Here is a 115,640-nt window from a genome sequence, read left to right on the forward strand (position 1 = left end):
ACATCTTGAATAGCCTTATTGGTTATAAAACTATAATTGGACATTTTTAATATCAGCTTATGATTTTCTCTTTTAAAAGATATTAATTTATATAAATAAGACATTTACAGATAATTGCTACAGAGCAACATACTCCTGGATATCTTAAAATATAAGCATAATTGCACTTATACAACACTTAGCATTATCGTGGGGAAATGGAAAATATTTTTGGATGTAAATTCCTTTTCCCAACTAAGTGTAACTGAGAGGTTTCATTAAAAGTCAGTTTAAAATAAAAAATTATAGAAAAAGAATAGGGTATATTCTTTTATATATATATAAATATATATATATATAAAAGAAATACTGTATATGGCTATCTGTCTTTTAGTAATATTAATTTTGTTGTTCTTGCTAGTTTCAATCCATTGACACAAAGACAGCAGCACTGTAGTAAGTCAGACTACAACCTATAAATCTGACAGCCCCCAGAGCACTATTACACCATTCATTTTCAGTAAAAAGTCGGAGTAGTGATAAACGCTGTGTCTTGGAACCTTAATCATACAACACAATTTATTTATAATGCAAATAGTAATGGAGAACATGTGCTGCATAGCTGAGCTCTACCTATTTTTTGGAAGCTTGGAAAGTTCAACGATGTCTATTAACTTTCACTTCAGATCTAGTAGCATAAAAGCTGGGTTTTCTAAGTAGGACTTCCACAAATTAGAGAAGCGTGACATGGTAGCACCATCAATAATTCTGTGATCAGCTGACCAGCTCACATTCATTATCTGTGCCTTGTATACTTCTCCATTCTGGTTAAATCGGGGAAGGGCCTACAATAGGGCAGAGAATAAAGAGTCAACCTTCACACGCTCCAAGTGCAAGCTCAGCAACAGCAGTGGCAAAAGATGAGACAAATGCCCCTCTTCATAATAGAGGGCAAATGGGTGTCCCAAATGACTTTTGAAAATGCCAATTCCTATTTTTCCCATCGTTGTGAGTAGGTGCCTCAAGCTCTCAAGTTTCTCCAAGGTATTTCTGTCCCCTGTATATTTTCCATATGTACAGTAAATTTTATCTCAGATTTCAATTACTTAAAAAATATTTACTGAGCATCTATTATTATGTACCAGGTACTCTTCTAGGCTCTGGGGATAACGCGGTGAAGACAATAAAAATCCTCGACCTGTTGGAGCTAACAATGGGGATAGATAAATAATCAGGGTAAATAAGTAAAATGTATAGTATGTTAGTGAAATGTGGAAAGGAAACATAAGGCAGTTTGGAAAGGGGAAGGAGTGTTTGGCAGGGGGTGGAAGTTGGGGACAGGTGGCTTTATTTTTTTGACAGGGTGGGCAAGGAGGGGCTCACCAAGAAGGTACCCTCACTGAAGGCGGTGAGGAAACAAGCCACGGTACCCAAGGAAGAGACAGAGAGGAAGCCTGGCTGGCCTGTTGGGGTTTGTCCATGCAGAGTTTCAGCTGGAGGATGCCAGAATTTTGTTAAGATTCAAACGTTGAATTCTTGTTGGGAGGAAAGCGGGCAACAGAGAAACCACTATTCAGAGAAACTCCTGATTTGGAAAGAACAGTGTCATGTATGTGCTTTTGGTTTGTCTCTGTATCTCCTCTGTGTGCCAGAAGGGGAAGTAGAGGCTGGGAAGGAATAATTAGCAGTTGCAGGACTATTGCTAGAAAGCAACTCAAAGGCTGAATGACAGTATCTGTGAAGGTTTTGGATGCCAAAACGAAAGTAATAAACTCATGAAAAACATGTCCCAGATGATGTTCGGTGTGGAAGCATTGTAAATATAATGAAGAAAGAGACTTCTGAAAGCATGAGGGCCAAAATCAAGGTTAATTTAGTGACAATGCCATTTAATACTGGTGGTATTGAAATGGTATCCAGTTTATTTCTTAAATTCTGGTGGTTCTCAATCCTGAGTTAAATGGGATGCCCAAGCCCCATCCACCCAAATTCCAATTCACTGGGCATGGGGTGAACTTAGGCATTTTTTTCAAGCTCCCCAAATGATTCACAGGGCTAAACATCATTGCAGTCTTTATTTTTAAGTCATTATCTCCTAAAACATGGTCACAGATTACTCATGTTGGAAGCACTAGGGTGCTTGTTTAAAATCTAAGTTCGCAGGTTCTGTCCTCGAGGCCAAGAAATCTGCATTTTTAACTAGTACTCCAAATGATTCTTCAATTGAGTGAAGTCTAAAAAAATTCCCTAAGTGATATCTTACTTTATTATAAGTAATAGTTTGGATTGGCTTACTGTCATTCTTTAGTATTCTGAAATAAAAATATTTTGATAGAGGCAGATTGGCTACATTTGTGTTTATCCATAGACTCACATCTCTGCCTGGCATAAGCCACAAAGGTTGATCCATACGGAAATAATCCAGACCACCACCACTTTATAATACACAGAGGCAGCCACTGGAATTATAGGCCTTGCTCTTAGGAAGAAACAACTGGCTTACCGAGGCAAACATCGCACTCAAGCCATGACAAAAGGGAAAACCACAGAATGGTTACTCTTTTTTGTGTTTATTTTACCAATCTGCTTATATTTTTTGCTAATTTTTAAATAAATATACCTTAATTGCTCCAAGAGCCCCAATTGCTACTTCAGGTGGCAGTATCACTGGTTTCGCATAGGTACCACCAATCTTGAAACAAAAAAAGAGTAGAAAAATTAAACTTTTGAGGATCAACTGGCAAATGAAATTTTGTAATTTTAATTAAACACATGATCAGAAATCTTAAGTTACAGTTTATGAATTTAAACATGAATATTACTTACTGATCCAATGTTGGAAAGAGTAAATGTTCCTCCTGTAAGATCAATGGTACTGAGCTGACCTGTAGAGCCCAATTTTTGGAGGCGGTTCAACTCAGTGGCGACCTCAAATATGGAGCAGAGCTGGACATTTTTCACGTTAGGGACAATCAATCCCTGCTCAGTGTCCATTGCTATCCCAATGTTATGACAAGCCTAAAAAAAATTATGCAGTAGGCCTTTTCATAAGATAACAGGAAAGAAAGGATCAACCTCCACTGTCCTATGAAAACACTACCAAAAACTATTTTTACCATTTTGGTGATGATCTAACAGAAATCATTGTTAAAGTATTTCAAAAATATTTTTTTGGTTATTTTTATACATTTAGTGGATTTGTAAGCTGGTATAGATTTTCTGTGGAGTATTTAACAATATGTACCAATATTTATCAAAATTTGTGTTCAGGAGATAAATACAGAAGTATATAGAGATACAGAGGGAGGTTGAGTTCATACTGTAAGTTGGAGAAACTTCAAACAATCAAGAGTTTATCAACAGGTCATTGGCCTAATAAATGATACCAATGTTATATTTATTTGGTTAGAGATGATGTTCGTAATAGATTAAATGAAAAAAAAGAAAGTGAAAACACAAAAAATTTTAAGTTAAATTTGTAAAAATAAAATCTCCACATAAACAGTCAGTTATGTCAGGGTCATGGGACTGAAAGTAAACATTACTTTTTAAAAAAAATTTTTTGCAACAAGTATATACTTAACCCAGAAATTGTATTAATCATATGGGAAGATTTTTAGAATATCTAAGCTCACTTCTTGGTTGTATATTTCTAATGAGAAATATAAATAAGTATATAAGTATAAGCATCCCAAAAAGCGTCTTGGTCTCAATAAACTTACACTCCAAACAGAAGAGTTCATTCAAATAAATTTGAATTTTCACTACATTTCCTATTTCTGTTTAAATTATTCTTGTTTTAAAAATGTTAGGAATTCCATTTTGAGAGAGATTATTCTTTTTGAGGGGAGGATATATAGGATGGTTACATAGTCCATTACCTCATAGCTGTATATTTCCATTATTTTAAGCAAAAAAACAAAAGGGCTCAAAAATGGTAATCTGCATGTCTGAACAGTATTATTATTAACCAATAAATATTACTAACAACAATAGCAAGAAATTCTATTTCAGTTGAATGTTTTATCCCATACCTTTAAATCCAGGCTAAAAAAGACCATTAAAAGCTTATCTAACCTACAAGCACATTTGCCCCACCTTCTATTTACAATAAGAACTTTTCCACCACACATGGCCAACCTTATAGGTTATAGTCTGGCAGTTTTCATCCATAGAAGCGTTAAGGATAGGAAACTGGAGTAATCCCAAGGAAGCAGCCTGTTTAACAGAAAGAGAATACAACATCAGCACTTTCAACTCAGTAAGGATAGGGAATCTGAGGCAATAAGAAGAGGTGTGAAGCAGGAAGGGAAAGAACTCTTATTTAGGCTGAGTTTAATTTCAAGTCTTTATGTATCTAAGCATATGACTCCCAATGTTACCTTCAAGTAGTATAGAAATGGGTCACCCTAATCATTTAAGAATAAAAGATAAAGTAGTCAAGCAGTTTGTAAATATCAAGATTTTCAAAATGACTACACAGACTGACCAAAGTTCCAAAATAAATGTCTAAATTCTGTGATTTTCCTCATTTACATGCAGAGTCTTAAGGCTTCTGTGAGAAGTAAACCTGTAGTTCAAATAAGACCACTTTGAATTAAAATATGAGAAGACAGCCATCTACTTCCCTGTGTAGAAAGAGCAAGCGAGAGGGTTTCCGGGTGCACTGTCACAGCTGTGTCCGCCCTGATGTACTTGGCCAAGCCAAGGGCCCAGCTTTACTTTACAGCCCACCTCCCTGAACAATTGCCTGTCTTCCCACTCTGCAGTCTTCCTTGATCTCTCTCCTTTCCCCCCCTTTTTCTTCTCATACGACCATTCTTCTTCTGTCCATATTCCGATTTCCCTAACCATCCCAAAATATTCTTTATAGATGTTTCTCTGTCCACCCAGGATCTAATCAAAGTTCACACACTGCATTTGGTTGTCATGCCTTGCATTCAATTTAAAAAATAGGGGGAAAAAAGCTCAAGATTGTCCTTAAAAAGATTCTCCTCCCCCCAACTTGTCATACCTAGTACAATTAAGAGTTCTTTATATGCATTGTGTTAAATATTATTGTCTGGGTCAGTGGTCTTGACAGGAAAAGAAAATCATATCCTTAGAATTAAGGGAAGTTTTATTAAGCATTTGATTTGATAACTGTAATTTAATCTTCTTTATATAAAAATCCATAACTAAGGTTAATTAAAGTGTTACACAAAAATAGTATTGTGGGTATAATCCAATTTTTGCAAAAGGGTGTGTGCCCATTGACAAGAAGGCATTTTTTACCCTGTACAATACTTTGTAATATTTTCCAAATGTTTTGAAGCTCATAGAGGTAGAAAAAATTTTTTAAACAAATAAAGCATACTAAACTTTATTTTCAAAAATAAAGATCAGATCTTTCACTTAAACTGCTGGAACAATGAAGAAAAACAATAATAAATTCAATATATTAAAGTACTCATCTATCTTCCCTTTGAAACAGATTTGTCAGCAGTTTCACTTGTCAGTCATGTATTCCTAACTTTACATTTTTGAAGCTCTTTCCCTCAGCCTACAAATCTGCTCAGTTTTTCCTTTAAGGTGTGCAGGAGGGGAGGGAACAGATGGAAACTTTCTTCCATCTACCCAACCACCATAACTACTCTCTGTATTTAGTCCAGTCTGCCTTTTACTAGATTTTTTAAGTGTCTCCTCATCCTTAATCTCTATTCATTCACCAAAAAACTGCTATCAGACTTCTACCTCAAAAAAATTTATTCAACTAGTTCTGGGTGAGGCCACCAATGACCTCCTAATTACTAATTCAATAGCCTGTTGCCATCCCTTATCCTATTTAGCCTTGGTGGTGCATGTAACTGTCATCTACTCCCCTCTTAAGACTCTTTCTTTTGGCATGAGAGGCTGAATCAATGGCCCCAATCTTTCACACCTCTGCATACATGCCCTTCGGTGGTGCCCTCAGCAAACCGATGATGAATTTAGTCATGTGACTGGCTGGTCATTGCGATAAGAGCAAATTTGATGTAGCAGAGCTGGAAAAAGTGCTTGAGCTTTTCTGCTTCCTCTCTTATCCCTGACTGTACTATGAGAATATGTACAGGCTGGCATGCCAGGGAGAGGGAAGAGACATAGGAAGAGAAATGAGTCATCTCTGCTGAGGCCATCCCACACCAGCCCACCCCTAGCCACCCTACTTAACTGTCTGCAGACACAGGAGTGAGCTCTGGCCGAGATCAGCAGCCTAGTCCTGCTCACGAGAAATAATGACTTGCTTCAAACTATTAAATTTGGAGGTGGTTTGCTACATAGCAATATATATACTTGACTTCTAAATGACCCTTTCCTGTTTTCTTATTGTCATACTACTGACCCTACTCATCTTCTTCCAAGGTCCTTTGCCAGTTTAACTTCTACCTACCCCTTAAACACTGATGTAAAACACTTAGGTTTATTTTCTTCTCATTCACACATAATTTGGGTGACCCCATCTACCTGTTTCAATTGCCATACCTCTACAGATGACTCTCTATAGCTAATGTAGTCCAGATCTCTCATTTATAGAAATCTATTACATCTCATGTTTACAGAGTATCCACTTATTTGTCAGGTAGTTGCTAAAAAGTTGGAGTTAAAGGAGAACAGTACTGACCCCATGAAGCTCAGGGTCCAGTGAAGAGACAACTGAGTAAACACTTGCTATAATGAGATAAACTGCAATGGGAAACAAAAGATTATTGAACCCAAACCATGACAGTCACAGAAGGCTTCTGGAGAAGGCTATACTTGAACAAAGTGTGCTGTCTAGGATATATAGGTATTTGGGCAGGGCAGGAGGGGGCATTTTGAGTGGGGTCATGTGTCCATATATTCCAGAACTATGTGTGGCTTACTCTGACTAGAAAAGAGGGTGAGGCTGTGAGAGAGAGGAAATTAGACATGTAGCATCAGAGACTCATATTTGTGAGGAGTTTAGAAACTACTCTGACAGCAATGAAGGGAAAACACTGAAAAGAATCAGGGGATAACATAATAATTTGATCAGCAGTGTGGTGAAAGGGCTGGAGGAAAGCTGCATCAGCATTAGAGACACCAGCAGGCAATTTTAAGTAAAATAGACCAGAATCTGCAACTTAGCTTCTCCACTTGTTTGCTATATATTTTTGACAAATTTCTTAACTTCTCTGAACTCCAATTTCCTTAAATGGAAAGCAATATTTACATGTCAGGGTTTTTGAGAGTTGACAGAGGTAATGTATACAGCATGCTTAGTATGAGATCTGAACATGGTAGCTGCCTTATAAACAGTTGTTAATGTGAGCTATACTGTGAGCTGCTTAAGGTCAGTCGCTGGTCTTACTCTTTATACTGGTTGCAGGGCTAATACTAGAAATGATTCCCACAAGCCTCAATATAAGTTTGTTAAATAAATAAAAAATGTATGCATGTATTGATAAGCAATATCACTACCAAGTCTCATTTTTGCTCAAAACAGGAGTGATCCTTTCAGAATTAAAGGCTTTACTTAACTGGCAGGACAATCCTTATTTAGCCCAAAAAGAGTTGGTAAAAATATGACACAGATATTGCAATTTTATAAATTCCTATGAAATAAATAATGTACTTGTACATTTTTCTAACTATGTGATATGATGAGAAGCAACATTTTTATCCAAATCCATAGTTAACACATTTCACATTTGCAAAACAAAATTTTAATGTCCTATTCCAGCCTTGTTTGAAGGGCATAACATGATTAAATGAATGAAATCTCACCTTTAAGAAAAAAGGCATAAATGAGAGGTTAATTCCACGAGCAAAAGCAATGGGTTTTAATTCTTCCCGTAGCTTAACCAGTTCAGTAAGATCAACCTCATCACAATACCCAAAGTGAGGTATCTGCAGGGCTGCAGACATGGTCTTGACCATTGCTTTGTGAAAGCCTAGAAAACATTAAAAATATGTACATATTTAAATTCTTAAATCCTTTAATATTTTTTTGCTGAAACAGAAGGTTCTTTAACATCATTTGCTCTCTCAACTAAACTTGTCCTCCTGGAGCTACCATCCTCATTACATAACATGACAGCCACTAACGTCAATGCTGAAGTACTGACTGTAGCACAACACTCAAGGTCAAGTATAATAGTGTAAGACATGACTGCTTTCCGTGCTGCAGGGTTTAAAAATTTCAAAAGAATGCAAGCCATGTATTTACCTGATGGCTTTCTTGTAAAGCCACTCTTCTGGAAGGTAACCATCCTAAGAGTTTATAAATAACAAATCAGAACTAGTGATTTAGAAAGTTAATTAGAAATAATGAATGTTTAATATATATATCCTGGGCAAGACTTCAAACAGAACAATTATCGGAGACAAGTTTATATTCCAAGAAACCTGATAACCTATTACTCTTTAGAAATTGACAGCGTAAATTGAAGCTTTCAAATTAAAAAGAAATTTTTAATTTCTTTTTAGAAGAAATTAAGATGCTGAATTTGAACCTTCCCCTCAGTAAAAACTGAAAACACCACAATATGTAATGATCTATTGCAGTAGATCCCCCCAACTAAATCATCATAGGGCCTTACCTTCCGCTTATCATCATTACCTTTGATGGGTTCTGTTCTGTCTTTGCCTGTGAAGACCGGAGGCTTTGATATTGCTGCAGGAATGGTTCTCTCTTTTGGTTTCGGTGGAGGCAGCACAATTTCAGCTTTTGGTGAAGGAGGTAATATAGCTCCTGTCTGCTTTTCCAAATAGTTGAGAATATCTTCTTTAAGTATTCTGCCATCTTTTCCTGAGCCAACAACTTCACTCAACTTAATCTAAAAAATGATACATTTTAGTACTAAAAATAAAGCTACCTAAAAAGAAAGAAATCCATCATTAAAGTCTCTAAATGGAATTTCATCAGTTGAATTAACTGTATGTTCTGTTCATTTTCCTATGTTAACAATGCAGTACCTACATTGTATATAATCTGTAGCTATGATTTTTGAACACATACATGCCTTCTAATTTTTGTCTATTTAAAACACTTGGAAGAATGTAATCTAGATTGTTTCCTTAGGATATTTCCCCAATGGTAGGATAACTGGCTAAAGGATACAAACATTTTAATGACTCATTACTTATTTCCAAATATAACCTTTTGTCATCCCCTTCACCCCCGCTGTAACCAACCTACTTCTCTCAAAAACAGATAAACAAAAAAACTGCATTGTGGAACAAAGTGGGAAGAACTCAGGCTTTGGAACTGGACAAATGTGTTCAATCCGCCAATTCAGCCACTTACTTGATTTTAGGCAACTTCATCACTTCTCTGCCCTTTCCCATTTGCAAAATGGGGATAATCCAGACCACCTGCAGGGTTGCTGTGAGGATTAGAGATACTACGTGTACAGTGTCCAGCTACTACGTGCTCAAGTAATGGAGGCAGCAGTTGCTGAGGTAGTGACATAATGATTAAGAGCACTGGTTTTACAGCCACAGAGACTCACTTCAGAATCCTGGCTCTGCCACTGTATTAGCTGTGTGACTTGAACTGGTAATTTGACCTTAATCTTAGAATAGCCCCATTAACTTAGAGTTCAAGTAAAAATTAAATGGGATAATATGTAAATATGTATCACTGGGCCTGGGAGCCACATTGCCCTAGAGGTTAGGCCCCTGACAGTCTAGTAGGGGCGAACACAAAAGGCTGGCCTTGTTACTTCAATTCAGTACAATTCTATGATTGTCCCATCAGCCTTGGATCAGATCCTTGAGACCACACCCTTACCCAACCCACGTCCCTTCCCTTCCCTTCCCTTCCCTTCCCTGTGCTGCATCCCTCCATCCCAGTAAAGGTGTTCACTCCCTCCATCAGTCAAGCACATGCACCCAAATGCCTGTCTCAATAAACAGTAGCCCTGACTACGACTGGGCTCTGGTAAAGAATGATAAAATCCCACTGCTCAATTAATATAGGAATAAATTCAGTTTCTTCTCATTTCTCACTGAGTACTTCTGTGCAACGATCACAATTCAGTAAAATATTTTCTTGTTTTCTTCAATCCCAACTTGAGCCAACTCAGCATGGGATAGCTAGCTAATTTTTCATAGGTACAAATGTGTACTTTCCATGTAATCTCATACTTAAATATTAAGAAAGCGTACATTGTTTTCCATTGCAAGGCGGCGAACTGCAGGAGTTGCCAGCGTTTTTTGGCCCTTTATCTCTTGGTGCGTGTGTTCATCGTGGGACACGGCAGGAGTTTCAACCACATCTTCTTCAGAATCTGGTAACAAGGTAAAATTTTACTCTTTAGTTAAATGTGTTTTTCAAAAACAGGCTTAGTAGTTTATAATATAAAAGTAAATTCAACTTAAAGTTAATAATCAAATAGCCTAATAGTTGGGCTACTTCCAAATGGGAAAACAAACAGGTTGAGGGAGGTGGTGTTTCTTGGTACCTGGTACGATTTCATGATTATTTTACCACCTGGTGTTTACTTCATTTCTGTTAAAGTCAAGTAGCTTCCACAAGTTAAAAAAAGGAAAGCTTCTTTATATTTATAACACTCCCCTAGTAAATTTTTTCATTTATATTTATAAATAGCATGAAATATGAATCAAATGTGAATTACCAGAATCACATAAAATCTGTGATAATCTTAAATGGTGTCCTAACATGATTTAGCATTTAAAGTCTTTTCTCTGCTCTGAATATAGTTTAAGGAATGCTGTGGAAGATTTTACCTGCATGGATAATGCCACTTTGGTTGTTCTAGTCTTTAACTCTGGAGTACTGATAAAAGAAAAACTATCTTGGGCTATTGGCATGTATTTTTGCAACCAAAAACAATGAAGAGCTTTAGAGCACTTATTGTCAAAGTCTGATGCTGGAAAATCAATGCTGTATAGCAGAATCTGTGGAACTTAGTGAATTAGAGACTAAACCTCTGGAAATCAGCAGGCAACTGAGTCTGCTTGGACATTCAATTCTAAGCAAATAAACATTTGCCAAAGCTGCAACTGTGTGAAGCAAGTCTATTTATTCCTCCTCATTAGTCTATGAACTGGCCCCATGGAGCTCTCCAAGTCCCATAAGAGTGAGGAAAGGAAGGAAAAAAAAAATGCCTTGTATTGAGAAGGAAGGGTAGCAGACTATGCCACCCCAAAATGATGACAGGAGTTTGGGGCATGCCAACACCAAACATGCCACTTTACTGATTATTTTGACCTGAAAGCACATGAAGTACAGCAAATGCAGGGGACTTTCTCTGAACTTCCCTTACCTTCCTAAAGACAGACCTTTCAAGAGGATCTCAATTGTCATATAGTCCTTCCCGGGAGCTTCATCCACAAGACTGACTCTCATCACAGGAGAGGAGATGGAAGTGCTTATCACACTCAGACAAAAATTGTCACAGACTATCATACCTCCTGCTTATTCTTTCTAGAAAGGGCCCATTTATCTTTCCTAAAAATCATTTGTTCTCCCCTAAGAAGCCTACATTTCCCTTTCCCTGTTAAGATATTTAAGCCTGAATTCTAAAGCCACTTCTGAGTAACTCATTTTCACCTGGTATTTCCCATGTGTACCTGAAGTATATATTAATAAACTTCCATTTTTCTCTTGTTAATCTGTATTTTATTACAGGCATCTCAGCTAAGAATTCAGAGAGTAAAGGAATAATTATTTTTCCTTCCCACAAGCACCTAATATTTCATAAATACTGTACTACATATACAATACCTTAACTCAATCTTCACCCCAACTATGGAAGATAGGTTATCTTCCCCCCGCCATATTATAGATTTAAAAAAAAAGTGAGACTGAGAGATGAAGGGACTGGCCCAAGGACACACACCTAACTGATGGTGAAGAGGAGCTGGCATTTAATCTGAGGACTGACTCAGTCTGTGGTGTTTCCATTAGTTCACGGCCATAGTATGTTTTCTTTCTGGTCAAATAAATTGGAATACAACTACTGTAGCTCAAGGCATTAGTTCTGTTAAACTTTGAGAAACCCTGTGTCTTGTCCACATCTGTTAGTTATTGGAGAAACTACTAGGAAAGATCAGCATTATGAACAAAGATCCAAAGGGAAACTGAGGGGATTCAATTGTAGGAATCACAAATACTACCTTGAATAAAGCATATTTGCTGAAATATGAGAAATGTGTAAGTGCCTAAATATGTCATATACAAAGGCTATTATATATTTCCAAAACCTCATGTATTGACTACTACTCACCTTTCTGGAAAACACTTTGATATATCACCAGGTAATACTGCCTTTTAAATAACTTGAGTTTAAATATAATAAACTTATTTGTGAGAAGTTACTCATGTATTATTTGTAATAGTCATGTAGGTTGGAAGAAAGCTCTTTCAATCAAGTACTAAAATACCATTCTTACTCAATACCAGTTTAAATCATTTTCTAACAAAATCATTATTGTTTTGTTTTGTTACATATTTTCTCCTTTGATGATAACAATGTTACAAGAATGCAGGGCACATTTCTTGATTTTACCAATGAAGAAACATACTCTAAGGGAGACGGAGTTAGGTCTAAACTAAAATTTTATGACTCTCCCTAACTGGTGTGATGTTCATGGTTCTAGTGCAATCTAAAAATGTGAGCTTTTATTCCTTCAGCAGTAGATTTAGAATATACAGTTTTGATGCCCTAATGAAATTTTAACAAAGAGCAAAAGAACTCTGGTAAATAAGCACTTTTTGTCATAAAGATTGTCAATTTAGTGTTGCTGGAATTCTTCATGAGAAGCAAATTTGAAATAAAACCATGTTATTTCAGATTAAATAAAGAAAAATAATTTGAATTAGTAAAAACATTAAAACTGGAAATTGCAACATTCTTACGTATTTCAAAAATGATTTCTAAGAACTACATTAAGTAGTTCAATCAATTCACTTAAGTGGGGAAATCCTTTTAGAGAAAATGTTTTGAAATATTAAAGCACTCAGGGTGTTTGAAACAGTTTATTTTCATAAAAAACTTTAAACACTTCCCCCCTACAAAGCTGCTTAGGGAGACCTTTCTTCATTGACCGCACAAAATTGAGTTATAGCTACATTCCCTTACTATGCACAGGCATTATACCATGCAATGTATGTTACTGAGTGATTTAAATGCATGCTATGTTCTTGGAATGCTATTACGTCAAAGGACTTTTCTTTAACTCCAAAACATTATTAATACTGGTTAACACTTAATATTATAAACTTTATGGGCCACCTAACTTGTGTTAGAGCAGAATTTTGTAAATATGCATATGTGTAGTGTTAGGAATTCAGTCCCAGTGTTCTAGATACAGAACGAAGCTTATGCCCATAGTCTCTGAATAGAATTCTCAGTATAACAAAGTGATTAGGAACATGGGCTTAAGAATTGGGAAGAGTTGGGGTCAAATAGCTCTACTAATTATTAGGTATGTGACCACAGGCAAGTTATTAACATCTGTGGGTCTCAATGTTGCATGTGTTAAATACAGGTAATAACCTATGTGATTTAATGAGATTATATACATAAAGCATTATAACAGAAAATCATCCATAATGATAGATGTTGATGGTAAAGGATAAATGCAATATAATGGCAGAAAATATTCTTTTAAAAAAGCATTCTGCTACAGCTTATGTTCCTCTGTCTCTTCCCTTAATACTTCCCCCTACTGGCAAGACTCCTCAGTTAGATAACTAGGCAATAAGACTAATTGGCTATAGTAACTCTCCACTTAGCTGGTGGTCAAACATTCTGGCAACTTAATCTTGCACATAACTTCAGACCCAGAATACCTAAAATAGCTGCCACACAGTCTCAGCATTAAAACCACTTGCTCCAAAGGAAAGGCATTTAGATTTTCTCTTTGTAGTACATTCTGCTTAAAAAACTTGGTTATCTGTGTTCCCAGAAATTGAGTAAGGAGAGTGATGGCCTAGCATAATGACAATTCTAGAAGTAGGATGGGAAACCAAAAATCAGAGGCAGAATTGGGTTGCTCCAAAACAATGAATGTTCACTAACATGTCTTTGCATAATGAAAACAGGTTTTAGGTTACACTCAATATCTTCCCATTAAGTCGATAACATAAAGTTTTTAAAAATAAAAATACAACTAATGATTCCCCTCAAATAAATAGTTTTGAAAAATTTTGGTATCAAAAACTTCAGTTACTCAGAAAAATGAGGAGTCATGTTACTTGTTAAATAAAAAGACTAGAGAAAGCCAGGTTAGCAGTAAAGAGAACCAATGGCCATACACTTAAAACTGAGTTACAGTAGAGCATTAGATTGGCTTGAAGATGGCAGTGTGAGAGATGAAACAGAAAACTCCTCCCAAAACCACATATAATATGAAAATATAGCAAATACAACTAATCCTGAGAGAGCAACAGGAAAGAAGGCTGCGACAGACTGCCTACATCTGGGGAAAAGAGTAGACCTCATGGAAAACAGTAAAGTAGCAAAGCCACGATCTGGAGGTACCCAAGCCCTTCTCCTACACCAGCTCACTGATGAGAGGAAGAAAGATGGAGGGGGGAGGGGGTAGAGGCCTAGGACTGCTCAACACTGAGCCCCAGAGATCTGCTCTGGGAGCACAAACCTACATTACATGGTGCTCTGGAGATTAGTGGAGTTGAAAAGCTAAGACAAGTGGAATACTTGGAGAGACTGAGATTCCAGCTGCTTGTAGAAAACAGGTAACTACAATTGGCCACTCTGGGACAAAAGAAAGGCAGGCACTCTGAGACTTCCTAACAGTGAGAGGAAGCAGCAAGGATTGCACAGAGCTTGCTGCTCAGGAGAAAGGAGAGGTAGACAAAGCCATCCTGGCACACACAACCCAGCAGGTTGGGAACCTTCAGGAGCTTCAAGCACTCCATCCCCCTGGATGGCAACACAGCTTCAAGGCTCCACACTGTGATATGCAACCTGCCGCTCCTACCTCCCTGCCAGCACCAGCTTGCAAACCTGATTCCTTTGCCCCTCCATCAGGCCAGGCAGAGGGGAGCCCCACCACCAGCAGCTACAAGGGCACAGCACAGAGACTTGTCCCTGCATGCTTGGCCCACTGCCCTGGCAGTGGAGGCAGGCACTGCAGCTAGGAAGCAAGAAAGAGCTCTTTCCTCCCGACAGGCACCAGTGCTGCTTGCCTGCAACCCGTGCTACTGCTCCAGGTACTGGGCAGCTCCAGAGAGTAGAGCTTCTGGGAACAAGAGGGTGCAGCCTTCACCAAGTTATTACAAATATGAAATGCCAAAAGAAACTGGCACAAATCAAAATTCCACAAACACCAGAAAGAGGGCTAAGTGAAACTGAGTTAATTTTACTGAAAAAGATTTGAAAATAAAAATCACAAATACGTTCACAGAGCTACAGAAAAATATTCAAGACTTCAGGGAGGAATTCAAGAAAGAGATAGAAACTTTGAAAAATACAGTATCTGAAATGAAACATACAATGGAGGGATTTAAAAGCAGATCAGATGCCCTAAAGACTCCACTCCAAAACTACTAGAACTAATATCGGAATTCAGCAAAGTTGCAGGATACAAAATTAACACACAGAAATCTGTGGCTTTCCTATACACTAACAATGAAATAGCGGAAAGAGAAATCAGGAAAACAATTCCATTCACAATTGTATCAAAAAGAATAAAATACCTTGGAATAAACCTAACCAAGGAAGTGAAAGACCTATATCCTGAAAACTATAAGACACTCTTACGAGAAATTAAAGAGAACACTAACAAATGGAAACTTATCCCATGCTCCTGGCTAGGAAGGATTAATATCATCAAAATGACCATCCTGCCCAAAGCAATATACAGATTCGATGCAATCCCTATCAAATTACCAAGAGCATTCTTCAATGAACTGGAACAAATAGTTCAAAAATTCATATGGAACTACCAAAGACCCCGAATAGCCAAAGCAATCCTGAGAATGAAGAATAAAGTGAAGGGGACATCACTCTCCAACCTTAAGCTCTACTACAAAGCCACAGTAATCAAGACAATTTGGTACTGGCACAAGAACAGAGCCACAGACCAGTGGAACAGAATAGAGACTCCAAACATTAACCCAAACATATGTGGCCAATTAATATACGATAAAGGAGCCATGGACATGCAATGGGGAAATGACAGTCTCTTCAACAGATGGTGCTGGCAAAACTGGACAGCTACATGTAAGAGAATGAAACTGGATCACTGTCTAACCCCATACACAGAAGTAAACTCCAAATGGATCAAAGACCTGAATGTAAGTCATGAAACCATAAAACTCTTAGAAAAATACATAGGCAAAAATCTCATGGACATAAACATGAGTGACTTCTTCATAAACATATCTCCCCGGGCAAGGGAAACAAAAGCAAAAATGAACAAGTGGGACTACATCAAGCTAAAAAGCTTCTGTACAGCAAAGGACACCATCAATAGAACAAAAAGGTATCCTACAGTATCGGAGAATATATTCATAAATGACAGATCCGATAAAGGGTTGACATCCAAAATATATAAAGAGCTCACACACCTCAACAAACAATAAGCAAATAATCCAATTAAAAAATGGGCAGAGGAGCTGAATAGACAGTTCTCTAAAGAAGAAATTCAGATGGCCAACAGACACATGAAAAGATGCTCCACATCGCTTGTCATCAGAGAAATGCAAATTAAAACCACAATGAGATACCACCTCACACCAGTAAGGATGGCTAGCATTGAAAAGACTAAGAACAACAAATGCTGGTGAGGATGCAGAGAAAGGGGAACCCTCCTACACTGCTGGTGGGAATGTAAATTAGTTCAACCATTATGGAAAGCAGTATGGAGGTCCCTCAAAATGCTCAAAATAGAAATACCATTTGACTCAGGAATTCCACTTCTAGGAATTTACCCTAAGAATGTAGCACTCCAGGTTGAAAAAGACAAATGCACCCCTATGTTTATTGCAGCACTATTTACAATAGCCAAGATATGGAAGCAACCTAAATGTCCATCAGTAGATGAATGGATAAAGAAGATGTGGTACATATACACAATGGAATATTACTCAGCCATAAGAAAAAAACAGATCTTACCATTTGCAACAACAAGGATAGAGCTAGAGGGCATTATGCTCAGTGAAATAAGCCAGGCGGAGAAAGACAAGTACCAAATGATTTCACTCATATGTGGAGTATAAGAACAAAGGAAAACTGAAGGAACAGAACAGGAGCAGAATCACAGAACCCAAGAATGTACTAACAGTTACCAAAGGGAAAGGGACTGGGCAGGATGGGTGGGAAGGGAGGGATAAGGGTGGGGAAAAAGAAAGGGAGCATTACGATTAGCATGTATAGTGTGGGGGGGCTGTGCAACACAGAGAAGAAAAGTAGTGATTTTACAGCATCTTACTACACTGATGGACAGTGACTGTGAAGGTGTATGTTGGGGGGACTTGGTGAAGGGGGAGCCTAGAAAACATAATGTTCTTCATGTAATTGTAGATTAATGATACCAAAAAAATTTTAAAAAGCAGATCAGATGAAGTAGAGGAGACAGTAAATGAAACAAAAATTTGAGAATAGGAATACATAGAAGCTGAGGCACAGAGAAAAAAGGATCTCTAGGAATGAAAGAATATTGCGAGAACTGTGTGACTAATCCAAGCAGAACAATATTCACATTATAGGGGTACCAGAAGAAAAAGAGAGAAAAAGGGTTAGAAAGTGTCTTCGAGGAGGTAATTGCCGAAAACTTCCCCAGTCTGGGGAAGGACGTAGTCTCGTAGGCAATGGAGGGACACAGATCTCCCAACACAAGGACTCAAGGAGGACAACACCAAGACATATAATAATTAAAATGGCAAAGATCAAGGATAAGGACAGAATATTAAAAGCAGCTAGAGAGAGAAAAAAGATCACATACAAAGGAAGACCCATCAGGCTATCATCAGAGTTCTTGATATGAAACTTAGAGAGTGGCATGATATATTTTAATGCAATGAAACAGAAGTGTCTCGAACCAAGAATACTATAACCGGCAAGATTATCATTTAAGTTTGAAGGAGGGATTAAACTATTTCCAGATAAGCAAGAGCTGAGAGAATTTACCTCCCACAAACCATCTCTACAGTGAATTTTGGAGGGACTGCTATAGATGGAAGTGTTCCTAAGGTTTAGTAGCTGTCACCAGAGGTAATAAAACCACAGTAAAGAAAGTAGAACAGTTAATTACTAAGCAAATGCAAAATCCAAAGTCAATCAAGGGATAGGCAAAGAGAACAGTATATGATACCTAATATATAAAGAATGGAGGAGGAAGAAAAAGGAGGGGAAAAAAATAGACCCATTAGATTGTGTTTGTAATAGCACATTAAGAGAGTTAAGTTAGACTCTTAGATAGTAATGAACCTTGAACCTTTGGTAAACATGAATCTAAAGTCTGCAATGGCAATAAGTACATACCTATCAATAATCACCCTAAATGTAAATGGTCTGAATGCACCAATCAAAAGACACAGAGTCACTGAATGGATAAAAAAACAAGACTTATCTGTATGCTGCCTAGAAGAGACTCACTTTAAACCCAAAGACATAAACAGACTGAAAGCGAATGGATGGAAAAAGATATGTCATGCAACTAATAGGGAGGAAAAAGCAGGAGTTGCAGTACTTGTATCAGACAAAATAGACTTCAAAACAAAGAAAGTCACAAGAGACAAAGAAGGAAATTACATAATGATAAAGGGGTCAATCCAGCAAGAAGATATAACCATTATAAATATCTATGCACCCAACATAGGAGCACCTACATATGTGAAACAAATACTAATACAATTAAAAGGGGAAATAGAATGCAATGCATTCATTCTAGGAGACTTCAACACTCCACTCACTCCAAAGGACAGATCAAACAGACAGGATATAAGTAGGGAGACAGAGACACTGAACAACACATTAGAACAGATGGACCTAACAGACATCTACAGAACACTCTGCCCCAAAGCAGCAAGATACACATTCTTCTCAAGTGCACATGGAACATTTTCAAGAATAGATCATACTAGGCCACAAAAAGAGCCTCAGTAAATTCAGAAGGACTGAAATTGCACCAACCAGCTTTTCAGACCACAAATGTGTGAAACTAGAAATAAATTATGCAAAGAAAACTAAAAAACCCACAAACACATGGAGGCTTAACAACATGCTCCTAAATAATCAAGGATCAATGACCAAATAAAAACAGAGATCAAGCAATATATGGAGACAAATGACAACAAACAATAACTCAACACTGCAAAAATCTCTGGGATGCAGTGAAGGCTGTGCTAAAAGGGAAGTATACTGCAATACAGGCTTGCTTCTGGAAAGAAGAACAATCCCATATGAACGGTCTAATCTCCAAATTAATGAAACTAGAAAAAGAAGAACAAATGAGGCCCCAAATCAGTAGAAGGAGGGACATAATAAATAAATAAAATCAAGAGGAATAAAAGAATAGAAAGCATCAATCAAAGCAGGAGCTGGTTCTTTGAGAAAATTAACAAAACAGATAAACCCCTAGCCAGACTTATCAAGAAAAAAAGAATCAGCACACATAAACACAATCAGAAATGAGAAAGGAAAAATAACTGCAGATACCACAGAAATACAAAGAATAATTAGAGAATATGAAAAATTATACACTAACAAATTGGATAAACTAGAAGAAACAGACATCTTTCTAGAAAAATACAATCTTCTAAGACTGACCCACGAAGAAACAGAAAATCTGAACAGACCAATTACCAGCAATGAAACTGAAATGGTAATAAAAAAATGACCTAAGAACAGAACCTCTGTACCAGATGGCTTCACAGCTGAATTTTATCAAACATTTAGTAAAGATTTAAGACCCATTCTCCTTAAAGTTTTCCAAAAAGTAGGAGAGGGAATACTCCCAAATGCATTCCATGATGCCAGCATCACACTAATACCAAAACCAGACAAAGACTCCACAAGAAAATAAAATTGCAGACCAGTATCCTTGATGAACACAGATGCAAAAATACTCAACAAAATATTATCAAACCAAATTCAAAAATACATCAAAAAGATCATCCATCATGATCAGGTGGGATTCATTCCATGGAGGCAAGGATGGTACAATATTCAAAAACCCATCAACAACATCTACCACATCAACAAATACAAGGACAAAAACCACATAATCATCACCACAGATGCTGAAAAACGATTTGAGAAAATTCAACATCCATTCATGATAAAAACATCATACTTAACAGTGAAAAGTTGAAAGCTTTTCCTTTAATATTGGGAACAAGACAAGGTTGCCCACTCTCCCCACTTTTATTCAACATAGTTCTGGATGTCCTCACCATGGCAATCAGACAACACAAAGAAATAAAAGGCATCCAAACTGGCAAGGAAGAAGTTAAACTGTCCCTGTTTGCAGATGACATGATATTGTACACAAAAAGCCCTAAAGAATCCACTCCAAAACTACTATAACTAAAATTGAATTGAGCAGAGTTGCAGGACACAAAATCAATACACAGAAATCTGTTGCATTCCTCTACACTAACAATGAACTAGCAGAAAGAGAAATCAGGAAAACAATTCCATTCACAATTGCATCAAAAAGAATAAAATACCTAGGAATAAACCTAACCAAGGAAGTGAAAGACCTATACCCTGAAAACTACAAGACACTTATGAGAGAAATTACAGAAGACACCAATAAATGGAAATACATTCGGTGTTCATGGATAGGAAGAATATTGTCAAAATGGCCACCCTGCCTAAAGCAATCTACAGATTCAATGCAATCCCTATCAAAATAACAATGACATTCATTCTTCAACAAACTAGAACAAATAGTTGAAAAATTCATATGGGACCACAGACGACCTTGAATAGCCAAAGCAATCCTGAGAAGGAAGAATAAAGCTTGGAGGATTATGCTCCCTGACTTCATTCTCTACTATAAAGCCACAGTCATCAAGAAAATTTGGTACTGGCACAAGAACAGATCCATAGATCAATGGAACAGACTGGAGAGCCCAGATATAAACTGAAGCATATATGGTCAATTACTACACAATAAAGGAGCCACAGATATACAATGGGGAAATGACAGCCTCTTCAACAACTGGTGTTGGCAAAACTGGACAGCTACATGTAAGGGAATGAAAGTGAATTACTGTCCAACTCCATACATAAAAGTAAACTCGTAATGGACCAAAGACCTGAATGTAAGTCATGAAACCTTAAAATGCGTAGAAGAAAACTAGGCAAAAATCTCTTGAATATACACATGAGCAACTTTTTCCTGAATGCATCTCCTCAGGCAAGGAAAACAAAAGCAAAAATGAACAAATGAGACAACATCAAATTAAAAAGCTTCTGTACAGCAAAGGACACCAGCAGTAGAACAAAAAGGCATCCTACAGTATGGGAAAATATATTCATAAATGACATATCTGACAAGGGGTTAAACATCCAAAATATATAAAGAATTCACATGCCTCAACACACAAAAAGCAAATAACCTTATTAAAAAAAGGGCAGAGTATATGAACAGACACTTCTCCAAAGAAGAAATTCAGATGGCCAACAGGCACATGAAAAGATCCTCCACATCACTAATTTTCAGGGAAATGCAAATTAAAACCACAATGAGATATCACCTCACACCAGTTAGGATGGCCAGCATTGAAAAGACTAGGAGCAACAAATGCTGGCGAGGATGTAGAGAAAGGGAACTCTTCTACACTGCTGATGGGAATGTAAATTAGGTCAACGATTGTGACAGTAATATGAAGGTTCGTCAAAAAACTAAGAACAGAAATACCATTTGATCCAGTAATTCCACTCCTAGGAATTTACCCAAAGAAAACAAGACCCCAGATTAAAACGGACATATGCACCCCTGTTTATGGCAGCACTATTTACAATAGCCAAGATGTGGAAGCAACCTAAGTGTCTGTCAGTAGATGAATGGATAAAGATGTGGTACATATACACAATGGAATATTATACAGTCATAAGAAGAAAACAAATCCTACCATTTGCAATATCATGGATGGAACTAGAGGACAATATGCTCAGTTTAATAAGTCAGGTGGAGAAAGACAAGTACCAAATGATTTCCCTCATTTGTGGAGTATAACAACTATGCAAAAGTGAAGGAACAAAATAGCAGGAGACTCACAGACTCCAAGAAAGGACTAGCATTTACCAAAGGGGAGGTGTGGGACAGGAGAGAGAAGGGGATTAAGGTGCATTATGATTGGCATATATGGTGTGGGGTGGGGGTCACGAGGAGACAGTGTAGCACAGAGAAGACAAGCATTGACTCTGTAGAATTTTACTATGCTGATGGAAAGTGACTGCAATGGGGTGTGGAGGGGGCTTAATAATATGGGTGAATGTAGTAACCACAATGTTTTTCACTTGAAACCTTCATAAGAGTGTATATCAATGATACCTTAATAAAAACAAAACTGAGTTACAGTAGATAATGCACTGAGACATGGTATAGCTTTGATACAGTCTTGAATATATTAAATAACTAGGTTTCAACTTGTATATTTTCACCAGTATATACCTTCTAAATGTCACATGTACAAGTTGGCATGTGTGAGTCCAGTAAGTTCTTTTCAAGTATAGGTCGATTAACAGTCAAAGAACTCTATTTACAGTCATAGAACTTGGAAGTCACAAATAAATTTCCCTCATCAAAATTATCACCACACTCCAGCCTTGAAAAGCAGATTGCAGCACCATTTTACAAAAGGCAGTACCATGGAATATCATTTAAACTAGCATTAGAAGACATAATTTAACTTCCAATATGACTACTAAGATGTTTAGTCTTTTTTTAAAATTATGGTATTATTGATATACATTTTTATGAAGGTTTCACATGAAAAACAATATGGTTACTACATTCAGCCATATTATAGAGTCCCCCCCGATACCCCAATGCAGTCACTGCCCATCAGTGTACTAAGATGCCACAGAGTCACTATTTGCCTTCTCTGTGCTACACTGTCTTAAAGATGCCTAGTCTTAATATCTTATACCCCTGATGGTTCTATGTTATAATAATTTTCTACCTGTAAATAGAAATAATGTATCTTATACTTTGAAAACATTTTTTATTAGGCAAATTTCTATTCATAGTATAGTTTGACTAGCATGAAAACAAGGAACAATATAAACAAATTCAGTGTTACTACAAATTCTTGTTTAAGACAGGGTACACAAAATGTTTAAAAACTTTCCCCATTTCCAAAATTGAAGAGAATAATAATAAATATCTCAGTAAACAATCTCCTGTTGTATATAGATCTGCTTATTTGATATATAGTTTTATGCCTTGCAGTTAATTCTTAGAGTAAAAAAAATTAGAAAAATTACAAGAAAACATAAATGTAAAAGCAAAAAAGCACATATGCAAGATAATGTTGAGAATACACTCTGAATGGCACGTGAAATAGAACAGCTAAGCAAATGATCAGTTCTCTATGAGGAACAGAATCAGGTATATTTTACTCTGACCATAACCTATCTAATTCCGTTAATTTTCATACAGACATACAATAAACTGCACATATGTAAAATATAAAATTTGATAAGCTTTGAGATATGTATGTACCCATAAACCATTAGCAGAATCAAGGTAATGAATGTATCCATCACTCCCAAAACATCCCTTTGGTCATCTCCCCACCCCTTCACACCCCATCACTAGACAAACACTAATTGGTTTTCTGTCATTGTAGATTGGTTTCCATTTTCTAAAATGTTATGTACATAGAATCATATAGCATGTTCTTTTTTGTCTGGTGTTTTCTTCTTTTGCTCAGCGTAATTTTTTGAGACTGATTCAAACTGTACAAGAGATTAACTTATGTGAAAGAATTCTCTAGAAAAGACACAACACAGCCCTCTCCTGAAAAAGCTCTGAGATTTTATAATTTGCTATATCAAGACTTATTAAGTTGGATTTCATTTGACATGCCAAAATAAACTCTAAAAATAAAACCAAACAATAAGAAACCTCACACAGCCCAAGTGTTTACTTGTTTAAATAATTTGCTTTTCAGATGGCCTAGATGGGTGCCTAATCTGGTCTACAGCACCTGACTGGGTATTCTGACTTCTGCCATCTCTAACAGTGTTTAGCATTTTTGCCTGTCTCAGTTTGTGCCAAGAGTGTAACCCTCTTTCTTTTCTAGGTCTTAACTGAATAAAAAAAAAAGTCATTGGTTTATTAAAATAATTCTTTTTCATGTAACTTTAAAAGGCGAATTCTTTTTTTGCTTCTAATATTCATAAATGATGCCCTCTATAGAAATTTGGAATCAAGATAATAAGAAGCACTCCTAGTACCCAAATTATGGTCTCATCCATTCTACATTAAAAGGAACTAAAGCCCCTAAAGAACTGAATGATTTCAGGTTAAGAGGAAAAGTACAAAGTGAATTCCAGATCAACTTCTGTGTCAAAAGCAAGGAGACTTTTGAAAATTAATGGGGCTCTGTTAATAGAACACATAGGAGCCACTTTGAAAGAGTTATCACTAAGTTTCAATTTGACCATTAAAAAGAATGATCATAATAGATTAAGCACATTGAGCCAACTGAAATATACACAAAGAGAAAATTGGGAAATTAGTATCATCATTTGAAGCAGCAACTAAAGCAACTCCTTACTTTTTGAATGGATAAGGGGAAAGAATCAAACATTTATTCTGTTTTTCCAATAGGAATTGTATTTCAGAGTACCTAATAGCCTCAACTGATGATGGGAAAGCTTCACTTTCCAGTTAAGGTTAAAGGAATGACAAAATCCAAAAATCACCATTCCACAACCACTAAAGCAATTGTTGATTCAGGCAAGGACCCTCAATTGATATTCTATATACTTACATAGTGCCAAAATAACAGCACAAAGATACTTTCAGGGAAAAACACAACTGTACTGTGGAGAGTACGGGTATCATTATCCTAATTCAGTGTTTAAACTTAGTATCCCTAGAGCAGGTCATCCAGATGTTGCATGTCCTGATGTGAAGCAAAAGAAAAGAAGTACATAATATCATCCATGATGTATTTCAGCCAAAACATTTAACTTGAACCTAGCCTTTAAAACTCAGTCAGGTTACAGGAAACACAAGTATGAGAGGAACAAGCCAAACACCACCATGAAGAGTAAGACAAATCCAAAAGATGAAACATTCTGCAGCACAATTGGTATCGCATCTTTAACGAGTGTCACATTAAAATGCAAGGGAGTATGAACTAGATTAAAAGAGACCATGTACAATGTACAGTCCTGTATTGATTGGATCCTAGTTTGAGCAAACCGACTGAAATGCAAGGAAATTTTGGGGGCAACTGGGGAATTTTAAATACGGTCTGATTGTCAGATAAAATGAAAATGTATTGTTATGAAACACGTGGATTAGTAACTAGGCAAACAGATTAGTTCTTCCGACTTTGGAGGAAACAGGTCATAGTAGAAAATACTCTGGACAAGGACTAAGGACATCCAAGTTCTATATTTGGCTCTGTCACTGACCAACTTTCCAGGTTGTGTTTAATTTCTTCATCTGTTCAACTGGAATACCTCACAAATAAGGATAAATAAAATAAGTCTGAAACATTTCGTATACTGTAAAGTATGATTGTGATATTGTTATTATTACTGCACAGACTACAGAACTAAGAGTCAGCCAGTCACTGCAATTCAGACTTCTTCTAGACTTCTGAATTATACTACTGAAATGTCTTTCTCTTAGCACTTCCCAGATAGATTGCGAGTGTAGGGCTGCATCACAGAACTTATGCTCCCCCCATCCCAGGTACCAAACCTCTTTCCTAGAAAACATAACCTTTGTGTATCACAACAATGCCATAAGGAACTTCTGAGGCTGAGAGCCAGCTGTATGTCCCTACTGAGATGGCCCACTGTTGTAGTTTTCCTCTGTAACATTCTCATAATGGATTTCCTTTTGTCAGGACATCTGTTCCTTGTAAATTCCATAGACGCTGCTGCTTCTGAATACTAGTTCTCTTTGCTCTTCATTCTGATTTTCCCTCTTTTCTATTTTTCTTCAAGAAGTTTGGGTTTCATAACCATTACCAATGAGAATGCTTTTTTGTTTTTGCATCAGGAACAAACACAGCAATCCCATGATGTTAGATTTAATCTCTGCATATTCCAATTTTTGTTATTAATGACCTGTGTTCAAGGACTGGATCTTTAATTCCTAAGAGAGCTTGTTGACTCTTTGAACACTAAGGTTTCCAGAAGGCAGGCCTCCTGATAAATGAAGTGCTACTCTACATGTTTTTAACATGGTAACTGGTCAAAAGATAATCATGCATCAAAGGACCTTTTCTATTTTCCTGATTTCAGCTCCTAAACCCTCAAATTAAATCCTGTAAGTTATTAAAAATAAACATTACATTTAATTAGTATCCAATGACAAAAGGTCACAGTAATCAATTTGGCAAACTTGATGGAACACATTTACAGTACCTTTTAAAGCTTCTGTTTCTATGTCTACTAATGGCTTCCCCACATAGGCAATATCGTCTAGATTATAATACAGTTTTTTAATGACTCCATCATAACGACTAGTGATAGTAACAGAAGCTTTATCACTTTGAACTTCACAGATGCTATCAAACTGAGACACTGTATCTCCTTCTTTTACATACCTAAAAGAAAAAGATAAGACATTTTTACATGAACAATTATAAATACAGATCATCCTAACAATTTAAATATCCCAGTGATTTAAATCAGTATTCAACTAACACAGCATTTAGTCCCAGATAGTGCACCAAAGGTTGTTTCAGAAAAGGCTATAATGGCTTCTGGAGTCTTTTCAATGTTATCTCCATGAAATACTAAAAATTTTAAAACCATTCACAGATCTATAATCCAAAAATGTACTTAAACTTTCAGGCTTTCTGTCTCACCCAAAGTATATTTAAAGTATTATTTCCTTTTATTATCTTATATTAGCCTTTATCAAACATTAAGGATGCCTATTATTTCTACTAGTAAGTCTCAAGATTGACATCTCTAAAACATATCTTTTGTAGTTTCATGAAATTTAGGTTGAGTTTTCTCATTCTTTCTTTCTGGAATTATCTTAGCCTGTCTTTGTATATGAGTCCATTAATCCCCTCAATTATTTAAGTATGCTTTATAAGACTTCTAGAAATTCAAACAGAACAGGAGGAATGGAACCAAACCTGAAATACTACATGTAATTTTGATTCTAACACCATTCTTGATATATCTAGCACATTTCTAACTTATTGCCATCAATTCTTCATCAAGGTAATTGTTTAATCATTCTTTTTCCTTGTCTTTCTGTCTTAACCAGTTCTCAGTCCATAATAAAACATCATCTATGACATAGGAAGCAGGTTTAAAGGCACATGTAGAGGACTCTCACTTCCAGAACGGCAGACTAAGGACCTGTGGAATTCTGCTCTCCATAAAAGCAACAACTATACTGGAAAAATCAACTTTTTCAGAATTCTGTAAATTGCAAAAAGGCTTACAACAACTGGTAAGTATATTTTTCAGGAAAAATGGCTGAACCTAATTAAAAACAAAGAGTTTTATTATTTTAACTTACTCTGTTCCCACTTTTGCTTCCCCAGCTCAACACCACCTCAACAATTAGAGGCCTAACAGCAAGGGGCAGAGCAAGCTAGGAGTTCTACAAAAAAAAATACATGCCCCAGAGAACTGTCACTATTTAACTTGTACATCACCTTTCTGGAAAACTTCCTTTCACAAAGATTGTCTTTATTTGACCTGACTAAAAGCATTCTCAGGGTGTTTGCTGAAAACAATCCACGCAATTGTTTCAAATCATAGCTAGTCAAGGCAGTGATAACAGCTGGGTCAACTAAGAGGTCCTATAAAAGGAAGATCTGGGGAATGAGATGTCTGTACGTCTCAATACAGAGTGGTCACATTATTTTACATAAAATGTTCAGTTTTTGATGAAAAAGTAGACATATGAAGGAACAGGAAAGTAGAGCCCACGCACAGGGTAAAAAGCAGTCAACTGAAGCCACTCCTGAGGATGTTGGCCTTATGAGACAAAGACTTTTAATCAACATTTAAATGTTAAATTAAAACAATAATTAATTTTTCAAAGAACAAAAGAAAACCATGTCTAAAGAATTAGAGGGAAACAGGAGAAAATGATGCCTCACCAAATAGAGAATTTCAATAAAGAGAATCATTGAACAAATAATGACCAAAACCCACCCAAACTTTAAGAAAAACATTAATGTACAAATGCAAGCAGCTCAACAAACTTCAAATAGGGTAAATTTAAAAGAGCCACACCCAGCAACATCATAATCATGCTGCTGAAAGACAGAGAGAATCTTGAAATCAACAAGAAAAAAATATTCATCAAGCACAGAAATCCATATAGGATTACAAGCTGGTTTCTAGTCAGAAACTATGGAAGACAGAAGGCAGTTGAACAACATTAAATGTGCTGAAAGAAAAAGACTATCAATCAAGAATCCTATATGTAACAAAACTATCCTTCAAAATTGAAGGAGAAATTAATACATTCCCAAATAAATTAAAGCAGAACATTTGTCACTAGCACACCCTGCACTGTAAGAAATACTAAAAGAAATCCTTCAAGCTTAAATGAAAAGACAATAGACAGTAACTCAAATCCACATTAAGAAATAAAGAGAGACTGGAGCCAAGATGGCAGCGTGAGTAGAGCAGCGGAAATCTCCTCCCAAAACCACATGTATCTATGAAAATATAACAAAGACAACTCTTCCTAGAATAAAGACCAGAGGACACAGGACAATATCCAGACCACATCCACAACTGCGAGAACCCAGGGCCTCTTAAAGGAGGTAAGATACAAGCCCCGGCCCCGCGGGATGCGAGCGCCCCTCCCCCCAGCTCCTGGTGGGAGAAGAGTAGGCAGAGCGGGAGGGAGAAGGAGCCCAGAACGGCTGAACACCCAGCCCCAGCCATCCGGGCCAGAACACAGACACAGTGTGTGCGCGGGGGACCCTGGATACTAGGGAAACAGGGCAGCAAGAACAGTGAGCGGGTACCAGAGGCCTGGCACCAGAGGACATAAGAAAAGCAAGCGGCCATTTTTTTTTTTTTCTGTTTTGCTTTGGTGAGTGCTTTTTGGAAGTCCTAAAGGGATAGGGACCCCAATACTAGGGAAACAGGGCAGCAAGACCGGTCAGCAGATGCCTGAGGCTGGCGCCGGAGAATAAAGAAAAACGAGCGGACATTTTTTATTTTTATTTTTATTTATTTAATTTTTTAATTAAAAAAAATTTTTTTTTTTTTGTGCTCGTTTTGTTTTGGCGGGTGCTTTTTGGAAGTCTTAAAGGGGCAGGGCGGGCACTTAATCCAGAGGTAGAGAATCCGGGGATCTCTGGGCACCCTAACCCCCTGGGCTGCAGGGAGCACGGAGGCCCGTTAAGGAGATAAATAGCCTCCAGGCCGCTCCCCCTTCAACGCGACTCCACCATTTTGGAGGAGAAACCCGAGCCAGGCCACGCCCACAGCAAAAGCGGAGATAAACTTCATAGCACCTGGGCAGGAAGCAGAAGCCCTGTCTGTGCGCAGCTACCCAGCACAAGCCACTAAGGTCACTGTTCTCCCAGGAGAGGAGGGCCACAAACCAACAAGAAAGGAAGTCCTTCCAGCCGTCACTCGTCCCAGCTCTGCAAACTATTCCTATCACCATGAAAAGGCAAAGCTACAGGCAGACAAAGATCACAGAGACAACACCAGAGAAGGAGACAGACCTAACCAGTCTTCCTGACAAAGAATTCAATATAAGAATCATAAACATGCTGACAGAGATGCAGAGAAGTACACAAGAGATATGGGATGAAGTCTGGAGGGAGATCACAGATGCCAGAAAGCAGATTACAGAAATGAAACAAACTCTGGAAGGGTTTATAAGCAGAATGGATAGGATGCAAGAGGCCATTGATGGAATTGAAACCAGAGAACAGGAACGCATACAAGCTGACATAGAGAGAGATAAAAGGATCTACAGGAATGAAACAATATTAAGAGAACTGTGTGACCAATCCAAAAAGAACAATATCCGTATTATAGGGGTACCAGAAGAAGAAGAGAGAGGAAAAGGGATGGAAAGTATCTTGGAAGAAATAATTGCTGAAAACTTCCCCAAACTGGGGGAGGAAATAATCAAACAGACCACGGAAATACACCGAACCCCCAACAGAAAGGATCCAAGAAGGACAACACCAAGACACATAATAATTAAAATGGCAAAGATCAAGGACAAGGAAAGAGTTTTAAAGGCAGATAGAGAAAAAAAGGTCACCTATAAAAGAAAACCCCTCAGGCTAACATCAGACTTCTCGACAGAAACCCTACAGGCCAAAAGAGAATGGCATGATACATTAAATACAATGAAACAGAAGGGCCTTGAACCAAGGATACTGTATCCAGCACGACTATCATTCAAATATGATGGTGGGATTAAACAATTCCCAGACAAACAAAAGCTGAGGGAATTTGCTTCCCACAAACCACCTCTACAGAACATCTTACAGGGACTGCTCTAGATGGGAGCACTCCTAGAAAGAGCACAGCACAAAACACCCAACATATGAAGAATCGAGGAGGAGGAACAAGAAGGGAGAGAAGAAAAGAATCTCCAGACAGTGTATATAACAGCTCAATAAGCGAGCTAAGTTAGGCAGTAAGATACTAAAGAGGCTAACCTTGAACCTTTGGTAACCACGAATTTAAAGCCTGCAATGGCAATAAGTACATATCTTTCAATAGTCACCCTAAATGTTAATGGGTTGAATGTACCAATCAAAAGACACAGAGTAACAGAATGGATAAAAAAGCAAGACCCATCTATATGCTGCTTACAAGAAACTGACCTCAAACCCAAAGACATGTACAGACTAAAAGTCAAGGGATGGAAAAACATATTTCAGGCAAACAACAGTGAGAAGAGAGCAGGGGCTGCAGTACTAATATCAGACAAAATAGACTTCAAAACAAAGAAAGTAACAAGAGATAAAGAAGGACACTAAATAATGATAAAGGGCTCAGTCCAACAAGAGGATATAACCATTCTAAATATATATGCACCCAACACAGGAGCACCAGCATATGTGAAACAAATACTAACAGAACTAAAGGGGGAAATAGACTGCAATGCATTCATTCTAGGCGACTTCACACACAACTCACATCAAAGGATAGATCCACCGGGCAGAAAATAAGTAAGGACACGGAAGCACTGAACAACACAGTAGAGCAGATGGACCTAATAGACATCTATAGAACTCTACATCCAAAAGCAAAAGGATATACATTCTTCTCAAGTGCACATGGAACATTCTCCAGAATAGAAAACATTCTAGGCCACAAAAAGAGCCTCAGAAAATTCCAAAAGACTGAAATCCTACCAACCAGCTTTTCAGACCAGAAAGGCATAAAACTAGAAATAAACTGTACAAAGAAAGCAAAAAGGCTCACAAACACATGGAGACTTAACAACAGGCTCCTAAACAATCAATGGATCAATGACCAAATCAAAATGGAGATCCAGCAATATATGGAAACAAATGACAACAACACTAAGCCCCAACTTCTGTGGGACACAGCAAAAGCAGTCTTAAGAGGAAAGTATATAGCAATCCAAGCATATTTTAAAAAGGAAGAGCAATCCCAAATGAATGATCTAATGCCACAATTATCGAAATTGGAAAAAGAAGAACAGATGAGGCCTAAGGTCAGCAGAAGGAGGGACATAATAAAGATCAGAGAAGAAATAAATAAAATTGAGAAGAATAAGACAATAGCAAAAATCAATGAAACCAAGAGCTGGTTCTTCGAGAAAATAAACAAAATAGATAAGCCTCTAGCCAGACTTATTAAGAGGAAAAGAGAGTCAACACAAAACAACAGTATCAGAAATGAGAAAGGAAAAATCACGATGGACCCCACAAATATACAAAGAATTATTAGAGAATACTATGAAAACCTATATGCTAACATGCTGGGAAACATAGGAGAAATGGACAACTTCCTAGAAAAATACAACCTTCCAAGTCTGACCCAGAAAGAAACAGAAAGTCTAAACAGACCAATTACCAGCAACGAAATTGAAGCGGTAATCAAAAAACTACCAAAGAACAAAACCCACGGGCCAGATGGATTTACCTCGGAATTTTATCAGACATACAGGGAAGACATAATACCCATTCTCCTTAAAGTTTTCCAAAAAATAGAGGAGGAGGGGATACTCCCAAACTCATTCTATGACGCTAACATCACCCTAATACCAAAACCAGGCAAAGACCCAACCAAAAAAGAAAACTACAGACCAATATCCCTGATGAACGTAGATGCAAAAATAGTCAACAAAATATTAGCAAACCGAATTCTAAAATACATCAAAAGGATCATACACCATGACCAAGTGGGATTCATCCCAGGGATGCAAGGATGGTACAACATTCGAAAGTCCATCAACATCATCCACCACATCAACAAAAAGAAAGACAAAAACCACAAGATCATCTCCATAGATGCTGAAAAAGCATTTGACAAAGTTCAACATCCATTCATGATAAAAACTCTCAGCAAAATGGGAATAGAGGGCAAGTACCTCAACATAATAAAGGCCGTCTATGATAAACCCACAGACAACATTATATTGAACAGCAAGAAGCTGAAAGCATTTCCGCTGAGATCGGGAACTAGACAGGGATGCCCACTCTCCCCACTGTTATTTAACATAGTACTGGAGGTCCTAGCCATGGCAATCAGACAAAACAAAAAAATACAAGGAATCCAGATTGGCAAAGAAGAAGTCAAACTGTCACTATTTGCAGATGACATGATACTGTACATAAAAAACCCTAAAGACTCCACCCCAAAACTACTAGAACTGTTATCGGAATACAGCAAAGTTGCAGGATACAAAATCAACACACAGAAATCTGTGGCTTTCCTATACACTGACAATGAACCAACAGAAAGAGAAATCAGGAAAACAACTCCATTCACAAATGCATCAAAAAAAAAAAAAAACCTAGGAATAAACCTAACCAAAGAAGTGAAAGACTTATACTCTGAAAACTAAAAGTCACTCTTAAGAGAAATTAAAGGGGACACTAACAGATGGAAAGTCATCCCATGCTCGTGGCTAAGAAGAATTAATATCTTCAAAATGGCCATCCTGCCCAAAGCAATATACAGATTTGATGCAATCCCTATGAAACTACCAGCAACATTCTTCAATGAACTGGAACAAATCAAAAATTCATATGGAAAAACCAAAAACCCCGAATAGCTAAAGCAATCCTAAGAAAGAAGAATAAAGTAGGGGGGATCTCACTCCCCAACTTCAAGCTCTATTATAAAGCCATAGTAATCAAGACAATTTGGTACTGGCACAAGAACAGAGCCACAGACCAATGGAACAGACTAGACAATCCAGACATTAACCCAAACATATATGGTCAATTAATATTTGATAAAGGAGCCATGGACATACAATGGCGAACTGAGAGTCTCTTCAACAGATGGTGCTGGCAAAACTGGACAGTTACATGTAGGAGAATGAAACTGGACCATTGTCTAACCCCATATACAAAAGTAAACTCAAAATGAATCAAAGACCTGAATGTAAGTCATGAAACCATTAATCTCTTGGAAGAAAACATAGGCAAAAACCTCTTAGACATAAACATGAGTGACCTCTTCTTGAACATATCTCCCCGGGCAAGGAAAACAACAGCAAAAATGATCAAGTGGGACTATATTAAGCTGAAAAGCTTCTGTAGAGCAAAAGACACCATCAATAGAACAAAAAGGATCCCTACAGTATGGGAGAATATATTTGAAAATGACACATCCGATAAAGGCTTGACGTCCAGAATATATAAAGAGCTCACATGCCTCAACAAACAAAAAACAAATAACCCAATTAAAAAATGGGCAGAGGAACTGAACAGACAGTTTTCCAAAACAGAAATACAGATTGGCAACAGACACATGAAAAGATGCTCCACATTGCTAATTATCAGAGAAATGCAAATTAAAACTACAATAAGGTATCACCTCACACCAGTAAGGATGGCTGCCATCCAAAAGACAAAAACAACAAATGGGAGAGGCGGAGCCAACATGGCGGCGTGAGTAGGACAGTGGGAATCTCCTCCCAAAAACATATATACTTTTGAAAATACAACAAACACAACTAGCCCTAAAAGAGAGACCAGAAGACGCAGGACAGTGGCCAGACTGCAGCTACACCAGCGAGAACCCAGCGACTGGTGAAAGGGGTAAGATACAAGCCCCGGCCTGCGGGACCCGAGCGCCCCTCCCCCCAGCTCCCGGCGGGAGAACAATAGGCAGAGCGGGAGGGAGACGGAGCCCAGGACTGCCGAACACCCAGCCCCAGCCATCCGGGCCAGAGCGCAGACACAGTATATGCCCAGGGGGCCCTGGATACTGGGGGAACAGGGAGTAAGACCTCTGAGCGGGTGCTGAAGCTGATGCCCCTGTGACAAAGAAAAGCGAGGGCTTTTTGAAAGTCTTAAAGGGACAGGGACTTAACAGCTTGATGGAAACAACCCAGGTCACAGTACAGCAGCTGGAAATCACAGGGAAAACCGGGTGCACTAACCCCCTGGGCAACAGCTCTGAGACCCCTCACGGAGGCAAACAGTCAAGCAGCCCCCCCATCCATCACCCCACCGGGCGCTGCGAAAGCAGAGAAGCAGCCTGAGACAAATTCCGCCCACAGAAAGGGAAATTTCTCCCTTCCGGCCAGGCAAGACACAAAGACCCACTCTACACGCAATTACCCAACACAAGCCACTAGGGGTCGCAGTTGCCCCAGTAAAGAAAGGCCAGTAGTAAGTGAAAATTTTGGCCCTCCCAGCTGACAGTCAATAGCACCTGTCAACATGTAAAGGCAAAAAAATATGATCCAGACAAGACTAACCCAGACAGCTTCAGCATCTTCTACATCTTCCCCTGAGAAGGAATCTGGGGAGATAGATTTAGCCAGTCTACCTGAAAAAGAATTCAAAACAAAAGTCATAACCATGCTGATGGACTTGCAGAGAAATATGCAAGAACTAAGGAAGGAGAATTCAGAAATAAAACAAGCTCTGGAAGGACTTCAAAACAGAATGGACGAGATGCAAGAGACCATTAATGGACTAGAAAACAGAGAACAGGAACGCAGAGAAGCTGATGCAGAGAGAGATAAAAGGATCTCCAGGAATGAAAGAATTTTAAGAGAGCTGAGTGATCAATATAAAAGAAATAATATAAGAATCATAGGCATTCCAGAAGAAGTAGAGAGAGAAAAGGGGATAGAAAATGTCTTTGAAGAAATAATTGCTGAAAATTTCCCCAAACTAGGGGAAGAAATGGCCTCTCAGACCACAGAGGTACACAGAACTCCCATGACAAGGGATCCAAGGAGGGCAACACCAAGACACATAATAATTAAAATGGCAAAGATCAAAGACAAGGACAAAGTATTACAAGCAGCCAGAGAGAAAAAAAAACAACAAATGTTGGCGAGGTTGTGGAGAAAGGGGAACCCTCCTACACTGCTGGTGGGAATGTAAGTTAGTTCAACCATTGTGGAAAGCAGTATGGAGGTACATCAAAATGCTCAAAACAGACTTACCATTTGACCCAGGAATTGCACTCCTAGGAATTTACCCTAAGAATGCAGCAATCAAGTATGAGAAAGATCAGTGCACCCCTATGTTTATCGCAGCACTATTTACAATAGCCAAGAATTGGAAGCAACCTAAATGTCCATCGATAGATGAATGGATAAAGAAGATGTGGTACATATACACAATGGAATACTACTCAGCCATAAGAAAAGGGCAAATCCTACCATGTGCAGCAACATGGATGGAGCTGGAGGGTATTATGCTCAGTGAAACAAGCCAAGCGGAGAAAGAGAAATACCAAATGATTTCACTCATCTGTGGAATATAAGAACAAAGGGAAAACTGAAGGAACAAAACAGCAGCAGAATCAGAGAACTCAAGAATGGACTAACAGGTACCAAAGGGAAAGGGACTGGGGAGGATGGGTGGGTAGGGAGGGGTAATGGGGGTAGAAGTAGGGGGGTATTAAGATCAGCATGCATGGGGGTTTGGGAGAAAGGGTAGGGCTGTACAACACAGAGAAGGCAAGTAGTGATTCTACAACATTTGCTATGCTGATGGACAGTGACTGTAAAGGGGTTTATAGGGGGGACCTGGTATAGGGGAGAGCCTAGTAAACATAATATTCTTCATGTAAGTGTAGATTAATGATAACAAAAAAATTAAAATAAAAATAAAAAGCAGTTCCTGTGTGGAGACCTCCAATGAGTCCTACACAAGGGTATAAAGGGCACATAAAAGTGTAGGCAAAGGGTCTGTTTGTGTTTATACAGAGGATCAAAGCCTAATTTGGCTACCCCAAAAATGAACTAAGATACGATATGAAAAAGAACTTCCAACATCAACACTCTCTGGAAGACTCATGCCAGAAGATGATCATCAAAAAACCCCAACAAAAAGGGGCTTGTACGCCCAGTGCGGGAGATACGGGGCACGGAGCCTGTTTGAAGTAGTGGGTACCCAAACATGTCCCGTGGTTCCAGCACTGGATTTGACCGGCACATCACCATATTTTCACCCGAGGGCTGTCTCTACCAAGTAGAATATGCTTTTAAGGCTATTAACCAGGGTGGCCTTACATCAGTAGCTGTCAGAGGGAAAGACTGTGCAGTAATTGTCACACAGAAGAAAGTACCTGACAAATTATTAGATTCTAGCACAGTGACTCACTTATTCAAGATAACTGAAAACATTGGCTGTGTGATGACAGGAATGACAGCTGACAGCAGATCCCAGGTACAGAGGGCACGCTATGAGGCAGCTAATTGGAAATACAAGTATGGCTATGAGATTCCTGTGGATATGCTATGTAAAAGAATTGCTGATATTTCTCAGGTCTACACACAGAATGCTGAAATGAGGCCTCTTGGTTGTTGTATGATTTTAATTGGTATAGATGAAGAACAAGGCCCTCAGGTATACAAGTGTGATCCTGCAGGTTACTACTGTGGGTTTAAAGCCACTGCAGCAGGAGTTAAACAAACCGAGTCAACCAGCTTCCTTGAAAAAAAAGTGAAGAAGAAATTTGACTGGACGTTTGAACAGACAGTGGAAACTGTGATTACATGCCTATCTACTGTTCTATCAATTGATTTCAAACCTTCAGAAATAGAAGTTGGAGTAGTTACAGTTGAAAATCCTAAACTCAGGATTCTTACAGAAGCAGAGATCGATCCTCACCTTGTTGTTCTAGCAGAGAGAGACTAAACATTGTAGTTAGTTTACGAAATCTATGACGCCACTTGCCTGTGTGTTTGTTAACAACAGACCAACATTTTGGAGGCCCCTGGATTGAAAAAGGAACCTATCCCACTTCTCCTGCCACTGAAGTGGTTAGGACTCTATAAATAAAAACAGTGCTTTTGGAAAAAAAACAAAAAACAAAAAAAAAAAACAAAAAAAACCCAACAAAGATCCACGCACTGCTCCAGCTGTAGATGCACTCATCCCACCAGTTACTGGACTTGCCATGGGAATGAAGAAGGAGATATCTAAGCTGATCTGTGCATACAGTAGAACAACAAATTTGACTGGATCTATACTGTTGGAACTCAAACAAGAATTAGGAGAAGTGCAAATTGTAGCACTCCAAAAATCTTACAACTACAGACTATTTACTGTTAAAAGAACATATGGGATGTGAACAGTCCCCAGGAATGGGTTGTTTTAATTTGTCTGATCTCTCTCAGACTGTTCAAGCTCAGTTGGACAATATCCACCATATCATAGATAAGTTTTCACAAATGCCTAAGGTGCCTAACTGGTTTTTCATGGTTTCACTGGAGATGGCTGGTAATTACAGGTATGCTTTGGTTATGTAACTATACTCCTATTATGTTAATGTGTGTGTGCAATTTAATTAGTAGTTTAAAACCTATACATGCTTATGTTACTCTACAAGAAGATATGTCAAAGAAATAATCAATCTTCCCATGTTTTCTTCCACCTGCTACTTCTATAGCCTTTCTTCTTCCTTCCTAATTACAACCCTTAAATAGAATTCGTGCCTCATATCAAATTTACCGAGTATCATAATTCTTCCAAATGGTAAAGATACCTCAAGACAAATGCTGGGCATAGAAGCCACAGGGCATAAATCTGCAAAGAAGTAAAAAGCTAACCTTTTCAAACAATAAGGCTTCTCTCTCACTTACCAACTTTACATTTCCCTGTATGGCCCCGGAAGATGACTGGTTAGCCAGAGACGGGTAAGATTCCTCAAGGGAGGAACAACCTAAGACAGGCACAGTCACAGGGGGGCCATCAGGTGAGAAATTGGGGATCAACAGAGGTGAGGCTTAGAACCTCACCCCCCCTGTTCTGAGAGAAATCTTCTGCATATGTGGATGTTTTATTGCCCTTGTCTAGCTTGGATTAACACATAGTCTATAGGCACACACCTGATCGTCTACATTTGCTCTCTTACAACACTAAAGTATGTTTTCTACCTTTATCTTGTATCTACCTACCACTTCAGCATTTTATTAAAAATAATAATAATAAAGCGAGAAATGTGGTATCCACATATAAATCAAGTATAAAAATTAAATGAGTATTCATATTTGAACTGACTGTTTATAGTTCATAATGCATGAGCAAAACCAAAAGTTTCTGTGATGACTGCCCTTGTACTGTTCACCATGTAACTTATTCACTATGTAAGAATTTGTTCTCCATGTAAGAATTTGTTCGTTATGCTTCAGAAGATTGGAGACTTACGAAAATTAGGCTTGGGGTGGATTAATGATTGTTGATTGAGCATTGACTCCCCTATACAGAATTTTATTGTTGTTAACAACCATTTGATCAATAAATATGAGAGATGCCCTCACAACAACAACAAAAAAAGTATACACTTCCAATTGTAAAATAAATAAGTAACCGGGATGTAATGTATAGTATAAGGAATATAGTCAAAATATTGTAACAACTTGGTATGGTGATAGCTGGTACCTAGAATTATCATGTATATAAATGTTGAATCACTGTGTTGTACACCTGAAACTAATGTAATGTAATACTGTGTGTCAACTACCCTTCAATAAAAAATAATTATCTAAAAAAAAAAGAGATAAAGAATACCAATAAAGACAACTATATAGGTAAAAAGGCAGCACATATATATTTTGTTTGAAACCCTTTTTATTATATGTGATTTACAAGTGCATAAAGTAATACTTAAAAAACAGATGGGTTTATCATGGTTAAAGATGTAATACATATGACAAATTAGCAAAAAGGAGAAGAAAAAGAATGGAGCTATATAGTGGAGCCGAATTTTTTCACATTACTGTAACTAGGTTGTCATTAATCAAAATACATTGTTTCAGATTAACATTAATTATAGCTCAGGGCAATCACTAAGAAAATAACTTAAAAAACACATATGGAGTAAGAGAAACAAAGGAATTAAAATGGTACATTAGAAATATATATTTATCACAAAAGAATGCAATAATGAGAGAATACACCAACAATAAAAAAACACATAAAGCATATAGACAATAAATAGCAAATTGGCAGATGTGAATCTTACCTTATCCATAATTATATTAATTATAAATGGCTTACACACTCCAATAAAAAGGCAGAGATTGGCAGGATGGATTAAAAAACTGACCAATTATATTTTGCTTCAAAAGATATCTTTTTAGAATGAAAGACATGAACAGGTTGAAAGAAAAAGGATGGCAAAAGTTGTATCATGCAAACAGTAACCAAAAGAGAACTGGAGAAGCTATACTGATAACAGACAAAATAGACTTAAAGACAAAAACACATATAGAGTTTAAACTTTTGTTTTAGAACTTGGCAATAGCAAGTTCTAATTTTTTTAAGCCATAAGGTTTTTTTCTCCTTTAACCATAAGGATAAATAAGGTTTTTCTTTTCTTTAGCTATAAGGATAAATAAGGGTTTTTTTTCTTTAATTTTTTAATTAAGGTATTATTGATATACACTCGTATGAAGGTTTCACATGAAAAAACAATGTGGTTACTACATTTACCCATATTATCAAGTTCCCACCCATAACCCATTGCAGTCACTGTCCATCAGTGTAGTAAGATGTCACAGATTCACTGTTTGCCTTTTGTGTGCTACACTGTTTTCACCGTGACTCCTCACACCACATGTACTAAACATAATGCCCCCCAATCCTTATCTCCCTCCCACCCTCCCCGCCCTCCAACACCCCTCTGCTTTGGTAACTGCTAGTCCCTTCTTGGAGTCTGTGAGCCTGCTGCTGTTTTGTTCCTTCAATGTTGCTTCATTGTTATACTCCACAAACAAGAGAAATCAATTGGCACTTGTCTTTCTCTGCCTGGCTTATTTCACTGAGCATAATATCATCCAGCTTCTTCCATGTTGGTGCAAAAGGTAGGATTTGTTCCTTTATTATGGCTGAATAGTATTCCATTGTGTATATGTACCACCACTTCTTTATCCATTCATCTACTGATGGACACTTAGGTTACTTCCATATCATGGCTATTGTAAATAGTGCTGTGATAAACATAGGGGTGCATATGTCTTTTTGAATCTGAGAACTTGTATTCTTTGAGTAAATTCCAAGGAGTGGGATTCCTGGGTGAAATGGTGTTTCTATTTTTAGATTGTGAGGAACCTCCATATTGCTTTCCATAATGGTTGAACTAGCTTACATTCACACCAGCAGTGCAGGAGGGTTCCCCTATCTCTGCATACACACCAGCACTTGTTTTAAGTTTTTGATGCCGGCCGTCCCTACTGGTGTGAGGTGATATCTCATTGTGGTTTTAATTTGCATTTTCCTGATGATTAGTGATGTGGAGAAACTTTTCATGTGTCTGTTGGCCATCTGAATTTCTTTGGAGAATTGTCTCTTCATATCCTCCATGCATTTTTTTATTAGGGTTATTTGCTTTTTGTGTGTTGAGGCATGTGAGTTCTTTATATATTTGGGATGTTAATCCCTTGTCGGATATGTCATTTACTAATATATTCTCCCATACTGTACGATGCCTTTTTGTTCTGTTGATGGTGACCTTTGCCATACAAAAAATTTTTTAATTTGAGGTAGTCCCATGTGTTCATTTTTGCTTTTGTTCCCCTTTCTCGAGGAGATGCATTCAGGAAGAAGTTGCTCACGTTTATATTTAGGAGATTTTTGCCCTTGTTGTTTTCTAAGAGTTTTATGGTTTCATGACTTACATTCGATCCATTTTGAGTTTACTTTTGTGTATGGGGTTAAACAACAATCCAGTTTCATTGTCTTGCATGTAGCTGTCCAGTTTTGCCAACACCAGCTGTTGAAGAGGCTGTCATTTCCCCATTGTATGTCCATGGCTTCTTTATCTTATAGTAATTGACCATATATGGTTGAGTTTATATCTGGGCTCTCTAGTCTGTTCCATTGGTCTATGGTTCTGTTCTTGTGCCAGTACCAAATTGTCTTGATGACTGTGGCTTTGTAGCAGAGCTTGAAGTTGGAGAGCATAATCCCCCCAGTTTTATTCTTCCTTCTCAGGATTGCTTTGGCTATTTGGGGTCTTGTGCGGTTCCATATGAATTTTAGAATGATTTGCTCTAGTTCATTGAAAAATGCTGTTGGTATTTTGACAGAAATTGCATTGAATTTATAGATTGCTTTAGGCAGGATGGTCATTTTGACAGTATTAATTCTTCCTATCCATGAGCACAGGATGAACTGCCATTAATTGTTATCTTCTCTAATTTCTCTCATGAGTGTCTTTTAGTTTTCAGAGTATAGGTCTTTCACTTCCTTGGTTAGGTTTATTCCAAGGTATTTTATTCTTTCTGATGCAATTGTGAATGGAATTGTTTTCCTGATTTCTCTTTCTGCTAGTTCATCGTTAGTGTATAGGAATGCAACAGATTTCTGTGTATTAATTTTGTATCCTGCAATGTTACTGAATTCAGATATTAGTTCTGGTAGTTTTGTAACTTGGGAAGAATGTGTACTCTGCTGCTTTTGGGTGTAGAGTTTCTGTAGATGTCTGTTAGGTCCATCTGTTCTAATGTGTTATTCAGTGCCTCTGTCTCCTTACTTAATTTCTGTCTGGTTGATTTGACCTTTGGAGTGAGTGGAGTGTTGAAGTCTCCTAGAATGAATGCATTGCATTCTATATCCCCTTTAAATTCTGTTAGTATTTGTTTCACATATGTAGGTGCTGCTATGTTGAGTGCACAGACATTTATAATGGTTATATCTTCTTGTTGGATTTAACCCTTTATCATTATGTAATGTCCTTCTTTGTCTCTTGTGACTTTCTTTGTTTTGAAGTCTATTTTGTCTGATACTAGTACTGCAACTCCTGCTTTTTTCTCCCTATTAGTTGCATGAAATATCTTTTTCCATCCCTTCACTTTTAGTCTGTGTATGTCTTTGGGTTTAAAGTGAGTCTCTTGTAGGCAGCCTACAGATGGGTTTGTTTTTTTATTCATTTAGTGTCTCTATGTCTTTTGATTGGTGCATTCAGACAATTTACATTTAGGGTGATTATTGATTGGTATGTATTTATTGCCATTGGAGGCTTCAGATTCGTGATTACCAAAGGTTCAAGGTTAACTTCATTACTATCTGAGAGTCTAACTGAACTCACTTAGTATGCTATTACAAACACAATCTAATGGTTGTTTTTTCCCCCTCCTTCATTCTTTATATATTAGGTATCATATACTGTACTTTTTGTCTATCCCTTGATTGATTTTGGATTTTGCATTTGCTTAGTAATTAACTGTTCTACTTTCTTTACTGTAGTTTTATTACCTCTGGCGACAGCTACTAAACTTAGGAACTCTTCCATCTATAGCATTCCCTCCAATGTACACTGTAGAGACGGTTTGTGGGAGGTAAATTCTCTCAGCTTTTGCTTATCTGGAAATTGTTTAATCCCTCCTTCAAACTTAAATGATCATCTTGCCAGATAAAGTATTCTTGGTTCAAGGCCCTTCTACATCATTGCATTAAATATATCATGCCATTTCCTTCTGGCCTATAAGGTTTCTGCTGAGAATTCTGATGATAGGCTGATGGGCTTTCCTTTGTATGTGATCTTATTTCTCTCTCTGGCTGCTTTTACTAGTCTGCCCTTATCCTTGATCTTTGTCATTTTAATTACTATATGTCTTGGTGTTGTCTTCCTTGGGTCCCTTGTGTTGGGAGATCTGTGCACTTCCATGGCCTGAGAGACTACCTCCTTCCCCAGATTGGGGAAGATTTCAGTAATTACGTCCTCAAAGACACTTTCTATCCCTTTTTCTCTCTCTTCTTCTCATATCCTTATAATGCTAATATTTTACTGTTTGGATTGGTCACACAGTTTTCTCAATATTCTTACATTCTTAAGAGATCCTTTTTTCTCTCTGTGCCTCAGCTTCTTTGTATTCCTCTTTTCTAATTTCTATTTCATTTATTGTCTCCTCCACCATATGAAACCTGCCTTTAAAACCTTCCATTGTATGTTTCATTTCTGGTACTGTGTTCCATAATGATTGGATCTCTTACTGGAAGTCATTCCATGAGTTATTGAATATTTTTCTCTAACTCCATGACCATGTTCATGATTTTTATTTTGAAATCTCTTTCAGGAAGATTCATGAGATCAGTTTCATTTGACTCTTTCTCTGGTGTATGTATGATTTTGCTTTGAACCAGGTTCCTTTGACATTTCATATTTGCATATGGCACCTCTTGTGCCCAGAAGCTCTATTATCTGGAGCTCGTGAGCCCCTGGAGCAATGTCGGGGGTTGCAGGGGAGCGGTGTTGTTGCCTGGGGGTAGGAAAGGGCTGTTTCCTGCTACCCGGCTGCTAAGCCTGTCTCTACTTACAGAACCAGTGGGCCAAGCACACAGATATAAGCCTTTATTCTTTGTGTTTTTAGCTAGTGGAGGCGGGGCTTTCCTTTGGCTGGCCTAACACTAGGATAGTGTTTGCTGGTTTACGAGCCAGGTGGGGCTGGCCAGGAGGAAAGCACAGCAGGCCATGTATAAAGGGGCGGGGCCTTGGAGGAGCTGCGTAGCCAGCCAGGGGGCTGGAGTGCCTGAAGATTGTGGAAGTTCCCAAGCTGCTGGGCAGAGTGCACCCATACAATTTTGTCTTCCTGTCCTTTCTCCTGAGCAGTAAGCTCTGTGCAATCCTTGCCCTTTTAGCAGCCCTCTTGCTGTTAGGAAGTGTCTCAGACTGCCCATCTTTCTTCTGTCCCAGAGCAGCCGGATATGGATCCCTGCTTTCCACAAGCGGCTGAAATCTCAGTCTCTTCAGGTATTCTGCCTGTCTTAGCTTTCCAACCCCCTAATCACAAGAACACCATTAAATGTAGGTTTGTGCTCCCAGAGCAGATCTCCAGAGTAGGTGTTCAGCAGTCCCAGGCCTCCACTCACTCCCTGGTCCGTTTCTCTTCCTCTTGCTGGTGAGCTGGGGTGGGGGAAGGGCTTGGGTCTAGTCGGGCCACGGCTTTGGTATGGTACCCTGTTCCATAAGGTTTATTCTTTTCTCCAGATGTATGCAGTTTGGCGCGGCCTCTTTCCTGATGCTTTTTCAGGATTAGTTGCATTAATTATATTTTCATATTGTATGTGATTTTAGTAGGAAGCCTCTGTCTCACCTCTCACACCACCATCTTTAATCCCAAATAAGATTTTATTGACACTTATACAAACCCAATTCTGCTAATTTTTAGGCTTCTTTACATATTCAAATTTCTATTCTCATGTTCTATTCTATAGGACAGAACTCTGCTTTTTAGCAGTTAAGAGCTATACTACATATATACATATATATATATATATACATACACATATACATATATATACACACACACAGATATATACATATACACACATATATAGTACATATAGTGTGTGTGTGTATATATATATATGTATTATATATTTTTTCCTTGAGTTCCTTTATGTTTATAGATATTAAGTTAGAAAAAAATATTAAGTTAATATAGATATTAAGTCACAGAATTCAAGAATGCTCTTAGTATTTCTTAAAGAACTTCTGAAGAACTTGCATCAAATTATTTATTTCTCATGTAAAGAATGATTAGATTTCATTAGGAATGAAATTATCTCCTTTTTCAAGAGCTTTAAAGCTCTGTATTAAGCTTATGAATCTAGAGAATTAATAAGAAGTAGAAATTAAGAAATGTTAAATAAAAGTTGAAAATCTAGAAAGAATAGTCTTGGTAGGAAGATATCAATAACTTAAATATACATGGTATTTGTAGAATTTAAAGGCATTTTCTATATAATACATTAGTTGATCCTTTCACTACCCCATGTGAGATGGCAGAATAAGTACTATTACCCTCATTTTACACATTAGGTAGGGACCAAATGAGTCAAGGGTAAGACCACTAAGTTTCAGAGTCAGTCTCTACTGATTTAAAGTCCCTTGCTCTTCCCTTAATCCAACAATGAGACTAAGGCATATTTATGTTGTTACTGTTCTTTTCTAACTTACAAAGCAATAATGACAACTGTAGGAAAGAATGCTCAGATAGCTGAATCATATTGTTAAAAGGTTCTTTAATACTATTAAAACTATGGTAGAGAGAATCTATTTCCTCATCTTAATTGCTACTTCTAGAAACTTTAAAAAATTAGTTCAGTACCCAGACATGACTCTTTTCTTCCAGAACAGGGACAGAAAGATGGCTAAAGCAGTAAAGAGCTTTTTATTTTTGTTTCAAGCCTCCATTGAACATTTTTTAATCTTTACAAAAATTATTTTTTGATTCATACCTTTTGGTATTATATTTTAACCTTATCTAAAAATATAGGTAATGGTAAGTCAAATGTACTTGGATTTTTACTAAAGTCATTTTCAGTCAAATAGACAGCTTAGACCACATGATGATTTTAAGATAGTTTGAAGTTCATAAATAATAAATGTTTTTCAAAACACATAGTCATATCGGGTTAATGTCTTTTACAGCCTAATTTCTCTTTTTTAGCTGATGCGAGGGGTGGGCAGTGAAAAAGTTTTTAAGAAGAAAAATAATTCTTAATATATTATAATGAATAAAATGCCATGATGTATGATGAATTGTGTCACCAGCATATTGGCAACATAAACCAGTTATACCTTATTGGTTTAAAAAAACATTATTATGTTACAGAAAGAAGTTTATCAATGTAAATAGATACCTACTGATTTTTATTGAAATAATTTTTGTATTTACATCAAAAAATTTCAGGATAACTTACCATTCTTTAACAGTTACTTCTCTAATTCCTTCTCCAATGTCTGAGAGTTTGAACTGGACAATCTGTCCCTGCAGAACTTCAAAGACAAAAGAGAAATGACCTCATTAAGTATGTAATATATTGATAATAGATGCTTTTAATCTAAAATTAGAAGATATTCCCAAGCAGAGACGGAGATTATTCCATTTTACAAAGAAAAGAAGTACTCATAATTTTTTAAAGTGTAAGTATTATTAGTAATCATCAAAGATTTAAGTAAATTATTCAGTGACACAGACCTACTGACACTGCTAAAGACCTTATATTTTACAACTTCCAAAATGATGTTCTTTACAAGGGCAAAGAAGGCCCTTCTGACAAATGAGATTTCGAAACAATACTAATGAACAGAAAATAGAACAAGATGTTGTACAAAGGGAGACCCAGCTGGATCTCCTTGTTGTAAGTCATAAAACTATAATAACCTTAACAACCTGCTCTTGGATCTTTTTTGACCTCATATAACTATGCTTTTTCTTAATGGCTAAAGATCAGGCAGATCCATATCTAGAAGACTTGATGGAAAATTCTTATTTTCTCAATATATGTTCTGCCAATATATCATTAAATTTTATAGTATTATCTCTTTCCGTTTTTTTTACCTCTTTTCAAATTTCTACCCCCTTCTTACAACACTTATATACAAATGATAATTTGTAGTAATTATTCTCAAGAGAGAAAGCATTTCTGATCAGTAGAGATTATGTATGGATCCTCTCACTGTTCCAGGTTAACAAATGGCTCTGATTTAAGAGTGCTCCTCTGTCTGTTAATTAGACTGCTATTAATCAAAATAGCTCATAAAATACACAAACCAATTAAGGTAGTAAAATTTTCTTTAATAAATAGGAGGACATAAGCTAGTAGTTAAGAAATACAAAATACACTTTTTATATGGAGGTATTAGGTACCTTGTTTGCTCTTTAGTTAGTTGGGCTCTCTCTAGTTTGCTGCTATAGTATAAACTGGAACCTTTCTGAAAAAATAGTTTGGTGTTAAATATCAAAAGTCTTAAAAAAACTTTATCATATTTGACTCAATAAGTAATTCTACATTTAAGATTTTTTTTCCCCTGAGAAAATAAAGATATACACAAAGATTTGCGCTCAAGAATAGTTACCATGGATTTGTAATGAAGACTTGGAAGCCAATCTAAGTCACCAAAAACTGACATGAAAGTAGATTATGCCACCCATATACAAAGCAGTAACTATGGAAGGAACAACAAGTATAAGAGCATGGAAGCAGGATAGTACACAGCATGGTTAGAGAATAACAGTTCTAAATGTGGCAAGAAATCAGGCCAGAGTTAAAAGGCTTTATGTACCAAGCTGAGGTAGGGTGTTTGGAATTTATCCAAAAAAGTCATCAGGAGAAAGTATAAATAATAAGGTCATAAATTCAATTCTTTGCAGCTGGTCCTAAAAAAGGTAGAGTCTATTTTACCACTACTTAAATCTATGCTGGCCTGTGACATGCTTTGACCAATAGAATGTAGCAGAATTTAAGTTGTACAAGATCTGGAGCCTAGGCCTCAAAGGCCCTCAAAGCTTTTTCTACCTTCTCCCTCTTGGAATGCGGTCTTGAAATCCCCATGTAAGGAAGCTCATCTATTCTACTGGAGTATGTGAGAGGCCATGTGGAGGGGAACTGAGATGCCCCAATTGAAAAGCAGTACCAGGGTGGAGCCAACATGGCGGCGTGAGTAGGACAGTGGGAATCTCCTCCCAAAAACATATATACTTTTGACAATACAGCAAACACAAGTAGCCCTAAAAGAGAGACCAGAAGACGCAGGACAGTGGCCAGACTGCAGCTACACCAGCGAGAACCCAGCGACTGGTGAAAGGGGTAAGATACAAGCCCCGGCACGGCGGGACCCGAGCGCCCCTCCCCCCAGCTCCCGGCGGGAGAACAATAGGCAGAGCGGGAGGGAGACGGAGCCCAGGACTGCTGAACACCCAGCCCCAGCCATCCGGGCCAGAGCGCAGACACAGTACGTGCCCAGGGGGCCGTGGATACTGGGGGAACAGGGAGTAAGACCTCTGAGCGGGTGCCGAAGCTGATGCCCCTGTGACAAAGAAAAGCGGGGGCTTTTTGAAAGTCTTAAAGGGACAGGGACTTAACAGCTTGACGGAAACAACCCAGGTCACAGTACAGCAGCTGGAAACTACAGGGAAAACCGGGTGCACTAACCCCCTGGGCAACAGCTCTGAGACGCCTCACGGAGGCAAACAGTCAAGCAGCCCCCCCATCCATCACCCCACCGGGCGCTGCGAAAGCAGAGAAGCAGCCTGAGACAAATTCCGCCCACAGAAAGGGAAATTTCTCCCTTCCGGCCAGGCAAGACACAAAGAACCACTCTACACGCAATTACCCAACACAAGCCACTAGGGGTCGCAGTTGTCCCAGTAAAGAAAGGCCAGTAGCAAGTGAAAATTTTGGCCCTCCCAGCTGACAGTCAATAGCACCTGTCAACATGAAAAGGCAAAAAAATATGATCCAGACAAGACTAACCCAGACAGCTTCAGCATCTGCTACATCTTCCCCTGAGAAGGAATCTGGGGAGATAGATTTAGCCAGTCTTCCTGAAAAAGAATTCAAAACAAAAGTCATAACCATGCTGATGGACTTGCAGAGAAATATGCAAGAACTAAGGAAGGAGAATTCAGAAATAAAACAAGCTCTGGAAGGACTTCAAAACAGAATGGACGAGATGCAAGAGACCATTAATCGACTAGAGAACAGAGAACAGGAACGCAGAGAAGCTGATGCAGAGAGAGATAAAAGGATCTCCAGGAATGAAAGAATTTTAAGAGAGCTGAGTGACCAATCGAAAAGAAACAATATAAGAATTACAGGTATTCCAGAAGAAGTAGAGAGAGAAAAGGGGATAGAAAATGTCTTTGAAGAAATAATTGCTGAAAATTTCCCCAAACTAGGGGAAGAAATGGCCTCTCAGACCATAGAGGTACACAGAACTCCCATGACAAGGGATCCAAGGAGGGCAACACCAAGACACATAATAATTAAAATGGCAAAGATCAAACACAAGGACAAAATATTACAGGCAGCCAGAGAGAAAAAAAAGGTTACCTACAAAGGAAAACCCATCAGGCTATCATCAGACTTCTCAACAGAAACCCTACAGGCCAGAAGAGAATGGCATGATATACTTAATGCAATGAAACAGAAGGGCCTCGAACCAAGACTACTGTATCCAGCACGAATATCATTTAAATATGAAGGAGGGATTAAACAATTCCCAGACAAGCAAAAGTTGAGGGAATTTGCCTCCCACAAACCACCTCTACAGGGCATCCTACAGGGACTGCTCTAGATGGGAGCACTCCTAAAAAGAGCACACAACAAAACACCCAACATATGAAGAAGGGAGGAGGAGGAATAAGAAGGGAGAGAAATAAAGAATCATCAGACTGTGTTTATAATAGCTCAACAAGCGAGTTAAGTTAGACAGTAAGATAGTAAAGAAGCTCACCCTAAACCTTTGGTAACCACAAACTTAAAGCCTGCAATGGCAATAAATTCATACCTTTCAATAATCACCCTAAATGTAAATGGACTGAATGCACCAATCAAAAGACACAGAGTAATAGAATGGATAAAAAAGCAAGATCCATCCATATGCTGCTTACAAGAGACTCACCTCAAACCCAAAGATGCGCACAGACTTAAAGTCAAGGGATGGAAAAAGATATTTCAAGCAAACAAGAGAGAGAAGAAAGCAGGTGTTGCAATTCTGGTATCAGACAAAACAGACTTCAAAAAAAAGAAAGTAACAAAAGACAAAGAAAGACATTACATAATGATAAAGGACTCAGTCCATCAAGAGGATATAACCATTATAAATATATATGCACCCAATACAGGAGCACCAACATACCTGAAACAAATATTAATAGAACTAAAGGAGGAAATAGAATGCAATGCATTCATTCTAGGAGACTTCAACACACCACTCACTCCAAAGGACAGATCCACCAGACAGAAAATAAGTAAGGACACAGAGGCACTGAACAACACACTAGAACAGATGGACCTAATAGACATCTACAGAACTCTACATCCAAAAGCAACAGGATACACATTCTTCTCAAGTGCACATGGAACATTCTCCAGAATAGACCACGTACTAGGACACAAAAAGAGCCTCAGTAAATTCCAAAAGATTGAAACCCTACCAACCAACTTTTCAGACCACAAAGGCATTAAACTAGAAATAAACTGTTCAAAGAAAGCAAAAAGGCTCACAAACACATGGAGGCTAAACAACACGCTCCTAAATAATCAATGGATCAATGACCAAATCAAAATGGAGATCCAGCAATATATGGAAACAAATGACAACAACAACACAAAGCCCCAACTTCTGTGGGACACAGCAAAAGCAGTCTTAAGAGGAAAGTATATAGCAATCCAAACATATTTAGAAAAGGAAGAGCAATCCCAAATGAACGGTCTAATGTCACAACTATCGAAATTGGAAAAAGAAGAACAAATGAGGCCTAAGGTCAGCAGAAGGAGGGACATAATAAAGATCAGAGAAGAAATAAATAAAATTGAGAAGAATAAGACAATAGCAAAAATCAATGAAACCAAGAGCTGGTTCTTCGAGAAAATAAACAAAATAGATAAGCCTCTAGCCAGACTTATTAAGAGGAAAAGAGAGTCAACACAAATCAACAGTATCAGAAACGAGAAAGGAAAAATCACGACGGACCCCGCAGAAATACAAAGAATTATTAGAGACTACTATGAAAACCTATATGCTAACAAACTGGGAAACATAGGAGAAATGGACAACTTCCTAGAAAAATACAACCTTCCAAGACTGACCCAAAAAGAAACAGAAAATCTAAACAGACCAATTACCAGCAATGAAATTGAAGCGGTAATCAAAAAACTACCAAAGAACAAAACCCCCGGGCCAGATGGATATACCTCGGAATTTTATCAGACATACAGGGAAGACATAATACCCGTTCTCCTTAAAGATTCCAAGAAATAGAAGAGGAGGGGATACTCCCAAACTCATTCTATGAAGCTAACATCACCCTAATACCAAAACCAGGCAAAGACCCCACCAAAAAATAAAACTACAGACCAATATCCCTGATGAACGTACATGCAAAAATACTCAACAAAATTTTAGCAAACCGAATTCAAAAATACATCAAAGCCATCGTACACCATGACCAAGTGGGATTCATCCCAGGGATGCAAGGATGGCACAACATTCGAAAGTCCATCAATATCATCCACCACATCAACAAAAAGAAAGACAAAAACCACATGATCATCTCCATAGATGCTGAAAAAGCATTTGACAAAGTTCAACATCCATTCATGATAAAAACTCTCAGCAAAATGGGAATAGAGGGCAAGTACCTCAACATAATAAAGGCCATCTATGAAAAACCCACAGCCAACATTATATTGAATAGCGAGAAGCTGAAAGCATTTCCGCTGAGATCGGGAACTAGACAGGGATGCCCACTCTCCCCACTGTTATTTAACATAGTACTGGAGGTCCTAGCCACGGCAATCAAACAAAACAAAAAAATACAAGGAATCCAGATTGGCAAAGAAGAAGTCAAACTGTCACTATTTGCAGATGACATGATACTGTACGTAAAAAACCCTAAAGACTCCACCCCAAAACTACTAGAACTGCTATCGGAATACAGCAAAGTTGCAGGATACAAAATCAACACACAGAAATCTGTGGCTTTCCTATATACCAACAATGAACCAACAGAAAGAGAAATCAGGAAAACAACTCCATTCACAATTGCATTAAAAAAAATAAAATACCTAGGAATAAACCTAACCAAAGAAGTGAAAGACTTATATTCTGAAAACTACAAGTCGCTCTTAAAAGAAATTAAAGGGGACACTAACAGATGGAAACGCATCCCATGCTCATGGCTAGGAAGAATTAATATCGTCAAAATGGCCATCCTGCCCAAAGCAATATACAGATTTGATGCAATCCCTATGAAACTACCAGCAACATTCTTCAATGAACTGGAACAAATAGTTCAAAAATTCATATGGAACCACCAAAGACCCCGAATAGCCAAAGCAATCCTGAGAAAGAAGAATAAAGTAGGGGGGATCTCACTCCCCAACTTCAAGCTCTATTATAAAGCCATAGTAATCAAGACAATTTGGTACTGGCACAAGAACAGAGCCACAGACCAATGGAACAGACTAGACAATCCAGACATTAACCCAGACATATATGGTCAATTAATATTTGATAAAGGAGCCATGGACATACAATGGCAAAATGACAGTCTCTTCAACAGATGGTGCTGGCAAAACTGGACAGCTACATGTAGGAGAATGAAACTGGACCATTGTCTAACCCCATATACAAAAGTAAACTCAAAATGGATCAAAGACCTGAATGTAAGTCACGAAACCATTAAACTCTTGGAAGAAAACATAGGCACAAACCTCTTAGACATAAACATGAGTGACCTCTTCTTGAACATATCTCCCCGGGCAAGGAAAACAACAGCAAAAATGAACAAGTGGGACTATATTACGCTGAAAAGCTTCTGTAGAGCAAAAGACACCATCAATAGAACAAAAAGGATCCCTACAGTATGGGAGAATATATTTGAAAATGACACATCCGATAAAGGCTTGACGTCCAGAATATATAAGGAGCTCACACGCCTCAACAAACAAAAAACAAATAACCCAATTAAAAAATGGGCAGAGGAACTGAACAGACAGTTCTCCAAAAAAGAAATACAGATGGCCAACAGACACATGAAAAGATGCTCCACATCGCTAATTATCAGAGAAATGCAAATTAAAACTATAATGAGGTATCACCTCACACCAGTAAGGATGGCTGCCATCCAAAAGACAAACAACAACAAATGTTGGCGAGGCTGTGGAGAAAGGGGAACCCTCCTACACTGCTGGTGGGAATGTAAACTTGTTCAACCATTGTGGAAAGCAGTATGGAGGTACATCAAAATGCTCAAAATAGAAATACCATTTGACTCAGGAATTCCACTTCTAGGAATTTACCCTAAGAATGCAGCAATCAAGTATGAGAAAGACCAATGTACCCCTATGTTTATCGCAGCACTATTTACAATAGCCAAGAATTGGAAGCAACCTAAATGTCCATCGATAGATGAATGGATAAAGAAGATGTGGTACATATACACAATGGAATACTACTCAGCCATAAGAAAAGGGCAAATCCAACCATTTGCAGCAACATGGATGGAGCTGGAGGGTATTATGCTAAGTGAAACAAGCCAAGCAGAGAAAGAGAAATACCAAATGATTTCACTCATCTGTGGAATATAAGAACAAAGGAAAAACTGAAGGAACAAAACAGAAACAGAATCACAGAACTCAAGAATGGACTAACAGGTACCAAAGGGAAAGGGACTGGGGAGGATGGGTGGGTAGGGAGGGATAAGGGGGGGCAGAAAAAGAAGGGTATTAAGATTAGCATCCATAGCGGGGTGGGAGAAAGGGGAGGGCTGTACAACACAGAGAAGACAAGTAGTGATTCTACAACAGTTTGCTACGCTGATGGACAGTGACTGTAAAGGAGTATATAGGGAGGACCTGGTATAGGGGAGAGCCTAGTAAACAAAGTATTCGTCATGTAAGTGTAGATTAATGATTTAAAAAAAAAGCAGTTCCTATGTGGTGACCTCTAATGAGTTCTACACAATGATATAAAGGGCATATAAAAGTGTAGGCAAAGGGTCTGTTTGTGTTTATACAGAGGATCAAAGCCTAATTTGGCTACCCCGAAAATGAACTAAGAAACGATATGAAAAAGAACTTCCAACATCAGCACTCTTGGGAAGACTCATGACAGAAGATGATCAGCAAAAAAAGAAAACTCCAACAAAGATCCACGCACTGTCACAGGTGTAGATGCACTCATCCCACCAGTTCCTGGACTTGCCATGGGAATGATGAAGGAGATATCTAAGCTGGCCTGTGCATACAGTAAAACAACAAATTGGACTGGATCTATACTGTTGGAACTCAACCAAGAATTAGGAGAAGTGCAAATTGTAGCACTCCAAAATCTTACAACCACAGACTATTTATCGTTAAAAGAACATATGGGATATGAACAGTCCCCAGGAATGGGTTGTTCTAGTTTATCTGAATTCTCTCAGACTGTTTAAGTTCAGTCGGACAATATCCACCATATCATAGATAAGTTTTCACAAATGCCTAAGGTGCCTAACTGGTTTTCTTGGTTTCACTGGAGATGGCTGGTAATTACAGGTATGCTTTGGTTAGGTAACTATATTCCTATTATGTTAATGTGTGTGCACAATTTAATTAGTAGTTTAAAACCTATCCATGCTGAAGTTACTCTACAAGAAGATATGTCAAAGAAATAATCAATCTTCCCAGGTTTTCTTCTGCCTGCTACTTCTATAGCTTTTCTTCTTCGTACCTAATCACAACCTTTAAATAGAACTCGTGCCACATGTCGAATTTACCGAGTATCATAATTCTTCCAAGTGGTAAAGACACCTCAAGACAAATGCTGGGCATAGAAGCCACAGGGCATAAATATACAAAGAAGTAAAAAGCTAACCTTTTCAAACAATAAGGCTTCTCTCTCACTTACCAACTTAACATTTCCCTGTATGGCCCCGGAAGATGACTGGTTAGCCAGAGACGGGTAAGATTCCTCAAGGGAGGAACAACCTAAGACAGGCACAGTCGCAGGGGGCCATCTGGTGAGAAAATGGGGAGCAGCAGAGGTGAGGCTTAGAACCTCCCCCCTCATGTTCTGAGAGAAATCTTCTGCATACATGGATGTTTATTGCCCTCGTCTAGCTCGGATTAACACATAGTCTACAGGCACACACCTGATCATCTACATTTGCGCTCTTACAACACTAAACTCTGTTTTCTACCTTTATCTCGTATCTACCTACCACTTCAGCATTTTATTAAAAATAATAATAATAGAGAAATGTGGTGTCCACATATAAATCAAGTTTAAAAAATCAAATGAATATTCATATTTGGACTGTGTATAGTTCATAATGCATGAGCAAAACAGAAAGCTTCTGTGATGACTGCCCTTGCACTGCTCACCATGTAACTTATTCACTATGTAAGAATTTGTACTCCATGTAAGAATTTGTTCGTTATGCATCAGAAGATTGGAGACTGACGAAAATTAGGCTTGGGGTGGATTAATGATTGTGCATTGAGTATTGACCCCCCTATACAGAAATTTATTGTGGTTAACAACTATTTGATCAATAAATATGAGAGATGCCCTCACAAAATATATATATATATTATATATATATATAATATATATATATATATATATATATATAAAAACACACTTCCAATTGTAAAATAAATAAGTAACCGGGATGTAATGTATAGCATAAGGAATATAGTCAAAATATTGTAACAACTTGGTATGGTGATAGCTGGTACCTAGAATTATCATGTATATAAATGTTGAATCACTGTGTTGTACACCTGAAACTAATGTAATGTAATACTGTTGTCAATTACCCTTCAATAAAAAAAAAAAAAGAAAAGCAGTACCAACTGTCAGATATGTGAGTAAGACCATCTTAGACCTTTCAGCCCACATCATCCTTTACCAAATACAGTCACATTACTGAACCCAGGCAAAACCAGCAGAGTAACCACCCAGCCAACACCCAGAATACTGAGAAATAACAAATAATTGTTGCTTTAAGCCACTAAGTTGTGGAGAGGGCTCTTATTCAGTAATAATTAACTGATAGGGAGTCTCACTCAACTGCAATTTCAGATATATAACTTTAATCCTCTAATTTTAGAAACAAACCTCTCTTGCAGGAGTGTGGTGGATGGAGATGGGAAGGGGTGACAGAGAAAGCAGTTAGGAGACTATTATGGTTAAGAAACAAGCATGAAATTTAATATAATTATATATTTTCAAAGTTATCTGAAAAGGAGAATGCAGATTTAGGAAACAAATATGATGTAAAATTAAAAGCTCTTGGTAATCAACTTGATGTGAGACAGTGGCTCCAGGTTTCTAGCTTAATTAGTTACTGAGTTAGGGAAACAGAAAGAGGACGGACCCCAAGCACGTAGAATAGTGCCTTGGCACATAGTAGGTGATCAGTAAATATTGAACTAATTTATTACCACAACAATACAATAAGTTAAATGCTATAATTACTTCCATTTTCCAGATGAAGAAACAGAGAGAAAATATTAAGTAACTTTTTTTGAAGTTACACTGCTAGTTATTGGTAGACCAAGAACCCAAAGCTCTTAAGCATTCAGAGACAACAGCAGGAAAAGTTGGAAGTTTCTGCTTGAGTGACCTCTATTTTTTTCTGAGAAATAAAAGATTCTATTTAACAAGATTCTATTTAAAAATAGAATCTTTTTAAAAGTGGTGAAGATAAGTTTAAGTTTTACCTATCTTAAGCTGCTGTGGAAGATGACACATAAAATGCCTGTGGAAGGATGGATTGATTGCAGGGACTGGATCTGCCTGGAATTCCCCAATTTTTCTTTAAGGCACCAAAGATCTGTCAAAAGCTTACAGGTGTAACAAAACTCTAGGGTTATAAACAGAACATCAGAAGAAGAAGGTTTAGTGCCCTTGCCAAATCTAATACTTAATGCCTCAGTTCTTGGCAGAGAGTAGAAAAAGAAGATGGTTAAATGAAAAAAAAGCCTGGAAACTTTCTATTTAGGAGCACCTCAGGCTGGTTTCATCACACAATCTTAACATGACAGATTAAGTGCCTCATTCAACAAACAGAAATGCAGTGAGCACAAGGACATAACCCATTAAGTCAACAGTTTAGTTTGTCTGAGACAGTTATATCAGTGCTGACTATTGCACTTAGGAGTCAGATGATAAACAACAGATGGCTGGAGACAACCGGTTCCCAACATTATGAAGACCAAGTAGTAAAGGCAAGTATGTGAAAGGGCAAAAAAAGATAGATAGAAATGGATAGGTTCAGAGATATCTATGTGTGGATAAAATGAGAGTTCCTGTGGCCAGGATTCTCACCTGGCCCTGGTTGGCTAGCTCACTACACACATGTGGGCAATACGTTGATATTGACTCTATATAAAGAGCTCCGCCCAGTGCTCTGGGTGACACGGTGGCATGGCTGGTAGGCTGCAGGAGAGCAGAGCAGAGGCTGGAGTGGTGGCAGCACCAAGGACGGCTGTGTGGGCAGAGGGGCCCAGAGGCAGAGACCAGCTTGCTGCATGCAGACTCACTCTGAGTGAACGGGATTTTAGTTATTGATCTGCCACTGTGGAAATAAAGTTGGGTATAATTCTATCACCCCAAGAATGTTTTACTGTCATTTCTTTGGTCACATTGAATCCATAGTGAACTTGCCTGGGGCTGAAACCCATTGGCAAGACACTATGGATAGAGCAAGGCTAGAAATAAAAGGTCAGCTCTTTTTAACTTTACAAGTCTTCAATTGCTTTTTTAAAAAGTACTAAGACACAATCATAATATAAGTTGGTCATGGGGATGGTGACTGTAGTACAGCATGGAGAATATAGCGAATGATCTGTAACACCTTACTATGTTGATAGACAGTAACCACACTAGAGGGGGTGAGGATTTAATAATATGGGTAACTGTTGAACCACTGTGTTGTATATCTGAAACCAACATAAGATTGTATACCAATGATAGTTTAATTAAAAAAAATACTGAATAAAATACAAAACATTGTTTTTATATAGGCTGTATTTTGAGATCATACTTACCAGCAGTTGTTTTCAGCAGCTGATGTGGCTGACTATACTTGAATGAAGGATAACGAAAGAAACACACATAATTTGGCTTCAAAACATGAACATTACTACATGTTTGAAAGTAGCGAACACAGATCTAGAGATGAGAAAACAAAAAAGTGAAAGCTTTTATAAATGCTCTTAATGGCTTATCTTTGTAAGTATATGTTGACTTTCAAGTCTATTCTAAAAGTGGAACAATTATCAAAATACAAACAATATGAAATTATCTAGGCTAAAATCTGAACACCTGGCACCAGTGGCAATCCGGTTTATGAAGGTTGGTTATTTCTTAGGCATTTCTGTTCATGAAATCAAAGGAATTCAAACCTGAGCACATACAGAATATTTTGTTGTTCTTTTATTTAGTAAAATTATATCCTAAGAGTCAGGTTCATTCATATACATTGATCCTTTCCTAAAATTCCTTATGAAAGTAAAGAAAATTTAACAATGTATTCTGTATAAACACAGCAGTTTGTAGGTGCATTTGAGTCATTAAAGAGTTTCTGAAATAAAACTACTAAAGAATTCAAAAGTGACTGTTAACCATCTAAAGACACTGAAAAACATGTAATATTGTACCAAAAGGTTTTTTATCATAATTTATAGGTATATCTTTAGTTTAACTATTTTATATAACATCTTAGTATTATATGAGGCAGTGTTACAGAAATAAGTAGGCTTGAATGTATTCAACTTGATATATTAAAACCTATGTGTCTGAAATATAGTATTTTATTTTGAAAGTTAATATTTCAGTGTTACTAATATCTGATTATATGTCTCACTTTTAAAAATAAACAGAAATTTCTAACCATGTATTTGAGAATACTGGTATATATCTGATATTTTTTCATTGATATAGGAGAGAATTACTTTTACTTAAAAAAAATTATTGTCATCATGTACTATATACTTTAGTGGCGATTTGCCCTTAAAATTGAAAAGTTATAGATGATCAGCTATGGAAGTACATTTTTCTGATAATATTCCTTTCTCTTAAAAAAAAAAAAAAGCAGTTCCTGTGTGGTGATCTCCAATAGGTTCTTCACAATGGTATAAACGTCATATCAAAGTGTGGGCAAAGGGTTTGTTTGTGTTTATACAGAGGATCAAAGCCTAACTTGGCTACCCAGAAAACGAATTAAGATATGATATGAAGAAGAACTTGCAACATCAACATCCTCTGGAAGAGTCATTCCAGAAGATGATCATCAAAAAACTTCAACAAAGATCCTGGCGCTGTTGCATTTGTAGCTGCATTCATCCCACTGGTTCCTGGACTTGCCATTGGAATGAAGAAGGAGATATCTAAGCTGGGCTGTGCATACAGTAAAACAACAAATTTGACTGGATCTATACTGTCAGAACTCAACCAAGAATTAGAAGTGCAAGTTGCAGTGCTCCAAAAATCGACTATAGACTATCTACTGTTAAAAGAACATACGGGATGTGAACAGTTCCCAGGAATGTGTTGTTTTAATTTGTCTGATTTTTCTCAAATTCAGTTAGACAATATCCATCACATCATTGATAAGTTTTCACAAATGCCTAGGGTACCTAACTGGTTTTCTTGGTTTCACTGGAGATGGCTAGTAATTGTAGGTCTGCTTTGGTTATGTAGCTGTATTCCTATTACGTTAATGTGTGTATGCAATTTAATTAGTAGTTTGTTAAAACCTATACATGCTTATGTTACTCTACAAGAAGATATGTCAAAGAAATAATCAATCTTCCCATGTTTCTTCCACCTGCTACTTCTATAGCTTTTCTTCTTCCTTCCTAATTACAACCCTTTAGTAGAATTAGTGCCTCATATCGAAAATTACAGAGTATCATAATTCTTCCAAGTGGTAAAGATACCTCAAGACAAATGCTGGGCATAGAAGCCACAGGGCATAAATCTGCAAAGAAGTAAAAAGCTAACCTTTTCAAAGAATATTGCTTCTCTGTCACTGACCAACTTTACATTTCCCTGTATGGCCCCGAAAGATGACTGGTTAGCCAGAGACGGGTAAGATCCCTCAAGGGATGAACAACCTAAGACAGGTACAGTTGCAGGAGGGCCATCAGGTGAGAAATTGGGGATCAACAGAGGTGAGGCTTAGAACCTCACCCCCCGTTTTGAGAGAAATCTTCTGCATCCGTGGATGTTTTGTTGCCCTTGTCTAGCTTGGATTAATACTTAGTCTATAGGCACACACCTGGTCATCTACATTTGCCCTCTTACAGCACTAAATTATGTTTTCTACCTTTATCTTGCATCTACCTACCACATCAGCATTTTATTTAAAATAATAATAATAATAATAAGGGAGAAATGTGGGATTCACATATAAATCAAGTATAAAAATCAAATGAATAATCATATCAGACTTAATTGTTTATAGTTCATGATGTGTGATCAAAACTGAAAGTTTCTGTGATATGACTGCCCTTGCACTGTGCACCATGTAAGAACTTATTCACTATGTAAGAACTTGTTCATTATGCTTCAGAAGATTGGAGACTGTTGAGAATTAGGCTTGGGGTTGATTAATGATTGTGCATTGAGTCCCCTATACAGAATTTTATTGTTGTTAACAACCATTTGATCAATAAATATGAGAGATGCCCTCTCAAAAAAAAAGGCATCAAAAAGCCTTGCTCTTTTAGAAACATTTAGAGCTTCCAGGCCCACACACACTCAGATAGTACTGATAATCCTCTCTCTGTTTGCAGGATTTGTAAGAGTTACAAAGAATAAAGAGCCACAATATTTTGTCAAAAAAAAAAATGCTTGAATCTGTGTTTTTCAGAAATAGAATGTCATTTCAAGATTAAGCAACTCTCCTCTACCTCTAAATTTTCACAATTAGTTCAACACTCCAAATATTTCTAGTTTCTTAAGGCACTAAATTTTCATTGAGGTATTCTGTCTTTCTCAGTCATAGCCAAATCACAGAGATTTCTCTCTTGGTGCTTGTAATTCTGTGATGGCTCCATAATTATAAACAGTGCACTGTAGTTGTTCTGAGACAAAATTGCCCTCTATGACTACAAAACAATGGGTTGAAATGAACTTGTTAGACTTTTTTTTCCTCTTCCATGAAAGTTACTAACATTAGAAAGAAAGAAATTTCTAATTTACATATAAATTAGAAAGAAATATGGAGAAAGAACTAAAACTCTTGCTGAAAATCAATCTGGAAACATAAAGAGCAGCGGCTAATTTTTATTCAAGATTCTATTGTAAGGCTTTATTCTGTTGTTAATGTCTAATTAGAATTTGGTGTTATTGTCTATGTTATCTACATTTATAATATGAAATGATAAATATAAATCTGTAATTTCTTTGAAAAACTTAGTTTAGAACAGGAACTTGTTCCAAAATATTTTATTTGTTGATCATGGGTGTGACAATTTTCACATAGTTAAGGTTATATAATATCTTGGGATAAACTGGTCATTGTATGGGCCATAAAGAATAAAATTGAAAAAAGAAAAAAAATTGAAAAGTTATAATACATATTATATTATGTATTATTATCATAATGCATATTTATAAACAAAAATTTTGGTTTCTTTCTAGCAGCAAGTGATATAAAACAAATATTTGGTTTACTGACAGGACTAATACATTTAAATTCTTACATGATATTTCACTTTAATTTCCAAGCTGTTACTGATTTCTAAAGGCAAAGAACAGAGGATCCCTTTCCTAAAACAATAATCTTAAACTATGCATCTTGGCTTTAAGAGATCATAATAAGGCAATAGATCTTTATAATATCTATATTTTATTCTTATTAACATTAACATTCAGGAAACATAAAGACTAATTAAAATAAGGAAAGCTAATAGCTTGAAACTTAGCAGCAGTGAAAGAATTCTTTTCCAAATACCCCCATTTTATGTATCCTTCCTTTCTCCTTCAACTCTTACAACTCTGGCTCAAAAATCAAAGAAGTATCAAAGGAGTAAATCAGAATCAAAGGAATAAATCAACCTGTCCCATCAGACATTATAAAACCTAGGGATAGTAAATGAAAGTTTTGAATTACATAGTTTCACATTAATTTAAATAAAATAGCTCATATTTTTAAAACCTTTGAAAATTAAACTACTAGAAGGTCCTACCTTGAACAACATAACTTTTACTGAGGAACTATTAATGGGTCAAGGGAGGCACAAACTATCAAACTTAACATTTAATCGAGTGCCTACTATGTGCTGGGTACCTTAAAGGCCTTCAAATGAATCATTTTCTTTACATCTCACAAATACCTTCGGGAAAAGGCATATGAGCGCTCTTTAACACATGAGCAATTGATGATCAGAGAGGTAAAGTAATTTGTCTGAGGTCACACTGTAAATCAATGGTAAACCTTAGCTCTGACGTCCAGTTAATTTGACTCAAAGCCCAGTCTCTTTCTATCATCTCACACTGATTTAATGTAGGATAAATTATCCCTGCTTTCAACTTAAACCTAATTGAGACAATACACCCACAAATGGATTCATGTGTTTGCATACACATACACACACACACTCTCATATGTCGACATGTATGCTCTCATTTTTTGTAAAAAGTATAAACAGTAGTGTTAAAGGACTTTAAGTAAAGAAACTTTTTTTTCAGGTTGTCTTGACCTGGGAAAGCTTGCTGGAAGAAAATGTAAGCTGGGCCTTACATAATAAGTATCAATAATTAAAGAGCAGAAGTGCCCTTTTAAGGCAGAGAAAAGAGCATAAACAAAAGGAACTTGATTAGCATTTCTCCTAGGGCAATGTTTAGCTTGATTTGGCTTGATGGAGCTTAAAAAAAGAACAGTGGCAGTAGCTCAAGGACCACACTTGTTTATGTCTGTAAATGTCAGGATGAGTCTGAACTCTGATATAACGGGCTGTTGAAGAAAAGGGATTAAGTAATTAATCTATCTGCGTTATTGATCAGATTACAACAGGCAAGAAAGGAAGAAGTTAGGAAACTATTATAATTTTGAGGCATGAAATGACAGGCTCCTGACTGGGGTCATTTACAGTAGAAAGAGAGAGGAAGCAACGTAAGTGCAACAGGTTTTACATGAAAATAGTGAGTGAATGGCAAGGCTACGAAACAGTAGTGAAGCTGCTGAATGGAAGGATAAAAAGGCAACAGAAGGGAGAGGAGGAACAAAAATTTTTTAAGCTATGAAAGACAAGGTATTTATTTCTAGAAACAGAACACAAAAAATAGGAGATGCAAAGAAGGTTTAGCAGATGAACATTAACAAGGAAATAAATAATAATATTTCAACAGTTTTTTATTGAGCACTCCTAAAGACAGGGATTGTGCTAGACTTGGGCTTTCAAAGCTAAATAAGATAGAGAACATAGTCCCTGAATTCAAGCTGCTTCCGCTATACTAAGGAAAGACAGACAAAATAGAAAAATTCAATGTAACAGTAAGTTAATCAAAAGTCAAATACTTGATGCAGTAGGGAAGTATAAAACACAACACAATAAGGCCTTCTTAATAATTTATTATAGGTGATAAGATCTCGTTGTTTATAACTTTTTATAACAGATGAAAAAAAGGGCTGTCTTTTCCTGAGTCATTCAATGAATGTTTATTGAGTACCTACTATGTGCTAGGCACTTAGGATTAGAAAACAACATAGATGCCAATTCCTTCCTTTACGTAGTGTAAAGTCCACACTGTGAAAGATAAAGACAAATAGGTGATTATAACACAGTGGTATAATATGGGAAACAGAGTGTTAAGGGAACACAAAGGAGAGAACCTACCTGGAGATAGTAACTTGAAGTAGCACCTAAGGGATGAGTAGGAGTCACTCACGAATGACTCATGTTGCATATAAGGCCAAAGGGGAATAAGGCAAAGTCTTTAAAGTAGAGGAAATACATTTGCAAAGGTCTGGAGTCTGGAATTGAAAGAGAAGAGAGCACAGTGTGTTCAATGAACTTAAGTTCAATATAGTTCAAGCATAGGGTAAGGGAGAGGGAAGTGTCAGAGTGGGGTTTGGGATGGCTAGATTTCAGCAAGGAAGGAAGCCTGGGAGATTGGAAAGGTCCAGATCAGAAACTGCCTCATTTGAATTCTGGACATTTTGGACATTTTGCTGAAAGCAGATGAAGCAAGGAGATGACATTTTTACTTTATAAGATTACCCTAGCTGCATACACTATGGAGCATGGGTTGGAGAGGTACAAGATTAGAGGCAGAAAGTCCAATTAGGAAGGACCAGGACACCTGCAGTTGGAGGCAGGTGGAGAATAATGGCGAGATTTTGGAGAGATTGACAGCCTAGAATCAAGAGGAACAGGTTTGAGAGCTTTGTTTTGGAGCCTAGATTCTGATGTGCTTTTGAGCCATTATGACAGACTTCGTGAGAAGGCTAAAGGCTAGCTCCTCCAAGATCCCTTGTGCTAGCAGTGGCCATGTAATATAGTTCTGGCCAGTGAGTCAGACCGGTACCATTCCTTCCTCCTTCCTGCCTTGAATATGAAACCACGAGAGAAAGGCCAAGTGAATTGTTGAAATGACAACCCTTGTAATGATGAGCTACTAACCAGCTGCCCTCTAACTCTGGGGTGCTTTTCATGCAGATACTTTATTTCTTATTTATTGGTTGGTTTTTTATGACATGCAGCTGAAAAAACAAATAATATTCATGCAATTGGATACTTCCAGGACTAAGGGGTGTGTGTGTGTGTGTGTGTGCGCGTGTGTGTATGTAATTGGATACTTCCAGGACTAAGGGGTTTGTGTGTGTGTGTGTGTGTGTGTGTCTCCGTCCCTAGAGTAGAGTTGCCTGCAAGACTGCCTTTAGGAATCATCATCATATAGACAGCACCTACCCAGGAAGTACAAGAAGTACAGAAGGCCAATGTTAAAGTCCTCAGAAACACCAATATTTAAAAGTCAGGCAGGGAAATAGGAGAAAGAGATTGGGATAAAGTGGCCAAAGACGTAGGAAAAATATCAGGAAGCTGGTACAGAAGCCAAGCACAGACAGCACTGTAAAGAGAGGCCAGTAACTAGTAAGATGCAAATATCAAGTTACACGTATCCTCTTGGAACTCCTCTCTGACACCGCACCCCTTACCCCAGATCTGTGCATCCTGGTAGTTCTCTGCACTTGTCCCATCACAGCATGTCTCGACCGTGTTGTAACCGCCTGTTACTGTGTCCACCTCTCTCTCTCTTTCCCTTGTCCTCTAGCACACGGCTGTAATCTCTGAGAGGGCAGGGATTGTGTCTGTCTTGTTCATATTTGCATCCCCAGTGCTTTAGCGGGCTCTTCAAAGGTTTTGTAAGATCAGGGGTCGGCCACTGTATAGGAAGATCTAAGGAACAGGGGTCCCAGGAAGAAAAACGCTATGTAGATGGGATGGAACACCATGATTACTGGGATGTTAAGTGTTTGCTGCTAAACTACTGTGTGTGAAAGTGGGTAATTGGAAGGGAGATTGTGGTGGGTGGTACCTATGATGATAAAAAGGTTGAAAAGACAGGTGGTAGGAGAGAAGTACAGGTCCAGATTATGAAGCTCCAGCTACCCAGTTCCTAGTTGGCAAGGGGCCCCTGGTGTTGTGCTTTGCCTGACAGGCTTTTCCCTCTGAACTGATGGATTTCCTGAAGCCAGAGGTCCTATTATGAGTGCCTGGCACACAGCGGGGGCTCAATAAATGGTTAATGAACAGATCTCTCCATACCCCCAGCGTGTATAACAATATCACGATGTCCGGCACTTAGAATGGTGCTCGAAGGCTACTGAGGTCTGGGTGTAAATGGAGCTAGAAGGCGACGGTGTTGCCACAGAAACGCGTCCGGGTAAGGGGAGGGAGTGGGTCTCCAGACTGGTCGCCTACCCACCTTTTCTGCCCTTTTTGCATGCATCCTTCCACCTCTCCCTCAATCGTGCTCTGCATGCGCGGCACTAGGAGAACAAAGTAACAGACCTCTCTCTGATGACTCCGGGCAAACCACTCCTACCCCACCTCACATCTGCCCCAAACTGCTTACCAGCCGCCCCGCTTTGAGGCTGCAGGTTCTCAGCACACGCACTGCAGCCATCTTATTCCGGAAATGACACAACCTCCGCGGTTGGAAGAGACGCCTCCGCGTAACCACCTATCGCAGCGGGAAACGCACGGACCTGAGAGGCCAATGGAGGGCGAAGGACCGAGCCTCCCACCGCACAGCCAACCAGCGGCGGGGCGGGGCCGGAGCTTCAGCCTAGGAATGCGGAGCCCCGCGGAGAGGTGCGGCACCCGGGGCGGAGCGGGATGAAGCCCAGATTTAATTTCTAGGATGAAGTTAGGCAGGGCACCGCTGTGTGCACCAACGCTCATGTTTTTGGTCCATGTGTTCGGGGAGATAGAGAGTGAAGGGAATACACAGGTAAGTTATGTTGAACTAGGACATGAGCCACGAATAGGAAAATATCCCCTTCAGCCAGTTTTGCAACCGCCTTGATTACAGTAATGATTACATTTCTGTAGTTTGTATCAAGGCTCTGTATCACCAGCTGAGTCACGAGTCTATACTGGGCCACTTCTCAGTGACTGGCATTTCTTACACACATTGAGTTTTCTTGATTATTGTGATTGACTTTTTTTTTTAATGGAAGATGAATAATGTTACCATCTTGTCTTAAAAAAAAAAACATGTCAACATTATCTTTTCTTCTTGGGGAATGTTGTTATATGCAGTGCCCACCATATGCAATGTACTTCACAGACATAACCTTGATTGACTTGCTTCTTGGAGAAATGTCAAATTCAGGCCAACTGGAAAAGGTGAAAGGATCAGAGCTTTAATAGTATATCTTCCTCAGAGCAATTAATAAACCGATTTCTAGAAATGTCCAGAATGACATTTGCCTGCTTTTGTCTTTTACATGGGAATGAAAATCTGCACAAATGTCTAAAGAATTACAGAGAAAAAAATCTTGAAGATTAGGGAATGTGAAACAAACTCTCAGGTATTTCACAAATTTACTGTCAAATATTACCCCAAACACTTTTTTTTACTTTTCAGTATATATTCCACACACAAACTACTGTAAATATGAAATCTAAATCATTACCTTTATAAGAAAATCTGGGATAGTCAAGGGACCTTTAATTTTTTAGACTTTCTGATTAACAAAATATTTTATAGGCACTGTAATATATTTGATAACCCTGCATGCTACGTGCATGTGTTTGTATGAAAAGAAGTAGCAGCTCTGTCTTTGAATTATTTTTCCTCCTTAGTGTCCCTATGCTACCTTCTTCCTCTTAGCTTTCCCTTTAACGCTACCTTCTTCTAATAAAATATCTAGTTTACTTCTTTTCTTTTATTCATTTTACCTCAATGGATTATCATTTCTATATTTAGTATTATGTGTGTCTTTATCTTTCCTTTCGAAATCAGGAGGTATTACTAGTTATTCCTTTCACTTGAGCTCAAAAGAACCAAAGAACCCATTTCTTTAACTTCTTAAGTCAATTTTCAGCCTTTCTTCTTTCCTAAAAATAATGTTTAATGATAAAAGTTTCTTTTGAAGTACTGGTTTCATTGCTTTCCTTAGAATTTGATATGTAGAACTTTCATTTTTGTTCATCCTTAGTACTTTACACATTTTCTATTAACATTTCTTCTTTTATCCATTAATTATTTAGAAGTGTTTATCAAGTTCCAAACATCAGTATTTGGTGGCTGTTGCCTATTTCGGAATGAATTTCTAACACAATTGCATTTTGGTCAGAGAGCCTGCATGATACAAATTCACCTGCATGATACAAATTCTTTGTATATTATTTAGACTTGCTTTATGGCTTAGTCATTTTTATAAATGTTTCATGAGTTTTTTAGGAAAATAATGTGTGATCTATAGTACTTGGCTGAAGGATATATGTATGTAATATTATGTGTGTATATTACAAAATATGTAACAGTGTATATATTAGATAAAGCATATTGTTTTGTTCAGGTCTTTGCCTTTCCTAAATTTTCCTCTGCTTGATCTACCAAAAACTGAGTCATGATAAAATTTCATTATGCTGTAGTGGATTTATCAGTTTCTTCTTCTGTTCTGTCAATTTCTGGTTTGTATTTTGAAGATATTTTATGAAATGCATACAAAGTTTTGAATGGCTGTTATTTTCCTGGTGAAGTCAACCTTTTATTATGTTGTAGTGACTTTTTTGTCAATGATAAAACTTATCATATTGAAGTCTAAATTGTCATTAATATAGCAATACTAGCTTTATTTTAGTTGATATTTATCTGGAGCATTTTTTATATCTTCTCATTTTCAAAGCTTCTCATAATCTTCAACGTTTTTGTTTTTTTTAAAGATCAATCTCTGGATTCCAATCAGAAAGTTTATTTACTTTTATTATTTATATGTATGAGTTTGTTTCTACTTTCTTACCTTAGTGCTTTCTTTTCATCATGCTTTTTTATGCTGATTAAGGTGTTGTGTTTCTTTTTTTTAAATTAAATTGTATTTTCCCCTTAGTCCATTTTTCCCTTCTGCTGGTTTACACTGTTACTTGAGTCATTACCCTTGAAATTTTAGCTTGCATACTTAAAATCTTAATTTATGTCTTAACTCTTATGCCCAAAGGAAACTTTTGAATTCTTTAACTTTAGTAATCCATGTCTTGACTTACATACTTTTGTTGTCTGGTGTTATTTTATGTAATGTTTGTTTAGATTCACCTATGTTTCTACAGTTTCTTTGTTCATGATTTCTTCTCAAACTCCCTTCTAGGGTAATTATTCTTTCTGAAGTACATCCTTTAGAAAGTGTACACAGATCTTAAATTCAGTTTTTGTGTATTCTGTGTAAAAGTAAAGAAATCATTTTCTTTACTTCACCCGTGTTCTTGAAAAGATAATTTTGCTGGGGACTTAATTCTATGTTGATGGTTATTTTCTGTCAGTTTTCTGAAGGTATGAATCCATTGTCTTTCTTACTTCCACTGTTCTTTTGATGAACTTGTTGTCAACCTAATTGTCCCTTCTTTGTAGATAACTGAACTCCACCACTTGTTATGTCATCTCCAATTCCTAGGCCTTGGTCCCTCATACAGTAACACCAACCTCACAGCTTTTTTTGAACAGAAAATATATATGAAAGCTTTATACAAATGCTTATTATTATTTACTCTTGCCTGGCTAATCTCTCCATCTTGTTCACTTCCCCTACCACTGGAAGTGGTTGGAATGAGGCAAAAGGAAGAGGCAGGACTTCCTAGCCCAAGTTAGAAATGAAGAAGGCCATAGATTCCTCTGAGATTAACTTTTCTGTAACAGGGGCTAAGGCGTCAGATAAGAGTAGAGCATTTCTATTCCATCCCCCTGCCACTGCCATGCTTCATCTTCTTGAATCTTTTGCCTGGATTATTGCATCATTTCAGGCTATTAGGTCCCTTTAGCAATCCATGTACTGCCAAAGCAATCGTTCTAAAATGCAAATATGATTACTTCCCTGATTAATATCTTAAGGTAAGCCCCAGAGGTTGTGATGTCCCAAATTGGGTTAAGCAGTGTACCTGTTCCCAGCGTATATATGTATTCTCTGTCACAAAAGTGGTAGAACATTAGGATTAGACCATGATGTTCACATCAGACCACCTTGGTTCATATGCCAGTCTTCCAGCTAATCCTTGTGTGACCTTGCAGCAAACTGTTTAACATATGCAATTGTAAAACAGAGATAAAAGTAGTAAGTACTTCAATAGGTTATGAATGCATGCAGGGCAAGACACTTAAGTACTCAATAAATGTTGGCTGTTATTGTTATAGCTTTTTGTATTCTAATTGCTGTCCTCCCTTAACTGTAAGCATATGCCAATTATTATTATTATTATTATTATGGATGACGCTGAAATTGATTACTTCTCAATATCTCCAATTTCTTCATGGTAGAAACTGCTTTACTCATTTTTGCTTACATAGAAGCTTGCATATCATTTGGTACTCAGTTATTGTAGTAACTGAGCCACAAGCATAATCAAGAAGCTTTTTCCGGCTCTGGTCTGAGGTGACATGTCAGCTGCACTGCGCACCGGAGTCAGGAGCTTGCGCTCATAGTTGGACAAAGTAGCAGCAAAGTTTTGGCTTTTTGCAGCATTATATTACTGATTCTGCCCTTTCTCAGCCACCCCCAAATAAATCGTATCTCACAGAGAAAAAAGGATGGTAATACTCGACACACACACACGCACACACCTCCGGGGAAGGACGAGAGGCTCACGTATAGCAACTCAAAAGGACACACACATTTCAAAGGACAGGCTGCAGAGAAGGCAGACCTGACCAGAGAGAAGGTGGCCGAGAGAAGGTGGCCGAGTACTGCAGGTCTGGACCTTTCTTACACCTTCAGCTCTACGAGCCTCCAGTGCTGGGTACGGCAGGATAAACACAGATGTTTGCACAAGTCTGCGAGAAAACTGGAGAATCCAATTAGAGATGAAACTGACACTTTATGCAGTCTGCGGGTTTGCAGTGTTCGGAGTACACCTCTTCAAGGAACAGACTTCCCACTGCGTTCCAGGCTCCCTCCCTGGCCTCCACCCAGTCTCTGGGCCAGCTTGCGATTTGTCGGAATTTTCTCGGTACCGCCTCCTTAAGGACCACGCGACACGCAGGCGCACTGGCTGCCAGCTGTAGGCGCTCGGGTTCAGGGCGCCGAGGGCCGAGGTCTTTTTTGCTGAACCCGCTCGCTCTTCGGCAGCAGCCGCACCGTCTGCTTTCCGGCCAGGCCCCCGCAGGCCCCATCCTGGTCAGGGCTTTCGGAGCTGCGGGGCGGTAGCCAGCGTCTCTTCCTCCGTCTCGGGCGGAGGCCTCGTCGCTGCGGGCCAGGCCCCAGGGCGCCCCCGATGGCGGGGCAGCTGGTGGAGGTCGATGGCGGCATCATGGAAGGGGTAAGTGCGGAGCCGGAGGCCAGGAGGGCTGCGGCCACAGCCCTGGCTGGAGAGCGGGCGATTCACGCCGATGTTTTCTCTTCTCTCTGCACCCCCTGCTTTGTCAGGGCGGCCAGATCCTGAGGGTGTCCTCGGCCCTGAGCTGTCTGCTGGGCCTCCCTCTGCGGGTGCAGAAGATCCGCGCCGGCCGCAGCACGCCTGGCCTGAGGTAGGTCGGGGCGCTGGGGAGCGGGACTGCGAGACTGGCGGGTGGGGGTTGGGGGGACCGACGGTGGGGCCGGAGGAGTTGGGGGGGGCGGGGCCTGGGGCGTCAGCCCGGGCGGTGATGCAGAGAAGGTCCCGGGGGCTCTGCTCGGGCTTGAGCGGTTAGCAGGAGGCTGGGTTTGAGTGGTCTTGAAAACCTCGGGGCAAGTTGAGAAAATAGGTCCGTGTTCTCCCTATTTGGCTAGAATTGTGTCGTTTCCTAGTAAGTTCTCTTTTAAAATGTTTCCGCGCCTCATCGGGCATTCCAAGTACCCGGAAAGCTTGTAGCAGCCGGCAAGATAGACTGAGTCAGAGGTCTGTAGGGCCGGAGGAAACCCCACTTTTCAACCAGTGCAATTTCTGCTGCCGCAGTTGTTATAATCAGAAAAGGACCCTGAAGTGTGTTATTCCGGCTTTCATGCAGACCGCTGGGAAACCGAAAAGGACCAGAATTGTCGATTGTGGAGCTGGCGAAAAACATTGACAGTTGACCTTGCTTCTGTCTGGGAAGCTAGGCATGCTAAGATTCAAGTATATGCATACACCTGTTGTCAGAGGACTCAGATTGAAGCCCAACTGATTTCTTTGTATTTGTATTTATTCCATTGTCCTTGATCAATTATCTCGTAGTCTTTTATCCACAGTCTATTGTGAAATTATTAGAAGTCAGTTGTTGATATGTATTACATTAATTCTCTGTCAAAGCAGTTTTTTGCAGTTATCCATTTCACCAACAGGGAAATCCAATTACCTAAGGGTATGTTAGGATGCTTTGTTTGCTAGGGCTGCCTTAACAAAATATCACAGACTGGGTGGCCTAAAGAACGGAAGTTTATTTTCTTACAGTTGTGGAGGCTGGAAGTCCAAGATCAAGATGTTGGCAGGGTTGGTTTCCTTTGAGGATCATAAGGGAAGATTCTGTTCCAGGCCTCTCTCTGGTTTGGAGATTGCTATCTTGTTACCCCTACACATGTCATCCTTCTCTGCGTGGGCACCCCTGGTGTCTCTCTCCGTGTCCTAATCTCTTTTCTGAGGATGCTAGTGAGAATGGATTAGGGCGTGCTTTAACTGCCTCTTTTTAACTTAATCACCTCTTTCAAGGCTCTTAATCACCTCCTTAAAGGCCCTGTCTCCAATACAACCACGTTCTGAGGTATTGGATGTTAAGGCTTCAACATAAGAATTTTGGGGGAAGACAGCCCGTAACAATTACAATAGATTTTTCTGTAAAGTGCAAGTGTTATTGGTGGTATTTGGTAGTTTTATTAGTTTTCCTCTTCTGCACGCTTCTGATTTGCAATAATAATTCAGTGTATGTTTTTATAGCTTAAATAACTGGCCTGGAAGGAACCCTTAAAGTGATACCCACCAGCAGGTAGTCTAGGTGCATAAAAACCAAAAAGAAAGCTCTGACACTGAAGATCTGGCACTTAACTGTGGTTAGACCTTGCTATTTTCTTGCCATTGCAGTTTTATAAATATATCATAAAATGTGGGGATATAGGCAGTCTGAATGGACACATTTTGATGCAGTATTATGACCTGAAGGCCTCAACATTTATCTGGACTGGAAATGATTCGAGATTTGTGTGATGGGCAACTGGAGGGGGCAGAAATCGGATCAACAGAAATAATGTTTACACCAAAGAAGATCAAAGGTGGAATCCACACAGCTGATACCAAGACAGCAGGGTATGTCACTTACATTCCAAGTACGGATTTTGGAGTGAGACCTGGATTCATAGGCAGATACTGCCACTTATTTGGTAAATTGTTTAACCTGTTTGTGCTTTAGTTTTCTCACTCTGAAATGGATATAAAAAATAACCTTTCAGGTTCAAGACTATGTAAGCTTTCAGGTACTTTATTGTTTATTATTTGTAGCTCTTACTATGGAATTTCATCATGTGTATAGTGTGTTTATTTTTATATCTGAAAATGAGTAAGTTTTCATGCTTTGTAATAATAGTATTTTTTGCATTTTAGCATATTTTGTTCTTGGCTTCAATCTAAAAATTAGTTATTTTTATTGTCTTTTAATAGCTGCTTATGCAATTCAATTAGAAAATTTTAAATATAATCTTTTTTTTTTCCCCATTAGAAAATAGATTTAATGGTTAAAGGGAGCTTTTATCTTTTCCAAGAGTCTTTCCTTTTATTGACAAAACATGGGGAACAGTTTTTATGTTTTGTATGTTATTTGGCTGCATCCTTTCACCAAAGTCCTATCCATTTACTAGAAAATTTGGTAGAATATCAAATAGTACTGTAAACCAGATGCCAGTGTGTTTCAGAAATGACTGTTTTAATAGATTATGATTTTTTGAGTTTAAGAAAATATTTAATGATAACTGAGATTTGAATTATGATGTGAAAAAGGATGAAATTCTGACTGTGAAAAGGGACCTGCTGATAGGCCTAGGGCAAGGCTAGGCTTGCTAAGTGAGAACTTTCTACAGAGGATTAAAGAATTTAGGGGGTGTCTGGCATATTATTTAGGGCATTTGCCTATACAAAAAAGGGAAAAAGTTACAGTTAACCAACTCTCAAAAATTAACTGAAACAGAATCATAGAATTTTGAAGCTGCAAGAGGAAAATAGAAATCATGTATTTGAACCCTTCCTCCACTTTGTGAATGAGAGAATGACGACCCTCTGGTGTTCAGTGATTTACCCAAGCCCATAGAGTCAGGGTCATAACCAGAATTAGAATCTAGGCCTTCTCTGGCTTCTAATCCTCTAGAATGTATGGAAAATGAGTTTAAAGTTGATAATCCATCTTCATTCAGGGGACTAAAAGAAGCTTGTTCCTTAGCAAGAAAATACATTTTACTTACATTCTAACTTTTCTGTCCCTAATTGTGATTACCATGTATTTTCTCAAGCATTTACCTTTGTTTTTGCAATTCTTTACTTGCCTATTCTTAGAATCTAATTTTATCAGGGATAGAGGGTTCACTTTATATGTTGGGTTCCTCAGGGGCAATAAACAATGAGAAGTTCAGTAGTTATAAACCTGTAGTTTATATAGTAAACTAAACATTTCCAAGTCTTTTGGTCCTAGGCTCAACTACTTGAGAACAGAGATTATATTGCATCCATTTTCTCTTATAATGCCTAACATATTATGCAGTCAGTAAATATTTACTAAATTAATGAAATGCATTATGAGTGATAGAGACCATCTAATCAGTATACATACATCATTGCCATAAGAAAGTTATTTGAAGGTCTATCTTTTGGTATCAGAGGTTATATCAAACTCCTTTTCAAACTATAATCTATGTGTGACTATGATTACTTTCCCTTGACTTTGGAGAAGAAGGAGATAACAGCTCATTTAGAAAATCTGACAATTGTTTTATAAAATACTTCATATTCTGTAATTATGTCTTTAGGTTTCTCATTATTTGACTATAAAGACCATACAGAAGTGAATTATAGTAAGGATTATTTCCTTAAGACTTTTTTCCATGAGAAGTACTCAGCTATTAGTCTCTGTAAATATTACTCTGTCATACCATGAACTCCACGATGGTGGGGCCTATTTTAGCTTGCTATCTCGAACAGTGTGCCTTGTTCACGGTAGAGACTCAAGATAATCATTTGAGTATTTCTAGACTTTGTTTTGAATATGTTTTCATAAACTGCTGCTTTTAAGAATCCTTTTATAAAAACATCGCAAGGATGTTTTTATATTTGTATAAAAATAATATATGTAAAACTATTTAAGAAAAAAATACTTATTTTTTACTTTTTTATAATACAAAAAGAAGTGTTAGAACCTTCCTGAGATCACACAGTGTTTAGTGATTCAAACCCAGATTAGCTTATCATTTAAGGCTAGTTCCTTCTGTGAAATACAGTACTGTCTTTCTTTTAAGATACAGGATTTTATCATTCGGTTACTGAAGTGTGTTTGAATTTTAAACTTGAAGGCATGTAGCTGCCTTCCCAGCTGTCTGTGCTACAGCTAACAGTGATACATGGTAATATCACTTTCCTGAGACTGTAAAAAAAAAAATACAGCTAAGCTTGTTCTACCTTCTCCTTAGGAGTGTGTGCCTCTTGATGCAGGTCTCAATGCCATGTGTTCTGTTTGCTGCTTCTCCATCAGAACTTCATTTGAAAGGTGGAACTAATGCTGAAATGGCCCCACAGATTGATTACACAGCGATGGTAAGGGCTTTTGTCTTTGTTACCAAACTAAGATGATTTCATATATTCTTCCAAACCTCCATTCTCTAGTAAAATATATGCTGAGTATTTTTGTGTACCTGCTTATTTCTCTGTTGTGTCTAGTTCTTTTGTGGGAGAGGGTAAGGGATTATGTTTAGATTTTGTATCTTAGAACAGTGTTCATAGTAAATTCTTTGAAAACCTCAAGTGTAATTATTATGTAAATTATATTTAGTACTATAGAAATCAGTTATTTTATAAGCATGGGAATTGCAATTTGGAAGAAAAAACTCAAAGTAGGAAATACTGTGTTTGACTCTTGAACACTGTTGATGGGAATGCAAAATGGTATAGCCACTATGGAAAACTATGAAGATTCCACAAGAAATTAAAAATAAAGCTATCCAACTTCTGGGTATTTATCCAAAAGAGTTGAAATCAGGGTCTCAAAGAGATATTAGCATGTCCATGTCCATTGTAGCACTACTCATCATTCCAAGATGCGGAAACAACTTAAATGTCCATTGATGGATGAATGGATAAAGAAAATATATGTACATACAATAGAATACTATTCAGTCTTAAAAAAGAAAAACTCTGTAGACTATGTAACAACATGCATGAATCTTGAGGGCATTATGCTAAGGAAAATAAGCTAGTCTCATAAGACAAATACCAGCATGATTCCATTTATATGATATAGCTAAAGTGGGTCAGATTCATGGAAGCAAATAGTGGAATGGTGGTTGGAAAAAGGGGAAATAGGGAGTTATTAATGAATAGGAATAAAGTTTCAGCTAAGCAAGATGAACAAGCCCTAAATATCTGTATGAATTGTACCTATAGTAAACAATTTTGTACACATAAAACATTTTTAAAATAATGAAATGCCGTATTTTAAAGACAATAAATTTTTAAAATGGTAAAATTCAATATTGGTATGCTTATACAGCCAGTAGAAGAGAAAACTAGTATCTTTTTTTTTTCCTCTAGATTTAATGAGACATAATTATAGTAAAATTCACTCTTTTTAGTGTACAGTCCTGCGATTGTTGACATTTGGCTGTGAACCAGCCATCGCAACCAAGCCTTACTGTAAAAATTTCCTCATATTCCTTTGTATTTAATCCCAACCCCAGCCCTTGGCAACCACTGATCTGTTTTCTATCATAAATTTGCCTTTTTTCAGAATGTAGCTTTTTGAGCTCTTTTTACTTACCATAATACATTTGAGATTAATCCTTGTTGTTTGTATCAGCAACAAAAGCCAAATAGTTCTGTTATATGGATGTACCAGTTTGTTTATCCAATCATCTTCTGAAGGACATTTGGGGTATTTCCAGTTTTGGGCAATTATGAATAAAGTCACTCTAAACACTTACATAGAGGCTTTTTGTGTGAATATAAAATTTCATTTCTGTAAGTACCTAGGAGAGGGATTGCTGTGTTATAATAGCAAGCACATGACTAACTGTAGGTGAAACTGCCAAATGTTTTGCCATCCAAAGTGGCTGCATTGTTACTTTCACCAGCCCTGCATGAGAGTTTTAGCTATTCTTCATTTTCTCCACCACTTGATATTCTCAGATTTTAACTTAAAAAAATTTTTGTGCCATTTTAATAGATGGTACAGTCTTTTAAAATTTAGTTTGATAGGGTGTATGATGAAAGTTCATCACTCTTTATCTAGTAATTACACTTCAAGGAAATGACCCTAATTAAAACAAAATGCAACAAAAGATAAACATTCAGAGATATTTGAGCAGAGCATTCTATAACTCTTATTATATGACATACATAATTGTGTAATAGTGATAACTTAGAGAACAGTTGAATAAATTATGATAGAATGCCGTTTCATCATTCATATATTGCTTAGGAAGAATTTTACATAAGGAAATGCTTTTGTTTATAATGTTAAACAGAAAGAACAAAGGGTTAAAACATTGTATATGCAATGAGATTTCAACTGTATTAAAAAATTGAGAAAGCAGAATGGAATGCTATTCACCAACACCCCCTAATTTCTTATGGCACATTACATTAAGAAGGGTTAGGAAATACTGGCCTCTGAAGTAAAATAACTACTGGGATCAAGTATCTCAAGTTCTGGGGTTTTTTTTTTCACTAGATAGACTTTACACAGCCCTGATTAAGTAAATGCTCAATTTTTTATTTTAGCTACTGTCAGTTATTTTATTTGAAAAATAGAACTGGCCATTACATTTTTAAAATTACTATTTACCTGTAGTGCCTCATTACTAGCTCAATGCAGAGCACTTTTGTTTAATAACCATACTTGTTGAATCAGTGGTTAATAATAAACTGATTTTTCAGGTTTTCAAGCCAATTGTTGAAAAATTTGGTTTCAGATTTAACTGTGACATTAAAATGAGGTAAGTTACATATTTCTTAGCCCTTTGACCCACTGCTTGTGCTAAAAATAGTGGAAAGTTAGGCCCTAAGAGAATTATCATTTTGGAACCCATTTAATATATTTCTTGTAGGAAATAATTATGCCTTGAGGCCTTAGATCTATAGGCCCCCTTTCATGTTTTCATGTTTTTCCTCCCCCTGCTTTCCAAAAATTGGAAATCCTGTATTTTTTCAAAATGCAGCTTATTATTTCTTGTGTGAATTATCCATGAGTGTGCCTCAGTTGGAGTTCATATTTGTACCTCTGTTGTAGTCATCTGTACAGCCTGACTTGTGTCTAGTAGTTGTATGTGGAGCCATCTCTCTACCAGATGGCGGAGCTTTTTGTGGATAGGAGCATTGTTATTCTCAGCATCTGCTGTAGAATAAATGACACTAAGTATTTGAGTTAGATTTTTATTAATGCTCAGCTTCTTAAATATTCATCATCATGTTCATTGAGCACCTGTGTACCAGACATTGTTTCTGGCACTGGATTATAGCAGGAACAAAAGAGACAAAGGACTTGCTCTTAAGGAGCTTGTATTCTAAACTAGTGCTACCAAACAGAGCTTTCTGCATTGAGGGAAATGTTTCTTATCAAAATGGTAGTCACACTAGTCCCATAAGACTGTTTAGCATTTGAAATATGCCTAGTGTGACTGGGAAGCTGAGTATTAAATTGTATTTAATTTAAATAGTCACGGGTAGTTTGAGGCTACTGTAGTGAACAGCACAAATCAAAAACATTATTTGGATATTTCAAACATGAGTTATATGGTTAGATATCATTCACATGTTATTTCATTATAAATATTAAGCTTTATTTTTGCCATGCATTCAGTTTATTTGAGTATTTGTCATACTTTTCATAGGGGTTACTACCCAAAAGGAGGTGGTGAAGTGATTGTCCGAATGTCACCGATTAAACAATTGAACTCGATAAATTTAACTGACCGTGGCTCTGTGACTAAGATATATGGAAGAGCTTTTGTTGCTGGTGTTTTGCCATTTAAAGTAAGTTGTCTATGGGTGTTCTTAGAAGTGTATATTGTGATAAGTATTATAGCATCTAAATTTTGAAATTATTAAAAGAACTTAATTTTTTAATAATTCCTGTCACTAGAACTTTTTCTTAAAATTCTGTGCTCTCTATTCTTGAAAATCAAGTTTTTACATAAAGCATGTAGAAGTTATTTTATATGTCTTTGAAGGCCTGAAAATAATTGTCAAAGTAATCATTAATTAATTTAATTCTGTTTTTCTGTCTTGCCACACAGGTAGCAAAAGATATGGCGGCGGCAGCTGTCCGATGCATCAGAAAGGAGATTAGGGATCTGTACGTTAATATCCAGCCGGTTCAGGAAACTAAAGACCAAGCTTTTGGCAATGGAAATGGAATAATGTGAGACAATATATCTTTTCCTAAATGCTGGTCAAGAGCCCTGAAATAATTATCCTATTTAAATTAAAGATTTGTACTTTTTTTGGTTTAAATTTGTAGTTTTAAGAAGATATACTTTTAAGGGCATTCCTATAACAGTATTATGAATTAAGATGATTATTTTATTCTGAGGATGGTTTGCCTTTTATTACTTTGTAAGAGCCCTTTCGTTAATCTAGTGAACTTAAATGTTTAAGCTAATCAGAAGTTAGCCTTTGAAGCTGATCCTAAAGGGAGTATTTTCAGTTGCTTTTCTATACCTCAAATGTAAGGTCATTTTACAAGTAAATATTAGATTGGCAAAGATCTATTTAAAAAAGAAACCTAACCTATTAATCCAATTAGGAGTTACTGATTTAAGAAATATTTAAATTGATGTTTTTGAAGTATAGAAGCATCTTTAATACTTCTGTATTTAAATTTTAAAGTCTTTTTCAAAGTTTCAATTAAAGGGTTTAAAATAAATGCTCTACATATGATAATACTATCTGAAAACTATAAAACAAAACCTAACATCTCTGTAGAGACCTTTTCATTTAAGACAATCATAAAATACTTTATGGTATGGTATGCCTGTGAAATGGTACCATTTAATGCTGATGACGTAACTCTTGGGTGAGGCATTTCTTCCCAGTGAGTGGGTTGGAATCTCCTGTGACTTGTCAGAAGCACTGGCAGAGACTAATACGCTGATGAAGGTGAAGAACGCTGCTCATGCTACTCTCTGCATGAGGAATCTCACTTTTGCAGTGTACTAGCCAGATGTAATTTTGTGTATTTAATAGTCACTGTTCTGCTGTCTTGTATTTACATGTAATTTTAGAATATTTATCATATAGATAGTAATACTTTTTTTTTTCCCTATGTAGCATTATTGCTGAGACATCCACTGGCTGTTTGTTTGCTGGGTCATCGCTTGGTAAACGAGGTATACATAAATGAAGGGCATCCAATTGGACGTTCCCAATGCTAGTATAAAATTCTTTGACTATCTGTCAGGATTAGAATGTCATAGCATGATGGGTGACAAGTTTAAAAAGATATGGTTAACTGATCCTGTTTTAGAGTCAATAAATTTTCGGTCTTTCCCTCAACTTTATATTTTAAAAAACTCCAAATCTATAGAAAAGTTAAGCATCCATACGCTGTTCTAGATTCACCAGGAGAGAGTACTTAGCTACAAGCTATGTTTCTGAACCATTTCACTGTAAGTTGCAGGTTCTGTGTCTCACTCCTGAGTACTGTAGCATGTACACCCAGAAAACAATACCTGCATAATACCACCTTAGAACTTGTATTCAGATAGAACTAGTTGCCTCCAAAATATTCTTTGGAGCAGTGTGGGATTTTTTTTTTCTTGAGAACACACAGTATCTGGTTATCATGTCTTTTTTGTTACAGAATAGTCTCTTCACCTTTCTTTTAACCTTTCATGTTACTGACATTTTGAAAAACTCAAATGTATACAATTTTCCACAGTTTGGATTTGTCTGATTTGGATTTGTCTCTTGATTAGATATTCAGGTAAAACATTTTAGTAGGAATATTGTATAGTTGATTTTGTGTACTTTCCACTGTATCACAACAGGTTGCACGTAGTGTCACTTTGTCCATTACTGGTAAAGCTGCCTGTGATCACTTGGTTAAGGTGATGTCCTCCAGTTTGTCTGCTGTAAAGGTTCCTTTTTCCTTTGTAATTAATAAGTAATCTGGGATAATACTGGGAGATCATGTGATTATCCTGTTGCTGTACAACTTTCATCCAGTGGTTTTGGTGTCTTGATGTTTTTCCCTGCATCACTTTACTACATTAGTTTTTCAAAATACTGAATATTTTTCTGAAAGGGAAATTTGCTCATTTTTGGCATATATGGGAAAGAAGATACACATTTATGTTTCAGTTTGCTAATACTTAAAGTTGCTTTTGCTATTAAGACTGTATCTAGTAAAACTTCTTGTTTGTGTGATAGTTGATTGCTTTATTCCCAGTTTGTAGATCTTTAAAAGATGCTTACCGTTGCTGGGCTGGGTAAAAAATTTCAGGTAATCTTAGTTTGCTCAGTTGTTAGATCTAGATACTAGTTACATATCAGATCTAATCAACATACAGAGTAAGGAAAACCAACATCTCCAGTTGACCTGATATAAATGAATCCTGTTTAAAACTGTGCTATTCAAAGTGTGATTGGCATTCGGGCAGCATGTCAGTGTCATCTGAAAGTCTGTTAGACATACAAATTTTCAGGCCTATCTCATATCTGTCAAATTAGAATCTCTGGGAGTAGGGCCCAGGAATCTGTTATGAGAGGCTCTCCGGGTTCTTCTAAGGTATAGTAAAGTTTGGGAAGTAGTGATCAAAAATACATATTTAGTGTATACTAATTAACTGAATAGGTAAAGTGGATAGTGAGCCACTGTATGTAGTATCTACAACTGTCTTGAGAAGGCAAATATAATGCAGAATATAAAGCAGAGACTAGAAGCCCTCATGTTATAAATAGTAAGTGCTTGACAGCCATTGGGTGGAATATGAATTTAGTTTGTAGTATCATTGGGTACCAAGATGTGTCAGATACTGTGTGCCAGGGGTTCAGAAGCGAGAGCCACCATCCTGCCTGCTGGCTTCGTCTGGCAGAGGAGACCACCCGATGTTACGAATGTGGTATCCCCAGGGTCCCATAGAGACACAGGGGAAGAAAAGCTAGTTCTTTTTTAGGGGCTGATTGACCCCAAATGTGGCTTCTGCCATTCTCTGATCCTCCAGGGGGTTCTGTTGGCTAAGAAGTTAGAAAAGAGGGCTTACGAGGAAGGCAGTGCTGACACAAAAGTGTGTTGTTCTGTGACTATCTGTGATGAGTGCAGGATTTGGGTGGGGGAGTGGAGATGGGGTTAGAGAGGTCAACAGAGGATTTTGAAGGGCTTTATAGACCATATGAAAGACTTTGTATTTCATCCTGAAAACATAAAGATTTTAAGGAGGGGTGTAATATCAGATCTTTGGAAAGGTAATTCTAATCGCTCTGTGGAGGATTAGAAGAAAACTATACTGAAGGCAGGAAGATAAGAGTCTGTTACAGCAATTTAGGTCAGAAATGGTGAGGTTTATACCATGGAAGGTGGTGACTGGGGCCAGAGAGGTGAGTAATGATAGAAGGGTATTTTGAAGGGTGAATAGACAGTTTAGTGACCAATTGGATATGGGAGGTGAGGGAGGAAATAAGAAGAATGACCTCTATATTCCTCCCTTGGGTAACTGGAAACATTTGTTTCAGTTGTGAATACAACTGAATGAATATACAACTTGTGAATATAGAAAGTAGAGTTAGTTTGCCAGGGTAGATGATGGTTTTAGATACATTGCATTGAGATTGCAAAAGAATCATTACTCTGTTATCAGCAGTACTTGTAATTAACTTTGTTGGCCAGCCCTGTAAAAATATCCTTTCTAATATTCCATCAACATTCTTTTCTCACTTGGTCATATCAGACAGTTTTTACTTTGAAGTTCTTTTTGGACCACATGCTTATAGAGTGCACAATGCATACTTTTAGACTTACAGTGGGAGGAAGGAAGAACAGAGCAACCTGTTTGCTCAGATTGTCCCCTGCTGGTGTTCTTCCTTGCTTCCTGTGAGGCATGTCAGTCAAATGAGATGTTGTTAGCCAGTGCAAGGGTGCTTGGGGTCTCCTCTCCTAGTCTCGGTAGTCTGTATATTCAGAATCTCAGAGAGAATGTGATGGCTCCCATTATCCAGATCCTCTTTCATATCTGAAATTATAAATTATGAATCAGCTAGAAAATTACTAGACCCTGAATCCTAATGTCTAAGAGTTGTCACCAGAAGCAATATTGGCTGGTTGTCCATGCCATCGTATATGGTAGAAGCAGTAAGTTGTAACTAGTCTTTTTTTTTTCATTATCTCAGTTACCAAAGCAGCTTTGATCTTAGTTTCCTTGCCTGTTAAGTGAGTGAATTAACCTAGAGAATCTCTGAACTCTTCCAGCTATATAGCATTCTTTGATCCTATAACAAAGGTGAAGTTTTGTTTTGTCCAAGAGTCTGTGGTTTAGATGAAGTTGTGTACTATATGAGAGAGCACGAAGCTGAGAGCAAGAAGACCTTAGGTCTGGTGCTATGTCTGCCATTATCCTGCAGAGTGACTCTGGGATTTGCTTGTCTGAAAATGGATGGGACCACTGTCTATGTGCAAGGATCCTTCCAACTTTGTATGATTGCAGTATGGCCAGAATGTATTTTGTCTTTGCATTGTTGAATATTTTTGTATTTTTTTATTGCTTTTCTCTTTCAGTAAATCATGTTCTTTACTATGGGAGCAAAGTAGTCTGCTAAAATGAGTTATGCCTCTGGTTAACCTCTGGTTAATCCCTGTTTCCTGTGTGGAAATTGCCCAGCTAGTAAGCACTTTCCTTCCCACCTTCAGTGTATGTGGAACTTCTCAGCATCTCTGATATCCTAAAGTCAATCTGTTGGCCTTCTCTGTTCAGTCTGATAACCATTTTATAGTTTTGTCCTCTTAATAACCTAAAAAAACACCCAAATCACTGAATATTCATTTTAATTTGCAATCAACTGTCAAAATCAAGACCTTTTTTGAAACATCCAAAATGTCAGGTTATTGTCAGTTATAAAAGCATTGAAATTTCTGAAGAAATTAGCATTTTGCTCTTCTGTTTAGAGCATAGTACTTAATAAGCAACAATCTCATAATTACTTCATTTTGTTCAGTTGCCACAGACCTCTACTAATAGCTGGTAATTATGTATATCCCTTCCTACTGTTACTCATTATCAAGGAGGCTGGGTAGGAAGGAATGTGAGTGGCTCTGAGAAAGACTTTGTCACTTGGCAGAGAAACCTTAGTATGTCTCCTGCTGTCCAGTACTTTCAAAGCAAGACTCACTTAAGTTCATGCTCTGTGAAACCTTAAATTGTTCTAGTATCTATAATCTGCTATTTCTTTAAACTTTTATTGGGTATATAGTTTATAGCTTAGAGCTTAGCTTAGTGCTTACTCTTGTATTCTGTAATATGTCTCCTTAGCAAAGGAACCAGTTCCTATTACTAAGTATGGGACACACATAGTAGGTACTCAGAATTTAACTATTGTTATTAATAGCTTATTATGTACCAGTCATGGTAATATATACTTTAAAAATACCTCTAATTTCTATAACAACTTTCCAACTTAGGTATTATTTTCATCTCTGGAAGAGGAAGTAGAAGAGACTAAGTTAGCTTCTTATAATAATTTCTATAAGAAAAAAGGAGTTAAAATTTTTGAGAATTCCACTTTTTTGAGAAGCTTTATCAATTATATGTATGTAATTAAATGAATTTCCAAATATAAAACAGAAACAAAAGTCACTCACATTCTCATTTCTGAAAGACAGTTTTCATTTGTAGCCAAAGGCTTCTTTTAGTTTAATATAAATATTCTAAAAGAATCATTTAACATTCCACTACTTTTAACACTTATTTTGTATTCAGTGTTATACAGAAGATTTCAGGTATGTGTAGAGAAGCAGGGAGTCGAGTATGGTGATAAATATTCTGACTTATTTTCAAAATAAGCTTAGTGTTCATATCTTAAAGGAATAAAACTTTGTAATATTTTATCTGATAATTTTTATCTGGTCTTCCTTGGATGAAACTTAATTTGTTTTCTGACCATTAAAAAGCCTGCAGACTAATTACAATGTGTAAGTTTTAATTTCTGAAATTGAGGTGTAGCATTATAAGGTCATAACTTATAAATTGGTTTTGTAATTAGTATTTTTAAAATAGGGGGAAATTACTGTTTTTTCCTTCACTAGTGCATTTAAAGATAAGAAGTATTTGCATGTGCTTAGGTCTCAGAAGATTAAATATACATAGAAATCTTATCTGAAAAGTTGCATTTGGTGAGTTCAGAGGCCTAGATACCAGTGCTAACTAGGATATATTAAACTTCTTGCCTCTTAGTAATTAATTTAGTGGGGGTTTTTTTGCATTGTGTCTTTTACAGGTGTAAATGCAGACAAGGTTGGAATTGAAGCTGCTGAAATGCTGTTAGCAAATCTTAGACATGGTGGTGCTGTGGATGAGTATCTGCAGGACCAGGTAATGACACTATTTAATAAAATCCTTAGAGCCTATTAGATTTCAATATTTGGTGATTAAATTGAATATAAATTTTAATCATTGACTTTCAGACACTGATTAGCATGTCATGGTTCAGGCACTTTTTAAAGTACTCTCACGGAATAATTTACATTCTTCAAATTACAGTCCTCATCTTTGACCTGGGTATAGCATTTGGCACAACTGATCACACCTTCCTTGAAATACTTTCTTCATTGGTTTCTGAAATACTATTATCTCTTCATCTCATTGGCTGTGTACTATGCTCTCTTTGCTGACTTGTTATTGTTATTGTTTTCATCTTCTCAACTTTTAAATTTTGGAGAGCTTCTAGGATCAGGTTCACATCTCTTTTCTTCATCTACATTCATTCACTCAGTTGTTCTCTCCAGTCTCGTGGCTTAAGTACCATCTGTGTGCTAACAGCTCTCCAATTTATATCACTAGTCCAGACCTTTCTCCTTAATTCCATACTCTTCATATCCCTTATGCATCTCCACTCAGATGTACCATAGACCTCTCAAACTTAACAGATCTACTCACGTGGAAAAATGCTAATATATGCTTCCAAATATACTCTTTATGGACTGTTGTCTTAATAGACTTTCCTTTCTACCTCACTTTTCTCTCCTTAATTGCAAATCAGCAGTCTGCATTTAGGAATCTCTTCAAGATTTCTTAACCATTTTCTTAAGACAGTTTCCCTTATTTCTGGTCTCATCTTTCTACGCAGGCCTACTCTATACTCCCAGTGAGTTTGTATTAGTGTATTGATTTACTGTTTCAAATGTAATTTTAGAGAATAAAAGAAGTGTGTCATGTCACACACACACACACACACACACACACACACAATAGCTTGTAGAGATAGTTGGTTTGATTGAATATATCAACTTTCAATTCTTTATTCTTTTTTTTTTTTTTAAATAATTATTTTTTATTGAAGGGTAGTTGACGCACAGTATTACATTACATTAGTTTCAAGTGTACAACACAGTGATAAAACATTTATAGACATAATTCTAGGTTCCAGCTATCACCCTACCAAGCTGTTACAATATCTTGACTATATTCCTTATGCTATACATTACATCCCGGTTACTTATTTATTTTACCATTGGAAGTCTGTCCTCTTTTTTTTTTTTTTTTTTGTGAGGGCATCTCTCATATTTATTCATCAAATGGTTCTTAACGACAATAAAATTCTGTATAGGGGAGTCAATGCTCAATGCACAATCATTAGTCCACCCAGCCTAATTTTCGTCAGTCTCCAATCTTCTGAGGCATAACAAACAAGTTCTTACATGGAGACCAAATTCTTACATAATGAATAAGTTACATAGTGAACAGTACAAGGGCAGTCATCACAGAAACTTTCGGTTTTGCTCATGCATTATGAACTATAAACAGTCAGTTCCAATATGAATACTCATTTGGTTTTTATACTTGATTTAAATGTGGATACCACATTTCTCTCTTTATTATTATTATTTTTAATAAAATGCTGAAGTGGTAGGTAGATACAAGATAAAGGTAGACAACATAGTTTAGTGTTGTAAGAGAGCAAATGTAGATGATCAGGTGTGTGCCTGTAGACTATGTGTTAATCCAAGCTAGACAAGGGCAATAAAACATCCACATATGCAGATTTCTCTCAGAACGGGGGGGGTGAGGTTCTAAGCCTCACCTCTGTTCATCCCCAATTTCTCACCTGATGACCCCCCTGCGACTGTGCCTGTCTTAGGTTGTTCCTCCCTTGAGGAATCTTACCCGTCTCTGGCTAACCAGTCATCTTCCGGGGCCATACAGGGAAATGTAAAGTTGGTAAGTGACAGGGAAGCCTTATTGTTTGAAAAGGTTAGCTTTTTACTTCTTTGCATATTTATGCCCTGTAGCTTCTATGCCCAGCATTTGTCTTGAGGTGTCTTTACCACTTGGAAGAATTATGATACTCGGTAAATTTGATATGAGGCACGAATTCTATTTAAGGGTTGTAATTAGGAAGGAAGAAGAAAAGCTATAGAAGTAGCAGGCGGAAGAAAACCTGGGAAGATTGATTATTTCTTTGACATATCTTCTTGTAGAGTAACTTCAGCATGGATAGGTTTTAAGCTACTACTTAAATTGCGCACACACATTAACATAATAGGAGTATAGTTACATAACCAAAGCATATCTGTAATTACCAGCCATCTCCAGTGAAACCAAGAGAACCAGTTAGGCACCTTAGGCATTTGTGAAAACTTATCTATGATATGGTGGATATTGTCCAACTGAACTTGAACAGTCTGAGAGAAATCAGACAAATTAAAACAACCCATTCCTGGGGAATGTTCACATCCCTTATGTTCTTTTAACAGTAAATAGTCTGTAGTTGTAAGATTTTGGGGCGCTACAATTTGCACTCCTCCTAATTCTTGGTTGAGTTCCAACAGTATAGATCCAGTCAAATTTGTTGTTTTACTGTATGCACAGGCCAGCTTAGATATCTCCTTCATTCCCATGGCAAGTCCAGGAGCTGGTGGGATGAGTGCATCTACAGCTGTAGCAGTGCGTGGATCTTTGTTGGGGTTTTTTGATGATCATCTTCTGGCATGAGTCTTCCAGAGAGTGCTGATGTTGGAAGTTCTCTTTCATATCGTATCATAGTTCATCTTCGGGGTAGCCCAGTTAGGCTTTGATCTTCTGTATAAACGCAAACAGACCCTTTGCCTACACTTTTATATGCCCTTTATACCCTTGTGTAGAACTCATTGGAGGTTACCACACAGGAACTGCCCTTTTTTTGTTTGTTTGTTTGTTTTGTTTTATTTTGTTTTGTTTTTGGTATCACTAATCTACGCTTACATGACACATATTATGTTTACTAGGCTCTCCCCTATACCAGGTCTCCCCTATAAACCCCTTTACAGTCACTGTCCATCAGCATAGCAAAATGTTGTAGAATCACTACTTGCCTTCTCTGTGTTGTACAGCCCTCCCTTTTCTCCTACCCCCCCATGCATGTTAATCTTAATACCCCCCTACTTCTCCCCCCCTTATCCCTCCCTACCCACCCATCCTCCCCAGTCCCTTTCCCTTTGGTACCTGTTAGTCCATTCTTGAGATCTGTGATTCTGCTGCTGTTTAGTTCCGTCAGTTTTTCCTTTGTTCTTATATTCCACAGATAAGAGATATCATTTGGTATTTCTCTTTCTCTGCTTGGCTTGTTTCACTGAGCATAATGCCCTCCAGCTCCATCCATGTTGCTGCAAATGGTTGGATTTGCCCTTTTCTTATGGCTGAGTAGTATTCCATTGTGTATATGTACCACATCTTCTTTATCCATTCATCTATCGATGGACATTTAGGTTGCTTCCAATTCTTGGCTGTTGTAAATAGTGCTGCGATAAACATAGGGGTGCACTGATCTTTCTCATACTTGATTGCTGCATTCTTAGGGTAAATTCCTAGGAGTGCAATTCCTGGGTCAAATGGTAAGTCTGTTTTGAGCATTTTGATGTACCTCCATACTGCTTTCCACAATAGTTGAACTAACTTACATTCCCACCAGCAGTGTAGGAGGGTTCCCCTTTCTCCACAGCCTCGCCAACATTTGTTGTTGTTTGTCTTTTGGATGGCAGCCATCCTTACTGGTGTGAGGTGATACCTCATTGTAATTTTAATTTGCATTTCTCTGATAATTAGTAATGTGGAGCATCTTTTCCTGTGTCTGTTGGCCATCTGTATTTCTTTTTTGGAGAACTGTCTGTTCAGTTCCTCTGCCCATTTTTTAATTGGGTTATTTGTTTTTTGTTTGTTGAGGCGTGTGAGCTCTTTATATATTCTGGACGTCAAGCCTTTATCGGATCTGTCATTTTCAAATATATTCTCCCATACTGTAGGGATCCTTTTTGTTCTATTGATGGTGTCTTTTGCTGTACAGAAGCTTTTCAGCTTAATATAGTCCCACTTACTCATTTTTGCTGTTGTTTTCCTTGCTGGGGAGATATGTTCAAGAAGAGGTCACTCATGTTTATGTCTAAGAGGTTTTTGCCTATGTTTTCTTCCAAGAGTTTAATGGTTTCATGACTTACATTCACGTCTTTGATCCATTTTGAGTTTACTTTTGTATATGGGGTTAGACAATGGTCCAGTTTCATTCTCCTACATGTAGCTGTCCAGTTTTGCCAGCACCATCTGTTGAAGAGACTGTCATTTCCCCATTGTATGTCCATGGCCCCTTTATCAAATATTAATTGACCATATATGTCTGGGTTGATGTCTGGATTGTCTAGTCTGTTCCATTGGTCTGTGGCTCTGTTCTTGTGCCAGTACCAAACTGTCTTGATTACTATGGCTTTATAGTAGAGCTTGAAGTTGGGGAGTGAGATCCCCCCTACTTTATTCTTCTTTCTCAGGATTGCTTTGGCTATTTGGGGTCTTTGGTGGTTCCATATGAATTTTTGAATTATTTGCTCCAGTTCATTGAAGAATGTTGCTGGTAGTTTCATAGGGATTGCATCAAATCTGTATATTGCTTTGGGCAGGATGGCCATTTTGACGATATTAATTCTTCCTAACCACGAGCATGGGATGAGTTTCCATCTGTTAGTGTCCCCTTTAATTTCTCTTAAGAGTGACTTGTAGTTTTCAGAGTATAAGTCTTTCACTTCTTTGGTTAGGTTTATTCCTAGGTATTTTATTTTTTTTGATGCAGTTGTGAATGGAGTTGTTTTCCTGATTTCTCTTCCTGTTGGTTCATTGTTAGTATATAGGAAAGCCACAGATTTCTGTGTGTTGATTTTGTATCCTGCAACTTTGCTGTATTCCGATATCAGTTCTAGTAGTTTTGGGGTGGAGTCTTTAGGGTTTTTTATGTACAATATCATGTCACCTGCAAATAGTGACAGTTTAACTTCTTCTTTACCAATCTGGATTCCTTGTATTTCTTTGTTTTGTCTGATTGCCGTGGCTTGGACCTCCAGTACTATGTTAAATAACAGTGGAGAGAGTGGGCATCCCTGTCTAGTTCCCGATCTCAGAGGAAATGCTTTCAGCTTCTTGCTGTTCAATATAATGTTGGCTGTGGGTTTATCATAGATGGCCTTTATTATGTTGAGGTACTTGCCCTCTATTCCCATTTTGCTGAGAGTTTTTATCATGAATGGATGTTGAACTTTGTCAATTGCTTTTTCAGCATCTATGGAGATGATCATGTGGTTTTTGTCTTTCTTTTTGTTGATGTGGTGGATGATGTTGATGGACTTTCGAAAATTGTACCATCCTTGCATCCCTGGGATGAATCCCACTTGGTCATGGCGTATGATCCTGTTGATGTTGTTTTGAATTCGGTTTGCTAATATTTTGTTGAGTATTTTTGCATCTACGTTCATCAGGGATATTGTCTGTAGTTTTCTTTTTTGGTGGGGTCTTTGCCTGGTTTTGGTATTAGGGTGATGTTAGCTTCATAGAATGAGTTTGGGAGTATCCCCTCCTCCTCTATTTTTTGGAAAACTTTAAGGAGAATGGGTATTATGTCTTCCCTGTATGTCTGATAAAATTCCGAGGTAAATCCATCTGGCCCGGGGGTTTTGTTCTTTGGTAGTTTTTTGATTACCGCTTCAATTTCGTTGCTGGTAATTGGTCTGTTTAGATTTTCTGTTTCTTTCTGGGTCAATCTTGGAAGGTTGTATTTTTCTAGGAAGTTGTCCATTTCTCCTATGTTTCCCAGCTTGTTAGCATATTGGTTTTCATAGTATTCTCTAATAATTCTTTGTATTTCTGTGGGGTCCGTCGTGATTTTTCCTTTCTCTTTTCTGATACTGTTGATTTGTGTTGACTCTCTTTTCTTCTTAATAAGTCTGGCTAGAGGCTTATCTATTTTGTTTATTTTCTCGAAGAACCAGCTCTTGTTTTCATTGATTTTTGCTATTGTTTTATTCTTCTCAATTTTATTTATTTCTTCTCTGATCTTTCTTATGTCCCTCCTTCTGCTGACCTTAGGCCTCATTTGTTCTTCTTTTTCCAATTTTGATAATTGTGACATTAGATCATTCATTTGGGATTGCTCTTCCTTTTTTAAATATGCTTGGATTGCTATATACTTTCCTCTTAAGACTGCCTTTGCTGTGTCCCACAGAAGTTGGGGCTTAGTGTTGTTGTTGTCATTTGTTTCCATATATTGCTGGATCTCCATTTTGATTTGGTCATTGATCCATTGATTATTTAGGAGCATGTTGTTTAGCCTCCATGTGTTTGTGAGCCTCTTTGCTTTCTTTGTACAGTTTATTTCTAGTTTTATGCCTTTGTGGTCTGAAAAGTTGGTTGGTAGGATTTCAGTCTTTTGGAATTTTCTGAGTCTCTTTTTGTGGCCTAGTATGTGGTCTATTCTGGAGAATGTTCCATGTGCACTTGAGAAGAATGTATATCCTTTTGCTTTTGGATGTAGAGTTCTATAGATGTCTATTAGGTCCATCTGCTCTACTGTGTTGTTCAGTGCTTCCGTGTCCTTACTTATTTTCTGCCCGGTGGATCTATCCTTTGGGGTGAGTGGTGTGTTGAAGTCTCCTAGAATGAATGCATTGCAGTCTATTTCCCCCTTTAGTTCTGTTAGTATTTGTTTCACATATGCTGGTGCTCCTGTGTTGGGTGCATATATATTTAGAATGGTTATATCCTCTTGTTTGACTGAGCCCTTTATCATTATGTAGTGTCCTTCTTTATCTCTTGTTACTTTCTTTGTTTTGAAGTCTATTTTGTCTGATATTAGTACTGCAACCCCTGCTTTCTTCTCACTGTTGTTTGCTTAAAATATGTTTTTCCATCCCTTGACTTTTAGTCCGTACATGTCTTTGGGTTTGAGGTGAGTTTCTTGTCAGCAGCATATAGATGGGTCTTGCTTTTTTATTCATTCTGTTACTCTGTGTCTTTTGATTGGTGCATTCAACCCATTAACATTTAGGGTGACTATTGAAAGATATGTACTTATTGCCATTGCAGGCTTTAAATTCGTGGTTACCAAAGGTTCAAGGTTAGCCTCTTTAGTATCTTACTGCCTAACTTAGCTCGCTTATTGAGCTGTTATATACACTGTCTGGAGATTCTTTTCTTCTCTCCTTCTTGTTCCTCCTCCTCGATTCTTCATATGTTGGGTGTTTTGTGCTGTGCTCTTTCTAGGAGTGCTCCCATCTAGAGCAGTCCCTGTAAGATGTTCTGTAGAGGTGGTTTATGGAAATCAAATTCCCTCAGCTTTTGTTTGTCTGGGAATTGTTTAATCCCACCGTCATATTTGAATGATAGTCGTGCTGGATACAGTATCCTTGGTTCAAGGCCCTTCTGTTTCATTGCATTAAATATATCATGCCATTCTCTTCTGGCCTGTAGGGTTTCTTTTGAGAAATCTGATGTTAGCCTGATGGGTTTCCCTTTATAGGTGACCTTTTTCTCTCTAGCTGCCTTTCAAACTCTTTCCTTGTCCTTGATCTTTGCCATTTTAATTATGTGTCTTGGTGTTGTCCTTCTTGGATCCTTTCTGTTGGGGGTTCTGTGTATTTCCGTGGTCTGTTTGATTATTTCCTCCCCCAGTTTGGGGAAGTTTTCAGCAATTATTTCTTCCAAGATACTTTCCATCCCTTTTCCTCTCTCTTCTTCTTCTGGTACCCCTATAATACGGATATTGTTCCTTTTGGATTGGTCACACAGTTCTCTTAATATTGTTTCATTCCTGTAGATCCTTTTATCTCTCTCTATGTCAGCTTGTATGTGTTCCTGTTCTCTGGTTTCAATTCCATCAATGGCCTTTTGCATCCTATCCATTCTGCTTATAAACCCTTCCAGAGTTTGTTTCATTTCTGTGATCTCCTTTCTGGCATGTGTGATCTCCCTCTGGACTTCATCCCATTTCTCTTGCGTATTTCTCTGCATCTCTGTCAGCATGTTTATGATTCTTATTTTGAATTCTTTTTCAGGAAGACTGGTTAGGTCTGTCTCCTTCTCTGGTGTTGTCTCTGTCATCTTTGTCTGCCTGTAGCTTTGCCTTTTCATGGTGATAGGAATAGTTTGCAGAGCTGGGACGAGTGACGGCTGGAAGGACTTCCTTTCTTGTTGGTTTGTGGCCCTCCTCTCCTGGGAGAACAGCGACCTCTAGTGGCTTGTGCTGCGCAGCTGCGCGCAGACAGGGTTTCTGCTTCCTGCCCGGCTGCTATGGAGTTAATCTCCGCTGTTGCTGTGGGCGTGGCCTGGCTTGGGCAGCTACTCCAATGTGGTGGAGTCGCGTTGGAGCAGGAGCGGCCTGGAGGCTATTTATCTCCGTAAGGGGCCTCCCTGCTCCCTGCAGCCCTGGGGTTAGGGTGCCCAGAGATCCCTGGATTCCCTACCTCTGGATTAAGTGACCCGCCCTGCCCCTTTAAGACTTCCAGAAAGCACCCGCCAAAACAAAACAATGACCCCCAAGAAGAAAGAAAAAAAAAAGATTTTTTTATTTAAAAAAGAAAGGTGGGCGCTCGTTTTTCTTTATTCTAGAGTGCCAGCCTCAGGCCTCTGCTCACCGGTCTTGCTGCCCTGTTTCCCTAGTATTGGGGTCCCTATCCCTTTAAGACTTCCAAAAAGCGCTCGCCAAAACAAAACAGCAAAAAAGCAAAAAAAAAAAAAAAAAAAATTGGTCCCGCGCTTTTCTTATGTCCTCCGGCACCCGGCCTCCAGTGCCCGCTCACTGTTCTTGCTGCCCTGTTTCCCTAGCATCCAGGGCCCCCTGGGCCCGTACTGTGTCTGCACTCTGGCCCGGATGGCTGGGGCTGGGTGTTCGGCAGCCCTGGGCTCCGTCTCCCTCCCGCTCTGCCTACTCTTCTCCCGCCGGGAGCTGGGGGGAGGGGCGCTCGGCTCCCGCGGGGCCGGGGCTTGTATCTTACCCCCTTCGTGAGGCGTTGGGTTCTCTCACGTGTGGATGTGGTGTGGATATTTTCCTGTGTTCTCTGGTCTTTATTCTAGAAAGGGTTGTCTTTGTTATATTTTCATAGATATATGTTGTTTTGGGAGGAGATTTCCGCTGCTCTACTCACACCGCCATCTTCCGCCCCTCTCCTCAATTCTCTATTCTTAAACATTAATTTTAAAAATGCTGTATTGACAACTATTTCTGTACCACATCACAGACTTTGGATGACACAGGTATTTACCATTTTCTTAGGATTTATAGAAACCTAAAAAAATTAATTATTATAGCTATTCCGATTTCTAGTAGTATTTTCATATGGAAAGCTGTACAATTCTAGCTCCAAATATTAATAAATGTGTGAGATTTTTCTTCTTTGTTCTTTTTTCAATAGCTGATTATTTTCATGGCATTAGCCAGTGGAGTTTCCAGAATAAAAACAGGACCAGTTACACTCCATACACAAACGGCTATACATTTTGCTGAACAATTAGCAAAGGTGAGTGTTTCATCTGAAAGAGTAATTGATTTTTACTAGAGCCAATTTTGGGTAAAATTTTAATGAAAAGAAAACTTAGTAGTACGTTATTGCTGTCACTCACTGTGTGGCAGACACTGAGCAAACTTGAGCAATTTGTATGGATCATCCTACTCTGCATAACCATTTTAGGCAGTATTTATTATTCACACTTTACATATGAGTTAAGTGACACAGAGAGATTAAATTAATTGCTCAGGACCACATAGTTTCTTAGTGGTAGGGCTGGGCATTGAGCAAGCCAAGGAGAGTATGCATCAAAGCCCTTATGTGGGCTTAGCAAGTAAGTAAAAATGTTTCAATGAGAGCTATGAAATCAAATCAGGAAGGATTTATATTTGGCTATGAACTTCAATATTTATATAAATTTTAAATGCTTTGTTTTCTTGTGATTCTAGTGGTGTAATAGAATATTTGCTGAAATTCTAACATTTACCAGTACTCTTCACTTAAGAATAGTATATTTACAAATTTAGTGGGAAAGGATTTAACAATATATAAGCTCATATTTATACCTCTTCTGCAGGATTCTTAATTTTAAAAAATAATACTATGTATATTTCCTCTGAAACTGATATAATTTCTTTATAGAAATTTTGGAAAATAGAGGAAAAAGCCTGCCCATAATTCCCTACTGCCATAAAAGCACTGTTGACATTTAGGTGTTTTACTCCTCTTAAAATTGTTTTCTTTGCATATTTTTACAGTTAATGAATATAGCTTCATTTCTTGCCATCTTCAGTAATATGTACATATTTCCATTTTGATGTAGTCTTTATAATATAACTTACAAGGTAATGTAAAATTTATAACTCAGAATTCTGTGAAGTAAGGTGATGACCTTAGGCATTTTAAAAAATTGTAAAAATACTGTACACTAGTTAAAATTAAGCTTTACTGAAGTGTGCCAAGCAAAAAGCCTCTGTTGCCCTACTTCTAAGTTTATTTGTATAATTCTTAATAATATATACTTTTTTTGTTGTTATGAGAAAGTATTGATAGATTTTGATTAAATTGTAGGAAAAGGCTAATAGGAATTGAAGGCAAATTATATTTGGTGTTGAGAGATAACTATTTTTTATTGTCCTATTTATGATGTATTTGTAACCATTTACTTGTCTGTCTTTCCTTGTAGACTGTGATCCCCTCAATAGCAGGGACCAAGTTTTACTCATTAGAGTCCTTGCTTTTTATAGTACTTGCATATAGCAGAGATTCAGATGTAATCTGAAGTGAATACATAGTGGAAAGTGCCATGAACTGGAAGTGACAGCTCTGGTTTCTTACTCAGCTTGGTCATGTTCAGCTGAATGTCTTGGGGCAAGCTGCTCTATCTTTCTGTGCCTCGGTGCGATAATTAATCTGTAAAGTCAGAGACCGATGCTCTTGTCTCTTAAGCCTCCTTCCATGTCTGTTTTTGTTGTTTTCAGTAGCTTTATATATAGGCTTGAAAAGATTTCCATAACCATTCCTGGGTTTCATATTTACATACTGCTTGTAATTTGAAATATGTATAATTATATAAACAATTTGGTTCAAAATTCAGTGTTTAGTCATTCAGCAATAATTTTAAATGTCCACTGTGTGTCAGTACACTGCCACATAATACTGAAACTGGAATGGTTTGTGAATATTACTATTCAACAGCCCTGGAGTGATGATTTTCAAATTGCATTTCAGAGAATCCTAAAATTTTAGTTATATTTGAAATCCCTTTGCCAGAAATTCAGCCAACCTTCTCAGTTGTGTTGATTTTACTATTTCTTCTTCTTCTTATTTTTTAATGTTCTTTTCAGTTTATTGCATGAAGGACTCAAACTAGTCCAATTTAAAAATAGGCTGTGAGGTTTTTAAACTTGTGACAGGGGACAGAAGGGAAATTCTATTCATTGCAAGGAAATCCTCACTTCAGCTTCAATAAGCCAAAAGCACTTAACCAACCCATGAACCTTCAGCTGGTTGTTCTTAGCCATTTATTGTCTACCTGTCCATTCTCTCTCTCTCTTGTGTTCTTGTGCTGGTCATCCTGTACCCGAGTTACTTCTCCGTATTGTGGATGCCCTATTGCAGTACCATTGCAGCCAGATTTCTTCTTAAACGCCTTCCCTAGTTCCTTCTTTTCCAATTCATCAGCGATCTCTTGGATGATAGTGAGGCTCCTCCTGCCGTTTCTCTGTTGAATTCTTACATGGATGTAATCCTCAGTGCCAAGCAGGAAGCAAATCATCACCCTTACTGGCATCAGTAAAGGAGTCGAAAGAGTGGAGGTTCTGGATAGTAACATATGATATGATTCCTTTTCCTCAGAGAAAATGGCCTGGGAAGTGGGGGTTGGTGGAAGCAAGGGGATTCCAGGGGGAGGCTGCTGAGTCCTAGGCGGCAGCTCAGTGACTGGGGCCTCAGTTGTGTTGATTTTAATTGTTCTGTTAGAATGAACACATGTGCTTTTTTAAAAATTGTGTTTCCAGAATACATTCCAGTGGTAGAGATAGAATATTTCAAAGCCAAACTTTAATTAGTTAACACGTGAAAAATACAGTGATAAGTCCAATAAAGATGAAGGAAGATGCTAATCATTACCTACCCCCACCTTCTCTGAGCTAGATCTTTTTAGTAGTATTTTAGGGAATTAAATTGGCAGGAAAAATTTGAGGGAAATGAAAGGGTAATTTGATATTTGGTGGGATAAAAGAAGTATAAATGCTTCAGTGCCATGTTTGAGAAAAATTTTAGGGAGTAGGTAGTCAAAGTGTATTATGGTTAACGACTGAGATTTTAAAGTTGATATTGGCCTAGACTGCACTCCTGGGGTTCTGATTCACTAGCAGTGGAGAAGGGCCCAGGCTGTTTGTTTTGACAAAACTCCACAGGTATGTATACCTCTGAACAAGAAAGAACTATGGTTCTGGAGCAAAATATTTTGTATCTAGGCTATGGAATTTCTCACGAGTTATCTGATCTTTGCGTCTCTAGCTTCCTCAATAAAATGAGTTTGATATTAACTACCTGCCTATTTATAATAACCTAGGGCTATGGGCTTTTTCCTCTATCGCTCTTCATATTACTTAATTCTAAATATTTTTCTTCTGTTTTCAGGCTAAATTTACTGTGAAGAAGTCAGATGATGAAGAAGATGCCTCTAAAGATGCTTATATTATTGAGTGTCAAGGAATTGGGATGACAAATCCAAATCTATAGGGTATTTGCCTTTTAAATGGTACCTCCATGATGTATTGCACTAATTCATTTCACAAGTACCACAAAACAGTGAATAAGAAGTAACTTATTAAAGGACCTGACTTAAATTTGGAGATGTAGTACAGAGTATTCCAGAATTTGCTAAGAAAGCTTCATCAGACTAATCTCATTCTGACTATCTGCTGAGATATGGACAATGATTGAGTTGGTGGATATGTATGATAGTTGATTTCAGTATTAAACTATTGAAATAAAATATTCTTTTTACCTGAAGCAAATGTATTTTCCTTTTTTATGCAATAAATTAAATAGGGCTGTAGATTTGTATGCAGTTCTGATCACTTTGCTGAAATCTCATGGAGAGTGTAAGATAACTTCATTCACAAATACTTGCTCTGTCAACAGTAATATTTAATTAGCATCTAATAACTATTTCTTGTAATTATATGTATTTTCTTTCTAGTTGGTACTTGTTAAATACTGATTTTGAATCTGTTAAATATTTTGTGAAAACCAAACAATGATAATTGCAGAATTTCAACCCCAGTAGATTGGGCCAGATTGAGGTCCAGATATGTTTTTGTTTGGCTTATAGTATTAAAAAAATAATTGCCTTTAGAACAGAATGTGCTTTTCATCACTCTGTAATCTTACATCTAGTCTACTTCCACATTTATGTTTCTTCCTGATGCCTGTAGGCAGTTGAGATTATGGCTCAGATTGAAACCAGTTTGGTGTATCAGCTAAATAGGCCATGTTGTAATAGAGTGAGTAAACCGTTAAAACTTGGTTCTGTCTTGCACTTTACCTAGTGATTAAAACATAGTCCAAGATGCCATTTCTGGTGAAGGTATTATATGCATTCAGAAAATGTCAAATTAGTCTCTTTAAAACAATATAATGAAAATAATTACTCCATGTGTATAATCATAATTCTTAATAGTGATTTCTGTGGCTTTGGACAGTTGAGTTCACTTTGCTTTAAAGAGGATGCTAGTCTTGCTTGCTATTTATATTTTCATGAGGTAGATACATTTTATTTCTATAACAAATGAGATATGAAATATCTTTATATTTTAGAGTAAAACTACACTTTCAGTATAGTTTTTGAAGGGATGATAAATTGGGGGTCATTAGGCTATTATGATCCTTGCTGCTTCTGACAGATGTGCAGCAGTGTTAAGAGGTAGGCTGGAATACAGAGATTGGGAATTTTGGAGTGAGGTTTAAGGTGAACAGTGTACACAATGAGTTTATAATTATTCGTGGCTTGGGTGTGTTACTGTTAAGTCTCAGCTTAGGTAAAATGAAAGTAGGACTGCAAAGGAATTGTATTAAGTCCTAGGAGTGATTTAAATTTCTATTTTCCTCAAACAAAATTGTATCTCCCCCCCTTTATTATTGGGTTTACTTTTTTTCTTTTATTATCTTAATAATGTGTAACTGAATTTCTTAACTACCATTCCTTTTGAGAGTTTTGTTACCAATTCTGCTGTCTTTCTAATTTGATTTCTGCTCTTGTCTTAATTCCCTTCTGCTCTCTTTAGATTTACTTTGCTTATATGCTATCATTCCTGATTCACTGAGCTCCGATAATGTGCTAATTAGTGTGTGCTAGGTAGGGCTAGCAATACAGCATTGAGTAAGACAGACTCTCCTTGAGTTGAAAATTGAATTTCTATTTCTACTTGTATATCTAAAATTCTATTTCATTATGTTTCTTCTATTTTTTAAGACAACCTAATTCAAGTAATTTTGTTGATTCAACACTATACATACAATGGTCTTTAAGAATATTCTTTAGAAAAATAAATGGCCTTGAAGCAGGGATATGCATACTACTTGAGTTTCACATAGCCTTTCCATGAATTTCACGCATACAGATGTCATTAGTTTTTAAAGAATTTGTTTCCAAATTTCCTTTTTTTTTTTGAGTTACTTTTTAAATAATTTGTTTCCAAATTTCTTTTTTTTTGAGAACTATAGATACTTTAATTGGCATGAATCTGGTCATACTAATGATCAGTATGATTTTATATTTTTTTATAATTGAAGTATTGTTTAAATATATAATCTTATGTTGGTTTCAGATGTACATCACAGTGGTTGAGTAGTCACTATGATCAACTAATACTGTGACTGTGAATCGTGCTCCATTATCCCCCTCTCCTCCCCCTCCCCTAACCCTTTCCCCTTGGTAAACACTGGCCACTTCTCAATCTCTATGAATCTGATGTGTTTTGTTTCTTCTCTTTTGCTTTGTTTTGTATTCCACAAATAAGTGATATTGTATGATATTTGTCTTTCTCTACCTGGTTTATTTCACTGAGCATGGTACCCTCTAGATCCATCCATGTTGTTGCAAATGGCAGGATTTCTTTTCTTTTTATGGCTGAATAATACTCCATTGTGTTATATACCACAACTTTATCCATTCATCTATTGATGGAAACTTAGGCTGCTTCTATATCTTGGCTATTGCAAGCAGTGCAGTGGTAAACATAGGGGTGCATATGTCTTTTTGAATCAGGGATGTTGTTTTCTTCAAGTAAATTCATAGGAGTGGAAATACTGGGTCAAATGGTATTTCTATTTTTAGTTTTTTGACAAACCTCCATACTGCTTTCCACAACGGTTGCACCATTTTACATTCCCACTAACAGTGTAGAAGGGTTCCCCTTTCTCTACATCCTTTCCAGCACTTACTGTTTCTTGTCTTTTGGATGTTGGCCATCCTAACTGGTGTGAGGTGATACTGTATTGTCATTTTGATTTGCATTTCCTTGATGATTAGCGATGTGGGGCATCTTTTCATGTGCCTGTTGGCCATTTGTCTTTCTTCCCTGGAGAACTGTTCAGGTCCTCTGCCCATTTTTAATTGGGATATCTGTTTTTTGGGTGTTGAGGTGTATGAGTTTTTTATGTATTTTGGATATTAACCCTTTAACAGATTAGTCATTTACGAATATATTCTCCCATACTCTAGGTTGCCTTTGTATTCTGCTCATGGTGTCCTTTGCTGTACAGAAGCTTTTTAGTTTGATATAGTCCCACTTGTTATTTTTTTTTTTGTTTCCCTTGCCCAAGGAAATGTGCCCAGGAACAAAATTGCTCATTGTTATATTCAAGAGATTTTTGCCCATGTTTTCTTCTAAGAGTTTCATGGCTTCATGACTTAAATTCAGGTCTTGGATCCATTTCTGGTTTATTTTACTCTTGTGTATGAAGTTAGATCATAATCCATTTTCATTCTTTTACATGTAGCTGTCCAGTTTTCCCCATACTTGAAGAGGCTGTCTTTTCCCCATTGTTTATTCATGGCTCATTTATTGTTTATTAATTGATCATATATGTATGGATTTATATCTGGGCTCTATTCTATTCCATTGGTTTATGGGTCCATTCTTCTGCCAGTACCAAATTGTTTGATTACTGTGGCTTTGTAGTAGTGCTTGAAGTCAGGGAGTGTAATTCCCCCAGGTTTATTCTTCCTTCACAGTATTGCTTTGCCTATTCAGGGTCTTTTGTGGTCCCATATGAATTTTAGGACTATTTGTTCTAGTTCATTGAAGAAGGCTCTTGGTATTTTGATAGGATTGCATTGAATCTGCAAATTGCTTTGGGCAGGATGGCCATTTTGACAATATTAATTCTTCCTATCCATGAGTATGGGGTGTATTTCTATTTATTGGTGTCTTCTTTAATTTCTCATGAGTGTCTTAGAATTTTCAGAGTACAGATATTTCACTTCTTGGTTAGGATTATTGCTACGCATTTTATTATTTTTTGATGAAATTATAAATGGAGTTGTTTTACTGATTTCTCTTTCTGCTAATTTGTTAGTATAAAGGAGTGCTACAGATTTCTGTGTATTCATTTTGTATCCTGCAACTTTGCTGAATTCAGTTAATTCTAATAGTTTTTTTGTGGAGTCTTTAGGGTTTTCTATGTATAATATCGTGTCATCTGCAAGCAGTGACAGTTTAACTTCTTCCTTGCCAATCTGGATGCCTTTTATTTCATTGTGTTGTCTGATTCCATGGCTAGGACCTCTAGTACTATGTTGAATAAAAGTGGTGAGAGTGGGCATCCATGTCTTGTTCCCAATCTTAGGGGAAAAGCTTTCAGCTTTTTGCTGTTAAGTACAATGTTGGCTATGGGTTTGTCGTATATGGTCTGTTTATTATGTTGAGGTATGTACCCTTTATACCCATTTCATTGAGAGTTTTTATCATGAATGGATGTTGACTTTTGTCAAATGATTTTTCAGCATCTATTGAGATGATCATGTGGTTTTTATCCTTTTTATAATACGGTCTGTGATATTGATTTATTTATTAATACTGTACCATCCTTGCATCCCTGGAATAAATCCCACCTCATCATGGATGATCTTTCTGATGTAATTTTGAAATAGTTTAACTACTATTTTGTTGAGGATTTTTGTACCTATGTTCATCAGGTATGTTGGTCTATTATTTTCTGTTTTTGTACTGTCTTTGTCTGGTTTTGATGTTAGAGTGATGCTGGCCTCATGGAATGAGTTTGGAAGTATTCCATCCTCTGCTACTTTTTGGGATACTTTAAGAAGGATGGGTATTAGCTCTTCTTTAAATGTGTGGTAAAATTCAGCTGTGAAGCCATCTGGACATGGTATTTTGTTTTGGGGGAGTGTTTTGATTACCAATTCGATTTCATTGCTAGTAATTGTTCTGTTCAGATTTTCTGTTTCTTCCTGGGTCAGTTTTAGAAGGTTGTATTTTTTAGAAAGTTGTCTGCTTCTTCTAGGTTGTCCAATTTATTGGAGTATAATTTTCCATAATATTCTCTTACTATTCTTTGTTTTACATTGTGATTATTCCTTCTTTGTTTCCAATTCTCTCTGTGTTTATATATTTTCTTCTTTTAAGTCTTGCTAGGGGTTTATCAATTTTGTTTATTTTCTCAAATAACCAGCTCCTTGTTTCATAGATTTTTTTTTCTATTGTTTCATTCTTCTCTATTTTATTTATTTCTGCTCTGATCTTTATTATGTCTGTCCTTCTACTAACTTTGGGCTTCATTTGTTCTTCTTTTTCTAGTTTCTTTAATAGTGATGTTATACTGTTTACTTGGGATTGTTCTTGTTTTGTGAGGTAAGCCTGTATTCTGTACTTTCCTCTTAGAACTGCCTTTGCCACATCCCACAGGTTATGGGCTATTGTGTTTTTGTTTTCATTTGTCTACATGTATTGCTTGATTTCTGTTTTAATTTGTTCATTGATCCATTGATATTTAGAAGCATGTTGGTTAACCCCCCTGTGTTTGTAGGCTTTTTTGTTTCTTTGTGTAATTTATTTCTAGTTTCATACCATTCTGGTCGGAGAAGTTGCTTGATAGAATTAAATCTTTTTTAATTCATTGAGACTCTTCTGTGGCCTAGTATGGTGATCTATTCTCGAGAATGTTCCATGTACATTTGAGAAAAATGTGTACCCTACTGCTTTTGGGTGGAGTGTTGTGTAGTTATCTGTTAAGTCCATTTGATCTAATATATTGGTCAGTGCCTCTGTTTCCCTGTTTATTTTCTATCTAGTTGATGTGAGTGGTGTGTTAAAGTCTCCTAAAATGAATGTGTTATAACCGATTTTCCCCTTTAATTCTGTTAGTATTTGTTTTACATATTTAGGTGCTCCTGTGTTGGGTGCATAGATATTTATAATGCTTATGTTATGGATCCCTTTATCATATGTGGATCCCTTTATCATATGTAATGTCCTTCTTTGTCTCTTGTTACTTTCTTAGTTTTGAAATCAATTTTGTCTGATATAACAACTGCTAATCCTCTTTTTTCTCTCCCTATGGTGTGCATGGAATATCTTTTTCCACCCCTTCACTTTTAGTCTGTGTGTGTCTTTGGGTCTGAAATGAGTCTCTTGTATGCACCATATATATAGGTTGTTTCTTTATCCATTCTGCTACTCTATATCTTTTGGTGCATTCAGTCCATATACATTTAAGGTGATTATTGATAGATATGTACCTATTTCCATTTTATTGTTTTCTTGTTTTTTATAGCTCCTCTGTGTTCCTTTGTTCCATTCTTATACTTTTGTTACCGATATATTTTCTTTAATGTTGTAATTGGAGTTCTCTTTTTTAAAAAAATTATGTGTGTGTATTTATTGTAGGCTTTAGTTTTGTAGTTACCAAAGGTTCAAGGATAGCTTCCTTACTATACAATAATCTATCTTAAATTGCTGATAACCCTATTTCAAATACAATCTGAAGGTACTTTTTTCCCCTTCTTCCTCCTCCTCCACATTTTTCATGTTAGATGTCATGATCTACAGTTTTTGTGTATCCCCTGACTATGTGTATGGTTGACTTTGCTTTGTTGTTTTGTTTTAATTTCATACTTGCTTGGTAATTAGTTGGTCTACAACCTTTACTGTGGGTTTATTTTCACTGATGGGAGATTATTTAGCCTTAAGGACATTTCCATCTTCAGTATTCCCTTTAGCATATCTTGTAAGGCTGACTTATCAACTTTTATCTGGAAATTGTTTAATATCTTCTTCAAATTTAAATGATAATCTTGCCGGGTAGAGGATTCTTCATTGGAGGTCCTTCTGTCTCAGTACATTTAATATATCATGCCACTCCCTTCTGGCCTGTAGAGTTTCTGCTGAGAAAGTCGCTGATAGCCTGATGGGATTTCCTTTATAAGTAATCTTTTTTCTCTCTCTGGCTGCTTTAGGTATTCTTTCCTTATTCTTGATCTTTGCTGTTTTAATTATTATATGTCTTGATGCTGTCTTCCTGGGGTTCCTTTCATTAGGTGATGTCTGCACTTCCATGATCTGAGTATCTATTTCCCTAAATTGGGGAAGTTTTCAATTGTTCCCTTAAAGGGACCTTCTGTCCCTTTGTCTTTCTCCTCTTCTGGTACCCTATTATTGTTTCATTTGGATTGGTCACATAGCTCTCTTATCATTCTTTCATTCCTAGAGATCCTTTTTTCTCTCTGTTCTTCAGCTTCTTTGTTTCCCTGTTTTTTAATTTCTATCTCATTCACCGTATCCTCTACCTACACTAAAAATCTACTCCTAAATCTCTCCATTGTATGTGTCATTTCAGATATTGTATTCTTCAGCTCTGAGTGGCTCCTTTTCAGGTCTTCTGTCTCTTTGTTGAAGTCCTCTCTGAGATCTTGAATAATTTTCTGTAAATTTGTGAGCATGTTTATGACTTTTATTTTGAAGTATTTATCAAGCAGATTGGTGATCTCTGTTTCATTTGGCCTCTTTCTGGGGTTCTGTCCTGTAATTTTGTTGGATCATATTCCTCTGCCTGCTCATTTGTCAGGGATTCTGTGTTTTTCCCTTGTATTAGATAGCTCTGCTATGCTTCCTGTCCTGTAGAGTAGTAGCTTTATGAAAAAGATGTCCTGTGGTGCCCAGAAGCTCAAGATTCTTTACTCTCTAGTGCCTGGTTCTATTTCGTGGGGGCTCCAGCTGTTGCCATGCAGTGGGCACGGTGTCTTTCTGTCTGTGCTGGCAGTTTGCTTCAGCTGCTTTGTTTGTGATCAGCTCAAGAGTCTGTTGAGCTTGCTGTGGGCAGGACCACCCTCTTCCTGGCCTGCAGCAATGGTGGAGCTGCAGGGATAATGGGGTGGGGGGCTGATGTGTGGCTCTTCCCTGGGCCGGACATGCAGCACTGGGCTTGGACACTTGTGGGGAGGAAGGAGCTCTTGGGGCTGGCTCCTGCAGGCACCTCTCCAGTTGGGCTGAAACAAAGCCAAGGAATCTGGGAGAGTCTGCTGCTGTCTGCCAGGCAGCAAAGTCTGACACTGCTGCTGGGCCACGTGGGTTGGCTCCCATCAGTGCACACAGGGAGGTGCCTCAGGGCTGCGTAGGCAGAGAGGGTGATGGAACATCTGGGGCTCCCGAGAGTTCCCAATCTCTTGGGCAGAGGAAGAGCTGGGAAGTATCCCCCATGTACCCTTTCTCCTGAGGATTGAGTTCCATCCAATCCTCACCCCTCTGGCAACTCCTCGTGCTGGCAAGTCTTTCAAACTGCCACCTCTGCTTTGGGTCTCAGGATTGGTGGAGTGTGCCCACCCTCCACACTGGCTGGGGTCTCAGCCTCCCAGAGTGTTCCACCTGTCCCTGGTGTCCAGTCCCACTAATCACTAGAACCCAGTGTAATGTGGGTTTGTGTTCCTGGGGCAGATCTCCAGGGCCAGGTGTGCAGCGCTCCTGGGCTCCTACCCGCTCCCTGCTCCCTTCCTCTTTGTCCTGCCTGTGGGCTGGGGTTGGGAATGGGCTTGGATCCTGCTTGATCTCAGCTCTGCTACTTGCCCTTCTCTGTGTGGTCCTCTCTGCTTCCCCGGGTGTAGGTGTTCTGTCCTGCAATCTTCAGGCCATTTTCAGGTTTAGTTGTATTTGCCCTATTTCCTTCTTTTATGTGTTTTTGGCAGGAGGTTTCTGCCTTGCCTTCCTACTCCACCAACTTTTTCTGGGAGTCAGTTCCCAGATTTCTTCACTTAAATGTGTACTTCCACCTAAAATTGAGTTGCCTGCTGCCAAGGTTGGACTTTGTAGGTTCTCCTTTTTTGCTTCTCTTTCACAATAGCCATTCTTCTTCTTTACCAAATAAAAGTTTATTTTTTACCCATCCTATTTTTACAGTGTTACCTTCCTAACAGTATAAGAAAATCTGTAAGGCACCAAACAAAGGAACAGTTTGAAATATCTGAAAGGCCTACTTAAACTAAGATAATAAACCCACATGTTATTTTACATATTTGCATATTTTTAAGTAAGGTGAAAACTTCAGTGTTTTCTTTCTACAGATCAACATTACATCTTTAAATAAAACTTATTTTTCTGATTATTAGGAAAAATATTTTCATTAGCATTGCCAAAAGGCTACTGGAAAATTTTAAATCTATTTTTTTTTTTTAAACCTTGGGAGTTTGCTGCTTAGTAAGAATTATGAATTGCTTCTTTGCTTTCTAGTCATCCCTACCAGGTGGAATGTAATATTCTGTAAATAGTGCACACAACTATAAATATACATATTTAAACTTCACACTTGCTTGATAACCTTTTTTTTAATGATTTCTAGTGAGCTCTGTCTCATCTGAGTCATTAACAGTATTCTATAGATACATGATCTGATTTTTTTAAGGTATTGATATTAAGAAATATATGTTCATAAAATTGTACTTTCATATTTAATAAGACTTCAAAACATATATTTGTTATCCTCAAGTTTATAGTAATACTAATTATAATTAATTAACCCAAGAGAAATTTAAAACATTTTTAAGATTCTTCCATTCATTGAAAAATTTTAAACTTAATTCAAATTAATATGCATATTTTTATCACAGACCGATATGACAAAGTGAACTTTTAAGCAAAAAATGTATTACGAAATTGTGGGGGAAGTGGAAAGGAGATGTAGGATATCGAACGGCTATGGTATTCAGAGTTCAGTGGATAAATTTGAGAATGACGGAGTAGTTTTACTTTAAAATGGCAATATTTACAACATCGAAGTGAAACCCTTTGCTCTAACTATTGAAACTTATAATGAAAAATTTTGATGCCCAGGTATCTGGTTAAACAGTATTTCTTTGTGTGTTTATAAAGGTGTTTCCAGAAGAGATTGTTATTTGAATTGGTGAACTGAGTAAAGAAGATGGCCGTTCCCAGTGTGGTGGGCCTCATCCAATCCTTTGAAGACATGAATAGAACAAAAAGGAGGTAGAAGGTTGAATTCCCTCTGTGTGACTGGGATGTCAGTCTTCTGCCCCTGGTGCATTTGGTTTGCAGGCCTTCAGACCCAGACTGGAGTCTTGGACCATTGGCTCTCCAGCTCTCGGGCCTTCAAACTATACCACTGGCCTTCCTGGGTCCCCAGCTTCAGATGGCAGATTCTGGGACTTTTCAGCCTCCATAATCACATGAAGCAATACTTACAATAAATGTATATCTCACTTAGGTAGATAGATATAGATATGTAGATATATCTCCTATTGCTTCTATTTCTCTGGAGGACTCTCACTAATACAAGTGGTGTTACCAGAACCTGCAAGGTTGAAGGAGGGGTTCTCTGGGACTGATGACAAAATCTTTTAAGAAGGGGTATTTTTTAGCTGCTGATCAGACCCCAGGAGCATTGCAGCTGGTACTTAGACTTGTAAGGGAGGAGGATGCAACCTGGCAGGTGCTTGGATGGTTGTCCAGCAGGTGAGTAACACAATGGGCCTAACATTCCTCCTGCCAAGAGGACAGCAGGGGATGGGACAGAGCCAGCTGGAAGAAGCTCAGAGCTAGTTTGCTACTGCTAGAGCAGTCCTGACGAGAACTGGGGGCTGGAAGTGTCCTTTCTCCCTCTTCAAGCTCTACCCAGGGCTTCCCTTCTGCAGAACCTAACCAGAAGCCAATTGGTGAGGGAGTCTGGGAATTATAATTCACACACACAAACATCATGAATAGAAGGGGGGTGCTTGGAGCTGAGAGACAGTAAATAGCCAGTAGAATCTATCCTTTTGGTCATTCAGTGTCCATTTGTGTGCTTCTAGCTTACAAAAGCGGTAATACCTTTTTGCTTTTGTCTTACACTATAAAACTATTCTCTTTTACAAAGATATTTCATCCTTTTTCTCAAAAGAGAGGCCCCAAATCCCAGTAGTCACCATGGCCATCCCTAGGTGATGTTATTGTCTATTTTACTCAGTTCCACCTATTCTGTGACATACAGACTCAATTGCAAAGTTAATAACCAATAATAGTCCTTATATAAAATAGAGAGGAAGGATAAAGGGGAGAGGAAAACTAAGTAAGTATATATCACTATATACATGACAGGCAAGGAAGAAAGCTTGCATAACGGCTACAGTTCTGTGTACTCATATCTGCAACAGATGCTGTGTTCCCTTTACCTTCACCTGGCATTGCAGCTAGTCAGGGTTCTTTTCCTGGGGGCAGTAATCCAAACCTTCACTCCCAGAGGGTCTAAATCATAGTGGTGTCTTCAGTGTGTTGCTGTAGTTTTGTCTTAACTCTTACTGTAGGGCTTGAGAGTACTCAGAGGTACCTCAGAGAATGCCTTGGGTTCTAGACATGGTAATCCTGTCTGCCTCCAGTATAATAGACATTCAACTTACCCTTAATAACTGGAAGCAATTGCCCCAACAACAACAAAAAATCCCTTCTTGGTTATTTCAATTCAGGATAAGTTCCATATGGCCAGTCTGAGTCTCATCTTCCTATTCATTTGAGCCATTGTGACATCTGGTGGAAACATTACTCCTTTGGGAATGAAAACCCCTAAATTAACAGTAATCAAAGTTATAGGGATGGGAAACAAAATCTGGGGGGTTGTAATGAACTAATAGTGGCGGAGCCATTTCCACTTCTACCCATTCAATACCCCCATATATTCTGGCTATGAGAAAAAGAATACCATGTATTAGTCCCTGGTCCCAAGAATAGCCCACATCTTATAGGACAGTGCTATAACCTTTAAGAGTGGTGCTTCCCCACTGGCACTGTAACTCAATCTTCATTTGTTTTGCCAGCCCTGTTGCTTCTGAGGGATGTCATACCTGGCAAGACGGGTACATTCTTGGGAATGAGATCACTGGTATAATTCTTTAGCTGGGAAAAGAGTTCCTAGATCTGAAGCATATTATGTAGAACATCCATAAGTCATATTATCTGTTAATGCATAGAAGATTGCTTCAGAACTTAACGGCTTAAAGCTACAAACACTATTTCCCACTTTCTTTTGGTTAGGATACAGGAACAGCTTAGCTGGGTGGTTCTGGCTTATGGTATCTCATGAGGCTGCAATCAGTCCAAGTCACTGGGTAGAACTACAGTCATCGCAAGACTTGGATGGTATTGAAGGATCCACTTCCAACCTCACTCAGGTTGTTAGCAAGCTTCAGCTCCTCCCAAGCTGGTAAACTCAGCTTCAGTTACTTGCTGTGCTACATGGCCCTTTCCACAGGGCTTCTCATAACAAGGCAGTTTGCTTTCCCCAGTGTGAAAGGAGAGAGGGAACAAAAGAGAGAGTGAGCAAGAGAAAGCCCCCAAAATGGAAGCCACATTTTGTAACTTATCTCAGAAGTGATATTCCATCTCTTACGCCATATTCTGTTCATTAGAAGCAAGCCACTAGTCTAGCTTATACCCAAAGGGATGGAAGTACTCATGGTCATGAGTAGCAGAACGTGGGGCTCATTGGAGACCTTTTGGAGGATGCCTACAACAGTCATAGTAACAGAAACACAGACCATTAGGGTTTTGGAATAAATAACTTATTTTCAGAACGTCTTGGTTTGCTATGGGTCTCTGGCAGAGACTGAACTGATCAGGAACATCTATAGAGTTCACAAGGCCTGAGCTTCCCCTGATGCACTGGTTGCTTTCTGACCCACCAAGATAAAAAGTTGGCTGAAGGCATCAGCAATCTAACATCAGCTGGAAAAACATAAATAAAATTAGGTACAAGCAGCTCCTGAAGATGTGAGCATGTTGCATGAGAAGTGGCCCGCTCTCCTGCAGCATCTACTCCTGCTGTGATGCTGCCTCCCTATCAGCCTATGGCTCCCAGAGGCATCTCCCTATCACCAGCTGACAGAGCAAGAAAGAGCAAGGCATCGTTTATAGATGGGTTTGTACAGTGGGTTGGCATCAGCTGGAGCAGATGGCTGCAGCATTTCAAACCCATTCATGGGTGGCCCAGCAAGGTGGAAAGTCTAGTGGCAGAACTTTTGGAGCAATACATTGGGTTGTCCATTTTGTCTGGATTGAGAGATGATGAGAAGTGCAAATATACCATGACTGGCAGTTTGGCTGAAATGGGGACTCAGAAAAAAAGGTTTGGCAGATTAGAGACAAAGATGATGGGGGGACACAGATATGTGGATGAAACTTTCAAAATGAGAATGGGGTGTGAAAAAAATTGTATCCCACGTGAATACTCAACTAAGGACATCACGTAGAGGAGATTTTCAATAACAGGTGGACAAAATGACCTTTTCTGGATGACAGCCTCTTTCTGTGGTAACCTGAGTGCATGCTTAGTGGCCACAGTGGTGGGGTTGAAGGTTATGTGTGGGCCCAACAACACGGATTCCCCTGCATGGCTGGTCCGGCTGCCTGCCTGCTGAGTGCCTACCCTGCCAGTGGCAGGGACTGATGCTGAGCCCTTCACACGGCATTTTCCCTGAGAGACCAGAAAACTACCTCGTGGCAGGTGGGTCACAATGAAGGCAGCACTTTGTCCTCACTGGAAAGAACTATTCAAGGACTTACTTGGATTTGCCTTCTCTGGCCATGGTGCTTCTGCCAAGATGATGATCCTTGTGTTAATGGAGGCTTGACTTCTGACCGAGGAGCTTGTTTCTAAGTTATCCTAAGTAAGGAAAAGGCAGCATTCTTTAAAAAAAAATCGTAGGAAGGTAATATATCAAAATGTTAAAAGTAGCTGTCTGATGGGAATTAGTGTGTGTGTGTGTGTGTGTATGTAAATGTGTATATATATGTATATGTGTATATATACACATATACATATATATACACACGCATAATTTTTTCCTTAATTTCCAAATTATGCATCTGGAATATTATACTAAAATAAATGATAAAAAACAATTAAAGACAGCTTTTAAAATGCCTTCCTGAAAGTGTTGTTTCTTGACTAAGAAGAGAATGCTTGGAGGCTACTCTACTTTAATCATGACTTCAGTCCTATTATTTTCCAAGCACTCAGCACAGACTGTTGCATTTCAGTCAATAGTTCTCTATAATCTTAGTGATTCTCAAACCAGTGTACATGAGCATCTTCAGGAAGACGTTTAATAAAGTGCAAACTCCCAGTCCACCCCTCTGCCCAGGCAATTCTGAAATTACCAATAATCTGTATATTTTTAAAAGGACCTCCAAGCAAATGACCCTTGTTTAGGTGGTCCTTTGAAGAACACTGCTTTTTGGATTTTCCAGGAGACTGCAAGGCTGCGGAGAAACCTGCAAGATCAAGTAAGAAATGGGGAAAAAACAGGTACAAGTTGTTACTCTCTTGTCAGTTGGATCAGATTCCAGAAACACAAGTAGAAAGACAATGCAAAATCCTTTTTGCCTTTGTGTAGCATTGATTCAAAATGTAACAGGTCAATGCACTCACGTTACCAATCCAGGTATGCAGAACAGCTTGGTACCTGCATGAGAAAAGCTACCCCACATAATGTGTGCTGGTATCAGACTGCTCTTTCACATCCATAGCACAGCTGCCTCCAAAGCCAGGGGAGACACATAGCTTTGAGTCTGAATACTGGTGTCGTCACTTAATTAGTTGTGGGCTTCAGGTGAATTAAGGAAGCTCACTGAGCCTTGGGATTTTCATGGGAATGTTTTTGAGCGCCACCTGGAGTATGACTCCATAAAATACTTAACCATTATAGACCTCAGTTCTTTTATAAAATAAAGGGGACTACAATCTTTGACATTGTTTCCAGTTCTAAAAGTCTTTGTATATTTTACTAGGATGTTATGTCTACTACTATAAACTAAAAATTGAAAACATTCAGATACTCGCAGAAAACAATCACAATGTTGAGATAAAATCCATTAAACTCTGCTTCCTTGGGCAGAAAATTTATTAATAATTAGTATATTCCTAAATTGAATAATGACAGTGATTGTATAAGATAAAATGAGATACATGGTGAAGCTGTAGGGTCTCCTGAACTAAAGGCAATGTTTGGACCTGTCCCCCTAAGTGCAGCCTTATCAGACAAACCCTGTGAATATCCTCAGTGGACTTTCTTCATGGAAAAGGTGTTCAATGATGGGAAACTAGAGTTCTGTCACACTGACCCTGAAGTTAACAGCTCCAAAGTGGGGTGTATGAAGAGTGAATGATGCTAAATTCCTAAGGAGTCTTTGAGCTAAAATTGGACATGGCACCTCATTTCCCTTGAGGTGTCTCAGATTTCCCCCACCAGAGAAAACAATGGGGAAAGATTTTCCTATCAAAGATCAGAAATCTGCAATCCTGCTTTTCCTATTTTCTCTCACTTTTCTAACCCCCACTTCCACTCCAACATACATTGTTTAGGATTATGTAGACAACTCACTTCAATTGCATAGTGGGGATTCTGAGACACAAACACCCCATAGTTGAGTTTTTTCTGAAGTGCACTTCATACTCAGTTGGCTTTGCATAGTTATTAAATCTCAGTTTTGCATACTTGCCCAATAGACTTGCAGGTTTGAAGTACTAAACAAATGCTCTACTTAGCATTCCACTTAGCTCTTCAGTCTCCAAGGACCTCACCCTTGTGAGTGTGGTTACTCTGGTGACCCTTTCCCCACTTTCCATACTGCCTCCTTTCTGTTCCCTGGGGGACTTTCCCTCACCCTGGGAGGTGGCAGATAGTATCACTGAATCAAGGGGAAGCAGACAGTAAATAAGTACACCAGGTTCAAGGAAGTCAGTGAAAAAGCCATGAATGAAGCACATTAGAAAGTGGAAGGCACACAGTGGGAAAAAGTTCATGAGAGTCAGGGGTCATGGAGAAGTCACAGGTCAAACCAGGAGAGCACTCAAAACTGGACGTAGATACATAGCACCACAGGCCAGATCTTGAAACTGAATTGAAGTCTGCAGAAAGGAAGTACCATATAGTGTCTTCTTTTTGCTATCTTGCTGAATTCTTGTATTTGGGACCCTGGTGACTTTGTTCCCAGACAGGCTGGTCCAAGGCAGGGCTGAAAAACTCACCTTGACTCCTTGGAAAGAACTTGATTCCATCCTGTTTGTGATCCAGATCTGTACTCTGTCTGCTGGTAAAAGCAGCACTGATTTTTCCTCAGTGCTTGGGTGGGTGTGTCTTCTCACATCCTGCCCTAGAGATACTGCTTTTTCTGTCACTTTTGTTACTTATAAAGATCCTGGAAAATGTAGTTTTTCCTTGTCTCCTTATTTTTGTTTTTTCTGTCAGTGATACTCTTGGGAATCTTCTGTAAGGTTCCTCTCTCCTTCCTACTTACCTCCTTTATAACTGATCTGGTGTCACACTCACTTTTTTACCCTGTGCTTTTTTTCTGGCAGGCATTTTGGTTATTGTCTTAGAGTTTCCCCACCTTTCCCTTGCAGGTATTTTTTTAGTTCATCACAACTTCACACCCTTTTTCTCCCCATTACCAATCATCTTAAAGTAGCGGTTTTCTCTCAGGAATTCTCTTGGCTCAAATATGTTGTGAATCTCTTCAGTGTGGCTACCAACCTGATAAAGGTTTTATTGTCTTGTGTTGGAACAGTGTATATCAAACTGCATGTTCAACACAATTTGAAAAATTTTATTTTTCCAATTCAGTGATTATTTTAAAAAGTAATATAAGCATATTCAGGATCACCTGGGTGCCAATTTTATAGCCAAATACCATTATAAAATGTCAGTATTTACAGCTGCATGTATAATTGCACCAAAGAGAACAGTAGACTTCTAAGTGGAGGCTGCATAACATCATAGGGTATTGTGCAGATGAATGTTTTTCAGTAAGTCAAACACTGAGAACTAATGAGAGAAGTGAGTTGCCACAGCCAAACTAAAACAAACCTGGACTAGAGCAATTAATACAATGCCTAGTTTAAACCAAATCACATTAGTTAATTTAATGTAATTAATTTGGATGTTACTCATTTTTGCATTTGATTATAATTAATTTATAAACTTTAACAACTTTTTAGTTGTATTGAAGTTATATATAGAAGGGTTTTGTAACTTTTATTTGAAGATATTTACATAACATTATGATAAATCAATTTGTCAAATTTCTGCTTCCAGCCAAGATGGAGTAACAGGAACTAGACTTACCCTTCTGCTTGAGACAACTTAGAAAGTGTACAAAATATATAGAACAATAATTTTTGAGAGTGCCATTAGGCAGTGAAGGCTAGTATTCACTGAGAGATGGAAAACAAGCACAGTGAGTGCTATGACTGCCTCAGCTGACTGCCAGGAGAGTTTCCAGGCCGTGGCATAGGGAAGGAAATGGAGGGAGAGCCTGGTGAAGTCCCTGAGTTGAGGATACTGACAGCTTGAGCGGCTTGGGTGGCTAGAGCTTGCAGGACAGAGTACTGGAGAGGGGAGAGAGAGCGAGCATCAGAAAGAGAAGTCCAGAGTCCTGTAGAGGGTTCCCTTCATATATTCAGGAAGGTACTGAGGAGGGCATGCACATGACAAACTGCCTGGGAATGTGAAAGATTCACCCAAGACGATTAAAGGAAATAGTACTTGGTGCTCATGCAGGGCCAGGAAATGTACTTGTCCAC

The 115,640-nt window shown here is 37.9% G+C and overlaps 3 protein-coding genes and 1 long non-coding RNA gene across 8 annotated transcripts; 2 read left to right on the plus strand and 2 right to left on the minus strand.

Annotated features, from left to right (window-relative positions):
• Nucleotides 1-625: 625 nt before the first annotated feature.
• On the minus strand, nt 626-66,424 carry DBT (dihydrolipoamide branched chain transacylase E2). 2 transcript variants are annotated; one of them, XM_036883859.2, is made up of 11 exons: nt 66,333-66,424; nt 58,292-58,415; nt 46,445-46,520; nt 26,526-26,707; nt 10,129-10,250; nt 8,579-8,795; nt 7,744-7,910; nt 4,120-4,197; nt 2,806-2,997; nt 2,600-2,671; nt 626-824 (listed from the first exon to the last, which is right to left on the minus strand). In XM_036883859.2, the coding sequence occupies exons 1-11, from the start codon at nt 66,381-66,383 to the stop codon at nt 657-659; spliced, it is 1,449 nt and encodes a 482-aa protein (XP_036739754.1). In that variant the 5' UTR covers nt 66,384-66,424; the 3' UTR covers nt 626-656. The 2 variants fall into 2 exon arrangements, with proteins under 2 accessions (XP_036739754.1, XP_057356450.1); XM_057500467.1 differs by lacking the exons at nt 26,526-26,707; nt 66,333-66,424 and having other exon boundaries at nt 58,292-58,374.
• On the plus strand, nt 36,630-37,609 carry LOC130683384 (proteasome subunit alpha type-6-like). Its single transcript, XM_057500468.1, has one exon. It carries the CDS (start codon nt 36,692-36,694, stop codon nt 37,430-37,432), a length of 741 nt encoding a protein of 246 aa, XP_057356451.1. The 5' UTR covers nt 36,630-36,691; the 3' UTR covers nt 37,433-37,609.
• LOC130683385 (uncharacterized) lies at nt 61,901-66,247 on the minus strand. Its single transcript, XR_008997075.1, has 3 exons — nt 66,183-66,247; nt 64,091-64,227; nt 61,901-64,000 (listed from the first exon to the last, which is right to left on the minus strand). It is a non-coding gene; the product is annotated as an uncharacterized LOC130683385 (long non-coding RNA).
• A 4,552-nt stretch (nt 66,425-70,976) lies between the features above and the next one.
• Nucleotides 70,977-108,316, plus strand: RTCA (RNA 3'-terminal phosphate cyclase). 4 transcript variants are annotated; one of them, XM_036883850.2, is made up of 12 exons: nt 70,977-71,230; nt 71,338-71,438; nt 73,022-73,165; nt 75,529-75,652; nt 77,990-78,048; nt 78,943-79,084; nt 79,348-79,472; nt 80,381-80,439; nt 85,538-85,632; nt 94,959-95,063; nt 98,199-98,301; nt 107,942-108,316. In XM_036883850.2, exons 1-11 carry the CDS (start codon nt 71,186-71,188, stop codon nt 98,298-98,300), a joined length of 1,101 nt encoding a protein of 366 aa, XP_036739745.1. In that variant the 5' UTR covers nt 70,977-71,185; the 3' UTR covers nt 98,301; nt 107,942-108,316. The 4 variants fall into 4 exon arrangements, with proteins under 4 accessions (XP_036739745.1, XP_036739744.1, XP_036739746.1 ...); XM_036883849.2 differs by lacking the exon at nt 107,942-108,316 and having other exon boundaries at nt 70,978-71,230; nt 98,199-98,411; XM_036883851.2 differs by lacking the exons at nt 70,977-71,230; nt 107,942-108,316 and having other exon boundaries at nt 72,944-73,165; nt 98,199-98,411.
• The last annotated feature ends 7,324 nt before the right edge of the window (nt 108,317-115,640 follow it).

The sequence above is a fragment of the Manis pentadactyla genome, chromosome 4 (genome assembly GCF_030020395.1).
Source record: "Manis pentadactyla isolate mManPen7 chromosome 4, mManPen7.hap1, whole genome shotgun sequence".
In the NCBI taxonomy this organism is placed as follows: Eukaryota; Metazoa; Chordata; class Mammalia; order Pholidota; family Manidae; genus Manis; species Manis pentadactyla.

Excerpts from the sequence above, each read along its gene's own strand:
- RTCA (XM_036883850.2), top strand. The coding sequence starts at position 71,186 with ATGGCGGGGCAGCTGGTGGAGGTCGATGGCGGCATCATGGAAGGG. Across the intron at positions 75,653-77,989 it reads AGATTGATTACACAGCGATG|GTTTTCAAGCCAATTGTTGA; the intron begins GTAAGGGCTTTT and ends CTGATTTTTCAG. Across the intron at positions 79,473-80,380 it reads GGCAATGGAAATGGAATAAT|CATTATTGCTGAGACATCCA; the intron begins GTGAGACAATAT and ends TTCCCTATGTAG.
- DBT (XM_036883859.2), bottom strand. The coding sequence starts at position 66,383 with ATGGCTGCAGTGCGTGTGCTGAGAACCTGCAGCCTCAAAGCGGGGCGG. Across the intron at positions 4,198-7,743 it reads TTATGCCTTTTTTCTTAAAG|GCTGCTTCCTTGGGATTACT; the intron begins GTGAGATTTCAT and ends TCTGTTAAACAG. Across the intron at positions 825-2,599 it reads GGGCTCTTGGAGCAATTAAG|GCCCTTCCCCGATTTAACCA; the intron begins GTATATTTATTT and ends GCCCTATTGTAG.
- LOC130683384 (XM_057500468.1), top strand. The coding sequence starts at position 36,692 with ATGTCCCGTGGTTCCAGCACTGGATTTGACCGGCACATCACCATATTT.